This window comes from Cricetulus griseus, chromosome 5 (assembly GCF_003668045.3).
Source record: "Cricetulus griseus strain 17A/GY chromosome 5, alternate assembly CriGri-PICRH-1.0, whole genome shotgun sequence".
NCBI lineage: Eukaryota > Metazoa > Chordata > Mammalia > Rodentia > Cricetidae > Cricetulus > Cricetulus griseus.
In genome coordinates this window covers 76,048,061-76,192,239 of record NC_048598.1, presented here as the reverse complement: position 1 = coordinate 76,192,239, position 144,179 = coordinate 76,048,061, and the positions used below count along the sequence as shown (strand labels likewise).

Below are 144,179 nucleotides of genomic sequence, written 5' to 3'. Positions count from 1 at the left end.
AGCCATCAAAGCAACCTGCACCTCCAGGGGCAAAAGACCACAGGCTATTTACCTTCATTGTGTGAGCACTTCCCAAATAAATATCTGTTATTCTTTTATTAGGGCATTCATGGACTTCCTTAATTTGCCCTCCTTTTTCATGAGGCACAGGCAAGACTCCTCCTCCTTATAAGGGATCACATCTGCACACTGAAGCCACACCCTAAGGCTGGAACCTCAAATCTATTGGTGGGACAAGTTGCTACTACACTCCCCTTTTTTCTAACTAAGAGGATTTTAAACCTGATACAAAAATTATATACAATGATAATAGATATCAAGTATATTCCAGGAGAAATAAAGGTAAAAACATGTACAAATTTAGGACTACAACCAACAGAAACATCAACAAATAAGAAACACACACTAAATGTCCAGGCTATAGGTAATTGGCAAATAATAGAGATTATTCCAACAGCTTTCCTATCCTGAGGATCCTAAGCCTTATATCTAAATGTCTTGGCTAAGATATGATATGAAAGGACAGCAGCTGAGACTATCTAGTCTTCAAGCCTATCAAAGACCTGAGAAGTAAAATAATATTACCTGAAGTACAAGCAGGCAACTTCCCAAATGTTCAAGAAATGACAGAAACAACTAGCTGCTTAGACAGCCACCCAAGGTCTTATAGTAATATCAGGCCAACCAACTTCGGCCAAGGACTAGAATTCTGACAGATCATATCAGAAGTAGGAAAATTAGAAAGACTGTCCTACCCTGTCTTGGCAAGGTTCAACAGTCTCTTTTTGCTTATATCCTGCTTGTCCAGTTAGAACACTGTATTAATGGTTAGCAGTCCAGGCAAGAGCAGTTCTTTGCCCAATAGATCAAGTTGCCAAGAAGAAAACAAACTCCAAATGGAGTGTCTCTGGTGCCCACATAGTCTTGGGAATAGTGCGGTGCTGCAAGGAGCAATTGTGTTTCATGTCAATGGAGCTCTAAATTATTAAAACATTCAAATGTCATATTCTGTAGGTCTTAGAAGTGTTTGAAGATCAAATATCTATGCTGAGTACATCTCTAAGCATCTAGGGAACCTGATTAACATAAGTAGGTATGAGAAGCATGGGTGACTATAACCTGTAATTTTCAAACACATATATTGCTTACTGACTGAAGCTTCACATATATGAAATAAACAATCTCTAAACAGATGTGCAGCATGAGGACAATTACTTTGAAATTGTAACTATATACATATATATGCAAATATCTTGATCAGAGGTAGAACTGTATAGTGCAATATGACAAAAATATCCTTAAATTGTATCAATATACAAAATATCTTAAGCATATTTAGAAACATACATACATACAATATGATAAAAATAACTTCACATTTGTGTGCAAGATCATTGTAAACAGAAAGAGGAATCTACACAATGTGACAAATATAATATCAAGTTTGTAACAATATACAAATGACCTAAGACAGGAATACAAAATTAATTTTGCATAGGTATCAATATACAAGAATCTATGTCAATGTAAGTTGTCTATAGCTAATAGTTGCTAAAATAGTTTACAAGTAGATACACTAATCTACCTATTATCCCATCCTATCCATTCCTCTTTTAATCCAGTGTCTCTTAGAAGCTGTTATCTGTTCACTGGCATTTAAAAAAATTTAAATTAACAAAGCACCATATAAAGTCCAAATTCCCTGTAAATCCCATCCTCACCTGGCTTATTATTTTTTTCCCTCTTTAAAGACTTTACTATTATTTTTAAACCATTCCTTTTCTATGTCTGTTCATACTTTCTTTTCTTTTTCTGTCTGGACTTTGCTTTACTGGGCACCTGCAACATTTTCTGACTTCGTGAGTCAAGTCTTAAATCTACCTCACAGCTTAGCTTATGGTGTGCTGGTGGCTCAAGCCCACAAGCAGTTGCTGGGAGACACATCTCTGTACCATTCACCCTACCTGAGAGACTGTGGAAATAGAAAGCTGTATTTGGAACTTTTTTTTTTTAAATAAAACTTTTCCAGGTCTTATGTGGAAACGTACCCCCATGCTGAATGCTATTTGTAGATGGACTTTCTATTTGGGGGACTGGCTCACAAAAATATGACATGGAGACTTATTATTAGTTATGAAAGCTTCACTAATAACTTAGGGTTATTTCTAACTAACTCCTATCTAAAATTAGCACATATCTTTTAATCTATGTTCTTTTATGTGGCTTGGTTACCTTTACTTTGTAATGCCCATGCTGCTTGCTCTGTGTCCCTGGTGTCTCCTCCCTTCTTCTTTCCAGCATCCTCTGGTCTGAAAATCCTGCCTAGCTATTGTCCCTTTAGCTCTTTATTAAACCAATCAGAGTGATGTCTTCACAGTGTACGAAAGGATTATTCCACAGCAAAAGCTGGTGCCAAAGGGCACAGCTGTACCAAGAAAATGAGACAGAGATGCTGACCAGAGCAGGAAGTGAAGATGAACATCTCTATGCTGCCATGACTTCCCCCGAGTCCTATTCTAAGTAATTTCATGGAAATCACTGCTTACTCTCCCATCTCTCTGCGCCCCCCCCAAACATTCTTTTCCTCACTAAAGTCTTTGCTTTCAGGCTCCTAAATTGCAGTGTCTTTTCCTTTCCCCATCTCTTCCCATCTGCCTTCACACCAGAACGCCAGCAAGTGAACTGGAGCTGGGGGTAAAAAGTCACTCTGCATGTCAAGACACTGGTATTTGTGTCCTTCAGGTGGTGCAGAGTTTTCACACCCAGACTTCCTGGCAAATAAAGGAAAAATGACAGGCAGCTCACATTTGCAGCCAGCCTGGATGGCATTTCCTCAAGTGAAACCTCATAAATCCTTCTTGGGACCAGAGCTGGTTTGACAGGAGGAAGATTTGGATTGCCTGTCTATTCTGTGGGTGCAGTTTTGAGATGGAGAAGAAATCAAGTTAAAAGCCTCAGGCTTTTGTGGAATTGTTTCTACAAGAGACTGTAGATTAAGAACATTATGTAACATTAAAAATGTGAGAATTTTCCTCCTTTTATGGCTACTGGCTAAAAACAGATACCTATAGTCTCTAGACTGACTTGACAGAAAGACGCTTTGTTGCCATTTTCAAGAAAAGGATGGCTATAATCTGAGTGCATCACCTACTTGCAGCTCATAGGTTATTTTGTAAATCTAACCTAGATGTATTCATAAAAGAATGATCCACTTAGTTGTTCTCTTTGCCAAGGAAAAGAAATATAATATTGCAGCTGACTGCTTTGTTTGAAGAATGTTTCAGGTTAGATTTCTCTCTCCAAGAGGAAGAAGGATGTGTGTACAAATACATTTTGCAAAACTGGCTTGAAAACACTGATGGGTATACTTCTGAATGAAAACCAATCTGGTTTTACTTTTCATTATGGATTGGGAAGAGATTTTGAACTTGGGATAGCCATCATTTGCCAAATGAAAGAACCAACAGGCAAAGAAATAAATCAATTTTCCCCATAATAGTTAATAATAATACAGCAGGATAGTAACATAATTCAAGTAATATTTTCAATAAATTAATGGGCTGTAGATGAAGTAGCAAACTCTTGGAAAAGACCAAGCTGACAGATGGGCACAAATAAAGCCACAGGAATACAGGAAAGGCTGATAAATAGTACCTGCAGGCCATCCTTATTTCCCTTGTTAATTCACCACTTCTCTTTTCTTTCTTTCTTTCTTTTTTCTGAGACAGGGTTTCTCTGTGGCTTTGGAAGCTGTCCTGGAACTAGCTCTTGTAGACCATGCTGGTCTCGAACTCACAGAGATCCGCCTGCCTCTGCCTCTCCAGTGCTGGGATTAAAGGCATGTGCCACCAACGCCCAGAATCTCTTTTCTTCTTACAGCTAAGTTGATTTGCTCTTTCATCCTGAATATTCTCTTTGTTACACTGCTTTTTAAAAGTTTCTGATAGTTCCTTCCCATGACTCTTTTTTTTTTTTTTATCTGAAATCTGCTTTGATTTCCAGTTTTGTGTTCCTTCCCACATTTCCTCCAATAGGGTTTTTGCCAGGAGGAAACAAGGGCATTCCCTTTACCTCTTGTCAGTTTCCTAACAATTTTCTTGCTATGAATGTCTAATAATTTACCATCCCCAGGGAATATGTGTACTGTTTCTCTTCCTTTCAGCATTGCATGCTGTTCTCATTGCCCATCACTAAAAATACAGAACAATATAATTGAGCTTCCGCTCCTATTTTTCCCCTTAAAAGAATTTCACAAATGGGTTAGTTCTGACGTATTTCAGAGGTTTATATTTCCTGGTGTCTGATGTGGCTGTCTGGCAGTGCCACTTAGTGGAAGGTGCTTATCATGGGCTTTGCAAGCAGGCCTATGTTCGTGTTCTGGTTCTGTCACTAGCTGGGTGACCTTGGGTAAATTCGTTCTGCTTCACCAGTGTCTTCACTCCAATAATTGTTCCTTCTATCAGAGTTTTCTGATGGTTCTGAGGGAGCTATAGTACATATATCACCTGGTACCTCTTTTGACTTCTCTGATAGCAGAAATGGAGAGGTCATATGCAGTCAATGGCACTTGGGCCCTTCATGTGTTTCCCTTCTTGGGAATTTAATACCTTCTCTTCCTTGCATAAAGAAGACACAGTTCCTGAGGCAAAGAGCATTGTGTTTTTTGAATAGCATTTACTAGGCTAAATTTTCTCTTTAGGCCAGTAGAAACCAGACTTGAGGTTCTATGATCCAGCAGATATCTAGTATAGCTCTCTTGGTATTTCTATTATATTGCAAGTCCTCAGGGGGCTATTTTGAGGAGAACATGGATAGCAGGCAATAATACCGTGGGCCATCAAAAGGCTACAGTGACATATTCTGATGCTTTGACTTTGACTTAGTTGTGTAATTTAGCTCTGAGCCAACTAGCACTTCTAAGAAAAGCCTTTGCAACTACACAATCAAAAATACTGCACCCAGTCACCCTCTAGTTGTCACTTTGCTTTGCTATCAACACACCACTTGCAACTATGAGAAATTATTGCTGGTCTGGTAGGGGATGTGGTTCAAATGGCAAAGTGCTTGCTGTTACATAAGCATGAAGGTATGAGTTTAATCCCCAGCACCCACATAAAAGCTGGATGCAACAGCTATAATCTTAGCATTGTAATTGAAGAGATAGGAAGTTTCTTGGGGCTCAATGACCAGCTACTCTTACCAAGTTGGAGAGTTCTGTGTTCAGTGAGAGACACTGTCTGAAAAATGAGGTGGCAGGTAACAGAAAAAGACAACTGATATCAAACACACTCACACACATACACACACACACACACACACACACACACACACACACACACACACACTGTCTTCCTAATTCATATGTATATGCTTCCGTGGATTTACTTCTTTTTTCCTTCTAAAATTTAAATTTCACAAGAGTTGGAATCTACTTATTTTGTTTTAGCATCATTGCTTAGAACAGTATATGACAGAAGTAGATGCTCCCTCCAAAACCTGTTATGCACGTAATTAGACAACAGGCCTTGCTAATGTTGAAAATGACCCTAGCACATATAAAGGAATGAATGTAGCAAAAAATGTCATTGGGTAAGCTCAGCTGATTTGAAGTGGTTCTTTATTTGTCAGTCAATAGGTTGGGCATGCTGCCCAGTGCAGTGTTTCCTTTTTAGATTCTATGTGCATCTGAGTTTAACCCTATGATAGATTTTTTCCAACAATGAAATAGCTGCAATCAAAAGCAGGCAGCAATTACAACCCATTTTTATAACAGATCATCCCTCCACTCTAAAAAAAATGCTTTCTCAGCTCATCTTATACGACACTATTCTCTCTCCACTGTCTTTACCAGATCCACTGTTGGTCCTTCTCTGTTTTTAACCCTGACTCTCCTCGTCCTTCATTATCTTGCTCTCCTCAGCAGTCCCTCTTTCACCCAAGGTACATACAGCATCTTGCCATTTTGTTATATGGTTCAGATTAGCCTTACACTCACAATTTTTCTACCTCAACCTACTGATTTCTGGGATTACAGATCAGTGCTACCATGCCCAGCTCTTTCTTGTCTGTATAACCATCAAGTTTCTCACAAGTTCTCCAGCATTCACATTCCTTCTTATTCTGACAACTGAAACAGGTTAATCTAAGCCCAGAAATTCATTTCCAATTGCCACGGAGATGTTAAGGTAAGTTACACTATGTTTATGGTCTTTGCCATGTGACTTACATTCTCTCTCACCGAGGAGGCAAAGTTTCTTGTTCTATCCATAGTCTCCTCCTGCTACCTGTTAAACTTGAGCTTAGTCACCACCTTATTTGACCATCAAGGAAAGGTAGAGTTCAAAGCACTGCAGAGGGAAAGAAATGCCCTGTCTTTAGCCCTTGTGTGTAGCTGGAGTTAATATATAACAAAAGAGAGATAAACAAGAGAAGAGCATGTGAATTTATTAAACATAGTTTTATTCGATGTGGAATACTTCAGAACAAATGCTCTAAACCCCTAAGGATATGTAGGTGTACATTTATATTTGGGTTTGACAAAAGGTAAATGTTCATGATAAAAATTGATTGAGTACAGAGAGGGGTCTGACCTAAAGATAAACTGGGGGGGGGGGTAGGCCTGGTAAAGTTCAGACTTGTTCCTGAGTCTCTGTTTTCTGAGATAAGGATATTTTGTTTTTCTGTGTATCTTTCAATAGACCTGCTTCAAAGATGATTGAAGAGATCAGAGCATGAGCTTAGGTTTCCTGTGCTACTTTGAGACAGAAGAAAAAAAAAACAAAAAACCAAAAAAAAAAAAAAACAAAAAACAAAAAACAAACAGGAGTAGCTTTTGGCTTCTGCAGCTATTTCAAATGACAAGATGTCTTATAGGATGTAGCTTGCTATGAACAGTTTTAGCATGCATATTTGAAGCCACGTCCACCAGCATGCTTGGGAATTTCCTTTTTCAATTGTGTCTGTATGCTACAATCAAGAGAATTACAGTACCAGGGTACCCCTTTGGTTCAACAAAATGAAAAATCAAAAACCTTAGAGCAGAGCTTCCTAACCCAGGTTAGGATGTGAATGAACCTGGCTGAGAATAACAGAGTCTCAGCTTGAAGTAGTTGCTCCTTGTTTAACACCAGGCTTAGGAATACAGTGAATTGTTATGGCTTTAAGCTATTTCATTTTAACAAATTACTAGTATTAGATCAGTTAGTGTAGTATCAATTGTATACCTTTAAAATATTAATCAATATATGATATATAAACTTGGGATTGCCAGATTTTTTTTTTAATTTCAGCCTTTGTATAGGTTAGGTGGAGGCATTGCATTTTTAAATTTTTCATTTCCCTTATGACTGGCAGTATTGATTGTCTTTTAGTTGCTTATTGAGCATTTGTTTATTTTCTTTCTGTGAATGCCCAGCCACATTTTTCTCATTTAAAATTGCATGATTTGTCTTCATGTTGTTGCATTGTGAGAATTCTTATAGATTCTGCACAAAGTTATTGGATGTCTTTGTACATTTTTTTCCTTCTGTTCAAGACTTATCGTTTTGATTTCTCACTCCATTTCATTCTTTTTCTCTTATGGATTGAACATTTTGTATCTTACAAATTATTGAGCTTGGAAGTTGTTTGTGACTCAGCAATGGCTCGCCTAGACAGAAATCTAATAAGTATTTCAAATGGATGTGTCCAAACTGGACTCCTGATTCTCATTCTCTTTTCCTCTCTCAAATCTGCTCCTGCCACAGTTGTCTTCATCTTCAAAACACGTCCCTTCTTCCGCTTGTCAGGTAAACAAACAAAAATAAAACAAATAATCTTTACTCTTCTCTCCCTGCCCTACTCCACATACAGCCATTAGTAATCCTGTTGGAGCTGACTTCAGATATAAGCACGTCATTTCTCACAGTCTCCTCCACTATAAACCTGGCCCATCATCATCATATCTACTCTGCTCTGTTGCTTTAGTCTCCCAACCAACACCCTGCTTTTGCCTTTGTTTCATTGTAACTCACATTTAACACAGAAGCCAATGTGATCGCTATAAAATTTAAGTTTTATGTCCTCTTATCTATTCAAAATATCTCCAAGCATCTTTTATAATTCTGAATAACACCCACAGCCTTACCATACTACCATTTGTACTTTCTCTGACGTCATCTGGGAGTGATCTCTCCAGCTGTGAGGCATTGCATGTTGTGTCCTCATTCTACCTTCACTACTGTGAGGAAGCACACCAGGCCCATGCACTTTGCACCTGGTTTTCTCTATACTTTTCTTCTCCCACGTATTTGTGACGCATATTTATTCATTTCCTTTGTTAATTTGACATCTAGTGTTATAATATTTATTATTACTTACAAAAAAACTTCTCATTGATTTTTCTCCATATTTTTGTTTATTTTTTTTCACCCATTTTACCTCTACAATGGTATGCATTCAGGAAGAAAGTCTGCAGAATAAAGCTGTTTTTTTTTTTCCTGCTGGATCCTCTAAGAATGAAAATTATAGTCATTTCAAGAATATAGTGATGGGGTATTAACCAATGAATATTCTCCACATTTGGAAAGAGAGTTTAAATTATGATGTTCGGGAAGAGTCTGAGTGTTTATCAGAGAAGAAGATATACAATCTCTGGGTTAGTAGGCATTTATTGAAATTGCTCTTGAGAATATTATGCTATAATGATATGCAAAAATTCTTGGAATGCAAATTTCCTAAGGAGGGATAAAAAGCATGTAAAATTATGATTGTGAAAAAGCAAAGGTCCAAGAAATGAAGGACACTGTAATTTATTTCAGAGAGATTATTTCATGGTGGTGAAGTAATTTATTATTTGCCCTGTCTGCTTTTTTGAAAAGTTCACATTTATTTACTTTTTCAACAATCTTTTTATTTTACATACCAATCACAGGTTCCCCTCCCTCCCCTCCTCCTGTCCCCCCACCTTCCCTCCATCCCACTCCCATCTATTCCTCAGAGAGGGGTGAGGCTTCCCGTGGGGAGTCGACAAAGTCTGCCACATCACATTCAGACATTGAGGCAGGACCAAGCCACTACCTCCCCATCTAGGCTGAGCAAGATATCCCTCCATAGGAAATAGGCTCCAAAAAGCCAGTTCATGTACCAGGGAATAAGTCCTGGTCCCACAGCCAGTGGCCCCATAAAGTTCCCAAGCCACACAACTGTCGCCCACATTCAGAAGGCCTAGTTTGGTCATATGCAGGTTCCTCAGCTGTCAGTTTGGAGTCAGTGAGCTCCCACTAGCTCAGGTCAGCTGTTTCTGTGGGTTTCTACATCGTGGTCTTGATCCCTTTGCTCATATTATCACTTCTCCCTCTCTTTGACTGGACTCCTGGTACTAAGCTATGGATCTCTGCATCTGCTTCCTTCAGTTACTGGATGAAGTTTCTGTGATGACAGTTAGGGTAGTCATTAATCTCATTAGAGGGGAAGGGCAATTCAAGCACCTTCTCCACTATTGCTTAGAGTCTTAGCTGGGGTCATCCTTGTAGATTTCTGGGAATTTCCCTAGTGCAAGATTTCTTGCTAACCACACAATGGGGTTATCAAGGTACCTCTTTCTTTGCTCTCCAGCTCTGTCCTTCCCCCAACTTGACCATCCCTATCCTTCATGTTCTCCTCCAGCTCTCCTTCTCCCCTCCTCTCGCCCCCTCTACACTCCCTTCCCCTCATCCTCCCAATTTACTCAGGAGATCTTGTCTATTTCCCCTTCTTGGGGGTGGAGGTGGGGGTAGGTGGGATCCATGCATGTCTCTCTTAGGGTCCTCCTTGTTACCTACCTTCTCTTGGGTTGTGAACTATAGGCTGGTTATTCTTTGCTTTATGTCTAACATTCACTTATGAGGGGGTACATACCATGTTAAGCTTTCTGTGTCTGGGTTACTTCACTCAGGATGGTTTTTTTCTAGTTCCATCCATTTGCCTGCAAATTTCAAGATTTCATTGTTTTTTACTGCTGAGTAGTACTCCATTGTGTAAATGTACCAACCTTTCTTTATCCATTCTTTGGTTTAGGGGCATCAAGGTTGTTTCCAGATTATAGCTATTATGTATAACGCTGCTATGAACATAATTGATCAAATGTCCTTTTGGTATGAGTGTGCATCCTTTGGGTATATACCCAAGAATAATATTGCTGGGACCTGATGTATATGGATTCCCAATTTTCAGAAACCACCATACTGATTTCCAAAGCAGCTGTAGAAATTTGCACTCCCACCAGCAATGGAGGAGTGTTCCCCTTACTCCACATCCTCTCCAGCATAAGCAGTCATTTGTGTTTTTGCTCTTAGCTATTCTGACAGGTGTAAGATGCTAAGAGTTATTTTGAGTTGCATTTCCCCGATTACTAAGGATATTGAACAATTCCTTAACTGCCTTTCAGCCATTTGAGATTCCTCTGTTAAGAATTCTCTATTAAGATCTGTACCCCCACTTTTTTTAGTTGTCAAGTCAGGGTTTCTCTGTGTGACCCTGGCTCTCCTGGAACTCACTCTGTAGAGCAGGCTGGCCTTTAACTCACAAAGATCCACTTGCTTCTGCCTCCTGAGTGCTGGGATTAAAGGCACACACCACTACTGCACAGCGGTACACCATCTTATAACTGGATTATTTGGTATTTTGATTTTCAGTTTCTTGAGTTCTTTGTATATTTTGGAGATCAGCCCTCTCAGATGTGGGGTTGCTGAAGATCTTTTCCCAGTCTGTAGGCTGTCATTTTGTCTTATTGACTGTGTCTTTTGCCTAGAAAATACTCAGTTTCAGGCAGTCCCATTTATTAATTGTTGCTCTTGGTGTCTGTGCTACTGGTCTTATATTTAGAAAGTGTTCTCCTGTGCCAATGCATTCAAGACTACTTCTCATATTCTCTTTTATGAGGTTCAGTCTGACTGGATTTATGTTGAGGTCTTTGATTCATTTGGATTTGAGTTTTGTGCATGGGGATAGATACAGATCTACTTGCATTCTTCTACATGTTGATATCCAGTTATGCTAGCACCATTTTTTGAAGATGTTTTCTTTTTTCCATTGTATAATTTTGGCTTCATTGTCAAAAACCAGGTGTTCATAGGTGTGTGCATTAATATCAGGGTTTTAAATTCAGTTCCATTTTTCCACCAGTCTGTTCTTTGTGCCAATGCCAAGTGCTACATTACAGCTTGAAGTCAGATCTGGTTATGCCTCTGGAAGTTCCTTTATTGTACAGGTTTGTTTTGGATATCCTGGATGTTTTGCTTTTCCATATAAAGTTGAGTATTTTTCTTTCAATGTCTGTGAAGAATTGTGCTGGGATTTTAATGGGAATTGCATTGAATCTGTAGATTGCTTTTGGTAAGATTGCTATTTTTAGTATATTAATCCTACCTATCCAAGAGCATGGGAAATGTTTCCATTTTCTGATATGTTCTTCACTTTCTTTCTTCAAAGATTTAAATTTCTTGTCATACAGGTCTTTCACTTGTTTGGTTAAAGTTACCCCAAGATATTTTATGTTGTTTGAGGTTATTATGAAGGGTGTTGTTTCTGTGATTTCTTTCTCAGCCAATTTATCTTTGGATGTAGGAGGGATATTGATTTTTTTAGTTAATCTTTTATCCTGACACATTACTGAAGGTGTTTATCAACTGTAGGATGTCCTGGTAGAATTTTTGGGATCACTTATGTGTACTATCATATCATCTGCAAATAATGAAAGTTTGACTTCTTCCTTTCAAATTTTTATACTCTTGATACCCTCTTGTTGTTTTATTGCTCTTGCTAGAACTTCCAGTACTATATTGAGTAGATCTGAGAAAAGAGGATAGCCTTATCATGTTCCTGATTTTAGTGGAATCACTTTGAGTTTCTCTCCATTTAGTTTGATATTGGCTGTTGGCTTACTGTATATTGCCTTTATTATGTTTAGGCATGTTCCTTGTATTCCTGATTTCTCCAAGACCTTTATCATGAAGGGGTGTTGGATTTTGTGAAAGGCCTTTTCAGAATCTCGTGAGATGATCATGTTTTTTTTTTTTTTCTTTCAGTTTGTTTATATGGTAGATTACATTGACAGATTTTCATATGTTGAACTGTACCTGCTTCTCTGGGATGAAGCCTACTTGATCATGGTGGCTGATTTTTCTGATGTGTCTTGGATTTGGTTTGCCAGTACTTTATTGAGTAGTTTTCCATCAATGTTCATGAGGGAGATTGGTCTGTAATTCTCTTTCTTAGTTGAGTCTTTGTGTGGTTTGGATATCAGGGTAACTGTCACCTTCTAGAAAGAGTCTGGCAATGTTCCTGCAGTTTCTATTGTGTGGAATAACTTAAGGAGTATTTATATTAGCTCTTCTTTGAAATTCATGTAGAATTCTGTGCTAAATCAATCTCACCTTGGGCTTTTTTGGGGGGGGAGACTTTTGATGACTGTTTCTATTTCCATAGGGATTATATGTCTATTTAATTTGCTTATCTGGTCTTGATTTAATATTGGTATATGGTAATCATCCAGAAAACTGTCCATTTCCTTGAAAGTTTCCTATTTTGTTGAATACAGGCTTTTAAAAATTATCTAAGCATGTCACAGGTTAATTTATTTTAAAATTGTAACCAAACACAGATATCTGTTATTGATTAATACTAATTGAATATTGCATTCTAACACTTGAATTTTTTTTTGGTTTTTCTAGACAGGGTTTCTCTGTATCTTTTTGGAGGCTGCCCTTGAACTCACCTGTAGACTAGGCTGGCCTGGAAGAGTACAGGTTTTTTAAGTACAACCTGATGATTCTCTGGATTTCTTCAGTGTGAATTTTTATGTCCCCCTTTTCATTTCTGATTTTGTTAATTTGGATATTCTCTTTCTGCCTTTTGGTTAGTTTGGATAAAGGTTTGTCTATCTTGTTGATTTCTCAAAGAAACAACTCTTTGTCTCATTTATTCTTTGTATTGTTATTTTTGTTTCTATTTTATTTCAGCCTTAAATTTGATTATTTCCTGACATCTCTTCCTTCTGGGTGAGTTTACTTATTTTTGTTCTAGAGCTTTCAGGTATGCTGTTAGGTCACCAGTGTGAGATTTCTCCAGGATCTTTATGTAGGCACTTAGTGCTATGAACTTTCCTCTTAGCACTGCTTTCATACTGTCCCATAAGTTTGTGTATGTTGTGCATTCATTTTCATTGAATTCTAGGAAGTACTTATTTTTTTCTTTATTTCTTTCTTGACCCTGTAGTGTTTCAGTTGAGCATTTTTCAATTTCCATGAGTTTGTGGGCTTTTGTAATTAGTGTTGTTATTGGATTCTAACTATAAACCATGGTAATCCAATAAGATACAGGGGGTTACTCCAATTTTTTAAATCTGTTGAGGTTTGATTTGTAATTGAGTATGTGGTCAATTTTAGAGAAGGTTTCATGAAGTTTTGAGAAGAAGTTATATTCTTTTGTGTTTGGGTAGAATGTTCCATAGATGTCTGTTAAGCCCATTTGAGTCATAACATGTTGGTTCCTTTATTTCTCTGTTAAGTTTCTGTTGGCAGTTTTGTTCAGTGGAGTGTTGACATCTCCCACTATTAGTGTTTGGGTTTTGATGTGTGGTGTAAGCTTTAGAGATGTTTCTTTTACAAATGTGGGTGACCTTGTATTTGGAGCATAGATATTCAGAATTCAGACTTCATCTTCCTGGATTTTTCCTGTGGCAAATATGAAATGTCCTTCATCTCTTTTGACTAATTTTAGTTTTAGTCTGTTTTCTTAGATATTAGCATATCTACATCAACTTGTTTTTTTAGGTCCATTTGGTTAGAAAATCTGTCTTTGAAGTTGAGATGTGTTTCTTGTATGCAGCAGAAGGATGGATACAGTTTTTGTATCCATTCTGTTAGTCTGTGTCTTTTTATAGGTGACTTGAGACCATTAATATTAAGAGATATTAATGACCAGTTATTGTTAGTTCCTGTTATTTTTTTGTTTTGTTGGTGGTGGTAATGTGTGTTTGTGTGTTTCCCTTCTTTGGATTTTGCTAGTGTGGAATTATCTATTGCCCATGTTTTTGTGGGTATGGCTAACTTCCTTGGGTTGGAGTTTTTCTTCTAGCACTTTCTGTAGGGCTGAATTTGTGGATAGGTATTGTTTAAATCTGTTTTTTTTTTCATGGAATATCTTATTTTCTCCGTCTATGGTGATTGAAAACTTTGCTGGGTATATTAGTCTGTGTTGGCATCCCTGGTCTCTTTGTGTCTGCAGAACATCTATTCAGGACCTTCTGGCTTTCAGAGTTTCCATTGAGAAGTAGGGTACAATATTGATACGTCTACCTTTATATGTTAGTCTACCTTTTTCCTTTCCAGGTTTAATATTCTTTCTTTATTCTGTATGTTTAGTGTTTTGATTATCATGTGGTGAGGGAACTTATTTTTTGGTCCTATCTATTTGGTATCCTCTAAGTTTCTTGTACTTTCATAGGCATGTCTTTCTTTAGGTTAGGAAATCTTTCTTCATTATTTTCTTGAATGTATTTCCTGTGCCTTTGAGCTGGACTTCTCCTACTTCCTCTATCCCTAGTATTCTTAGGTTTAATATTTTCATGGGGTGCCAGATTTCCTGGATATTTTGTGTTAAGACTTTGTTGGATTTAACATTTTCTTTCACTGATGAATCTATTTCCTCTAGCCTATCTTCAATGCCTGAGATTCTGTCTTCCATGTCTTGTATTCTGTTGGTTATGCTTGCAGTATAGTTCCTGATCATTTACTCAGATTTTCCATTTCCAAAGTTCCCCTTGTTTGTGTTTTCCTTGTTCTCTCTATTTCAATTTTCAAGTCTTGAACCATTTTGTTCACCTGTTTGATTGTTTTTTCCTTGGCTTTCTTTAAGAGATTTATTGATTTCTTCCAATTTTTTTGTTTGTCTTTTCCTCCACTTCTTTGAGGGAATTTTTCATTTCCTCTTTAAGGGCCTCTATTATCTTCATAAAGTTATTTTAAGGTTATTTTCTTCTGCTTCATCTGCATTGGGATGTTCAGGTCTTGTTCTTATAGAATCACTAGTTTCTGGTGGTACCATATGGCTCTTTATGTTGTTGAATGTGTTCTTACACTGTTTTCTACCTGTCTCTTCCTTCAATCAGTGCAGGTGGGGCCAGGTCTCCAGTGGACACTGATGTGGCCTGAGATGGTTGGTGGTGCCGGGAGGCTTCTGCCAGGATTCTGGAGCTTCATTGGGTGGGGTTGGGGCTGGGGATGTGCCACCTCTGGACTAGGGCCTGAAGAACAACAGGGCCATCCAACTGACAGCCCATACTCACATCCTCTAAGTGCGGGCCAAGGCCAAAATTTCACATTTTTATTAAGTGTATACTTTGTTTCTAATTGCAGAGATAACTCCCATTTTGCTCTTGTGTTCTAGAAACATTTTTCTTCTGGAACCATGGAAGACCCCAAATTCATTTATGGTATTCTTCCCTCTGTTCAGAATGGCTATGGCAGTTCATTTCCTGTTTATAATCACCCAAGGAATTGGCAAATGCAGAGTCTTACTTCACTTGGAGACCTTAAAGCATGGATTTAGGCAGAGGAACTTAAATCTTCTTTATTGCACTGTAGTGACAGAGGCAGGGACTGAAAGAGACTGAGCCCATATTCATTTCCTGAGATATGGAAAGGGGAAGGTACTGGGTGAGCATGAATTTTGAGTGATTTTTGGTCTCTATAGAATGAGTTTTAGGTTTTTTGCTTTCTAGATTCCATATTTTAATAAGTAACTATGATATATATATGCAACTCCAGGCCATGTATATAGAGAATAATCACAATGGGCCTCATATGCCCTTATTGTTGGCGTGGGGAATATCACAGTGCAGCTGAATAACCCAATCCCAGCCCTTTAGACCTCTTTGCACCTCCTCCTTGTCAACTCATATTGTTACTTAATGACCCAGGGAAAGAAGAAATGAGCAGTGTTCATGGATCCCAGAATCTTGAAGCTGGGAAAATACATCTAGTACATTTAGAAAAGCTCCAGGCCACAAGAAGACAATAGTAGTTTGAGATTCAGACAAAATTCCTTAGGGTTTTATGGAAGAGAAAGGATTTCAGGCTCAATGAACAAAGAGGAATTTGGAGCCTTCCATGTTGGAAGACCAAGTAGCTGTGAATGAGAAAAGCATGTAAAATTAATTTGTCTTCTATCCCTTCACATGGGTGGTGGTGATACAGAGAGGGAGCTGCAGGATATCTCTTCATTATGACAGTCCTCCACCGTGGGCAACAAACAGTTGGGTGGCCGTTCTGTAGCACTATCTACCCTCCTTTATTGAAAATAAATTTTTTTCTCAAAGGATATATCCTTATTATGATTTCCCTTTCCTCTACTCATGAAAGGAGGATGGGTGACTAAAACAAAACTAAAGCTTTGTTTTTGGAAGGAAGAAAATGGGGTTGAGAATGAGTTGTGGTAGCTGCTAACCATCATAGCTACAGAAGCTACCTCTGAACCTTAGTGCATGTATGGGTGTGCTAGTAAAAGGGATTCCACACTGAGATTAGTTATTAGTTGACCGTGTCCACCAGGAGGACACAAGTAGGTTGAAAGTGAAAACAATCAACATTACTGCATGTTTGGAATAGACACACTTTAAAATATCAGTGTAAGCATGCTAATAATAAAATCCTCATGTGTGATTATCAAACTGATGGCAATTCACCAAATTAAAATATATTGTCAAGAATCATACAGTTTCTAATCTGGGGGCTGAATGGATTAGGTAAACCTTGGTTACAGGGCTTGCCCCTTCAACTTGTAATGGCCAACATAACAGGATCTAGAATCAACTAGAAGACAAACCTATGGGCAGTCTGTATGGATTCTATGTTGGGTTGTGCTGTTCCATGGGTTATGGTCCTGTTTTTATTTGATTTCTGTTTCTGCAATGAAGACACTGGGGACAAAGACACTGTGGCCCAAAGCAACTTATGGGGAAAAAAGGTTTACTTGGCTTACATGTCCAGATTACCATACGTCACTGAGGGAAGGAAGCAAGGCAGGAACTGAAGGAGACTCTTTGGAGGAACACTGCATGCTGGCTTGCTTTCTTATGTAACCCAGGACCACCTGCCCAAGGTCGGCATCACTCATGGAAGCTGGGCCTTCCCACATGGATCATCAAGAAAATGCCCCACAGACTTGCCTACAAATAATCTGATGCAGTTATATTTTTACTTGAAATTTTGTTTCCCAGATAACCGTCGTTTGTATAAAGCTAACAAAAGCCAAACAGCGCAGACCCAGAATTCCATAAAAAGAAAGCAATGAGCTGGTCAGTAGTACTCATCTCACTCTGTTTTCTGAGCACAGATGTAATGTACCCAGCCATCTCAATGCTCTGATGGTGTGATTTCTGTAACTGTGACTGCTTCCAAAGAGTGTGTCGGTGAGAGAATGTCTAAGTGGGTTTGAGCTGTGAGCCAGTGTGTTGACGTTTGTCTTGATTACTTTGCTTCATAAGGGAAGATCTGGCCTGGACACAGGTGATACCATTCCTGAGGGTTGGGTCCTGGGTGTATAATTAAGGAGAAAACAGGTTGAACAGGATACATGCCTTAATTCATTGCTCTCTGCTCCTAACTGTGGGTGTCATATAAACAGTTTTCTCAAGCTCTTGCCATGTGACTTCTCTGCTATGGTGGACAGTAACCTGAAATTGTGAGCTAAAACAAGCCCCTTTCCCTTAAATTGCTTTTGTCAAGGGATTTTTATTACAGGCAATGAAACAAAGACATCAGGTATCTTGTCTCAGCAAGGGAAAGGAAATGCCAACTGGCTTTGCAGGATTCTTGAAGCTCTGCTATTATGCAGATGATAGAGAATCCCTGCAAGTAATGGTGATAACCACAATGCTATTGGTTTAGTATTCTTTGTTATTATCACACAAGACATTTTTACATGGCATAACAATGTCATTCAACTGTACATAAAGCAGTCACGTAAGTGTTCATGTGGGAAAGCACAGTCCCAGACCAATAGCATTTGAAGGGAAGTTATATGTGATAGGATGTCAAGAAGGCAAACAGCCACAGTGCAACCTGGTGTAGTTAATATGGGAGGCAGCACTCTATGAAGTGTAAGATGCAATGCTGAGCTTTAAAGTGAGAACATGTTAGAACTTGTAAATGTGCTCTGAGAATACATCTGTCTGGTTTTATATTTATTCCCTTGAGGAGCTCATCCTTGAATTATGCAAGTTCAAACTATACAGTATCTGGTAAGATGTATTCTTTGTATGAAATAAGACCTCCTTGCATTTTTATAGCCAGTAATAACCCAATTTACAAAAAATAAGTCAGTGCCGCTCAGCACTTAAATAAACAAGTTCCAGGTTGTCTTTTTTAATGGCAAAACTGCATTTGTAGATTCTATAGTCCATCAATTTGAATTGCTCCGAAGGTGCTTAGCAAAGCCCAAGTGCAAACAAGACCAAAGGAAATGCTTTTTGGAGATAAGCATCAGGCAGTTAATATTTTCAAAGCGTTTGCTCAGACGTGAGGTGCTAAATTAATTTCCTGGAAGAGTTGAGGAGAATGCCATTATTAACCTAATCCAGTCTTCTTGCTTGTGCACAGCTCACGGGCGTTATCACTGTGTAACAGTCAGCTGAGACATGATTTATGCCATTCATTATTTTTTCAAAGGAGGAGTGTTTGCATTTTTAAAAAAATTCCATGTGATTACCCAGGTAGAATGGAATCCCATTTCTAGTTTCTACTGAAAAATAAAAACAGATTTGGTTTTTCAAATTCAGCCATGTGATTTGTGTGTGTAGTTTCAATTTGCAATGTGTCAGCCAGTGAGCAGCTGATTTCATAACAGTTAAGAACCTTGGCCACATAGGAATGACTGAAGTGACGTTTCTTTAGGTCGATAGTATTGCTAGGTTTTGCTGAGGAAATAAATCATTTTGCCACAAGGTTGCCAAAATTCGAGGGCTTTTTTGGATCAATGATACAAAACTGTGTTATCTTTGGAAAGTCTATGAAGCCTTAGTTCATCAATCAAATCAACTTTAATTAAATCTAATTTAATGGACTGCTGCCTAATAAAAAGAGCACTTTACAAGGCAGTCATAGTTGAAGTACACAGGCTTTTCTTTTCCTTCCATAGCTAATCCACAGAGCCAGGCAGCACTTGAGTGAAGCTGGTTGGCAGCTTCTCCTGGCTGGTGCTTTTTGGAGGCTCCCTATATGCCTTCATAAGTCTTCCTTTTTTAAATACATGAACATGGTGCTTCATGTTGTAGTCAGGGGCTAAACTTACTTTTAGTTAGATCACAGTGTTAAGAACTGGAGATTATTAGAAAGCACTCATCTTCCCCTAAAGTCAGTGTTGTGCCCCTGCCACCCCATTATGATGTGTGTTAAAATCATTTTTACTAAAGTTTGCATCACAGATTACATGGGAAGAGCTGATTATGGTGTGTCCAATATAAACTATAGTGGTCTGGGAAATGAACACCTGTGCCCTGAATTTGTAGGATTATTGTTGTATAGAGAAGACAGAGTCAAGGTAATGTCCCTGAGATAAAGTCCTTAAGATGATACATTTCATGTTGTACACATTTACACCATTTCCTAAGTTAACGGGCCCTAGCAATAAAATCTGGGTAATGGATTAGTTACTCTTCCATTGCTGTGATACAGCACCCTGGCAAAAGCAACTTGAGAAAGAAAAGGTTTATTTTAGCTTACAGTTCCAGAGGGACAGAGTTCAGAATGACAGGGAGGGCATGGCATGATCATAGGAGCAGGAAGCTGGATGAACACATTTTCATCTACACACAGGAAACAGACAGATAAACAGAGAACAGGATACAGGGCAAGGCCATACTCTCCCAAGGCTTACCCCAGTGACTACTCCAGCAAAGCTCTATCCCCTAGAGGTTTCATAGTCTTTCCAAACAGCACAACCAACTGGAGAAAAGCAATCAAATATTTGAGCCCCTGGGGCAGGGGGTGGGCAGGTCTCCTCCAAACCACCACAAGCAGAAAGGAGAAGGAAGGTGTGAAGGGGACGATCAGGTCTTAGGCTAGCACAGGTAGTTAAACAGACACTTTGGGGAAGTGAGTTTGTATGGGCAAGGTCATAAGCTCAGGCCCATAGGATGCAAAGGGCAGATGATATCAATGGAAGTGAATATATAGACCCAGAGCCTGAAGAAAAGGTCTGACCATCAGGCATGCACAGTGCAGTAAAATTTTAGACACTAGGCAGGAGTTTAGTTGAAGGGTTAATTTTGAAGATGTGTTAAGGGCAATCTAGGGTTCTGGATATAAAGAGTTTGATTTGGCAAAGGAGGCTTAAAAGTGACAGAACTGTCTTTTAAAATATGAAGGTCACTGTCAGAATTGGGACATCCAGTCAAGGGCAGACCAGTAATAAACATGACTATGCTGGACCTCAGAGGCTGCTTACAAAGTAGACTGAGGTTGAGCCTATAGGTACTATAGGTAGGGAGTAGAGAAGCAAAAAAAAAAAAAAAAAATCTTAGGAAATTTGACTGACATCAGACAGGGCTGACTTTGCAAATACCTTCTCTTCCCCAAGGAAATGATTTTTCTCCAACCATGTTCTGACACAATGGCAGAAACATTTATCCAAGCCACATTTTTTTTGATGTATCTTGCTAGGCACACAGGAAGACTATATGTCCCACTCTGCTTACAGGTGGTTTCTTTCTCTTTGATTGATTGCTGACCAACAGAACATAGGTAGAAATAGCATTTCTCATTTCTAAGCCTGTTCCTAACAGATCTCCTCATACCTGCGGTGGTTTATTTTCAGTGACAAGTTGACTGAATTTGTAGTCACAGTGACATCTCTGGGTGTCTTTGAACTTGTTTTCAGAGAGGCCTAACTAAGAATCCTCCATGAATGTGCAAATACCTTCTCTTCCCCAAAGAAGGAAATGACTTTTCCTTGGGGAAGAGAGCATCCCATGAACTGGGTCTCAGACTGAATAAGAAAGAAGAAATCAAGCAAGTAGAATGCCACTATTATCCTTTCTCTGCTCTTTGGTAGATACCAAGGACTAAGCTGCTTCTGCAGCCATACTTCCCCCACCATGATGCATGATAGTCAGTATCCCTCTGACACATGAGTCAAAATAAATACTTCCTAATTTAAAGTTTTTTTTTTTTTCTTCCAGGTGGAATGTGATAAGAAACAGCATCAGAGAGCTATGACTTCATGGGCTTTGCTGACAAGGGAAGGTGGCCCAAGCAGGAAATATGGATGGTCTCTTGAATTTGATCCTTGTATTGCTTTCTTTTCTCATTGCTGTCGTACTACAGTTTGAGGCACAGCCCATCAGGCAGGGGAGGCAAGGCAGCAGACTGGCTCTAGTTGTGACAGGAGCATGAGACAGAAAGCAGAGGTGGTTTCTTCCTTTGCAGATTTTGTTCAGTCCATCACACAGGGTAATGCCACCCACATTCAGGGTGGGTCATCCCTCAGAGTTAATTTGTCTGGGAATTGTCTTCAACACACAGAGGGGTGTGTCTACTAGGTGATTCCAAATCCAGCCAACTTGACAGTGAAGATTAACCATCATGACCCTAACTTAACTTAATTACTTCTTTAAAGGTGTGACCACATCTGAACACAGTCACATTAGGAGAGAGGCCAGGGACTTTGACGTTAGAATCCTAGACTGACGCCATGCAGCCTAACACATTCAGATTGTAGACTTTATACTGTTGAAATAGTGAAAACACAAATCATACTTTTATATGAATTTCATTTGTTTTTCCGGGTTATTTATGTCATCAGATCATCTCAAAGGCCTGGTGTGAACTGGACAGATCAGCGAGCTCCTAATAACTATACCTAGACAGGCAGACATTTGGGGAGTTGGGAGATGACTGAGCCATGCTGGGGAAAGGCCAGTTTTGAACATTTCCTTGCAGACATTCTTGGAAGAAGCTATTAGCACAGGTGAATAGCTGACCACTCTCTTCTTCTCCATTCTCTTCTTACTCCTCTTCATACTTGATCATCCTAGCCCAGACATAGGCAAGATGTGCTATTGTGAAAGTGCAAACTATATAAGAAAGCAGAGTTATGTGAAACTATAAGTTCAAGGAACAGCTATTCCCCAAACTCTGTTTTATTTTTACAAGTCAAATTTTATAGAAAGCATTTATGCCATATCGTCAGGCCTCAGTTTTACTCTGTGTCTCTTGAGAATATGCTGTAAAACAAATTATGGTAGAGAGCAAGTCAATCTTAAATGGCCTTGGAAGTTACCCTCTTGCTTCATGGGAATTATGGACCATGAAGAAAATATGTGTGAAACCACAATATCAATAAACATTTATAATCATATAAGTTGTAAAATTATGTTTGAGTTCATAAAATAGACATAAATGCACTGCATATGTGGATTCTAAAATAGACACTAATGTACCATAAAATATGCCCATGTCATATTAAAAATGAAACTTTGTCATAAATCTGACTCACATTTAAACAATCCGCAAATAGACAACTAACATTAGATGTAACTCTGAGATATTTTTAAGTGTGGTTTTGAAAGCCTATTTCCCAAAATGCCTCAAAAGTTTTAATGGGAGTAGAACTGTCTTGGTTTTTGTTTGATTACCTATACAGGTGTCCCTTGTAACTGATAAAATGTGAATTATTGTCAGAATTATGCTCAAAGCCAGAGCCATGTCTTTATTGCAGAATCATTACACATACCATGCATCACACCACGGTGATTTAACCATGTATAAGATGAGTCCCAAAGAATCACATCACCTGGTGATGCTGCACTCAGATTAAATGCACTCTGGGATGTTTGTACAATGACAAATCACTTAAATACACAGTTTCAGAACACATTTCCACTGTTAAGCTGCACATGAAAATATTCAGATAGACTATAAAATGTTGTATCTTTTGAAATCAGCTGCCTATTGATTTTACTTCATGTTTCTCCTTGCTGCCTTTTCTCATTTACAATATTCACTGTCATTTGAGTATTATTATTAAAGGCTACTTACTTGATTTCTCCTATGATATGAGTCTCATAGGGCCTAGAGGAAGAGGGCAGAGGGGGAGGAAGGCAGAGAGATTCCTACTCTCCTCAGAAAGTCAGAGAGACTTGGAGAGTCCTCTTACTGGCCCTCAACAGCTGGGCTGTGTCCTACTTTAGCTGGGGCTGTGGATTTCCAGGAATTGATGCCAGATTCAAGGACAGTGGAAAGATGATGCCCTCCTGTGCTCAGAGTCCCTGCTGCTGTGGCCTTCAGTATTAGGTAGAAGCGGTGGCAGAAGCTCCTTCCCGGAGCCATGCTTCTTGCTCTGTAGCCTTACTGGGCTCCTGACTACTCTACAAGCCTGAGTTTGTAGTTCCTGTGGGGGCACATGCTTCCTGGCATCCTTCCAGTAATTTTTCTTTGGCTCAAGTTAGTCTGAACTGGTGTCTGTGGCCTTTGGCTATCTGCTGTGTTGAGGGTGGAAGCTGGTACAGGCAGTGGCAAACCATTGCCTGAGGAGATGCCTGGTCTGAGAGGGTGAAGCATGACTCTCAGTAACCTGCATTTTATATATTCTCCCTCTCTCCTTCCCTCCCATTTTCCCTCCCTCCTTCCTTCCCTTCTTCCCCCTCTTGCCCTCTCCCCTTCTTTCTCCATTCTCTCTACCCTGTCTCTTATTGGTGATACAGCAATGACTGTTACCAGATCAGCTGGGCCCACAAAAGTGCTGGCATCCGTGGTACCATATTTAGACACTGCCTTCTTGTCTGAACATCAGATCCCTGGTGTCTACTCCAGCCACAGGCCTAGAGCTGGATCTCCTTCCCTGCCTGAGACTCCCATGCTTAAGTTCCATTTTCCTTTGTTTTTCCCTATTCTCCTGTCTTCCACTCCTCGTTTCTTATTTATTATGTTGTGTGTGAGCATGTATGTGTGTTGACACACACATGCCACAGAGTACTTGTGAAGACCAGACAAGAACTTGTTGGAGTCGTTTCTCTCCTCCTATCAAGTGGGTCCTGAGGACTGAATTCAGGTGGTTAAGCTTGGTGGCAGGTGCCTTTACCCACGGAGCCATCTGGCCTTTCCTTTTCTTTGGATTTTAAAAGATGGAGTGCAGTGCAGGCTGGCATCAAACTTCGAAGAAACCTCCTGTCTGTGTCTCCAGGGAGCTGGGATTGTACATATACAGCAGCATGCCCAGTTGGGGTCTCTACTCTTCCTCTTGGCATCAGTCCTCAGCTGGAGAGCCCTGAGTGCAAACATCACTTTCAGATCATTCTCGAATCTTAATAAGAAAGGATAGAGGGCTCCCTTTTCTCCTGTGTGAACTTGTATCTGGAACCTGAACATTGACCCGTTGGGAACGTGGTCCCACTCTTGTGTAATTAGTAGACATGGTGGCCTCCTGTGGAAAGAGTCAGGGCTATTTCTCCTTAGAAGTCCTTACCCACATCTTTTTTAGAATGAATGGATTCTTCTTCTTTCCATAGTCCACATCCAGGAAATAATTTTTTTTTTAATTATCAAAACTTGTCAGGGCTTAGAAGGTTTAAGCAAAGGATTCACAGATTTCAAGTCCAGCAACACTTTTATCTATTCATTAGGCTGTTTCAGGTTTGTGTCTTTGGCTCTATTGCACCTGCAAAATTCATCAGGGTTGGGATTACATAAAATGTCCCATTTTAAAATTTACAATGTGATTACTGAGTGCAGTTATTTGCTAAAGCTATTCCTTTCCTAGGTATTTCTCAGAAAACCAAATTCAGATTGAAACACTGCTGGGTGAGTTCATAATGGGACTCCAAAAGAGAAGCAGCCCCAAAGGGACATTTCTAACAAGCTATGGTAGCTTAACAGAGATAGCATTCTCTCTGGGGAGAAAGGCTATTTCTGTTCAATGGAAGTGGAAGCTGGATCTGTGCATTCCCAGAGTTTACGATGAATGTGTTTGGGTTTTCAATGTGTGGTATCTGAAAACCCATATTGCTCACAGCAATATTAGTGAACAATTATTTATATTTTGCTATGAATTAAAGTCTCTGCACTATTTCTCCAAAGTGTTTTACACTTTTAAGGCTCACCCCAAAATACGGGCTCCATAAGCAAATATAGTGAAAGGAAATCCATGGATTAGTGGGTCTGGACCCAAGTATCTTCTCTTCTCTCCTCTCCTCTCCTCTCCTCTCCTCTCCTCTCCTCTCCTCTCCTCTCCTCTCCTCTCCTCTCCTCTCCTCTCCTCTCCTCTCCTCTCCCCTCCTCTCCTCTTCTTTTTGTTCTTATTTTGTACATGAAAATTAAGCCTAGGGTCTTGTGCATCCATGTTCTGCCACTGACCTATACTCCCAGCCCTGAAAGTATTTCTTGGTCAGATAGCCATTGGTTAGTATTACTAACACCATATGCCATGTGAGTAGACTCCTGGCTTCTCTATAAATAAGACTATTTTTGCTTTAGAGACACAGGACTGTTTGTGTGGAATTATATAACTCCTGGGTGTGTTTTCTGGAAGAAATGCTGACATTGTTTCTCAGCTCTGTTTTTCTAAACTCCGTGAGGACATTTTCTCCTATTTGCCTCCTGATTTTTCAGCTCCCCAAGTACATTTTCCATGACAGGGCTTTGGTTGCTACAGTTCTTGCCTTTGCTTAGAAAGTTCTTTCAGGCAGCTGCATGGCTCACTTTTCATATTCCTGCTCAAATGTCCTCTTTTCAGAGAGTTCTACCCTATTGCCTACCTGAAACGGCAGCCACATCCCTTTGTCTTCATACTTTTGACTTTCCTTTATTCTTAGCACAACTCCCACTTGTAAGCACATTGTGCTTATAGTATACATGTCTTTTTTTTTTTTTTTTTTAAATCCCTTCCCTGCTTTGAGTGCTGGGGATTAAGCATACACATAGCACTGGGATGCTAGGTAAGCCCTCTATCACAGAGCAGTGCTCCCAACACTCCTGTCTTGCATGTGTTAAAGGAATAGCTAGATTAATAATGAGTAAATGAACCAGTCTTAGGCTCATAGGCTATTCCCTCTAGAGTATTTTGTCAGCTGGGCCATTTGTTTTTCCTTTCCTCCCTCCTTTCTTATTTTTCTTCCCAAGACAAACATTTATTGAGGCACTTTGAAATCCCCAAGGCTAATTTTGAAACTGTTTCCTGTGGACCAAAAGTCATGCCATGAGTTCCCATTATTTTCTTTTCCCAGATGGCAGCTGTGGGTGATCCTGTTGAACTCTTTGAATTTAAGGAGCTCAAGCCCTCAGCTTATAGGTGGCATCATTGCCTTTTCCGTATGGCTTGAAAAATGAGGATGGTGAGAAATTCTGAGCTCAGGAAGATAATACCTATGCTTGACTTGTTCTGTGCTGGCCTCTCAGAAGCTCTTTGGTAAATTTCACTAGGACACTGTGATGTGGAGATATAGGAGCTCATAAAACACTGGGTGTGGAGTCATCTCTGTGAGGCACTTTAGGGGTATAATACATAGACAGTCAAGTGCCCAGCAAAGCAGCTTTTAAAATGCTATACATAAGATTGATTTCCTCCCCTTAATTCAAAATCCATTTTCTACTGCCCTTATTTAGACATAAAGGGAAATGAGAATAAATGTACCAAGTCATTGTTTCACATCTGATCATTAATCATCACTTATCCAAAGCATAAGCCCTGTAATTTAGCTTGAGTTACTGAAAACAAATTATAGCAAATTACAAAATATATTTGTAATAATAGCTTTACTTCCCCTCAAGCTTTTTCTTTAAAATTCTCAAAACAACTGACATATATTTATAGGTCAAAAAATTTTGAAGATATTTAGTGAAAAATTCAGCCTCTTTCTTAGCCCTACCTTGTAGTTATGACCCCTAGCTAAAGCATAATTCTTCCTTTTGTCAGCAGCCTTCTTGTTTTTCTCTATACAAACATATGTTCAGACATTCTTTTTGAAAACCATAACATACATTCATTCTTCTTCCTTCACCTCCCCATTCTGATTTAACATGCAGTTTAGAGAGTGCTCTAGTCTCATCCTGAATTCTCAAAGCAATATGTTGGGATTCTGCTCCTCACAGTGACAGTTCAGGGTTTTAGACTTTGGGGAGATAATTGAATTGAGGCCTGAGCCTTCAAGGTTTGGATGAGTGTTTATAAGAGATCCCAAAGAACCAGTGAGTCTCTTTTACCATCTGAGGTCAAGTCAAAACCAGGTAACAAATTTGCTTGTGCCTTGATCTCCCTCACTTCAGAACTGGAAAAAACAAAGATTTGTTGTTAATAAGTTTAAATGTTTATGACCTTTTGTTTTAATATCCCATGTAGGCTGAGGCAGTAATCAACCCACTCTGTTGCCCAGAGAGCTCCTCTAATTTCTTTAATTTCCAGAAATTTGTGATACCTTAATCATTTTGTGTATATATATATATAAATATACACAATAAATATATATATTTCAAATATTGAACTTTCAAGCAGTATTTTAAAAGTGAATAAGTAAAATTGTAGGACAGAGTTGAGAAAGGTATGTCAGTTCAATTTTTCTGTCAACCATACTTGGTTTACAGTCTGTAAAAGATTGGTGAGGCAGACCTGTCAGTTGGTCTGTGAAGGAGTTTGCAGAGAGGATTGACTGAAAATAGGCAGTACCATCACATGTGCCGGAAGCTGTGGGTAGAGCACAGGCAGCAAAGAGGACAAGCTAGATAAGTGCTTTTGTTTCCCCTCTCTGCTTGTTAGCCTACTGAGATATCAACTATAATGCTCCCACTGTGATAGACTGGACCCTCTGAACTGTGAGCCCTAATAAATCTTTCCCCCTTGTGTTATTCATGTTAGATATTTGGCCACAGTGTCAAATACTATTATAAAATGGAATTGTTGAGTCAAAATTTATAGGCATGTTTAACTTTTATAACTAATGCTAAAAATTGTCCCTTTTGAAAAATGAGTCCTTCCTTGTAATTCCTACTTTTGGTGACATTTCTCATTATAGATTATTCTATTTTTATCTTTATTATAACATTATTTTATTTTTCTCTTTTGTCAAGTATCTTTAAACTTTTTGATAAATTGCAAGTTTTTAAGTGACAATCTGCCACTTCAATTTGCACTTGTATCCATCACTTCTGTTGCTATAAGTAAATATCTGATAGAAGTAACTTAGGAGAGATTCATTGCGGCTCAAGGTTTTAATCTATCAAGACTGGGAAAGCATGGTGGCAGGATCGTAAGGCTGCTTCTTAATAACGTGGTGGGCATTCCAGAAAACAAATAAGTGTATGGGGATTGAGACTGGATTGAGACAGCCCTTAAATGGTTTATCCCTACTAGTTAATATATGCCAACTAGTCAATGGGTTCCACAGCTTCCACAATTTCCAAAAACAGTATCACTAGCTGGGAACTGAGTGTTCAAATGCATGAGTCTGTGGGGATGTTTCCGATAATCCATCACAGCATCTCTCAAGTTAGCTGAGGTTGATCAGCTCTCCACAGGATTGGGATTCATTTGGATCTGCTAGGATCTCTGCCATTATTCTTTCCTCATTTCTCTGCTGGTCTCTTTGTATGCTTATTGTTCATTTGTTAGATCATTTTATACTAAAAATCATCATGGAAATTACTGTTGATTAGAGCAGTTCATTAGTGCCACCAGAAAAGAAAATAACAACAAAAGACTCAAATTATGTTTTAAATCAACTTGGTAGCTTGGGAGACTGAAGCTGGAGGATCACTTGACCCAGAGTGCCAAGCAAGCTTGGAAAACACAAATAGAGTCAACACTTTATAGAATTAAAATTTGCAAGCTTTCAACATTTAAAATAGATGATGCATTTAGAAATACATTGCGATGATAGTTTCCCTGAGTAGGAACTGACAAATAATTCAGTAGTTTATTGCCAGCATATATGTGTGCAATTCAAATAGTGTTTGAGGAATGCTCAGATTACCTTGTTCTGCTCTGCTTGTCATAGGTAAGAAACTAAAGGCAAAGAAACTTGGCTATGCAGCTCAGAAGTGAGACTCAAACAGGCAGACAATTCAGATAATGTGGAAACTTTATCAATGCAGGGTTTTGGGTGGAGCTACCCAGGGCAACAGCACTATCAAGATCCATGTTCATTTCCTTCGACCAAAAGGCAGCTGCTAGTACTGAGGCCTTCCTATGGGTTTGGTGCTCTTTGCCAAGAGGAGAAAAGAAAATAGAGAGGGAGAGAGAGAGAGAGAAAGAGGGGCAGGAACAAGGAAAGAAAGATCCAGAGGGAGGGAGACATTGTTTCCTTCTGTAAAAGCCTCTTGGAAGAAAAAAAACAAGCAAGAAACCTCTTCTTATAGGTCTTTACTAAGTAGATGACAATCCTTGGCTTCCATCAGACCAAGAATGACTGTCCAAAAGGGTGTTGTCCAGATCAGTTTTCAGTGAAACACAGGGCCTGTTGGAGCAGGGATGAATATCCAAACACAAACAGAAATCTTGTGCTGTGTCTAATGTTATGCAAAAATGTTTCATCATTGTTTTCATCTAGAAAACACAAAAGTGAAATAGACTTGCTTGAAAACTATATCAGGTTCCCTGTAGGAACAGAACCAGAAACATACAAAGTCACAGAATCAGCTTAAAGCACTAGTTCAAACCATTGTAGACTCAGGCATAGATGAAATCTGTAGGGTATGCTAGAATGCTAGAAACTCAGGGAAGTGCTGATGTATTTCTGAGGAAAAATTCCATATTCAGTAAACTTCAGTCTTTTCTGTTAAAGCCTTCACCTGAATAGACAAGCTACATCAACACCATTGAACTTAATCTTTACTCAAAATCATTGGCTTGTAAATGCTAATCACATCTGCAGAGTATATTCACATCTAAACTAATGTTTGCCAAACAGGTATCATCATCTAAGCTGACTCTTAAAATTAATCATACTTCTTTGTGTGTGGCATCGATGCACAAACTAGGTCCCTACAAACTCTGCCATTAAACTATACCCAACCCAGTCATTAATATTCCATTATGTAAAATTCTATCTTCTAATCTTAAATTTATTTATTTATTTTTGAGCCAGGGCCTATGTTGCTCAGGCTGACCTCAAAATCATGATCTTCCTTATCAGGCCCAAAGGAAACACCATTTCCCTGAATTCTGACAGTATTGGGTTAATAGTTAAGACAGAGCTAGCCAATAAGAAGCCCTAACCATCGGCCAACAGTTTTATAATTAATATAGTACAGCATCCCTGTGTTTATTGGGGCAAAGCGGCTGTGGAACCAGGCAGGACAGAAACCTCCATCTTCAGGCATGCTCCAGGATTTCCAGCTTTTTCTCAAAGTTTTTAAGTTTAATTTATGTTGGTGGCAATAGAGTGGTTTGGAACATAAACATCAGGGAAAGGGTGGAACTGAAAGGCTCTGGTAAGCCCAAGCATGGCAAATAGCTCTGGCAGGCCTTGTCTTTCCCTTATTCCCTCTTCTTTGGAAAAGCAAAGCAAAGCAAAAAACAAAACAAAACCAAAAAAACCCCACAAACAAACAAACACAACACCCTGTTAGAGTATGTTCCTAAACCTAGCCACCAAGGTCTATTCCTTTATTTAGCTACTTCTTCCCCTTTTGGCTTACTACCAAGGTCCAGCTATGAAGGTAGTAAAGCCCAGCAATCAGCCCTCCCCCTTTGGCTGTCCTAATTAACCTGTTCAATCAAAGCTGAGCATCTCATTCTAGCACAGTTTCCTCTTCTACCTTTATAAACCACCATTTGCCTATGGGTCATGTCTGTCTCCCCTCTATCCAGACGCAGTTCTCTGTCTATCCCCCAGAAAATATCCCTTCCTCCTCCACCCCCCATTGTCTCTTGTCCTCTATCTCCTATGTTTGTCTCTTATTCCCTGCCTTTTGTCCTTCTGGGGTAAATAAATCTCATTTGTACTGAGAACCTGGTCTTGGGGCACTCTGTGCTGGTACTGGTCCTTTCAGAAACCACTATAGGACTCTCACAGATTACTTCTCACCCACATCCATAGGATCCAGACATATGTTTGTAGGAAGACATCACCAGAGGTAGAACGATTCAGCCCAGTTTTACAGATGAGAACAATTACACTCTTCAGTCTTGACCCACAGCACTCTTCTGTGGGAGGGGGAAATACAGGAGTTTTCTTTGGTAACTAGAGTAATACTGAGAGTCATCCGTATCCCAGGATCTCTCAAACATTGATACCTGGGGTAAGCAACGGGGAAAGAATTAGGTTAGAAATCTCTAACTTAGCTTAACACTAGCTTAACTCTAGCTTAATGCTCTCTAGCTGGCAAGCCCCTCCTCCATGGTGACAACCCCTTCTTTTAGCATCCCAATGACTACCTGCAGTCTGCTCTGGACATGGGATTCAGCAAGTATTCTGATGTAATTTATAAGATTTTGGTTCAAATACCTCTCAGATTATCAAAAACTCTGTGATTTTTTTTTTCATGCAGTGACAGCTCTTGTCCATCTCAAAGTTTGTGAACCTTTAAACCACTCAATTGACCAAACCAAATCATGGGAATCAATTATTTTCAGGTCAAAACATACACACAAAACATTTTTCCATTAATTCTGAGCACTGGGTTTGAGTAGAAGGCTCCTGTCAGTTCAACCCTGACTTTCTTAAATATTTTCCTTCCAGCCCATTGAAGACAAATAATAGAGGGTGACAGTGGGTGTGCATATTTACAGGAAGGTGTGGAGAGAACAAAGGGACTCTGACCAGCAGCCCATTTGGTGTGGTTTATGAATTCTAGGCTCATGCAGAGCCAGCCCAAACAATTTCATCCCTTTAGCTATTTTAACAAGTAGTTGTCAAAACAAAAACAAATAAAAGTGGTGGATTCCTTCCTGGTGCTGCCCATTTGGAAGCCCCGATGTCTTTTCCCAGAGTGTGTTGTACCACAAGGGGTAACTCTGGGAAGGGTGCTGTGCTGAGATACCAGTGGGCTATTGTCCTACTGTAAGTCTAGAGTAAGAGGTCTGGTCAGGGAAACCATTTCCACCCCTGAAGAAACTTGATCCTTTACAGGATGCACTACAACAATGCTCCATGATAATTTTATATGGATCCCTGACCTTAGCACCTGCAATGAAGAAAGGGTGGTTGCTGTCTTTTAAATATCTCCTCTGCCCTTTTTAACAGAGAAAATACTGAAAGGGGAATGTGCTTGGAGACCTTGCTCCAAGCACATATGTGGAGCTTCTGGGCTGTAGGGGTTGGAGGCTCCACTTGCTTGGCCAGGAGCAGTTGGAGTTGAGGCTCTCCCTTCTTGTGGAGACCTAGGAGGAGACAGATACTCTTGTGGCAGAAGTAGGACTGCTTTCCTCAGGGGGTGAAATTTTTCCTTGAAAACAACCTACCTGGTAGGGAGTGAAGCAACTGGACCACCTCCTATCTCTCCCTGCAGAAGGAAGGACATGGATGCTGAGACATGTGTTAAAGGGTTTTCTTTGCCAGATCTTGAGTGCTGCCAGCCTCTCCTAACATGATCTGTCAGCACACTCCATGGGAAGAGGCCTTCAACTCTGATCTGAAGGCTTTCCATTTAGATACAGAGGACACGACCACTAATGTAGAAGTCTTCCCTTTTCTAAGGTGGGAGGTCAGTCCTTCTCACCCACAATTCTTTGTGGTGTCTTTATCAGATTTAAGCAGGTAGTTTCTTTCCCCAGCCTTCCAGTCCCTCCACATTGCTGCTATCATGGGCTCTCACAGTGTTGGCCCACCCAAGTTTATTCAGGACTCTCTATACCCACAGAAAACTTTTAGGTTTTGGATAACTGCCTTCAACTCTACTGTCCCCTTTCTGCTTTCTTATCTCCTCCCAACATGACAATTTCAGCTGAGCAAGTCCCTTGTAGAAGTCATATTTTATTCCTGTTCTTTAAAATTTCAGTTCATGCTCTATTTGATGTTGCGTCTTCACCTTAGGTTAGGATTGAAGCATAGGACTCCTCTCCCTTTTCCTCCCTCTCCTCCTCTGCTCTTCTCTCTTCCCCTCCTTTCTCCTTCTTCCCCACCTGTGTGTAAGGAATATATACATTCTAGTTCTGAGAATTCTCCTTTCCAGACTGTCTTAGGCTAGTCCCCATTCCCCAAACAAAAGTTATAAGCATTTATTGGATCATAAATCCACTTTGCATTAAAATTTGCATTTTTCCAAAAAGAAACAGAGTGAAATACAAATTACAGGGTAAGGTAATTTTTATATAACAGAGTATCATTGCATAAAACAATATGGGTTTGATTGTATTGTGTGTTAAAATAGAGCCTACTGCTTGAACGGTACATATTGTGTTTGTATCATAATGTAAATCTTTCTTTCTGTGGTTCATGCTTTAAACAGGTCTAACATTTCTGGGTATGTGGGAAGTGGAATCCAGGAGGAGGATAAGAAAATAGAGGAATCACAGGTGACTGTTGGAAGCTAGTAGTGGACATATGTCTGTTCCTAGCCCAGCCCTGATTTAATTCTCAGTCTCAAGCTAGTGGCCTCTGTTATGGTTTTCTCCACCATCTATGGCTGGTGATTGTGGTTTTCTTAGAGTTGCTTTTGAGTGTAACCTCACTGTTTCCATTTGGCCTCCAAGTGGTCAATGTCTCAACCCTTTCTCATTATTGGCAACCCTAATCCCTAATTCAGTGACTGCCTAAGTAACCATCAGCTCCTGTCCTACCACTAATGTTTGTATTCTTATGGAACTAGGGGCCACTGGACTCTTCTATATCCTGATAATTTGTTTTTCCTTTCTGTTAGTGTACAGTGCAACTCTGTGCCTGAAGATCTCTTGCCTGAAGAAACCTCGAAGAATAAACACCAGTCTCTCTCCAAATGTATTCTTTCAAGCATCAGTGACAGGTATAAAGTATTCCTGGCTGGAAAGGATAACACATCTCACTTCTGGGAGTGCATTGCTCAGGCTATACTCTGCATTACAGCGTGGTGAGCACCTGCCTGAGAAACAAGATGGCTGGATTCAACAAGTCCTGTAGAGTGGTGACTGCAAGCAACTGCTAATACACTGTGACCTTGTAGTTAGTTTAATTAGGACTCTCTGACCTCTGTTAATGACTTTAACTGCCATTTAGGGAAAACATTAATGAACCACCTCTCCCAATTCTTGCCTGTCAAACTTTTCGGTGGAATGTCTACATGTCCTTCTGTCCATGCTAGTCTTACATACGTGGTTTGCAGTTCTTCACTGCATTACTATCACCTAGAGAGTCTCTTTTCCTATCACATTGTCACATCCACAAAGCTTCTTCCAAGCATCCGAACAGAAGGTGACACGGGCATCCTCTGGGTCTCATAATGTGCCACAGAATTGCTTCACAGGAGAACAAAAGGCTGTGTGTCAGTTCCTCAAGCTGACTTCGTTTTCTGGAGGATGTGGACCAGAGCCATCTTATCCCTGAAACTCACATGGCATTTTCCATAGAATTCCCTCGGCAAATGTGTCCTCAACACATTGAATGGCAAAAGGGAACTTCTTGGTCATCCAGAAAGATTTCTGTGTAATTGTCTGGTTGTCTTTTAGAACTGTCATTGTCAGCCCAGAGCAGAGGTTTCATTTTAACTGCTGGTTCTACCAACCTATCAGATAACAATGCCTTACCCTGACTTAGACGTTACAGAATGTCCTACTTCATGTGTGAATTAGATGGGCTCACATCACTCTTCCTAAGTCTTAGGTGAAGCAAACCTTCAGGGTTAGGAGTCTTGCTCAATCTTTCTGCACAGCACAAGCCAGGCTTGTGTTCTGTTTTTTCCCCCCTCTTTTCACAGAACTCTGACTTTGTTCCATTAAGTCACCTTGCAGACTCTCATGCTCTGGCTAAGTAAATAACCTCCAAGCATCTTCCCAGGGTCTTCAGTGAATAGGTTTTGATCTCAACCCCAGCTGGTGCTGACTCATTGAGCAGATGACATTGGGCAAGTCATTAACCTGTACCCACATCTCAGTTCCTTCATCCTGAAAATAAAGATGACAGTAGATGCCAGCTGCCTTGAATGGCGTGAAGATTAATGAGCCGATGCAGGGAAGTGCCCTGAGCTCCTGGGGTGAAAGGCCTAGTGGAAGCACAAAGTCTAGTGATAATTTCTTAGCAGTTTCAGAGCAGCCTTTGGGAAGGCTACTTTTGCTTCTGAATTTGAAGAGGATACCTACCTGAGGTGGATACTTTTCTCTTGATTAGAAGCTCCATGTCTTTTTGCTCCACCTCCTCTTAGTGGATTTGTGCTGATGTAGCAACATTCCATTTACCAGTGGTTTAGATGGCCAGTTAGAGTCCCCCTCATTCCTAACACAGTGACCTTGTACTCATCTTCTCTGAGCAAAGGAAGAAGCAAGTGAGAATAAGCCATTTTGGATAGGAGTCAGTTGAGGTTTTATTGTTCTTAAGGAATGTGGGCTCCGTCCCTCCCTTGTCTGACTGTAGAACTGTGCTACAAGTAAGGAATAATGTAAGCAGTCTACTTGGATCCCCAGGGAAGATCTTTCTTTCCTAGTTAAAAGGATGTCCAGAGGACCTTGGGCCCTTTCCTTAGCTCCATGCCTCTGAATCCAGAAGCTGCCCTTGCTAACTTAGTGGGAAAGCTGAGAATGCAGGACTGCTAGCCTGACACAGCTCAGTCACAAAAGCACCACAAGAGTTCTGAGTAAGAGACAAAGGAAAAAAATCTTTGCTCAAGCCACTATCTGCTACGTGTTGGCAGATACCTGTAACAGATTATAGTGTCTCCTGTTATATGATATATAGTTGAGGACAGCAGGTATGAACAAAGAATATTCTGATTTGGATTATTTGATTTTACTGGTTTCCTTCTGTAAGACAGGGGATCTCAATGTCCCTGGAACTCACTGTGTAGACCACACTGGCCTTGAACCCACAGAGATCCACCTGCTTCTGCCTCCCAAATTGCTGGGATTAAAGCCATGCACCACCACACCCAGCTAAGTTAGAATGATTTGAAATACTGAATGTGGCACAGAAATCTTAAGGCTTTATTCACTTTTCTTTAGGGTTACGGAACCTCATCTAAAGAATTGTCCAGTTGCCCTGATTGATGTGGAATGGTTTAACATGAATAAATAAAAAAACCCAGAGACTGATACTGGGGTTCAAACTTCAAGCTGAATATCACAAAAGCAAAGCAGCTGGCCACTAGCTTCTTACCTCTACCTCAGGCTGAATGGGCTGATCCTGTCTCCACAAGCTCTCAAGAAGCCTCAGACTGTAATCTCTCTTCAGCATTGTCTCCAATGACTCCTGATACTGATTTATATGCCTCTCATGAGTCCTGGGATTAAAGGTGTGAGCTATAATTCCTCTTTTCGACTGAATCACTCTTGTGTAGATCTGGGTGACCTTGAACTCACTGAGATCCACGTACCTCTTAATTCTGAGTCCTAGAATTAAGGTGTGTACCACCCACCACCTCTTAGCTTCTGGCTTGTGGGATTAAAAGTGTGTGCCTGGCTTCTTTGCCTTGTGGCTGACTTTGCTTTCTGATGACTCAGGAAGCATTAATCAATCAATATATCACAACAGGATGGCCCACCCCAATGTAGGTGGCAACTTCAAGAAGCAGCCCAGATTTAAAAAGGTATGACAGAAAGAAGTTTATATTCACCTTCTACTCCCTTGGCCTTCCCTCTTGTCACCTGAATCAGTACTTCCAACCTTTCTTCATAGAATAGGAACAGCAAGTCTCCATGAACTTTCTGGGCCTCAAGTGCCAGATTGGAACTACTGAGATACCCTGCTTTGTGGATAAAAGGACAAGTCATCAACCCCCAGGGGTGTGTGTGTGTGTGTGTGTGTGTGTGTGTGTGTGTGTGTGTGTGTGTATGCACATGCTCGCATGTGTGCATTCTTCATACCTTAGTTCTGCTCCTCTAGATAACTTGGCTAAAACACTTGGATACAAGAAAAGCCAGTAATCAAAGGCATGCATCTGCCATGAAATAGTGGTGAGCATTTGAATATACTTCTATGAATTTTTAGGATCCTGAAAATGTTGTCTCCAAAGGATAGAGAACTCCAGACATTCAGGCCTAGAAAATCACAACATCAGTGAATGTACAGATTTCCACAAGGGATGTGAATTCTATATATGAGGGCTCCAAAGAAATAGAGAATTTCTGGACCAGAAGGTTTCATGAGATAGAGTTTAGTGGATGAATATACTTTTAGAAGCTAGAGAAAGAGCAAAGACTTAATCTGTTAAATTTAAAGAAAAATGAAAGAAGGTGAATTGATGAATTAAATTCATTCTTTTTCATGGGGAAAACACATTGGTAGAACATACTCCACATGAGTAGCTACAATTCTATATATTCATGTCATTAGAGTTAGTCTCCTCCTGAGAAGTTAATAATTGTTACAGTAGTCAGGATGAGCTAAGTTACACTAAGGCAATGAGTAATCCCAAAAGTTCAGTGGCTTAACACTATAAAAGTTGATGTCTCTGTCCTCAAATATTTCTCATTTTTATCTCAGGTTCCAGACCTTAGATATCCAAGCAGAAGGAAACCCAATCTTGTGACAGATTGCAGAGGTCACTGTAGTGGCAGAAGAGACCATGTAGCATTCTACAGTGACTCTTAAGACTCATGTGTATATTCATTAGCTAAATTGACTTAGATGGCAATGTTCACCTATGAATAGATGGCTCAGTGAAAAGGTGACTTAGTCACTTTGGACTACATTTTAGACTACCATAGACTGGGGTGCTCAAGCAAGTTAACATTGTTTTCTTTCAGTTAGGACCTAGGAGACTTAAGATTGAGTTCTTGGTGGACTAGGTTCTTCATGAGGCTGTTTTCCCTGTCTTTTACACTTTGCTGTACTGCTATGTCCTCACATGAGCTAATCTCTCTTCTTAGGGAGGCACACTCTTGTTTCCTCATTTAAATCTGAATACCATTGGGAGTTGGGCTGTATTTAATGTGTGGGCTTGGTGCTAGTGCAAATATGAAGCCCCTGAGAGGAGCACTGGAACACCTGTGAACAGATCTAATGATTCCCGTGACCTCTTCAGTTATGGATATTTTGGTTGAGAATGGATACATACTGTCTTTACCTCTCCTCAGTTTGGGAGAAGAATTTTCACCTGTGATATGGAATGTTGACCAAACAACTGAAAACTTTAGAACACAGTCAAGTATAAAAATACTATTTACAAGCAACATGTCAGAATAGAATGACAAAGGCTACATGACCTTGCCTTGAATCTTCATATGAACAGTATTCAATAACTTAGGCTCTCAAGTATGCTAGTTAATATAGAGAATACAAAAGTAACTTACCTACTTAAACTTGTTAGCATTCTAGTTTATTCCTTTAGTGCTTATTAGACATCTTTGACTAGGACAGTCAAGTAATACATTTGATTAGAAATTAGAATTCCATGTAGATGGTCCCATTTTGCCTATTTTAAACCCTAGTGTGTGCTTTGTTAGGGAATACTGTGAAGACTTTTCTGCTAGGAGTTTCTGTTTCTATCACCTCAAGATTCTTCTTATAAACAAGAAATTTCCATTGCTTTCTTTTATCCCATAGGAAAAACGTCTCCTCAGAAGAGAAACACACCAAGGTGATACCAAAGGACAAATCTTAATAAAGTTCTATTTTAGTGAAGTCTGAAGATCATTTGGTGAACTGTACCAGTGTGGATGACATTGAAGTGACAGGAGGAAAATAGCAGCTTTCTGTACCAAGAAGTCAAATAAACAAAACGACAAACACACTTGCCTTCTTTCCTTTGGAAAATGAATGTTCCAGTTAGTACTAGTCCCAAGATTTCTACTTGTGTGGTGCTGTCATGAATTTCCAAAATGAAAGACCAACCTTGAGTAATGAACAGTCTACCTGAACAGCAGGAAACTGCTACAGGGAGCTCCATGGTGATGGTGTGTGTATTAATTAGAAATATGAGCAGAGTTGACCTTCCAAGTTGGATATGTTATTTTCACTTTACCTGCTCAGTGTCACAGTGGGTGCTGTCAGAGAGACCATGACTAAAAACCCCTGAGGAAGACTTTTCTGCCAAGGCCCAAAAGTAGTCATTTGCCAAATGTGCCTGAGATGCTCATGGCATATGCTCAGATCCATGTAGGAGCTGGATGTGGCAAGTGCTCTTGAGTTTACAGAGCATTTGTATCCTGTTAGTAGGGATGGGGCATACTGTAATGTGGCAGTATGCCAGTACCCTCCAGAAATAGCTTTCTGCTTGTTCAAGAGGAGGCTGTCTAGGGTGATGTAATGTATTGCTAGGAAAGCCTTGTTCGGTGGCATCCATTTAAAAAGAATACTGTCTAGTTTCTTTTCTGCTGCTGTGATAAAACACTCTGACCAAAAGCAACTTAAGGGAGGAAGGGTTTATTTGGTTGACATTTCTAGCTCACAGGTCATCATTGAGGGGAGTCTGGGAAGTAACTCAAGCCACAGAGGAATGGTACAATACTTGCTAGCTCCACCACAGGCTCATACTTACTTAGTTTATTTATACAGTTCAGGACCACCACCTGCCCAAGAATGGTGCTGTCCACAATGGGCTGGGCCCTTCTACATCAATCAGCAACCAAGTTTTCCAGAAACATGCCCACAGGCCAATCTGATCTGGTTAATACCTCAATTGAGACTCCCTTCTCCCATGACTCTTGGCTGACAGCCAAAGCTAACCTGAACAAAAGTGTAGTGAAATTATGCTTTCAGGAGAAAACATAAGAATGGATACCATGGTCACTTGTTTTTTTAGATGTTTTGTGGCAGGTGTCCTTACCTGGTTTGTGGCTACATACTGCTAAAGTCAATTTGTAGTTACTCAGAGTTAAAAGTATAGGAAGAATATCAATAATCAGTGTGGACAAGGTCAAATTCCCTGTTACTGTTCTTGGAAGCAAGTAGTCTGATATCCAAGGCAAATTCTTCACATGTTGCTTCTTTTTGAATGTGTGTGTGTGTGTGTGTGTGTGTGTGTGTGTGTGTGTGTGTGTGTGTATGTTCTAGTATACCTGTGGATGTCAGAGGATGAGTTTCAAAAGTTGCTTCTTTCCTGCCACTGTGGGATCCTGGAACTAAACATAGGTCGTCAAGTTTATAGGACAAGCCCTTCTAATCTCCTGAGCCATCTCACTCATTTTAACATGGTGCTGTATGTAAAAGCAACTAGCACCATGCACCCATACAATAGGTCCTCAATAGTTGCCAATCTCTTTCTGCATTGTTTTCCTTAAACCATGCAACTAAGGAGTAGAAAGTCAGCCTGGAGCATGCTCATGAGATCCCTTGAGGTTTCTGAGTATAATCAGAGAGTTGCATTGTGCAGCAACTATCATAATGTCCATTGGTTGGTATCAAAAGGGTGGCAAATGCCGAGTTTGTGGTTGATGAGGCTAATCTAGCAAGCATCAGACCAGATCCCTAGCACCCTCCTCCAATAGTGATGGATAGTGATTAGAATGAGCTTATTTCATTGCTTATTGGGACAGGCAGGAAAACAGCTGAGGATTATATCAAGCTCCTGGGGCAGCATGGAAATGCTAAGTGTGAGACAGAAGGAAACCCCACCGACTGGGTTCTGAAGGTTAATTCCTTCACTTTGCAGTGTAGTTCTTCACCTACTGAGAGTCATGGCAAGGGAGAATTGACAGGGCTGGCACATATGGCCCAAAGTTGAGCGGAGTGTGGCCCATATGTGCCTGGAACCTCTGAACACTATCTTTTGGCTGTACCTGAATTCCGATGGACACCAGTGCTGTTTCCTGCAAGCATGATATCCTTTTCCAGTCTCTGTGACCCCCTGCATGGTCCATACCAGTGGAGTCACATGAATGGAAGTATCCCTTCAGCCATCTGGTGATTCATCCTACCCTACTCCCTGTCTGCAACAGTGAGAATGCTGCTCCAACACTGCCAAGTCAGCGGCAGAAGACTGCTGCTACTGTGTCCTGCCAGATCACAGTGGCATGTTCAAATGCTCTCCTAAAGCCATATGTCAGGCCTGAGAGGGAAAAAATCCTACAAAATGAACACACTGGTTAATTAATAGGTAAGCTGCTGTGTATATATGTGTGCCTATGCTGTGATTCAAAGTGACAAGAAGACGTGAAGGACTTCTTCTTGCCTTTTTAATGTTACAATGGATTTTAAAATGTGCAATATACATTTACACATGCATTATCTAAGTTTATAAACTAGGGAAGTTAGAACAAACTGGCTTACTTAAAAAAACATAATTTTATTATCTTGCTGAATAGAGGCTGGAAGTAGGAGATCAAGGAGCTGACAGAAGCTGTTTTTTTTTTTTTTCTAGTCCTCAGATGGGCACTCTGCCTCTCTCACAACATTGAGTGGTTGCCACAAAACCCTGGCATCCGTTGGCTTGAGGAGACACCACATCTATGTGTCCCCATCTTCATGGGTTCTCCTCTCCATGTCTCTGTCTCAGTATCCAAACCTCCCATTTTTCATAGGTGAACATCTGAATCCAGCATGACCTCATTTTAGCTTAGTTACCTCCATAAATAAAACTTATTTCCAAGAAACTTCACAACCACAGGCCATTAGAACACGAACATATAATATCTTAAGAATGTGTGTGTGTGTGTGTGTGTGTGTGTGTGTGTGTGTGTGTGTGTGTGTGTACAATTTAACCCACAACAAATCGAAGAAACAATACTGCTGTGGAATAATCCCTTTGTACACTGAAAATTTGTCACTCAGATTGGTTTAATAAGAAAGCTGATGGCCAATAGTGGAGCAGAATAAGGTTAGATGGGAGAGCCAGACTAGGAGAATTCTGGGAGGAAGAAGGGGGAGCTCAGGAGATGCCAATAGACATAGAGGAATCAGGCCATGTAGAAAATGAGGTAACAAGCCATGAGCCACTTGGCAGCGGGTAGATAAGAAATATGGGTTAATTTAAAATGGAGGAGTTAGTAACAAGTCTGAGCTATCAGCTGAGCATTTGTAATTAATATTAAGTCTCTATGTCAGCTATTTGGGAATCTAAAACCTCTACACTTAATGCCATTTGTGAAGGCCCCAAGATTCACTCACCTCTGTACTAAGAAATGGCCCAAATATCCCCTAGACAACCACAAAGTGACTGACTAACAGCAGTCTAGACTCTGCTGCTACAAGCTCCTGCCCTACCCCAACCAACCTGGCTATAGTTCTCCCTTTGTGAGAGGCAGCCAGAGTGGACAGATTGGTTAAAGTAAATGTTCCCTTCTCACTGGCAGAACTCCCTCAAATAGAAAAGAAACTGGAATCTTATACCTCTAACTCTATCACTTTCATAAAAGAAGTTCAATATATTACCCAATCTTATAGTCTCACCTCTAATTACGTGTGTGTGTGTGTGTGTGTGTGTGTGTGTGTGTGTGTGTGTGTGTGTGTGTGTGTATGATTTTAGCTAACAACCTACTCCTTGAGGGACTCAAGAGTTTGGGAGCAGGCTAGAGCCCATGCAGACAAAGTTCCTCAAACTAATGCAGCTCATCCTGATGGTGTGGAGGCTATCCCAGGTTGAGACCCCCAATGAGATTATAATACCACAGGGGGTAATCTAGCTAGAGATCAGTTTACAACCTGCCTCTTGGCAGGTCTCCCTAAGGCTGCTGTTAAGCCAGTAAACTATGAGAAACTTCAGGAAAATTCATCCCATTTCCTAGAATGCCTCACAAAGACTCTCTTACAATATACTACTAAATTAGACTCTGAAAACCCAGAGGGCAGACAACTCCTTGTGACCTAATTTATTCCCCAGAGCTTTTCTGACATTAGGCTAAGCTTAGGCACTTGTGGAGAGGGTCCCTAACGCCACAGGCAGAAGTCTTATCTCTGGCCTTTAAGGTATACCATGAGAGAGATGAGAAAGTCCATAAACAAAAATACCAAAAGGGTTGGCCAAAGCCATCCTACCAGCTTGGAGTCTGCCTGGGGCTCCCTTGCCCCATGGGGCTCGAGGATCACCAGGTCCCTGCTTCAAGTGTGATCAGGAAGGTCACTGGTCCTGGGCTTGCCCTAATCCCTCTGGACCACTTAGACAATGTCCAAAGTGCCATTAAGAGGGATACTGGTCAGTGGATTGTCACCCAGAACCTTGTGGCATGGGGACGTGAAACACAGACCACCCTCTTGGCCTGGCTCTTGACCTGACCACTGTCATCTCTGACAGGGGGCCCCAGGTAGACATCATGGTATCAGGGCAATCCAACTCTTCCTCTTGAACACTGGTGTCAACATATTTGGTCCTGGGGGAATTTTGGGGACCCACCTCTCCTTGTCATCTCCCTGTTGTCAGGGTAGGGGGACAGCCTTACCTACTACCTCATCAGACCCTACCACTCAATTACATTTTCAGGGGTATTACCCTCATTCATGCATTTTTGGTTGTGCCAACCTGTCCTGTGCCCTTATTGGGAAGGGATCTTTTAGCCAAAATAGGAGCTTCTATTTCTTTTGCTTCCCCTGTTCGCCTGACCACAGACTCAACAGTGGCTCCTCTCTTCCTCCTCCTAGCCACCTGCCCTACTGGTTCCAATATGTCATTTCCTTTGCCAGCCTCCCAGGTGGGCCCCCAAATCTGGACACCCAAAACTCTTCTGTTGCTAGACACCATTCTCCAACTGTCATTCAATTACAGGATGCTACCTAGTACATTACCCAGGCCCAATACCCACTCTCACTCCAGAGCCTTAGGGGACTTACACCTATCATCTCTGACCTCCTAAGAAAAACAAAACTGCTCTGTCCTAAAGCTTTTTTCTTTTAACATCCCTAAATGTGCAATTAAGAAACCTGATGGGACTACCACCCAGATCGAGACTTCTGACTCATTAATTCTGCAGTAGTCCCTCTATCCCAAGGAGCCTAATCCCTACAGCCTTCTCTCCACTATCCCCTCAGGACATCTCATTTCTCAGTTCTGGATCTGAAGGGTGTTTTTCTCTATCCCTCTCAGCTCTCAGTCTCAAAATATCTTTGCTTTCACCTGGACTGACCCTGACACCCATGCCTCCACACAGCTCACCTGGACTGTTCTACCTCAGGGATTCCAGGACAGTCCACATGTATTTGGCTAGACCCTAGCTTCTGACCCATTCCCTTTCTGTCTCTTCCCAAATCTAAACTCATACAGTATATGGATGATATTTTACATTGTAACCTGTCCTTAGAAATTAGCCAAACTAATACCTCTGCTCTTCTAAATTGCTTGTCCCACAGAAGCTACAGTCTCACCTCCAAGGTCCAACTATCTACTTCTCAGGTCACCTACTTGAAACTAACCATTACCCCAACTCACAAAGCTATTACTTTAGATGGAAAACAACTTGGCTGATGGGGTAGTTAGGGCTTCAGCCCTCTGAGACCCAGACTCACCTCACCCACCACAGGGAGCTCATACACTACAAGCCATATCACCCCAGTCACCCCCTAACACTTGACAGATTCTGTCCTATTTACACTAGCTCTTTCATCCTAATAGGCTGTCTCATTTTGTCAAGGCTCACCTCCAGCCTATTCCTGCCAACTTACATTTCTTAAGAACTATCACTGCCTTTTGTAAAACCTGTCAGATGTCAGACCCTAACTCCAGGTATTGCAGTCTCCCTTTTCCTACCCACCAGGCCAGGGGCTCTCTCCCAGGTACTGACTGGCAACTTGACTTTACCCACATGCCTACAGCCAGACGAGTCAGATATTTCCTAGTCCTAGTGGATTTGTTCTCAGGATGGGGAGAAGCATTTTTGACCTCTAACAAGAGAGCTCAGACAGTCTCTGACCTCCTTCTTGGGGACTTTATCCCCTGGTTTGCAATTCCAGCCTCTCTGAAGAGAGGCAATGGTCCTGAGTTCACCTCTCAGATCTCTCAAACCCTATTTAAAGCTCTCAACATCCCTTGGCATTTTCATATCCCATATCACCCCCAGTTTTCAGGAAAGATAGAATGAAGTAATAGCTCCTTAAAAAAAACACTCTTATTAAAATGTCATAGGAACTTTACCTTGACTGGTTTAAGCTCTTGCCTTTAGCTCTTTTCAGGCTCACGGCTCTCCCCACCTCAAACAACCCCTTTCCATTTCACCCTTTGAATTTATGTATAGGCAGATGGTTCTAACCCCAGGTCTCTCACCTAAACATTTGCCTCTCCCTGATCATGTACTCACTCATTACTGTATTATCTCCATTCCCTCTTAAAGAATTTTACTGACTACCTTGACCATGTACCAACACTTGTCCATCTCTAATTAACATAGGGGACCAGGTCCTTCTCTCAACCCTCCCCCCCCACCAACATCCCTCTCTCCTTTCCCTTAAATGGCAGAACCCCTTTGAAGTGATCTCTGTAACTCCAACAGCTGCTAAGCTTGAGGGACTTCATTGGATTCACTTGTCTCATCTCAAACCCTTTAACCCTCCACCTCAAGCTCACCCTTCTTCATACATACACAGCAGCTCCAATAGGCCCCTGCTCCCTTAAGCTTCAAAGCACACTGAGGTCAACTGCCTTGTCTCCCGTTTCAGAAGAATGAGGTTTTACCCCACAACCGTACCTTGCCAGATGGGGAACTTCATATGTTTTCTTTCCTGACCCCCTTCCTTCCCTGTTCTCCTGTCTCTACTGAACATACCCTCCTTCATCAATTTCCCTTCTGTGTCTCCAATGACATATTCAAATTTCTAATTAACTACACAGCTGTTGTTGTAGGGATAGCCACAGCTGGAGACACAAAGACTATTAGACCTACCCAGGTGGTAAGGAACAGTAACACTCCAGAGAGATTCACACCCCCAGACTCAAAAGGGAGACTCAAAAAGCAGATTTTAATATAACAAGTTTATTGTTGACTGTCCTCAGCAATCAACCACCGGTGTCTTTTGAATATCAGGGTGATACTATGATGACAGAAAAGGAACAGGTGCCTTAAGGTTTGTTTCAGGTGGAAATTAGAAAGTTTAATTGTTATTCTCCTCTCTCTCTCTTGCTATGTGAGTGTCCACAACTTTAACACTAACCAATAAAATTATGATAAACTATTAACACAACTCTAGCAGAGTACTAAACACTCCACCACTATATTAGCATAGCCACAAACTCAGGATTTTAAATTCCCCTTGGTTGCTTCTTAATGTGTCTAAAATTTATCTCTTTTATAAACTTAAAATTTCTTGTAAGCTCCAGGGAGCCGAATTGTTCCTAACTAAACAGGTCAGATTCACTCCAGATAAGTATCATTCAACATTTCCCTGGTTCCAAGACCCCCTTCCCTCATTTTGGCACCTCTCAGGACCCCCCACCCCCATCTTGAGATCTTTGGGAACCATTTTGGGATCTTCCACCCTCAATTACCAGGATGTAAGAAAAAATTTTCTAACCTTCATCTTCTGCCTTGCCATCATCTTGTTGGGTCCAAGCTGTCAGGTCTAAGTGGCACTGGACAATTCCACAGAACTCAAACAACAGGGAAGACAAACAGCTACCTCAGGACAAGTTCCCTAGGGATGACAGGCGCCCACCAAGTCAGCTTGAAGCAGTTTCGAGAGATCTAACGCCCTTATTCCCACCTACCTGCTATCCCTAACCCCTCACTTTTTATAATAAACAAAGTATTGGGATGCTATCATTTCCTGCATGTCCAGGGTTCCACAGCTGCGCACGTGGCCATCAACATTCAGGTACAATGTTTAGTCACCCCAGGTGTTAGCATTTCTGGGTCCCATAAGCACAATCAGCATCCAGGCAAAATGCCTAGTCATCCCAGGGCCTTAATTAATCTATGTCCATGTGCAGCATGGACACAAAACTCTATACACACTCAGGCCATGGCTACCTAAACCCCCATATTCAGGCACTGAGTGACATTTAAAAGCAGACACATCCTCCTCTGTCTCTGTGTCTCTGTCTCTGTCTCTGTCTCTCTGCCATGTTTCTTCCAGACAGGTCTGGGCATTCCCCCTTCTTCCCTTTTCGGTCTTTACTAATAAACTCCCATGTGGGTTTGTTGTACTCCACGACTCATTTCTCACTGCCGCCATCACTAAACAACACCTATAGTAACGTCTCAAAATGTATTTTATTATCCAGGAAACAACAAATGGACTTCCCAGTGAACTGATCCATAATGAGAACTATTCCTGTAGCGTAACTTCCTTTAGTTAAGAGTCCCAGTGCTGTTTCAATATCTATGCATTCTGATGTTAAGGTCTAGCTGTACATTATCAGTGAGCTGGTATCAATCTTTATCCAGTGTGCCTATGTTGATTTTTACTTCTATGAATTCTGTTTTCAGAATTTATAGATTCTTTCTGATGTGAGCCATTTCATCTTTTTGTTGTCTGCTATGCTGAAACATCTTTTTCATTAAAAAAAATATTATGACTTTACCCTTTGCTTGTATTCTCATCCAGACTGTAGTTTTAAATTGAGTATGAAATCAGCTGACTCATAGAGACCCTGCTTCCCTCAGGATGCCATCCACAGGCAACTGTATTCACCCGTTAACAAGGAAATGGTAGAATGATTTTATGGTTCTCTGGCGTAACCTCAGCATACCACCTGCTGCTTAGTTATTGTCTTTTCCTGCCCCTTGTAAGAGGCAGCAGCAGGATGGCTCACTATGGCAGGAGAAGGTGAGGTTTCAAATCCATTTGGAGGGTTGCAATCTCTTTTCAGCTTACAATAGGAGCTGCAGTGAATCTCCCAGTGTGGGCTTCTTTCAAACTTTCTGTATTGCACTATTAAGCATCCTCCCAGGAACTAGAAGGCACTGGGGATTGCTTAATCACTTCATGCCTGTTATCATGGGGACTGACTTGGCAGGATGTGGGGCATGATGACCCCCTGTGGTTAAGGTAACAGCTGTGCCCAGTTGTAAATCGTGCAACATAAAGTAAAATTGTTGTAAAATTATCCTCAGAGCTTATGGAAGAAAGGAAGGATGCTACTGAGGTTAATTTGCCCAACTTCACAAAATCAGTATGCTGGAGAATCTAGTTTGGGCACAGGTTTCTGTTTTACTCTCTTGCCTTTTAAATCTATTTTTATGTTGCGTTTCACCCTCGAGGAGGCTCAGTGAGAGTTGCTTGCCTTTCATGGGCAGTAAAAGTTCATCTACAAAAAGATGCAGATGAGACTTGGGCTGTTAGTATAGCATGTGATGTGCATAAGATCACATCCCACTGGCTGCAGACTCATTTGACTTCTTAAGTCTTTGATCACTATTCTTGTACATTGAGTTTTGTTATCAGATGAGATTATAGGGTAGGACTCAAGTGGGATGATAATAAAATTTTACAGAGAGAGAAAAGGGAGAGGAGGAAGAAGAGGGGAAGGAGAAGGAGAGATGGGGGCGGGAAACAGAGCAGGATATCAGATATTCTCAAAATGTGGTCCCTGCATCAGCTGTATCAGTATTAACCTGGTAACTTGTTACAAGTGGCAAATTGCTTCACATCTACTGCAACAGAAATTCTTTGGGTGAGATAGTTCGGTGAGATAGTCCTCCATTTGATTCTGTTATATAGTAAAATGCAACAGACAGTGCTATAATCCAGATTAGCAGAAGATTGTTTTGTTCTGAGTTTTAACAATAACTGTGTAATAATTCTTCAGTAACATGATATCAAAGAAAGAGTGTAGGGGACACCTAGGGGCTGGCTACAGGTGTGCCTGACCACGCCTTCGAGGCCGTGGTCAGAGTGATGTAGGGAAGGTTTAAGAGTGAGGGATGCTCATGTGGCGGCCCTTCTTCCCTTTCATCTTCAGCTTGCTGTACTTACAGCTGCCCTGCCAGCTGGCTAGGTCGCTCTGTAAGTAAGGCTTTTTCCTAATAAATTCCCTTGTAATTTTACCTGGCTCCGTATTGGTAATTGCCACATTTTTTCCACTTATTTTAATTAAGCATTTGTCAAACATCTAATGTATATAAAGGATACAATTAGGCTTATATTATATACTACTTAATTACTACAGGGGAAAAAGATGAATTGGCGAATTGTGAGCTCTTCTAAAACAAATAAGCTGATTTGTATTTGATTTGACAATAAAATAAAATTGAAAATAACCCATTATTTTTACCTTTTGTTGCTATATGATCTCACACAAAATTAAAAATACAAGTCAAATTCTTTCATGGTTGTGTCATTAATACTGAATTGTCCTTTAGCCTATTTCAGATATAACAATGAAGTTGTGATGTAACATTAACTATTTGAACTATATCATTAACCTGGTCAGCTATCAAAACAGAAGGCACAGCACAGCCCCATGCTTCTCTGACACTGCTTCTGTGTTATGAATCAGTCCCAATCCAGGCAATCTGAGGGTAAGCCAGGATCATAGAGCTCAAGAATGAAACAAACGTGCAGTTCACCTTTCCTTCTATTTAGCTTTTATTAAAAGAAGTGCTAAGGTACTGAGATGTAGTACATCATATTTATTAACAAAATTATTAACAAATATACAAAACTTGTACATGTAATTCTTTTACATCCATTTCTTTTCTATAATCCTGGTTGTGTTCAAGTAGGTTATCTACAGTATGTAAACATCCCTTGGGTTGACTTTACACAGATTAGGAAAGCCCTCTAACCCATGCTTTTATCAGATACTTCTTTTTATTTGGCTTCCGTGTGTTGCATCTAATCTCCACATTTGGCACATGGAAGAGACATCTACTGTGCAAAAGAGGCAGCTTTTCCGGTTTTCTTCTTACTTTTGCAGGGGCATAAATAGCTGAGAGGAAACAGTGCACTCTGTGACTCATTGACACTGGATTAGCTGTAATGCCGACTCTTGGTTCAGGTGTTAAACTTGAGCACAAGTCAATGCCTCTTCCTTTTCCCACCCTTCCCACCCATCCCCCATGCAAGGCCCAGTCAGTCTTAACCTTGTCTCAAAAGGGTTAAATGAAGTACCACCCATCTTAGAACAAGTAGCACAATTTCACTGAGGAATATTTTTCAGGGGTGTGTGTGTGTGTGTGTGTGTGTGTGTGTGTGTGTGTGTGTGTGTGTGTGTGTTGATTTCTGCAGATCTGGTGATCCGGAAAAACAACCTGAAATGGAGAATAAAGATAAAATAGATTCTACATAGGACTTGTTCCCAGCTTTCAACTACCATCTCCCGACTTTTCATGGTGGCAAAATGTCAAAGGCCTTGGTGAATAGTTTTAAAAAAGAAAAAAAAAAAAGGCCAAACTTTCGTTTATAATACTGCAAGCCTTTGAATACAGTGTCAGAAGAAAAAAAAAAAAAGTTGAGAAAAGGTAATTGGAGATTCTGCCCTCTTCTTCCTGGGTTTCCGTCTGATTATTTAACTTAGTCTAACCAAGTAAAGCTGATCCAGAGAGAGCTCTGCTAGGTCCGCTCATTCCCATCCTCACTGACCAGCACAATATTGCTCCTGCTTCTCGCCTCGTGCGCGAGAAGCAGCCTTTGAGAACGTCTGGATTTGGATGCGCGCTTGCCTCCGGGCTTTCCATCACCACACGGGCGCGGGCCCCTCCGACGCCCCGTAGAGTTCTGCGAGCTTCCGGAAGCGGGGTCCCCAGTCTGTGAGAAAGTCGAAACTCTGCTCCGAGTCCGAGGTGGCCGACTGCAGGGAGCTGAGCGAGCCGGCCACGGAGCCGTCGCCCTCGAACATGTAGGTCTGCAGGGAGTCGAAGGGCGGCGCCCACAGGTCCATGTCTGCCTCGTAGAGCTTGGCCAGCACGTAGCTGTGGACGGTGCTGCTAACCGCGCACGTCTGAGGCACGTAGCGGGAGAGGCTCTCGATCTCGGGGAGCATGTCCTGCCGCGTCCTGGGGGCGGCGCCCGCCTGCGCCTCGCGCGGGTTCCACATGGCCGCGATGTCGAAGGCCTCCGTGTCCTCTTCGCCGCCGCCCTCGTCGTCGTAGCGCACGATGTTCTCGTGGATGTTCTCGTCGTCGTCGATGATGTAGGGCTGCTTCCGGTGCCGCCTCATGGACAGGATGAGGAGCACCAGCACTGCCGGGAACACAAACAACAGGCACGGGTCAGTCCCCAGGGACACTTCATTGACGTGGGGACATTGACATGGGCTCAGAGTGGCGGCCAGGTGAGCTCTGGGGATTTCAGACCCCAGGGAGTTCACTAGTTCCACCTGATCCTCACTCCCACTTTTTTGCATTAAGAACTCGCGGGCAAATGAGGCTTCGTATTTCTTCAGTCCATTTCATGAGAAGCTGCCTAGCTTCATAGAAAGCCTGCGGCTCCGAAAATGCATGTAGACACATGACAAACCACTATGAAATCCCACTAACATAACACAAAGTACGGTGCCCTGCTGCGCTGTGGATCAGATCACGCACCCTGCTTATAGATTAATGACTTTAGTATACACTTACTGTAATCTAAAAATCTCATGTAGGTGACACTATAGGAAGGTAGAAGTTCTGCCCTCTTGCATGAGCATCTTAATAGGATTTTACTATAAATACAACTATATGTTGACAAATAAGGAATGTAGATGCATGAGGTAGGTGTAAGCAAAAAGTAATTGTCTTTTTATGCCTCTTTCAAAAGCTAAGAGCATTGTGGGAAGGCGTTTATCAGACTCCAAATCTAACTGAGGAGCTTTGGACATTGATAATTTTTGGTGTTTGGCTCCTGGTAGGTTAACCCTGATCTTGTGGATAGCTTCACACTCGAGTATCTGGATGGCACAAATTGGAGTGGTTAGGTATTTATTTATTTTAAAAGGGACACAAAATTGGGAGTGGGGTGGGAATGTGGGTAGATCTAGGAGGAGTTTAGGGGTGAATATGATTAGGATACAATTAATGAAATTCTCAAAAATTAATAAAAATTTTTCAAAAGCATAAATGACCCTTTCAGGTCCAGTAACGTCAGATTCTTCAAAAAGACTTTTAATTAGAGGGGTACTTGTGATTTTTTCCAGAGCCAGTGGTTTTTATGGAAGAGGAGGAATGAGTGGTGATGTTGTATATAGTTCAATGTGTTACCAAAGAAGTGCCACATTGTTAGATGTGTTTGGGGGTTTAGATAAAATTTTATTCCAACAAAGGCATTCCCCCCCCCCAGGTGTGTTCATTGGGGTTTAAAGGAGAGAGAGAGATAATCCCATTGAACTGTTTATCTTTGTAACTGAAAACATTTTCCAGGAAGTGTGTTGATGTTTCAGCTGTTGAAGTGCTATTGATTTTTTTTCCTGGTGTGCTTTGTTACAGCTGGTGAACAGTGACACAGTGACAGTTTGACACCACTGCAAAATAAACCCCAGTTTATTCAAGGGTGGTGGCACTGATGGTGTATTGTCATCTGTGCACCAAGAGATTACTGACTGCCCAAGAAAGCTCACAACAACAGATTGAAAGTTTTTGATGAGTAAAAATTGCACTTAATGATAATACCTAATATTTTTGTGAATGTCCTTAATTGGTGACAAAATGCATGCACAGAAAATAATGACATACACTTGAATATTTTCTCTATGTGTAAAAATATGAGGCTTGGGCAGGAACTGTGGGAAGAGACTAAGGATTCTAAGGAATTAGATGGGAGGTTTGTACTTAGTGTGAAAAACTAGAGCATGATTTGAATTTAAAATAGCATAGAAAAAATTGGTTTCTAGACTTCTGGTTCCAGTTCCCTGGCCCTAATCGGGGACACCTGACTCACGGGATCTGAACTCAGCCATCCGGTTCCAGCACACCCAGAGACTGCCAAAGCTCCAATAACAGTACTGCCTCCATCCAGGAGAAGAGGACAGACATCACAGTATTAGAACTGTTTGCATCTACCAGAAGGGAATGTTGGTCCCATACCCGCCAGGAGAGGAAGAGACTCCTGCAGCACCCACCAGAAAAAAGGATGGGAAGAAGACAATATAAAAGCACATTCAACAACAGAAAAATCAATATGACACCACTGGAGACTAGGGACCATACACCAGCAAGACCAGAACATCACAATGCAGATGAAGCAGAAGAGAATGACCCTAAATCATCTTCATGAAAATGATAGAGGGCCGCAAAGAGGATATGAGAAAATCCCTTAAAGAAATGGAAGAAAAAACAAGGCAAAAAATAGAAGATATCAACAAATCTGTCAAGGAAATACTTCAAGACCTAAAAACTGCAATAGAGACAATAAAGAAAGCACAATCTGAAGGAATGCTGGAAATAGAAAAGCTGGATAAAAGATCAGGAACTGCAGACACGAGCATAACCAACAGAATACAAGAGATGGAAGAGAGAATCTCAGGAGTTGAAGATACACTAGGAGAAATTGACTCATCTACCAAAGAAAATCTTAAGTCCAACAAATCCCTAACACAAAATATCCAGGAAATACGGGATACTGTGAAAAGACCAAACCTAAGAATAATAGGTATAGAAGAAGGTGAAGAAATCCAACTCAAAGGCCCAGAAAACATATTCAACAAAATCATAGAAGGAAGCTTTCCCAACCTAAAGAAAGACATGCCAATGAAAGTACAAGAAGCCTACAGAACACCAAATAGACTGGATCAAAAAAAAAAATTAAGGTCTTCTCACCACATAATAATCAAAACCCCAAACATACAGAATAAAGAGAAAATTTTAAGAGCAGCAAAGGAAAAAGGCCAAGTGACATATAAAGGCAAACCTATCAGAATTACACCTGACTTTTCCATGGAAACTCTGAAAGCCAGAAGGTCCTAGATAGATATTCTACCTACACTAAGAGACCACGGATGCCAGCCCAGACTACTATACCCAGCAAAGCTTTCAATCAATATAGATTGAGAAAACAAGATACTCCATGACAAAACCAGATTCAAACAATACATATCCACCAATCCAGCTCTACAGAAAGTTCTGGAAGGAAAACTGCAACCCAAGGAAGTTAACTACAACCAGAAAAATACAGGCAATAGATAATCCCACTTTACCAACAGCCAAAAGTAAAAAGGGATGGAAACCCACACATAATTTCACCACCACCACCAAATCCAAAACAAACAAGAATGAACAATCAATGGTCATTAATATCCCTAAATATTAATGGTCTTAACTTGCCCATAAAAACACAGGTTAGCAGAATTGATAAGAAGACAGAATCCATTCTTCTGCTGCATAAAAGAAACACACCTCAACTTCAAAGACAGACAGTACCTAAGAATTAAAGGTTGGAAAAGATTTTCCAATAGACTTAAGAAAAAAGCAGCAGTAGCAATCCTAATATCCAACAAATTGGACTTTAAACTAAAATCAATCAAAAGAGATGAAGGAGGTCACTTCCTACTCATCACAGAAGAAATCCATCAGGATGAAGTCTCATTTCTGAACATTTATGCCCCAAATACAAAAGCATCCACGTTCATAAAAGAAACATTACTAAAACTCAAATCACACATAAAATCTTACACACTTATAGTGGGAGACGTCTCACCACTGGACAGAAATAGCAGACAGAAACTTAACAAAGAAACAAAGGAACTAACAGAAGTTATGGCCCAATTGGGCTTAACAGACATCTATAGGACATTCCATCCGAACACAAAACAATATACCTTCTTTTCAGTGCCACATGGAACCTTCTCTAAAATTGACCACATTTTTGGCAACATAGCAAACCTCAACAGTTACAAAAAAATTAAAATAACCCCCTGTATCTTATCAGGTCATCACGATTTGAAGTTAGAATTCAACAACAACACAAATTGCAGAAAACCTACAAACTCATGGAAATTAAGTAATGCCCAATTGCACAATTCCTGGGTCCAGGAAGAAATAAAAAAGAAATTAAAGATTTCCTAGAATTCAATGAGAATGCAGACACAACATACCCAAACTTATGGGACACTTTGAAAGCAGTGCTAAGAGGAAAATTCATAGCGCTAAGTGCCCACATGAAGAAACAGGAGAATAATCACAGTAGAGAATTAACAGCACAGTTGAAAGCTCTAGAACACAAAGAAGCCAATATACCCTGGAGGAGTAGACACCAGGAAATAATAAAATTGAGGGCTGAAATCAATAAAGTGGAAAATAGGAGAACAATACAAAGAATCAATGAAACAAAGAGTTGGTTCTTTGAGAAGATCAACAAGATAGACAAACCTTTATCCAAACTTACCAAATAGCAGAGAGTGAACATGCAAATTAATAAAATTAGGAATGAAAAGGGAGACATAACAGACACAGAGGAAATCCAGAGAATCATCTGGTCATACTTTGAAAAACTGTATGCGCGTGCGCTGCTTTTCCAACTAACCATCTTTGGAACCCACTCATCTGCCTGTTAGCTAAAATCTGGTAAGACCTCCCTTGAATTTTCCGAGGTTCAGGTTTGGGATCCGCTCCAGGACTGGTGCTTTTTTGCTTTTTCAGTTCGGACCACTGGGTCCTTTTTGTTTCAGGACAGTTGTGTCCCCTTCGGAGCCAGGCCCCTGGCATACACGGGCTGAAGGGTATCTGGAGAGGAGCTTTATGCTGTTTTTTCCATGTGCCTCACCCATGGAAAATGCATAGAGGAACCTTTCTGGTTGCAGCCAACAGGTGGGTAAACAGACAAAAAAGCGGCTTATGGTCGCCACCATCTTGGCCATGTGGGCTAACCTGGGGGCCTCCATTTTGGCCATGTGACCTACCTGTAGGCACACCCACTCCATCGGCCTGTGCCAGCAAACCTGGCTGCCAGATCTTTTTGCTTTTTATTTTATTTTATTTTTGTCTGTGATATCTTCTTTCACTGGTTCTGTTGCTCATGGCTTGTTTACAGAATACTGTGTCTTTCCAGGGCCCTCTGTTTAAGTCTACTCTGTCCCTTTAAATCTCATGTCTGTTTACTACAATGTACAGATCAGAGATTACATTCTGGTTCCCCCTTTTACTCTTAACCAGTCCTGCTTGTCTCTGTACATGTAATTTAAATTTAACTTTATACTTATCTAACTCTATATACAACTTAAATTAAACTGTGCCAAGTCTCATATTTCTAAATTGCTATGTATCTTTAAATGATGATGAAAGTTTAAAATCATAAAGGCTTATTTCAAATTAACAAAATATTTATACCATTCAGTTCATCCTGTAAGCTGTTTACAAAGGTACAGCTTTTTTTTTAATTACAAAAAGGGATTTTTTCCTAACTAAAGTCAAACTTTTGACTGCTGAAATACTAAACAGACAAACAGCCCTCAAATGCTCAGAGATCTAGAGAACATGGCATTTAAAATCTTTTGTTAAAAAGCTTTTTATAACAGAGAGATAGGCCAGCTGCTGGCCCTACCCCATTTCCTCCAAGAAGACTGATGAGCACTGAAGAAACTTCATCTCGAGTCAGTGACAACGCTAGTCACTGAGCAACCCTGCCCTTCACCTCAACTGCTACAAAGTACTCCAGACCTTGGACAAGAGGACAGTGGAATCAACTTTCCTGTGTTGCTTGGGCCAACGGTAGGGAGCCTTCCTGTAGTCCATAATCCACAGGTCAAAAGGTTATTGGCAGGAAGGCAGGTGTCCTGTAGCCCGCTACTATGGATGGAGGACTTTGGGGGTGGCTGTCCATGCAGCCTGCTGGCAAGTCTCTGTTATTCTTTAATCATTAATTCAGGCAAAATCTTATCCTTCTCAAGAACTCTGATGCTTTTGATAACTGGTAGTCTTGCCAGCTTAAAGCAAAACAGATTTCAGGAACAGGTATTTTGGGGTTTATCTATGTGAAGATAGGAAAGTGTAAAATGTATGAAGGTATGGGAATATAGTTACGAAGGTCTGAGGATGGAAAGTCTAAGATGGTAATATAAGGTGTATGAATTAAAGTTATGAAGGTCTGAGGATAAAAAGCCCTAAGTGATGGTAAAGTGATCTGAGACATTAAAAAAAATGAAATATGTTCCTGATTTCTCTATTTCTCATGCTACTGTTCATAGTAAAGTTCTACAATACCACTATAGGATCATAACTACAAGGTCAAGATTAAGATGCTTTTCATTGTCCTAAAAAATATCTGTCAGTTTTAAAATGGTAATGCTTTCTGCCAAGTTGCTTCTAACAATATATGCTGCTAATTTGTCTAATACTTATTTTTCCAAAAACTATAAGGATTCTTGTAACTTCCAGGGAGCTGAATTTGGATCCAAACAAACAGGTCAGATTCACTCTAGTTATTCAATCCTTCCCTGGTCCCAGGAATCCCTTCCCTCATGTTGGGACTCCTCAGGAACCCTTTCCTCATCTTACAATCTTCCCCTCAAGTGACAGGACCTAAGAAAAAAAATTTTTTTCTAAACTTAATCTTGTCCTCTGCTCTGCCAACATCTTGCCAGGTCTAAGAGGTGCCAGGGAGTTCCATACAGCCTGGACTTCGATGAAACAACCAGCTACCCCAGGACTTGGCAGCACCCCAACCTTCTCAGGTCCCCCAAAGATGCTCAGTGCCCCCCACATCAGCAGGAAGCAGTATTGAGAATTCGACACCCTTATTCCTTATTCTGCCATGTCCAACACCCCCACCTTTTTAAAATAATAAGTAAAAGTGGGATTGAAAGGTTCAGGCATTAAGCTGCTCTGCCCCTGTTACCTGGTGGAACAGGCAGTACCCTGGTCAGCCCAGGGTTCCATGGGAACTAAGTCTGCACACAGGTACAGAGGACCCCTTTAAAAGACAGATCCCTACCCATTTATACTCTCTCTACACTTCTTTCTGTACACTCTCTACTCTTCTCCTCTTCTCTGTCAGCTTCTGCTTCTCTTCTCTCTCTCTCTATGGTGACCAGCCATGGCAGTCAGACATTTACCCTGTTTCTCTTCTCTCTTAGTCTCCCTACTCGGCCAGGCCTATAACAAACTGGTTAATATGTCTAATATGTCTCATCTTGTGTCTCATCTTGCACCCCTTCTTCTTTATATCTAATTTAAACAAAAATTTAACAGAGGTCAGAGGACAACTTGTAGGAGTTCCTTCCTTCTACCATGTGAATCCATCCCCCCAATATCACCCCCAGCACTTAGCAGACCACCAGTTGCAGCCTCCCTTCCTTCCCTTTCCTCATCTCCAGTGGACACACAGACCTTCCCCCTCCAACCTTCTTCACTATCCCTCTGCTTTATGCCAGCCTCCAACTTAAGCATGCATTTCCTAGGAATGCTCCAGGAAAGCCTGCCAGGGAAGCAATTAGGCCATTAAAGAAGGTAGGCAAGCTGCAGATCTTCACTCTCCCTCTTCTCTGCCATTAATTCTATAGTCTCATCCCTAGCTCTGTAGCAGACCACCTTTTGTGGCCTCTACTCAATCTCTGCCTTGACCCAGGGAACTAAACAAATCCTGGTGGAACCCCCTGCTATCCTCCTACCTGTGAACCCCCTCAGCTTCAACCTCCTAGACCATCTCCATTCCTAAGAGTCAGTTCCCAATACCTAGAAACACATTTTACTTGGAAATCCCAGTGGCACACATGGCAGGATCCCAGAAAAATTCCCTATCAAGCAACATACAAACAACACACTCTGTTTCTTGCCCCCCAAGAAACAGAGAGGGCAACAACACACACATAGCAAAGACAAGACCAGATGTCAGCACCCAGAATTACAATTATACCAAACCTAGATGCCTAGATTGCAGTGCAAAAACACATAACAGCCAGGACAATATGTCTCCACTCGTGCCCAGCGACTCTACTACAGTAGGCTGGAGAAAGAAACTGAAGCAAAAAACAAGGTCCTTAAAATAACTTTTATAAATATGATCCTTAAGGAGGAAATGAATAAATACCCTTTATAAATTTTCAAAACCATAAGCAGTGGAAGGAAATGAATAAAAATGTTCAAGACTTGAAAGTGGAAATAGAATCTATAAACAAAATCCAAACTGAGGGAAATCTGTAATGAAAAATTTAGGAACTTTAACAGGAACCTCGTAGGCAAGCATCACTAACAGAATATAAGATGTGGAAGAGAAAAATCTCAGATATTGAAGACAACATGGAAGAAATGGATAGCTCAAAAACAAACTTAAATCTAAAACAAAAATCTGGCACAAAACATCTGGGAAAGCTGGAATGCTATGAACAGACCAAATCTAAGAATGATAGAATTAGAGGAAGGAGAAGAAACACGGGACAAAGACATGGAAAATAATTTCATCAAAATCATAGAAGAAAATTTCCTCCCAACTTATACCAAGTAACTTATAAAGGCAGTAGTGTTAGCATAGCTCTCCACTTCTCAATGGAGATTCTAAAAGCCATAGGGGCTTAAATAGATGTTCTAAAATCTAAAGAGATCACAGACTACTATATCCAATAAAACTTTCAGTCTCAATAGATGGAGAAAATGAGACATTCAGGGATAAAACTAGATTTAAGCATTATCCATCTACAAATACAGCCCTACAGAAGGTGGTAGTAGGTGATCTTCAACATGAGGACATTAACACTCAAGAATACACAAGGAATAAATAACCTCAGAGCAACTAATCACGAGGGGAAACGCACAGGTACCACACACACACACACCCACACCCACACACACCCACAACTGCAAAATAACAGGAATCAACAAACATTGCTCATTGATATTTCTCAACATCAATGATCTCAATTCCCCAATGAAATGACACAGACTAACAAAGTGAGTGAGACAACAGAATCCTTTCTACATCTAAGAAACATACATTACCATCAAAGATTGATACCACCTCATGGTAAAAGGATGGAAAAAGATAATACAAGATGTAACCTGTTATAGCCATTTTAATGTCTGACAAAATAGGCTTCAAACCAAAACTAATCAGAAGATATAGAGAATGACATGATATATTTGTCAAAAGAAAAATCTACCAAGAAGACATTGCAATTTGTAACATGTGCACCAAACATAAGGGCATCCAAGTTCATAAAAAACAAAACAAAAACAAAAGCAAAAAAAACACTGCTTTAGGGTAAATCACATATTGATCCTCAGAGACTGGTAGTGAGAGACTTCAGTACCTCAGCCTCAACAATATACTGGTCTTCCAGACAAAAACAGACATGCTGGAGCTAACTGGTATCATAAACCTAATGGACCTAACATATTTACAGAAGAATATTAACAAGAATATACATTCTTTTCAGCAACTCATGAAACTCTAATATTTACCACATACTCTGACACAAAATCTCAACAGATATTAAAAAAATTGAAATAACACCCTACATCCTATCATACCACCATAGATTAAAACTGGATGCCAACAACAACAGAAAGAACATAAAGTTTACAAACTCATGAAAACTGAACAACTTACTACTGGATAAAAAATGGATCAAGACATAAATCAAGAAAGAAATGATAGACTTTCTACAACTGAATGAAAATGAATATACAACATACCCAAACTTATGGCACAAGGAAGCCTGTTATAAGAGGCAAGTTCATAGTACTAAGTGCCTACATATACAAAAAATGGAGAGATCTCATACTAGTGAGTTAACAACACACTTGAGAGTTCTGGAATGAAAAGATGAAACTATACCCCAAAGGAATAGAGGTCAAGAAATAATCAAACTCAGGGCTGAAATCAACAACAACAACTACAAAAAACAACGAATCAATGAAACAAATAGTTGGTTTTTTGAGAAAATAAGATTGAGCAACTCTTATTCAAACTAACTAAAGGACACAGAAAATATGTAAATTAACAAAATTAGAGATGAAATGAAGACTTAACAACAGACCCCAAGGAAATCAGATCATCATAAGGACATATCTTAAAAGCATGTACTCCAACAAATTGGAAAATCTAAAAGAAATGGATAATTTTCTCAATAGATACCACTTACAAAAGTTAAATTGAGATTAGATAAGCAACTAATTCTTTGTGAAATAAAAGATCTATAATTCTTTGTGAAATAAAAGCAATAAAGCCTGGCAACCAATAAAAGTCTAAAGCAAGATGGTTTTACTGTAGAATTCTATCAGACTTTCCAAAAAGAGCTAAGACCAATACTTCTAAAATTATTCCACAAAATGAACACAGAAGAAACATTGCACAATTTGTTTTACAAAGGCACATTTACCTTGACACTTAAACCACATAAAGACCAAACAAAGAAAGAATTACAGATCAATTGAACTTGTGAACATAGATGCAAAAATTTTCAATGAAATACTTTCAGACTGAATCAAGAACATATCAAAAGTTCATCTACCGTGATCAAGTTGACTTCATCTCAGAGATTCAGAGGTAGTTCATTATACTTAAATCAATTAATGTAATCCACTATATAAATAAACTGAAAGACAAAAACCACAAGATCATCTAATTAGATGCAGAAAAGGCCTCTGACAGAATTCAATGCTCCTTCATGATAAAAAGCTCTGGAAAATTTAAGAAAATAAGGGGTATACTTCAACATAATGAAGGCAGTTTACAGCTATCCCATAGGCCACATAAAAATAAATGGAGAGAAATTCAAAGAAATTCCACTAAAATCAGGAACAAGACAAGGTTGTCTACTTTCTCCATGTCCATTCAGTATACCAATTGAAGTCTTAGCTTCAGCAATGGGACAACTGAAGGAGATCAAGGGTATACAAATTAGGAAGAAGTCAAATATCTTTGCAAAGATATCCACTGGGAAACTCCCACAACTGATAAACACTTTCATCAAAGTAGCTGGAAGCAAAATTAACTCACAAAAATCAATAGCCTTCCTATACACAAATGACAAATGGACTGAGAAAGAAATCAGTGAAATAGTACCCCCACAACAGCCTCAAATAATATAAAACATCTTGGAGTAACTCTAGCTAAGCAAGTGAAAGACTTGTATGATAAAATCTTCAAGTCTTTTAAGAAAGACATTGAAAAAGCCATCAGAAGCGGGAAAGATCTCCCATGCTCATGGATCAGTAAGATTAACATAGCAAAAAAGGTTATCCTACCAAAAGCAATCTATGGATTCCATGCAATCCCATCAAAATACCAACACAATTCTTCACAAATCTTGGATTGACAATATTCAGCTTCATATAAAAACACACAAAACCAGGATAGTTAAAACAATCATGAATAATCAAAGAACTGCTAGAGATATCACCATCCATAACCTCAAATTGTACCACAGAGCTATACTAATAAAAACTTCATTGTGCTGACACAAAAGAGACACAGTTGATCAACAGAATTGAATTGAAGACCCAGATGGACCCAGGTGAAGACACCTGTGTACACTGATTTTTGATGAAGAAACTAGAGCTACACCATGTAAAAACGACAGCATTTTCAGTGAATGGTGGTGGCCAAACTGTATGTACAATAATCCTAATAACTCCATACTTATTACTCTGTACAAAACTCAAGTCTAAGTGGATCAAGCATCTCAAAATAAAACCAGACACACTGAACCAGATAGAAGACAAAGTTGGGAATCACCTTGAATTCATTGGCATAGGAGACAACTGCTTGATCAAAACATAGATAGTACAGGCACTAAGATCAACAAATAATAAATGGGACTCAGAAAACTGAAAAGCTTCTGTAAGACAAAGGACAAGGTCATTCAAACAAAGTGACAGCCTACATAATGGGAAAAGATTTTTTTACCAACTATACATCTGATAGAGGACCAATATCCAAAATATATAGAGAGCTAGAAAAAAATGACCTGTATATTGAGAAAATAACCTAATTAAAATATAAGGTACAAGAGGAAACTCAAATGGGTGGGAAACAAAGAAATGTTCAACATCCGTAGTCATTAGGAAAATATACAAATCAAAACTTGAGATTTCATCTTACAACCATTGGAATGGCTAAGATCAATAAAACAAGGGACACTTCATGCTAGCAAGGATGTGTGATGTGGGATGTTCTGTTCACTTCAAATATGTGGAATATGTGTTGCTTTTATTGGGTGATGAATAAAGCTGTTTTGCCCTATGACAGGGCAGAATATAATTAGGTGGGAAATCCAAGCAGAGATGCAGAAGAAGGAGGGCAGAGTCTGAGAGTTACCAGCCAGCTGCCAAGGAAGTAAGATATGTAGAAAATGAGGTAACACCACTGTCATGTGACAATATATAGATGAATAGAAATGGGTTAATTTAAGATGTAAGAGAAAGCTAATAATAAGCCTGAGCCACTGACTGTAGGGGATGCTATAGCCACACCTGCTTAGGGGCTGGCTACAGGTGTGCCTGACCATGCCTTAAAGGGCGTGGTCAGGGTGATGTAGAGTGATGGACGCTTACGTGGCGGCTTTGCTTTCGCTTTCATCTTTGGCTTGCTGTATGGACTGCTGCCCTGCTAGGTTGCTCTGTAAGTAAGGCTTTTCCCTATTAAATTCCCTTGAATTTTTACCTGGCTCTGTATGGGTAATTTCCCACATTAACTGACCAAGCAATTATAAATAATATTAAGGCTCTGAGTGAGTATTTTATAAGCAGCTGTGGGGACTGGCAGGTGAGAGAGAAACTGGTCCAGTGGGACCAGGCAGAACAAAGAAAAGTATCAGGCTACAAATGTGGAGTAAGGAAAATGCTTATCCATTGGGAGTGCAAACTTATATAGCCACTATGGAAATCACTGTTGCAGTTCCTACAGGAGATGGGAATCAACCCAGTTGTGCCACTCTTGGGCATATACAAAAAGAATTCATCCCACCACAGAGAACCTTGCTCAATTATGTTTATTGGTGCTTTACTCATAATAGCCAGAAACTGGAGACAACCAAGAAATCTCTCAATAGAAGAATGGGTAAAGACAATGTGGTACATTTCACAATGGAGTATTACTCAGCCATTAAACAAATGAAATTTGCAAGTAAATGAATGGAACTAAGAGAAAATCTTTCTGAATGAGGTAACCCAGACCCAGAAAGACAAATATGGTATGCATTCACTTATGTGGAATGCTAGTTGTTAAGTCAATGATAAGCAAGCTACAATCTGTAGAACCACAGAGGTCAGGTACAGAATAAAGAACTAGCTGGGGCACATAGATCTCCCTAAAGTAAGGGAAATAGATTGAATAATTAGGGCTAGATATGGGGTGCAGGGGAGACAGGAATGGGAGATCAAGCAGGGAAGGGGAGAAGAGGAAGACTAAGGAGGGGAATATGGGGTGAGACTGCTAAAATTAAGGGCTAACTGAGGGGCAGTATAGAAACCTAATACAGTTGAAACTTTATAAATAGGTGTTTAGGTGATCTAAACAAAATTGCCAAATGATCAGGGAGACAGAGTCTCAACTGGCTATTCCTTGTCATCAAACAAAGCTTCCAGTACTGGGAGTGGGATTGCATCTAATTGAACTGTTAGCCACACAGGTCCCCTAGCAATCCCCAAACAACACAGGATGTTGCCAAGGCTATAGGCTACTCTCTACAAATAAAAGGTAAAGCCTTTTTCCAGAAGGCAATACATACACAGTTCCTTGAACATGAAGTAGAGCTGGTGCCTACAAAGAGCCTCCACCCTTATGGGCTATTGGCTTTGGTATTGGATGATAATCTGTGTGTCACCAAAGGAGAAAGATAAACAACAAAGCTACAAACCCTCCAATCTACAATGGTGTCCTTTCTTCAAGATACACTAATGCAATGGTATCACAAAGCCTGTGGAAATAACAGCCAGTATCTTATTTGACTTAAGATCTGCTGTATGAGCTGACACTCCTTACCTGACACTGATAGCCCAGGGACATAGGGTAAAACCAAATACTACTGTACTAGTAAAAGAATGTAACAGTAAAATGACTTCCAATGACATTCTGCTATAATTATAGATCAGTGCTTTGCTCAGCCATCATCAGAGAAGCATCTTCTTGCAGAAGATGGGAACAAATACAGAGACACACAGCAGAGAGAGAGAGAGAGAGAGAGAGAGAGAGAGAGAGAGAGAGAGAGAGAGAGAGAGCACTTTGGGATACTCATTTCTAAATAGGGATGTCTTCATCAAATTCTCCCCACAGGGCTGAGGGCACTTTAAGGAAGATGAGGCAGACTAAGAGCCAGGGGAGATGGAGGCCATAAGGAGAACAAGAACCTCTGTTTCAACACGATCAAAGCTCATATGAACTCACGGAGACTGAGGCAGCATGCACAGGGCCTGTACAGATCCTAGAGCTGAAAGAAGAAGTTAACACATGTCCCCATCTCTGACCCAGAAGCTACCTGCAGTTGATAACCACTTACAAATGAAAATTGAGTTTCCTCCAAGGGAGCCTCACCAGGTAAAAAAGGAAGCAGTAGAGGGCCAATAGAAAAGGAACTCAACTGCGTCTGTGGAGGCTTATAATGTTGGGGCTTTTTATTTTTTAATTTTATTTCTTTAATTTTTATATTATTTCCATTTTTATATTCTCTCTCCCCCCCTCTACAGGTCATTTGCATTTAAATTATGGCTTCCATTTTGTGACTTTATGGGTCTCTTGAGTGTAGGAATGAGTATGTTTCTGCATTTGTATGATTTTTTTCTTTCTGACTTTTCTTGGGCTCTTTTCCTTCTGTTTTATTTTTTAAATCTTATTCCAATGTGTTTGTTTTTTATTTTATCTTACCTTTTATTATTATCCCCCTGAAGCCTGTTTTCTAATGTGAGACAGGAAGGGGTGGATCTGGATGGGAGGGGGTTGGGAGGAACTGGGAGGAGTAGAGGGAGGGGAAACTATAATCAGAATATATTATATTAGAAAAAAACCCTATTTTTAATAAAAACAAAAGCCAAAACCTATCAGAGCCTCTGAGTCCTTGCTGGAGAGAATTCTGGTAGGTATACAGAATTAGGCAGATGTAGAATAGTCAGCTCCTGAGAAATAAGACTGATACTTGCCTTACTTATTTTCTTTACATAAAACCTGTTATAAATAGCAGCATTAAATTATGCCTTATCAGATTTGGGGGAAAACAATTCTGAGTGAAGAATGTGTGCGTTCTGAGAGAACATCAGTCCTGGGAAGGCTTATTCTCTACGTTCTGTAGGGGTGGCATACAGGGCCCGCCCACAAGGTTTTCTAGCAAGTGGGTACATGACCAAGACATGAAAAAAGCCCACCTCCCAAAGTAAATATTACCCAAATGTTTAATCCTCTCTCTATCCCAAACCCGTGTGTGTACAAATCAACGGCAGTGTAAACCTGGGAGTTGTGTGAATTGTATTTAACCTGGATTGTGTTCTTTGAGAAGTAAACAAGTGTAAAACTAGTGGGATTTTTATGATACTCATGCTTATCTTGGCTTCTGGAAATGTCTTACTCTGTACAGTTTAAAAGATGGGACTTAGTTTACAAACGAAATTATCTCTTACACAGCACTCTGAGCCAATCTCTTTAAATCAGTCTTTCTGTAATAATGCCTCTTTGTGGGCCAGAATCAACTTACAGCATTTTCCAAGAACAGCCAGGCTGAAAATTTCTACTAGGAGCAGTTTACTTTTAAGGGGGGGAAAAAAAAAAAAAAAAAAAAAATCCTCCGCGTTCTGTACTCAAGGTCTCCTAGTGCCACCTTATGGACATTTCAGAAATTACAGGCAGGTTTTACTAGTCGGTACATCCCAGCCAAGGGCCAGGAGCCGTAACTGTTCTCTGGAAGACTATTTATGTTCCTTTCTTGTAACTTAAGACAGGACACCCCAAATACAACCAAAGCCCACATTATATTGTAAAATGTGTTTTGATGAGTCTATTCCACAGGCCTATGTAGAAAGTCAGTGCAATGCTGACTGATATTTTCCACAGTGAATTTCTTTCTTTGGTGTGACTCAGTCTCTTGGTGTTTAGGTAAACTAGAGATGCAAGTCTATTTAATTTAAATTCCCTTCCCCTCCCTTTACTCCTTTCTGGTGCTTTATATTTTTCCCCTGTGGAAAGTTGGCTGAAATTTCTCTTTCTCTTTCATTATTTATTTATTTTGAGATGTGGTCTAATTATGTAGTCAAGGATTTCTAGGCTGGTCTAGAACTCTCTGTGTAGACCAGGATGGCCTCAAGCTTGTAGCAGTCTTCCTGCCTTAGCCTGGTGAGTGCTGGAATTACAATGTATAAACACAGCAGCTGTGGGGTTCTATTCATATTAACTAAGAATGTTGTCTATTCCATTCGCTTTTCTCTAAGCCAGAAATATGTGCTATTGCTTAACTCAATAAGCAGAACAGAGGTGAGACAGGCAGGCCTGGCTAGGAGAAGAGAGTCACCTAGGAAGGGTGACCAGTGCATAGCGTGCCTGCATGCCAGGCCTGGCTCTGCTTCTGACATTTGGCTTTGGGCCTTTTGTTCAATCTCCATGATTTAGGTGCTACTAATTGGAAATGCATTTAAAGATATGGTTATCACATCCTCTCCCATGTAAATTTGTTCTATCATGTCAATATGAGCTTCTGTCATTGGAGATAAACTATGAAGGCCAGGGTGTTTGTCTTACTAATCTCAGGCCTACAGTAAGACACCTGATAATTCTATGTGCTCTAATCTTGCCAAAGAGGCCTTGAGGAAGGGGCTGTCTTCAACTTCTGTACTTTTCTCCAAGCTTCACTCTACCACCTTTGAAGTAAGCTTGAGAGAAGAAGTCCAATGCTGAGTAGCTGAAATAGGGACTCAAGTCTAAAAACATGTGGTTCCCCCCACACACACATGCACATACAAAAAGAGCCATCAACTCACCCAAGAGGACAAAGATGCAGGCCAAGATGGCAATGAGAGCACCCCGGCTCAAACTGACTGGGAGCATATAGGCCTCTGGGCTGCAGGACATGACGTGGCCATCATCATTGCAGCTGCACACTTGGATGGTGAGTGTGCCGGTACTGCTGAGTACTGGCTGTCCGCTGTCAGCTATGAGGATGGGCAGGTAGAAGACACTCTGCTCCTGCTGCCGGAAGCCGGACCTCCTGGTTAGAATCCGAGCAGTATTATCTGAAGGAGTAAGACATTAGGGGATTAATATCAAGAAAAAGAAAAATGAGAGTGGGGAAGGAAATGGAAGCCCCATCACTGAATTAAGTTCTTGCATTGACAAAAAAAAAAGGGAGGCAGAGACAGGGCAGAGGTGGGACAGAGGAGAAGGTGTGTCAGCTATAGCGGTAGTGCATTGGTTTGGCTCAGCACCTGCATTTGGGAACCAAGATTTTCATTTGCTTGCAGGTAAAACCATGAGGCCTAGGAGAGAAGCCCTTTTATGGGAGTCTGTCTTACCCTTTGTGACATAAAGTGCCCAGGGCAAACTGTTAGCCTTCAGATCTAACAAAAAGTGTTCTTGGGAAAGCTTGACAGAAATGAACAGTCATTGGTGATTTGTGAGCCCTGTTTGTTTCTGCTCAGCAGCTTGCCAAGGCCCTGCACTGCTTTCTGCCTCCAGGAAAGGAAAGCTGAGGATCCCACATGGCTGTACAAGATTGCTTATTTTTGCTATTCTGCCTGGAATTCATGTCTTTTGCTATTTTCTTTTATGCCTCTCAACTGGCATCACCACCTTCCTGAAGAACCTGTTCATTTTAACAGCTCATTTGAAGCTCCGGTCATATGGCACATCTTTTAACTTCTCCTGGCCTGTGTGCAGTCCAGACAGTTAATCTGGATTTAGTGAGTTCTGTTCTTTTAATTTTATTTTCTGTGCATGGCTGTTTTGCCTGTTTACTTGTCGGTGTACCACTTGTGTACCTGATACCTGCAGATTCCAGAAGAGGGTGTCAAAACTAGAGTTACAGATGACTGTGCGCTGTCATGTGGGTGCTGGAAATTAAACATGGGTCACCTGGAAGAGCAGCAAGTGCTCTTAACTGCTGAATCACATTTTTAAAGCCTTGGTGAAAATTATTAGTTACATTTCTTCCCATTTAAAAAATAAGAATTTATTATTTTCCTATTTAAAAATAAGAATTTTAATTAAGAGATAACTGTATACCTTTATGAGGTACAGGGTGATGTTTCAGTATATTTTTTTTCATTGTGTAATAATAAACTCAAGACATTCAGGCAACACATCATCTTTTTCGTGTGAGGTATTTGTGTGTGTTTGTTTGTGTACACATGAATGTTCCCATGAGTGAGGAAGCTAGAGGTTGATGTGGGGTGCTTTCGTTGCTCTCCATTTTATTTTTTGAGACAGAGTCTCTCACTGAACTTGGCCCCACCTCTCCAGTTGGATAGACTGGCCACTGAGCTCTGAAAATATGCCTGTTTCCCTCTACCCAGAGCTAGGCTTTGAGACATGCATTGCCACACCTGGAAGTAGCTTCCTGACAGAGCCATCTCCTTGGCCTCCTATTCATCATCTCAAATATTTCTCATCTCTCTGTAATTAGAATACTAGAAAATCATCTACTGTAGCCATGTGACCTTCACATTCATTATTGCTTAGTAAACACTTCTGCATAACAGAATTTAGTCCTTCTTTAGCTAAATGGTTGGATATGTTTTTCAAAGCTCTGTGTGCAGGCAGGCATATTGATGTTGATATTTGCCAAATACTATATAGTTTTAGATTTAAGAATTTTTAAGTTTATATTCTTAAGTAAGCTGGAATGCCTTTGATATTGAAAGCAAATATGGTTTTTGCAACGTTGTGATAACTTCAGCAGAGAATGGCTTGAGAGATGTGGTAGGATGCATAAGAGTAACTCATAAAGCAAAACCAGTCTGAATATGGTGGCACATGCCTGTAATCCTGGAGTTGGGGCAGGGGGCTGAGGCCAGGAGGACTGTAGGAGGTTCTAGGCCAGCCAGGGCTATATAGTAAGGTCCTGCTAAACAAACAAACAAACAAACAAACAAACAAGAAAACCTCAAAACAACAAAAAGTTCATACCATTAATAGAAAATTTTGGGGGTATGTTTTGCACGGACTAGAATTTCACAAAATTTCTAACAGCTTAAAGCACACAAGGCTAGTTAGCATCAAGCTGTTTCTGGTTCTCTTTCCCTTCTTGAATGTAATAAAGGATCCTACTTTCCTACATTTTTTAAGTTGAACATAGCAAAATAATTTGCCTTAGTTGACAGAAAATGAGCAGGCAGGAGCTGGTGTCTGACTTTCCCTGTCCTTTTGTCATTAAGCCATAATTGAAAGAACACAAGATTAATGCAGCCTGGAACACAGCTGAATGAGGTGGACAGATTTCAGGTGTAACTCAGACCTTCCTAATACATTACCTCTTAATTTGTGCTTACTTGTCTCTCCTTTTTCTTGTCTTTTCTTTCTTTACCACTAAGCTGGTAGAGAGCTTGCCTAGCATGTGCAAGGCCCTGGGTTTGACCCACGGTCCTCACCAACCCTTGCTAAAGAGACTTTACTTTTATTTGTGAAAGTATTTACATTTATTTAAGTACTTATTCAGTAGATGATTCATCTCCTTTTGTGTCAGTCCTGTTCTGGTAGCCCATCTCCATATGACATTGCTTCCATGGACAGGTGCCCAAAGCCAACCTTTAAGAAACCTGCAGCCTTTTGGTATTCGTTGTTTTTGTGTTAGTTCTGCAAGTGTGAGTGAAAAGAGTGACACCTAGCTAAAAACGTGAGGAAAACACTTAATGGCCAGCTCTTCTCACCCTAAGGTTTCTTTCATAAAGCCAACTCTGAGGAGGACAAAACTGTTCTTTATAGGGAGGATTTTCCTATGAAACAGGTAAGTGAATAATTCAAAAGTTTGACTCAATAGAATTCTCGGGATAGAGGTATGGGGAGGGGTGATGGCTTGTGGGCAAACTGCTACATAAGGTGAATACCGGAGTCTATGGACGCACACAAATGTCAGATGGGCATGGTGGCCCACTATAATTCCAGTGCTCAGGAGGTACACACAGCATCCCTGGAGCAAGTTGGCTAGCTAGGTTAGCTGAATCAACAGGCTCTGGGTTCAGATGAGAGGTTCTGCCTCAGTATATAAGGTAGAGAATAATTGAGGGAGAGACCTGTGGGACCTGCTCCCAGCACCCACTCCTGCTCCAAAGGATCCAATGACTTTGTACTTGTATTGGGCTCTTGTACTCACATGTGCCCATTATTAAACATCAAAATCTAAAGGAAGATACCTGATGTCAACCTCTGACACATGCATCCCCACATGTGCCCATGTGAAAATAGCACATAAACATGCAGAAATCTCAGGATATTTAATTGTAGGCGTTCCTTCCATAGACATTTTATGGTAATTAAATGGTTGAAAAATACTCCTATTTATGAGGTTGTGGCAGTAATTCAAATCTTAAAAATGATGTTTGAGAGGAAGATGAGGCATGCCTGATCTTGATATTTTGTTTAGATTGTTAGGAAGGCACCCTTAAGTTGAGGGTGTTGAAGCCCAGAGAAGGGAGGGAACCCAAGTCAGTGAGTTTGCAGCAGAATTAACAAGGGATCCATCTGATAGTTAACTGCTTGGTTTCAACTATCCTGACCTTGCTTTGAAGTATGTTCAGCTGGAGAATAAAAGTTCCTCTTCTCCCTATTTGAGCCCTAAGAATGTGCTAAGTCTGTGATTCCCTCTGCTGATGAGTCCTTGTTGGTAGGATCCTAGAAGTCTAATTCTATAGAGATTTAGTGGAAAGCAAACGCCTTTTGCAATGGGGATCCCACCTGAATAGCATTCTCAGAACCTAAAGTTGTTTGAAGCCAGGTGGAATGGTGGCTGACTATGGCCTTAGCATTCTGGAAGTTTGGGCAGCAGGATCTTGCATTTCAGGCCAGTGCAGTTTATTTTAGACAATCTTGTCTCCATAGAAAAAGGGTTTGAATCCTGAGAATACTTTCATGTTCTTGTATTTGTGCTGTGCTACCTCTATTGCCATTGTTATTAGTATCCTTTAATTTAACCTTGCCTCGTTTGTTGTGGGGGCTTTATACTCGCCTTCCCTTTTGATCATTTATTAGAAATGTTAGTTGGGGTTTGTTTCTTTCTCTGGACCCCTTTTCATTAGACTCTTTCTGTCTTCAGATGTAAACCCAGTTGCTATGAGTTGGACTAAAGAAGGGAAATTCACCACTGTGCCTTGAAGAGTCTTTCACAGAAAAAGTGTCAATAAACATTTGCCAACTGATGGAGGAATGAAGGTTTTAGAAACAGCAGAGGGCACTGTTTGTCTTTGATGTTATGACACAAAACTTTGAAGACTACAAATTAGCATTAATGTCCTCTTGCTATTGAAAAGAAAGCCTGAAGACTTAGAACTGTATGTATAATATAGTAAGTCAAAATATCCAGCCTGAGCAGTAGAAAAAGCACAGATTGCCCCAGGTCCACTGCTTACCTTGGTTGTCCCTGACAGTGAAGTTGGGATTGTTAGCAGCCTCAGGAGCCAAACTGTAGTAGAAATGCTGACCATTGTGAGGGTCATCTTGATCCACAGCACTTACTGTCTGGATGAGCTGAAGGTGGGACATGGGTTCAGGGTGAGTTGGATAGAAAGGAAAAAGCAAAGTCTAATGAAATCCTAAATTTTGAGTCCAATACTAAGTCATTTCCACAATGAGATGTCCTGAGACTAACCTGGAAACCCTCCATGCCATCACACAGTTTACAATTATTCACCTTGTTCTTGATTTTGAGCATGTAGCAGGTAAAGAATAAGTGTTGCCTAAATGTTTCAGGTGCATTATAGTCTCACAGCTTGGCTGGTGAATGTGTTTTAAAGAGAAGAAATGAAAGAACTGTGGGATGTCACAAGGTCCTGCCTGTCCCCAGTGTCATCCTTTCACTCAATCTGTATCCCATCATTAAGTAAGTATTTTTTTGACTAAACTGCCATCTCTAAGAAGTCCTATTTAAAAATAACAACTACTGAGAGGCAAATAAACGAGGCAGGGTTAGGCTATGCAATATGGATGGGAGGGGCTTGGGCCACAGGACAGCCATGTTTTGTTGGCTCAGGAAGGGAGTTAGAAAACATGTTGAGCAGAAGCTCACCATGTTGGGAAGCAGACTAGAGTCAGAGGTGTGAGGGTGTAGCTTAGTTGGGAAAAATAAAATAAAAAATAGAGTTCAGTGGCACGGAGAGCAAGAGGGCTTCCCCTCACCCCTTTGGCCAAGTTCTGTTGTTCTGTCTTTTTCACAATATTCTTCAGTGGAATACCTTTCATGAAGACTACAGAAACTCATGGAAAAGCTGTTAAAGAAAGTAGGATGAAATAGACAAGTTGGGACATTAGCTAGTGGGCTGTGGTGGGGTGGTGTGTAAACAAAGTTCTGATGCGCTGGTTTTCTTTGGTGTTCACTGTAACTCCCTGTAGCACAGATGGTTCCTATTCATTTTGGGCCTGACCCTGAAACCCTGCCATTTCTACTGGAAAGGCTGTCTTTTTTCCAGGCAAAAATGACTACATCAAAAGTCAGCTTGAGGGCCCAGAGTATTACAAGATACCAAAGGGTTAGAGGGGCTACCCTTTGAGGGATTTCTGCATACTGTTCAGATCCTCCAAGGACTTCTTTCCTTGCTTGTTACCTTCCAGTGCCTAGAGGAACCACCTTCACTGTAGACGAATACATTACCCATGGTCAGCATACCCTTTTAGAAAAACGTACAACCAATGCTGAGCTGATACAGGGTAGTGTAAGGAAGGACTTCCCTAGCCCTCTAAACTTTGGAAAGCTCTTATTCTAGAACTCTGTAAGGCTGTTAATGGATCTTTATTGCAGCTAGACTTTTTATTTTGCTTAGTTCCTTTCCTGTTCCCTTTTATAGGTTTCAGAAACACTGTATTTCAGAACTCCACCTCAGGATAAGCCCCCGGAATGCCTGACTGTTGTATGTAAAGTAGATGGAATGGAGTAGTAATAAAGCCCAGGGTCAGGGAGCAGTGGAGATTGTCACATACGGTTCAGCCTCATGTCAGTGCTGCTTACAACCCAGGGCACCCTCTGTCTTATCCCTATGGAGAAGCAAATCCTGTACTTTTTAATCTTGATTGCCAAACGTAAAGGGATAAAACTTTTCTTAGGGGATTAAAAAAAAACAACTTCTTTATTGACTCTTTGGGAGTTTCACATCATGCACCCCAACTCTGTTCATCCCCTGGTCCCCCTATCCTCCCCTTATCCCTGCCATGCCTCCCCACATAAGGGAACAAATCAAAGTAAGCAAGCAAGTGAAAAAAAAAACAAACAAAAGCAACAGGGGATACTTTGAATAGATAATATAATGGGAAAAATTTTAAGATATTTTAAACTTCGTGTGTATTGGTTGAGTTGGGACTTTGAAGGGTAGGTAGACAGTGTGCTAGGAGTCACAGTGGGAGTGTCATGGCTGACTTTATTGGCCTCCATTCTCCTGACAGTCTTTAGCTCCACTTGTATAGTATCTTGCTCAGCACTCTCCATTCTTTTTTTTCTAGTCATCAGGCATGCAATTCACTTTTGTGTGGCTTTCATCCACTGTAGGAGGAGAGCATGCTTACATACATATGTACATACACACACACACACACACACACACACACACACACACACACACACAGCAGAAGTGAGGATGACCAGTGTTGGGCAAGTACAGAAAGAGCTGGTGGTTAATATAACAATATGGGTAGCCTTAGCTGTGTGCTTCTGAAAACCTTCAAAACCAAAGCCCATATCATAGGCTAGGATTATCCATATCTTGGGCTGAAGATGACAAATGCAGCATGCTTGTGACACTGTCCCCTAACTCCAAGTCACAGATGAATTGTGCTTCAAAGACTTGCAGAAAGGACAATTAGAGATGTCCTTAGAAGTGGAGGACACACATGGCTCCAAAAGCAGGAGAGGTAGTTAAGATGCTATTGTCTTGTTATAGTGCAGCTTCTTTTCCAGAGCCTTCAAGAGGAAAAGTCGGCTTCCTTCATTGTACTACTTAGCATCCTCTAAATTCACGGCTACATTTAGCCTTTTTTGTCATGGCATACATTATATACTGATATTAGCCATATTTTTAGTAAAACAAAAATTATGCTATATTCTGTATCATAATCTAAAAGCAAAATAGAAAAAAAATCACTTGAAAAGCCCAAACGACCTAGTCAGAACTTGAAAAGCCCAACCTGCCCGTCAGAATGTGTCTACCTCAATACAGTAGCTCTGCTGCCTTGTGTCTGCTTTCTGACCTTACCTCATGTGTGACATAATCTACAAAACTTCAGGCATGTTAATGTGGTTCTTTACAGCTATTACCATGGATGATGCCTTGTCCAGTAAAGCTTTTATTGTAATTTTTATTAGGTTGATAATATTTTAGACCTTATTAGACTCTAGATTTAATAAATATGGAAGTTCTTATACTAGGAAAAACCTTTTAGGAGTGATACAGACTTGCACCAAATTTTAAGAATCAGTGTTGATGTCAGTTTGGATTTATGTCCCTGAAGGGCTCCTTGATTTAAAGAAACAAAGTTACTTTCTTTGGATAGAAGACAAAGATATATTGTGTTAAGGATGTTGAAAGAGCTCCAGTAAGTGTTGGTCTTAGAGACACAGCTTTGTGCAGAGGCTGCTGGGGCGATGTTCCAGTGAGCGTAGAAGAGAGGGCAAAACTTCATTGCTGCCAGAGCCTGAGTTACCATCTGGTCAGATTCAGACTTCCCAACACCCTGATTTCCTTATCAAAATGATCTTGATCCATCTGCTCTACATAAATCCATAGGACCACAGAATATGCATGCTCTAAGATGGACACCAAGACTGTTTAATCAAGTAAAGAAGCATAGAAAAGCAGGGGCAGAATGGAGAATGTGGAAAGACAGTTAGAGGTGATGAAGTACCTGACAAATACCTTCATATGTGGCCACCAAAAATGGATTTCTGGATGTTTCTTAATCAGACCATTTGAAATTTGATGAAATACAAGGTTAGATTTAGATGCCTCAAAAACATGTTTCTGAAACATGTTTTAGAACTGTGGTTATTTCCATACCATATTATTCTTGCTAAAGCACTATTCAGACCACATTCTGGGCTCCAAGTGGTTGACTTAACAAATAAATAATTGGCACATGATATAAAGAAGTTAGGAACTCTTTTTTCTAATGCATAATTTCTGGTGTGGACAGGTTGTTGATCATGAATTCAGTTATTGTATTGGTTAGTTTTATGCCAACTTGATATAAGATTGAGCCATTTGGTAAGAGGAAGACTCAATTGAAAAAAAATGGATCCATAAGGTTGGTCTATAGGTAAATCTACAGAGCATTTTCTTGATTAATGATTGATATGGGAGGTCCCAAAACTTTGTTGGTAGTCTCACCCCTGAGCAGGTGGTCCTGGGTTCTATAAGAAAGCAGATAGAATCAGCCATGAGGAGCAAGCCAGTAAGCAGTTCTCTTCCATGACCTCTGCATTAGCTCCTGCCTTTAGGTTCCTCTCCTGCTTGAGTTATTGTCTTGATTTCCCTTGGCAATGGACTATTACATAGAATTTATAGGATGAAATAAAGTCTTTCCTTCCCCAAATGACTTTTGTTCATGGCAGTTTATCACAGTGATAGAAAACCTCACTAAGACAGTTATCTTTAATGGTTATCTCTGGACAACTGGGGTTTACCTTACCTGTCCAGCTTTAGCATTCTCACAGATAAAAGCTTCATAGAATCTGGGAAACTCTGGAGCATTGTCATTCACGTCTAAGACTTTGATTGTGACAGCAACACTTCCCACTTGGGAGGGATTGTCTAAAGAGAACATAAGGAACATTGGTGGTGAGACCTCAGTAAGGCAGAAAGGCAGCTTGTCAATCTGGTTTGTCAAGGAATAGGTAAAATGCATGGAAATTCTAACATGGTCATAGGGTATGTGTTGGCTGTTAAGAGTGTAGCCATGCCTTTTTATACAGGTAGGGGTGGTTTGATCTGTCTCCAGGGCCACTTTGCTTCTTGATGAATTTCCTAGAGCTCTCTATGTAAACCAGGCTGACATCCAACTTTTAGTAATCCTCTTTTCTCTGTGATTACAAACATGAGTGTCACAATAGACTTTAGTGTGGGTAGGACACAGGAATCCTGAACTCACCGTAGACGAGGTCAGAATTTGAAATCAAACTTAGGTCTGTGAGGGAAAAAAAGTCCTCTCTGTTAGGGAGCATGGTGCCTTCGAGTCCTCAAATAGGAAGATAGTGACAAGCTACATTGGGAAGCAGAATATACGCAGGGGGAGACTTCTGCAATGGGTGAGAGGGCGAGGGTGAGGTCAGGGCTTCTGGTTGGCAAGGCTCTGCATTAGCTGTGAGCGTTGGTCCACCTCCCAATCTCTCTGGCTTCTGTTTGTCTGTGAAGCGAGAGACTTGGTTAAACCAATGGTCTCCAGACTTTCTTCTCTGGTGAGTGGGAAACGGGCTCGGCTTTTGGTTGGCAGTCAGGAGACCTGGCCAGTTTTCTAAGGAGGACCCTTGAGCATTTTCAGGCACCGCTGTGCTGCGGCCCAGGGAATGCCAGCTATCATGAAGCAATTGTAGGTGGAAGAGCCCCAGTGGGGTGGTGACTTGCAGAAGCTCCAACTTTGGCATTAATCCTTAATTTTCTTTCCTGTTAAATGAGAGCGATGATGGCTTCCTTCCCGGCCTCCCACACTGGTGATAGGACCCATAGTTAGACAGCAAGGAAGGTTTCTTTGGATGCCAGCGTCTGCACTCTGATGCTTCAGTAAACCTTATGGTCCCCAGGAGGACCAGAGAGAAGGGAAGGATGTTCTGAGCTGCCGCACGTGTGACTGACTAATGCTGCCACCACCTGCTCCACTCCTGTTACATTCTGTTCTCAACTGAGGTTCTCACTACTATGTTCTACAACTGATAGGATGAGCTGTGTTTCTCCTCGGACTGTCACTGCCAGCCATTAGTGTTGGTCCTCTACACAATTTGGTACAGATGCCACCGCTCCAAGCAGCAGTTGGCATTTGTCTGCACCCTCCTGTGGGCACTCTCGTGCTTGGTGACCACCATGGAGTACGTCATGTGCATCGACAGTGGGGAAGAGAGTCGGTCTCGAAGTGACTCCTGGGCGATCATCCTCTTCATAGGCATCCTCAGCTTCCTGGTCTTCACGCCGCTCATAATGGTCTCCAGCACCATCTTGGTGGTGAAGATACGGAAGAACACGTGGGCCTCCCACTCGTCGAAGCTGTACATTGTCATCATGGTCACCATCATCGTTTTCCTCATCTTCGCGGTGCCCATGCGGGTCATCTACCTGCTTTACTACGAGTACTGGTCAGCCTTTGGGAACCTGCATAACATCTTCCTGCTGTTCGCCACTGTCAACAGCAGCGCCAACCGTTCATCTGCTTTTTTGTGGGCAGCAGCAAGAAGAAGCACTTCAGGGAGTCCTTGAAAGTGGTACTGACCAGAGCTTTCAAAGATGAAATGCAGCCCAAACGCCAGGAGGACAATGGCAATACCATCTCCATTGAGACGGAGGTCTGTAGATCACAGCAGGGAATTGTGGACAGATACAATGGAATGAGGGTGGCTTTCAATTTGCACTTGGAGTGCAATCAAAGCACATTTAAATCTCCAAAAATGATACAGAAGGGAAGCATTCCACATGCATGAAAGTGTAATTGATAATGAGCTTGTGTTCTTATCTAGTGTCTTCTGGAAATGCCTCCATCAGTGACTTTGCTCTGTCTTTCCCATCCTTGTCAAAGACTCACTCTTCTCTCAGCCCTTAGTGATCAACCATTAACTATAAAAACTGCTCTAACAGGAAGTATCCCAGATGGGACCTGGAGAACCTAGGGAAGCCATGCAGTAACTGCTGTTTGCTCCATGTGACTTCAAGCAAGTGGCTTTGGGGAGCCTCATTTCCCCCCTTAGCAGAAGTGGTGACAGTTTGTACTGTGCAGGTTATTGTGGAGTAAAGCAAGGTAGGCAAAGCACCTCCCATTGTTAAAGTTCAATAAACGTCCATCTCTCTTCATCCTTTAACCAGAAAAAAGAGTGTGGCCATGCACAAGCTGGGATAGAAGGAAGCATTTTCTGGGGTGTGATGTCAGGAATTATGCAGGAAAGGGCAATATTTAATGGGGAGCAAGTGTTACAAAGTGAATCTGAAAGTTTTGACTCATGTTTGGTTCAACTTTGGGCTACAGAGTTAAAAGTCAATTCTGTATTCTAGGACTTCAAATAGCCCATTCCAATTAGGATGTGTGCTTGTGGAACATTGGGCTTGACTTAGGTGGAATAATCCATTCTTTGACTTAAGTTTCAGAATAGTCTCAAGTTATGCATGGGGATACACGAAACATCTCACATTTATTTCTGCCTAGGGACTAAAAGGATCTTGTAGGATCAAGTTCATTCCAACAGCATTGGCTGGGGCAATAGCCATGGGTGTTCAAGGGGAAATGTGTTGCCTGGAGACAAATGCATAGCCCCCATTCTTTCTATTCCTCCTGTTTTCCTCTGCAACCCAGGGAGACAATGGCAATTACAAGACAAAAATGTGAGGAATTTTGCTAAACCCCAGAATACATTGCCCTTCAGGTTTGTCTGTTTTTCTTTCTTTCTTTCTCAAAAATATTTTTGTCTTGCGTTTTTTCCCCTCTAAATAGTTCTGTGTGGATTAGGCTGTTCTAGGGGAAAGGTGATGAGTTAGACACTGGTGTATGTGATACCTTGACTGATGGGTAAGGTTGACAAAGGGACAAAGAGAGGAAGTATGTTAGTAACCCCAACACATAGAGAAGAAGCACAGAAAGGCTGTGTGACAAAAACCTGGAAGCCATCTATAGCAGGAAGAACAATGTATCTTTGAGTAAGAACCTGCCTGGGCCACAGATGGCATGTGTACATGAATGCTTGTGAGTCAAGTGCAGATAGTGGGCAGTGGCCCGTGGTACACAAGAAAGGATGTTCCTATCACAAATACAGCCCTGTCTGGCATAACTGACAATCCGTGGGTTCAGACTCAGCAATACTGTGAACCTTAGGAAGGATAAGAAATTCCAGCTAACTACTTCTGCACCTGTAGACTCCAAAAGTAGAGGTTTTGGGAAAAAGCTGCTTTAGTATTTCGCTATTAAAAAATGATATCTTCTCCTCCTCTTTCCCTTTCTCTTCCTTCTCCTTCTCTCATTAAGTTTTTTTTGTTATACTGTTAGTACTTGATTTATTTATTTTCTTAAAAATACAGTATTTCATGTGTGTGTGAGTAGATTTCCATACTGAAGAGCCCAGACCTTCACCCAGCCTCCTTGCTTTGGCAGCATGACAGTCTGAAGAAAAGACCCAGCAAGACCAAGGCTCCTGACTCAGCAACATGTGCTGAACCCCAGACCTTGCCTTAATCACTAGGAAGTGAAGGGACCAGCCCCCCATTTCGGCAGCCATGACATAACACTTGCTATGACCTTGCCTTAGTCACTAGAGGTTAGGTGCCTGCCTCATGACAAGGAACCAATCAGAAGTTAGCTGGTGGTGCTATGCTTTAAGACTCTGGGTGTACTTTATGGACAAGTGCACCCCAATGTCTCACAGAACATAGCAACCACCCTGGGAGGGCCTATGGGCCATAACAACCAATTGGCCAATCAACACAGGGCAAGCCCTCCAAGCCTGGAGGCACACCAATCCTGAGCCTGTGCGTACCCCTAGACACTCCCCTTATGCTGCCCTACAAGATCGCTCGGCAGCTGGTTTAAGGTGTCTTTTCTAGCCATCCGCCATGGCGGGTGGGTAAAAGACCTGAGCTAACATGGGGTTAGCTCGTTAAAAAACAATAAAGCCTCATGCAGTTTGCATCAAGCTCTCGAATCTGCCTGGTGATTGGGGTGACCGAGGTCATGGCCTCGGACCTCAGATACCTGAGTTTTTCCGGGGGTCTAACAGAAGCCAGATACCCTCCATGTGGAAAGGAACCAATCAGATATTATCTGGCTGGCTCTGGATGTGCTGCATTGCATAGCAAACCACCCTGGGAGGGTCTCTAGGTGTAGCAACCTTGCTGCAGCTGCAGCTGACCAATCAACACAGGACAGGTTGCCTAAGCCTGGAGGTGCACCAATCCTGAGACTGTTGCTATGCAAGTAGGGGACCCTCAGACACTCCCCTTGTTCTACCCCAATATATTCACAATATATTCATCTCCCTATGTAAAAGGATCTGGTCTCTGGTAGTTTTGGGGGTTCCAGATTCTGGGCACAATAGGCACAACACATACCACTGCCCATGTGTGGAGTCAGTTCTGTCCTTTTATCTTAATGTGGGTTCCAGTTTACACTGGTCGTCAAGTCCATAGCAAGCATTTTAACTGCTGAGCCCTCTCACCAGCCCATTATTATTTATATTTTTCAAAGACACTTTTATGATTTGTATATCTAGTTTTATTTGTGTGCTTTTATTTTTAAAAATTTATTATGTACATGAGTATTTTTCTTGCATATAAGTGCATCATGTGTATGCACAGGACTGGTGCCTGTGGAGGTCAGAAGAAGTGGTCAGATCCTCTGGGACTGGAGTTACAGATGGTTTTGAACCATCATGTGGGTTCTGGGATTGGATTCTGGGTCCTCTGAAAGAGTGCTCTTAACTGCTGAGCCAACTCCCAGCTCTTTATTCTTTATTATTGTATAATAGTATTTCAAATATGCCTTGCTTTTTCTCTTTCTCTTCCTACCATTCTTTCCCTTTATCTTTTATTTAACCTCACTGACTTATCTTTCATCTCCCTTTCTTTCAATCATTATTTTTCTTTTATCTAATTAATTAAAAAATTGTCTGGGGGGTGGGTTTGTGTGAGTATGCATATTCGTGTAAGCATGCGTATGTGTGATGCGCCTAGGGTGCACTTGTTTGTGGAGGTCAGAGGACAACTTTGTAGCTTCAGTTCTCTCCTTCCAACTTTATGTGGATTCTAGGGGGTCAAACTCTGGCTTTCGTAGTAAATGTCTTTACTGGGGAAGACATTTTGCTAACCTTAACCAAATTACTACCTAAGCTTATAGCTTACTCTTCATTATTTTTCACTTGCTTATCTATGGTCATTGTTGACTATAACTATTTTAAGAATATTTATGTATCTGCTTTGATTTAGTCTTGCTATTATTACAGTGGCCTGTTATTTTATTCTCTTGAGTGGTTTTGGAATTGAGCCCTCAAGAACAGACTGCTTTCTAAACCCAATAATAAACTGGAAAGTATATCTATAGTGACAGAAGGACAAATCACAAAATAGAAACACAAATACGCAAAGGTGGGTAGCATGTCTGCCAAAGATTGAATGTTAATAACTGAGTCCAGCAATATTGAAATGGTTGAGATTCCAAACAAAGACTTCATCTGATCAGGGCTTAGCAGGAGGATACAAACAAGCAGGTGAATGAGACAAGGAAGGCAGTTCAGAGCCATGGATGAGAAATTAAAAAAGAAAATTGAAATTCTCAAAACAAAACAAAACAAAACAAAAAAACAAACAGCCCAGTGTAGTGGGCTGTTTGTAGATTAAACATGTAGATTAAACATGACTCACATGTTTAATCCCAGCACTCAGGAGACAGAGGCAGGTGAATTTCTATGAGTTCAAGGCCAGCCTGGTCTACAAAGTGAGTTCCAGGACAGCTAGGACTGTTATGCAGAGAAACCCTGTCTTGAAACTTTCCCTCCCCCCCAAAAAAAACCCAAAAATAAATTAATAAACAATTGTTCGAAATGAAAACCCCAATATGTAAAGACTGTGAAAAGCATTACCAGTGAACTAGGTTAAGCAGAAGAAAGAATAATTGAAGATGAAGTTGAGGAAATACTGTATGCAGATATAAATAGAGCTGAGATACAATATAAAGGCATATGTAACCTAGTCAATGAAATTACAGGAGAATATTCTAAGAAATCCACATCTAAGCTAAAAAGACATTGAGAACACAGAATAGCCATGTCTAGCAAAGAACCTGTCATCATAGTTACAATGCCAAAACCACACAACAACAAAAATAGTAAAGGCTGCAAGATGGAAACACTAACTCAAAAGATGCAAACTGATCAGAGCAACAGTAGACTCTTTATTAGATCTCCTGAAAGCCAGGAAAATATGGAATGATAATTGTTAAGCCTAGAAACTAAATAACTGCCAACCAAGATTACCCAGATTCAATAAAGTTATTGTTTAAAAATAAATAAAATGAGCATAATGAGCATAAGCTACAGCAGTTCTTGACCACTAAACCCACCTGCAGAAGATTCTTAAAGGAAGATGACAATCGGAGAGAGAAGCACAGTCAGGAACTTGAGAGCTCAGCAAAAGATATGTGTTGTGAGACGAATAAATGAATAGAGGTGAACTGGGAAACAACCAGTCATGCCCATCACAGTAAACCAGAAAACCATCAATATTAATAGGAGAGAAAGAAAAATCAAGTGATAATCAAACAAGTGAAGAAAATAGTGAAAAAATGTATAGAAGTTAGAAAATCTTTCTAAAAAAATAAATATAGATTGTTTTTAGCTTTTCTACTAAAAGATAGAGACTAATGGATTGGATCAAAGACAAGACATGACTATTTGTTCTTTTTAAGAAACATCTCATGGGAAAAGGCAAGGCTGAAAAATGAAAGGAGGGAAAAATATACACCTAACAAATGAAACCTGGAAAACAACTAGGACTAGCTAAAGTATACTTTAGGATTAATTAGAAGATGTGAATAGGCTCATCACCTGTGAGTAAAAAGAAAAAATCACTTAAGAAGATGCAATTTTTTTGGTCAGTCATGGTGGTGAATACCTTTAATCCCTGACAGAGGCAGGCAAATTTCTCTGAGTTTGAGGGTAGTCTTTTCTACCTAGTGAGTTCTAGGCCAAGATGGGGCTACACAGTGAGGTTCTGCCTCAGAAATGATTGCAAACATATATGCCTTGAATATTGGTACACATAATTTTATAAAAACAAACATTATTGGGCATAAAAGGATAGAGAGACCCAGACAAAATAACAGTGGGTGACATCAACACCCCACTGTTACAGATCATCTAGATTAAAAAAGAGAAATCAGAGAAATTTCAGAGTTAAGCTTCCCCATAGATCAAATGGAACTTACAAGTATCTACATAGTATCTCATCCAACATATGTAAATTATACATTCTTTCTAGCAGTTGATGAAACTTTCCCTTAAATCAAGTCATGTTACAATAAAGTTTTAACAAATAGAAAAATAATCTCAAAGGAATTTTTGCCATCAGATCATACTATAACAAAAAACCTGAAAATCAATAGTAAAAAAAAAGCTATAGAAACATGAAATTAAATAATAGATTCTTCAATAGTCACTGGGTTATTGAAGAAATAAGAGAGGAAATTGAAAAAAATCTTCAGAATCAAAGAAGATTGGAAACAAAACATTACAGAATTTTCAGGATACAGCATGGTAGTTCTAAGATGGAGTGTCCTAGCTAATCTGCAAGATGAAAAAGAGCAATGCTACAGTTTCATGGGTCTGCTCCTGAGAACTGGTATTGCTGCTGGGAAGGACAGTTTTGATCCAGGCCTTCTGAGTCATAAACATGGAATGACTCACCTTTTGACTGACACAGAACAATAGCTGAGTACATATGTAAGCATAAGTCTTTCCGCCAAGCTGCCTGAGCCCCACTGCCATGTGGGTGCCCAAATAAACACACAGAGAATTATATTAGGTACAGTGCTGCTGGCCAATGTCTAGGATTTCTTACTTTCTAGCTCAGTCTTAATTATCAACCATAACTACTAATCTATATATTTATAAAGACTTATCTTATGGAGGATGCCTGTGGGAATGTGTCCTGTCTTCCTGGGATCACATGGCAGCTCCATAGAGAGGAGGAGGAAGAGAGCGATTTCCTGCTTGTCCTTGCTTATATTCTGAGTCTGCCTGCTATGTCACTTTCTGCCTGGATCACAAAACTTCTATTTACTACATTTCCCATAATCCTCCTCAACTCCTAGTCCCACCTAACTTTCATCCTTATTGGCCAACAGTGCTTTATTCAACAACCAATAAGATAAATATACACAGAAGGACTTTCCCCATCATCTCTACTTTTTTTCTGTCTAAATAAAAAGAAGGGTTTTACCATTAACATAGTAAAATATATAACAAAACAGTTATCAGGGAAGGACTATAGTTACAATATTTGGTCCATTAATATTTAGCAAGATTTTAAAGAAAATATTCTATGATGAGTCCTCTGAGACATGCATGTCTGTCACCTGTCAATTCAAGGAATTCAGCTGTTGGGGCCATGCAAGCCGCTATATTCATAACTCCTGGTGTTGTGACAGGCAGACAGACTGTGAGAATGGCTCAGATGAACAAGGCTGTGCCCCCAAGACATGCTTCCAGTTTGAGTTTCGTTGCCAGAATGGCAAGCGCATCTCTCAGAAGTTTGTGTGTGACCAGGACCAAGATTGCCTGGATGGCTCTGACGAGGTCCACTGCCAGGCCGCCACTTGTGGGCCCACTCATTTCCATTGCAACTCCTCTGCCTGTATCCCCAGCTTGTGGGCTTGTGACAGGGATGATGACTGCGAGGATGGCTCCGATGAGTGGCCACAGAACTGTGGGGGCCGCGACACTGCCTCTGCCTGGAGTAGCAGCCCCTGTCCCTCTCTGGAGTTTCACTGTGGTAGCAGTGAATGCATTCATCGCAGCTGGGTCTGCTCGGATGAGCCCATTAAGGACTGCAGGACCAAGGAGTGCTTGAACAACAATGGTGGCTGTTCTCACATCTACAAGGACCTCAAGATTGGCAACGAGTGCTTGTGTCCCAATGGCTTCCAGCTGGTGGATCAGCACAGGTGTGAAGACACTGATGAGTGTCAGGAGCCGGACACCTGCAACCAGCTCTGTGTGAACCTTAAAGGCAGCTACAAGTGCGAGTGCCGGGCCGGATTCCACATGAACCCTCACACCAGGGTCTGCAAGGCTGTGGGCTCCATAGCCTATCTGCTCTTCACTAATCGCCACGAGGTATGGAAGATGACCCTGGATATCAGCGAGTACACCTGCCTGATACCCAACCTGAAGAACTTGGTGGCCCTGGACACTGAAATGGCCAACAATAGAATCTACTGGTCTGACCTGTCCCAGGGAAAGATCTATAGCGCCCTGATGGACCAAGCACCTAGCTTGTCTTACGACACCATCATCATGGTCTGGCTGTAGACTGGATCCATGGCAACATCTATTGGACAGATTCAGTTCCAGGCAGTGTTTCTATGGCTGACACCAAGGATGTAAGGAGAAGGACACTGTTCCAAGAGAAAGGGTCCAGACCCAGAGACATTGTGGTGGGCCCTGTGCATGGCTTCATGTACTTGACAGATTGGGAGACATCTGCCAAGATCAATAAAGGAGGGCTGAATGATGTAGACATTTACTTGCTGGTGACTGAGGACATCCAGTGGCCAAATGGCATCACAGTAGATATTCCCAGTGGCTGCCTCTATTGGGTTGATTCCAAACTCCACTCTATCTCCAGCATTGATGTCAATGGGGGCAATAGGAAGACCATTTTGGAAGATGAGAAGCAGCTGGCCCACCCCTTCTCCTTGGCCATGTATGAGGACAAAGTATTTTGGACAGATGTCATAAAGGAAGCCATTTTCAGTGCCAATTGCCTCACAGGTTCAGATGTTAATTTGGTGGCTGAAGACCTCTTGTCCCCAGAGGACATTGTCCTGTTCCACAACATCACATAGCCTAGATGGGTAAACTGGTATGAGAGAATAGCCCTCCCCATACATACATAAAAACAACAACAAAACTGAACTTAATGAAGGATGCACCCCAACTGAAACATGAGCTTTAGACCACATCACATGACCATGTATTGTATAATTTCATTTTCTCCTCTGGACCACATTGTTTGTAACAAGGCCTAGAAATTTTCACTTTAATACCTGTACATTTTTAACATTGTGGAGACAAATTATGTTACTTACTCATTTCCATAGCGAGGACTGTTATATTATGCCAAGAAAACTCTTCTCTGTCTAGTGGTCTTGCCGTCATTAGAGCTCCTGTTGTAATGTCAACATAGAAAAATCTTCCAGGGTCGCTGCTTCTGTCTATGGAGTATCTGCAAAGATATGGATTATGTAATTATTTTCACTTCAATAAACATGAGAACATAGTACTTGAAGGAAGGGAGTATACACACAGTGTTAAAGGTAACTCAGTCACCCCTGAGTTGTGAATATATGGAATACCATGGCTTTTATCATTCTTAAGAGAAACAAAAGAACTTTTTTTTACTACTTAAAGTATCTTACTTAAAAAATGAAATAAAGAGAGTGCTCATGACCTTATGGCAGTTTCAATGTACATGGAAATCAATTTATGCTATTTAAAGATTGAAACTGATCCAAGAGTGTTGGGGTGCCCTTAATATCAGCCTCTATTTATAATTGTTTGAAATTCAGCTAAGTTCTTAAATGATTACCTGAAACTTGAAAAAGCAAAGCTACAGTTATGTGGTTCTGCTCTTTGGTACGGGTATCACTGTTGGGAAGGGCAGCTTTGCTCCAGACCTTTCCACTCATAAACATGAATGACTCTACTCCTGACTGACACAGAATCTATTAGCTGAAGGTTCCTTATATAGGATGCTTTTAGCAGGACAGACCAGGTCTGTTTAGGTTGCCAGTTGTAAATAAAACTGAGTTTTGTTCATTTATGGGGGATGACCTTCTGGAAACTGTCATATAACCTTCAAAATCTGAAGGGCATCACAAGCAGTTGTTTTGTAAAACAAAGGCCAGTTTTTCATTCAGACCACAAGCCTTACTTGTTGTTTCTACCATGTGTGTTCAGTCTAGACCAATGTCATTTTGTGTAGGAAAAGAAGGGTAGATACAGGCATTTACACCAGATAGTTTTAGACCTCTCCAAGAGGAAGACTTATATGACTCATTTTGCTGTTGCTTTATCTTTTGAGTCTTTAGTAAATTTGGCTGTAAGATCTGTAATTGTTGTTCAGTCTGATTTGGCAAACTCGTTCCCTCTATTCACTGTTCTCCATCTTGGGAGATGGAGATAAGCTCATGCATCAGGAAATTTAAACTAAGACATTTTGATAATCAGCTGGGATTGAGGACGATCATTGAGAATTTCATGTACTCATTCTTATTTTTACTAAGAAATTTTGTATTTTAAGATATAGTATATTATTTATTTCTGTATATATCTTTGTGGAATTAAAAAATCAGACTAGTTAATATCCACATAATTTCACATATTACTTTTTGTGGCAGGCACATTTAGAATCCATTTTCCTACAATTTTGAAATATACAATACATAATTAGCTAGTTACCATCTGTATATTGATCACCAGATCTTCCTATCTAACTAGAACATTGTTTCCCTTGGCCAAGACATTCCCTTTCTTTGTCCATCAACATTGCTGGCCTTAGCTTTGATAACCACCATTTTCTTTCTTTTATCAATAAAAAACATTTTGATTCCACATTTAAGTAAGATTATGTGGTATTTGTCTTTCTGTGCCTGGCTTATTTCACATAGTATCATGTTCTTTAGATTCATTGGTGTTACTACAAATGACAGAATTTCCTTCTTTTTAAAGGCTGAGTGGTATTCTTTTGTGTATGTATAAAATGCCAGATTAAAAAATCCATTCATCTGTTGATGAGCACTTAGGTTGTTTCACATCTTGGCTTTGTGAATAATGTGGCAGTTAACATGGAAATGAAGATGCTTCTTCTACATACCAATTGTAATTCCTTTGGATATATGCCCAGAAATGGGATGGCTGGATCATATGATAGTTCTAGTATTTTGAGTAATCAGTACACTGTTTTGTAAAATGGCTGTGCTAACTTATATACTCACCTACAAGGTACCAAGTTTTCCTTTTCTGAACACTATATTATTTTTCATTTTTGGGGAATAGTCATTTTAATAGGTGAGGTGCCATCTCATTGTGGTTTTAACTATTTCACTGAAGGTTAGTGATGTTGAACATTTCTCCCCCACTCCCCATCCATTTGCAAGGATCTTGTGTATCTTCTTTTAAAACATTGTTTGTTTAGGTACTCTGACATATAAGATTATTTGTTATGGCATCAAATTACAATACAAAGCAAAAGTTTCATAGAAATAGAAACATTGATCAGTGAAATAGGAGTGAAAGCCTAGAAATACATGGGGGCAAAAAGGTCTTTGTGACTACAGGGAACACAGGAATATTAACACCCAGGATTTTTCTTTCAAAGGGAAGGATATATAATCTGTTTTTCCAGAAAAACTTGGGATTGGGAAGTGATTAATAGCCTGGTGATATGCATTATCTATTTGACCAGGTCATATCAAGCTCCTATAACCATGAACAGGGGCAGCTAATAATCTAGTGACCCCTTACATCCAGGGCCTTCCCAGGGTCCCACAACTAGAACCAGAAGTGGCTAATTGTCCAAATGACTTCTACAATGTCTATATGACCAACAGTAGGGCAGAACCTTTCTTAGGACCTTAAGCTAGTACAGGTAGCCTATGTCTAGTACCCATCTTTTTGGAAGAAATGACAAGTACCATGAGTCAAGTTTTGATGTAATTATGCTTCCTTGTGCACTGGGGATTGTGCTACAACAAGAAGCTTTTTTTTTCTTTAATTTTATATTGTGTTTTAAATATGGGGCATCAGACTCTCCAAAGTTTTTATCCAGGTTGAGAAGTCAATCTGCACTGAGTTTTCAGCTTCATCTCTTTAAGGTTTGCTTCCTTGCCTGGACACCTTCACATATATCTATGATCACTTCACTGGGTTTTTGCTAAAGATAACAAGAATATATAATGATGTAAGGAACTGTTCTTGATGACTGGTATTTGGAAAACTGGCTGTCTACATACAGATGAGCCTTACCTGGCCCATTTTCACAATAATCAACTCAAATGAAGTAGAGACTTAAGATCAGAAATGAAATCTACTAGAAGAAAATTTTACATTTGTATGGGCTGTGATGTCTTGGATATAACCCCAAAGGAACAGAAACAGAAAGAGCAAAAACAAACAAATGGAACTGCATCAAACTGAAGATTTTGCATAGCAAAGGAAACAATCACAATATGAAAGAGAACCCCAAAGATTGGGAAAAAGAAAAAGGAGCTAGTGTTCAAAATAAAGAAGTAGCTTGTTATTTAAAGACCAACTCATTGTAATAGCTGGTGTGTGTTTAACGGCAGTCACTTTGCTGTGTATTCAACACACCGCTTCTATTAACATTCTCATGTCTTTGGAAATGTATACTATTTATCAGGTAAATTTAGGGAAATTAAGTCACTTTCAACTAAGATTTAAAACAAGCTCTAGTGTTATTTTTTTTCTTTTTTCTTTTTTTGGTTTTCCAGACAGGATTTCTCTGCATAATAGCCCTATCTGTCCTGGAATTAGCTCTGTAGACCAGGTTGGCCTGAAACTCACAGAAATCCCTCCTCCTTTACCTCCCGAGTGCTGGGATTAAGGCATGAGCCCCCACTGTCTAGTGCTGTAGTGTTCTTACAGATTGTTTTAAAATAGAGACCAAGGAAAATATTTGGTTCAAAATTTTAATAAGAGTTAACAGAAATGTCAGCCTTTGTCTTAAAGTTGTTGAGATGGAGAAATTGCAATTTTCTTCAGAATTTATTTTTATTTTGAATTACACAAATATGTGTCTGTCTTTAGGGGGACTGTGCATGTGGGGACATTCCTGCCCAGGCCAGGGGAAGGCATTGGCTCTCCCCAGAGCTGGAATTAACAGGCAGTAGTGAGGTGCCTGATGTGAGTGCTGGGAGCCAAACTTGGGTTCTTTTCAAGAGGAGTGAGAGTTCTTAGCCATTGAAGTGTCTCTCTCTCCTGAAACTGTAATTTTGATAGCAATAACTTTAAGTGCAGTGTTTTGCACACTGCAGCTTGGTGAGCTGTGGAATGAATATGGTTGATTATGATTAGCACTGAAATAAAATGAAATGGAATGAGATATATGCATAACAAATTATCACATGTAGTGAGGATAAATAGTGATGTAAGTAAAGCTATCTATCTGTCATCTATCTATGTATCATCTATTTAATGATCCGAATGTATATGAAACCTGCTTCAACTGTATGCGTTCCTGTAGAGATTCATGATTTCTATTCAGAAAGGTAGGATTTAAAGAGGCAGCAGATGAGTAAGAGCCAGAGAAATTGGAGTAACTTCAGTTATGAATCCAGATGGAATAATTTCTCTTTGGACTTCCTAAGTTTTATGGAACTTAAGGAAGACAATTAACCTCTATGGCTGTGATGCCTGTTTAACTAACATTTACTATTTGCTGGACTTTGCTTAAAACATCAAATGTAGTGAGTCACTTATCCTCAAAATAACACCACTGGTGGGCATCACTATCATTCCTGTTTTATAGATAATACAATCTGGAGACTTAAGAGATTAAGTCACTTGTCCAAAGTCACACTCCTGGGAATCAAATCTAGGGAGTTCAGTGTCAGGTTCTGGCACCTCAGTAATGTCTACCAGTGCCTTATTGATGTATGGATTGTAGAAGATTGCCGAAGAACACAGTTTCAACTCTTCAAGATGAGGCATGATAACAAATGGCTAACTTTTAAATAAAACACCAGTGTACTTACAAGATTCATTTAAAATGAATCTATTTTTTTCTTCTGAGTATACCTGTGAATTGGCTTCAAAGTTTATCTGCTACTTTAAGAGTTGAATTTTCTTTTAGGGAATAGAAGTACTGGTTGGCTAATGATAGTCTAATCTTTCAGCTCTCAGACATGAGAAAAGCCCCACATTTGGTTCATAGAGTATAACCCGAATGGCAGTTCTCCAGGCTGTAAGCATATTGCTGGGGGAGAATAGCTCACGAGGTACCAGAAACATACCTCACCACAGCAAATATCACAGATGGTGTGGGAAATGGAGTGACAGAAATAACCAAGTCACAGGACCCCTGACAGCACTGCCTGGTCGACACAGCAGGAGCCTGCCTTAGGAAGCTTCTCTCATCAAGTAGAATCCCCTCTTCAATTTCCCAAGCTAGGCTACAGTGAGGGAATAATGGCCTTCATTTCTCTGAATGGGGCACTGGGCCAATTTCCAGGGTGCAGGAGAACAAATTGAAAGTACAGATACAGATGGAAAACAAGGAAATTGGGACCTAGTAGTGAATCCTATATGTGGTTTTCCTGTCTTCAACTGTAACATTCTCACCTATTATGAGCAGAATATGCTTAGCACACACATGCAAAGCTGCCTTGAGCAGATAGTACTGACCTTGTTTGTCTGCTTGGATGAGGACATTCTCTGTCATGAGCAGGCTTGCTGGATTCACACACACCAGGATGGCACAGGAGGTCAGGCCGTTTCCATACCAGCAGAAGGCACTTTTAGTTGCTAAATTGTTCACTATCTTCCTAACTGGAGATTATTATTATTGTTATTGTTATTATTACTATTATTATTATTACTTGAGTATCAATGACAGAAGGGATCTAAGCATTGTAGTTCTCATATGCAAATAACTAAATTTTCATAGTTTGGAGGATTACTAGTGAATAATGACCAGTGCTTATATCTTAGCACAGCATCAGCTTTTTAGAAAGACTATTATAGAAGTCCTAATAATCTTTTTAAAATGTTAAATGGCCTTTAATCTGCAGTATTTTAACTTTAGATGATAGGTTGTTTGGGAGGGTATTTAGTATGCATTTTGCTTTTACTAATCCAAATCATTAAATATTCATAACAAAAATGTACATGAGTTAGCTACATAATATACAAATTATATTTAAAGCAGTTTTATTTTAAAATCTTATTTATGGTGTTTTGTGTTTGTTGGTCTATGTGAGTGTATTTGCACATTTGTGTGCAGGTGTACACACCTGTGTTCATAAAGAGGGTGTCAGATCCATTGGGAACTGGAGTTAACAGGCATTTGCAGGATGCCTACAGATAAATTGTTTCATGGGTGATGGAGTCTGAACTCTGGTGTTCATGATGACTCAACAAGAGCTCTTAACTACTGGGCCATCTCTCCGGCACCTCAAATTAACTTTTATAGAAACAATGAGGATATGGTGGATAGTTTGGAGAGCTATTAGTGTGAAAGCAATCCCAGATATCTTAGTAAATAAAAGCCACAGAGTTGACTTTTCAATACATTTCCATTTGAGATCTCTGAGAACCTAGGGCCCTAGTGTTCTTTGTGGACCTAGAGGCCATTTGGGATGGCACCAAGTCAAGATTCTTATATCTGCCAGTGTGAACTCCATTATTTGCTACAAAAAGTCAGAGGGGAAATTGTGTATGTGACTCCCATCTTCTTACTACATGTCTGGAACCTTGTGTTTGCCAGTTTTCTGCCTCACTAGAGCCAGTGGATCCTGCTTTAGCCTCAGTCTGTGTGTCCTTGTATTCATCCTGTCTAGGCTCTTTGGAAGAGCCAGGGGCTTCCTTAGAACCCTGTCATGCTGATAGATGTCTTCAAAAGGCCCATCTGAAGTGGCGTTTTTTGTTAGCCAGATAGTTTCCTTCATCTTGTCTGTCTCATTTTGCCGCAGTCAAGAATCTTGAATCATGAATGTTTTTCTCTCCCTACTGCCCCTGCTGAGATGTCTTGAGATAACAAGTAGTACTCAATCCCAGCTATGCCTCGTGAGGTGGTGTGTATGTGTGAGTACCTGAGTGCATTCAATCTCTTCATTTATTTGTTACTCATTAGTCTGACTCCCAATCAAACCTTGTCTCCAGTGGTTATTACACAGGGATCCACAGTCAGGATTTGGGAAATATACTGTCCAGTCCATATTCTATTTTAGAACTTGGATCTGGATCTCCTTTCATTTATATTTATGCTTGTTTTATTTCTCTCCATAACATTTTATTCTGTACAGTAGTCCCACATCACCTTCTTTGACATGGAAACAAACTACTATCTCATAAAATAATAGATATATCATTAACAAGTCATGATCACAGAGTATAATCATTCTTTTCTGAAAATAGAAATTTATGATACATCTATTTCATTTTGTTGTTATTGTTATGGGGACATTATGGTTTCACTTATGTTTTCTTACAGCATAGAGACTAAGGTTGAAAAAATAAATTTATAAAGTTTTTATAATTCAGAAAGACTTGTTTTTTAAAAATTGAACTAAAATCACTTTTAGCCATTTCGATGCTTGAACATGTAATGTGTTTACTAGTTAGTCAGAGGGAGCAGGTTTTCCCCTGGTAGAGTTATTCTCTAGAGAAAACCATTCTTGTTAAACTCCAAAAGCACATTTTCATTAAATACAAAACTGCACCAGCTGAGGGAAGCAGCCAGGTGACGGAAAAGGCTTTTGATAAATGGGGATATGTTCAAAATGTTTTATCTGTACAGAGGCTCCAGATTCGTTTTACTGTGTTGTGGGCTTTCAACAATTAATGTGACAGATGGCCTCAAACAGCCTTGGAATTCTGATCATTTGTGAATCTGGCTTCAGAGGCTTGGCAGTGGCTGTGGAGGGTTGAAGTGTCAACCTATCTACCAGCTGTTTGCACTTGCTTCCAGAGTTGACTGGAAACAGCCAAGGTTCTAAGAGTAATTCTTCAGTCTTGAAGCAGAAGTGTCTCAGTTGAAATCTTCAATAGCAAAACATACCTTGAAGGGTCAGAGATGGGGGACTGTGTGTAGTACAGAGGACTCTCTGGCCAATCTGTCTGTCATCAAAGCCACTGATCTTAAACTTTGTCTTTTCCATTTGCTTTAAAAGTGAAGATGGCAAAGGCTAATAAATGTGAAAGAATGTGAGTGATTTTTAAAATACAAAAATCTAGTGATAAACTTGTTTGATGAAGAAAGCAAGGGACAAGTTCCATTCACCACCACTTAAAAATACTTAGGACTAAAACTAACCTATGAGAAGTTAAATATCTTCACAATGAAAACTCTGAAATAGTGAAGAAGGAAACTGAAGAAGATATTAGAGGGTGAAAAATTATCCCTTATTCAGATTGGTGGAATTAGTATTTTAAAAATGGTCATAATACAGGAGAAGATCTAAGACCCTCTCTAAACCCCATCAGAATTTCAATTATTCTGTTCACAGAGCTGTAGAAGCAAATGGCTTATTGGTATGTTTGGTTTTGTTTTTTGAGACAGGGTTTCTCTGTATAGCCCTGACTCTCCTAGAACTCTATTTGTAGATCAGGCTGTCCTCAAACTCACAGAGACCCATCTGCCTCTGCCTCCAAAAGCAAAATGTTTATGCCCACAGATTGGTGCTGCTGTGCTGTGGTGTCTACAGGGGCTCATAGTAGGCCAAAATGAGGAGAGCATGTGATTGTTGAATATCCAGCCATAAGAAAGCATCTTTGTGTACTCTCCAATGCTCAGGGAACACTGAGGAAGAGGGAGTCAGGAGGATTTTAAGAGCTGCAAGATGTGATGAAATGTGGAGGAATATTGTCCTCTAAGCACGGTATGGCTATTGCATGCTTGAGTGACAGCAGCTATGATTACCTGCAGAAGATTAAAACTGTCTACATCTTACAAAGAAAGTGAGAGGGCTCATGAGGCCACACCCCTCTCTACAAATCTAGTTTGCTGAGGGAAGGAGAAACATTTTTCTTCAGAGTTTTGACCACTAGAAAGATGCCCATGTTCCAGTAAGCAACTCTCATAAAAATCATCGGGTACCCCCAAACCATAGAAAATCTCTAACACCAATTGACCAAACAAACAAACAAAAAATACCCCAAGACATAAAAGTAGAAGAGGGACTAGTTGGGAAGAGGAAGAGGACCAGTGAGAGGGGAATAGGACAAAAGAAGGTAACAGGAAGTGAGTGTGACAAAAATTCATCAAATACATCTATAAAACATCTCATTGAAGCCTGTTATTACACAATTATGTATAATATAGGCTAATAAAAGCAAAGACTCCTAAATAGGCAAAGCAATACTAAAGTGCAGTGTTGGCAGTATCATAATTCCCAATGTTAAATTATACTAAAGAGCCATAGCAACACAATAATCATAGGAGACCAATGCAGTAGAAAGTTGAATCAAGAAATAAACACCAACAGCTGTAGCCATCTAATTTAAAAAAAATGGTAAGAATCATATATTGGGAAAAACACAAGCTTTTCAGTAAATGATGCTGAGAAAACTGGATATCCACACACTCAATGATGAAGCTGGAGCCATGTTTCTTACAAAAATGAGCACCAAATGGATGAAAGATCTTAACATAGGGCCTTTAGAAACTGCTGGTGGAAAATACAGGCAATGTATTTCAAGATACAGGTATAGGAAAGATCATTTTAGAAAGGGATCCAACAACACAATTCTGAGAACTGACAAATATGATCACATGAAGGCCAGCAACTTCTGCAAAGCAAAAGAAGCAATTATCACAGTGAATAGATGTTGCATGGAAAGGAAGAAATCTGTTCTAACCACACATCAGATAGCAGATCTGTGCCTAGAATACACAGAGAACTGCAAAAATTAAACACCGGTGCTCCCTACAAATCATCCAAATTGAAAAATGGGCCAATAAACTGAACTGACAGTTCTCAGAAGAAGATAAATAAATAATAAATAAATAAAAGTGGGCAATACTCTTCACCATCAGTGAAAGCCAATTATAACTGCTTTGAGATCACATCTCATTTCTAGAAAACAAACAAGAAAAAGTACTGGTGGGGATGCAGGGAACAAAGAAGCCTTAGACATTGCTGGTAGAAATGGAATCTGCTGTGGCTACTGTGGAAGTCAGCATGGGGGTTCCTTTAAAACCAAAAAGAGAACTACAGTGTTACCCAGCTGTATCTCCTCTGGTTATTTACCCAAAGGACTCCAAAGCACATGCAGCAGAAATACTTGCACAACCATGTTTATTGCTGCTCAAGTTGTGGGACCATCCTATACACACCTATCCACAGATTAACAGATAAAAAGTAAGTGGAATGTTATTCTTTCATGAAGAAAGAAAATTGAAATCATGGCATTTTCAGGAAAGTGGTTGGAATAGGGACACCATGCTATGCAAAATAAACCAGACTCATCATGTTTTCTCAGGTATGTGGTATTGTAGAGTCTAGATTTAAATTTGTGTATTGCACATGTGCACCTCTCTCTCTCCCTCTCTCTCTCTCTCTCTCTCTCTCTCTCTCTCTCTCTGTGTGTGTGTGTGTGTGTGTGTGTGTGTGTGTGTGTGTGTGTGTGTGTGTGTGTGACATGAAAATAGAAAGGGGACCAAATGTAAAGAAGATATCTTAAGGGAAGGGAAAATGGGATCATGGAACCCCTGTGACATGAAAGCAAAAAGGATGATTTCTTTGTGGAGGAAGAAGGGAACCAGAAAAATGGGGTAAAGGTCATTATGGAGGGAGTTGAATAAAAACAAAGTATGAAGACATAAAAATGCCACAACAAACCCATTTCTTTGTATGCTAACTTTAAAAAAATGCTAATAAAGTTTGAAAAGAGGAGTGATTTTGAAGATTTTGATCTTTGTGTGTGACTGTGGTTGTTTTGTATTGGTAGGTCTGCTCTTGGGCTGTTTGCATCACTGCTCTAGGACCTTGGGTAGTATCTGGGCACGTTTTGGCTTGTTAAAGCTTGGAGGTTGATATGAGCATTTTGTGGGTGAAGGTCAGAGATTCTGGCTTTAGAGCCTTCTATGCCCAGGACAGATCCCCAAATCAGCAAAGACTGATACAGCCCCAAGTGGCAGTGGAGCCCTGATTGAGAATTAAGGGTGTGTGTATGTGTACATCTGAGCTAAGTCAAAGTGAGTTTAGGATGTAGTGACACTTAATTTTCCAATTACATGATGTTGTCATGTTATTTGAACAACAACAACAAAAATCTCAAGAAACAATTTTCAGAGGTGGGATTTAAAAAGGAAGAAACAAGGGTAAAAATGCCAGCACTTTCCATCATAGGCAAAGGAAAATTCCAGGATATAAGGACAAAGTGAAATCTATGGGAAAACCTGATTGAGTTGTTGGTCACATCTGGGTCCTTGGCAGAAATGATCTGTATGGTTGTTCCAATTGTCACATCCTCAGGCACCTCCACAAAATAAAAGCCAGGTTCAAACACAGGGGGCTCATCCACGTCCTCCACATTGATGTGCACTGTTGTTGTGTCCTGAAATGGGCCAAGGTTCAGAAAACGCATCTCTAGGTGAGGATTAGCTCCTTCCACCTTCAGAGTGTAGCTTTTCTTGCTTTCAAAACTCAGGGGCTGAAAGGCAATGAGAAGAAAAATGGTCAGCTGGTAGCATACATGTCCAATCAAAAGGACATGTAATCCCGGTGATTAGTTGACAACCCCCAAATTCATTGAAACAGAAAAAAAAAAAGAAAAAAAAGTAAAAGTAAAAAAACATCTTGTCTTGTTCTGAAGTTCTTGGTGATAACATCAGATTCCATCATAGGTAAAAAGGAAGGAAGATGTCTGGCAAGCTCAGTTTTCACTAAGTTAACTTTACTCAGCATGGTCTGGAGAGGGAAGTTTGGGGACCCTCCTTTGTCCACCTAATTTTATAAAGGAAAGTTTTGTTTCCTGAGACCTCTTCTGTCCCAAGTGGATAAGATGGCTGCTGGTGACCTTGTGTTCAGAGATGTTACTCTCTTAGAAAGATGTTGGGCAATTAAGACCGAGTTTGTGTTCTGTCGTAGGATGACTGTGTGATTAGGCTTTTGATTTTTCTGTTTTCTCCTTAAAATCTTTCTTTTTGAGGTGAACTGTTTTAGGGGAGAAATGGGACTAGTAAGAGTGGAGGAGGAATGGGGAAGGATTAGGTGAGTGAGTATGAGCAAGAAAGATGATATGGAAATTACAAAAATTTCTTAGTGAAACCGATCGTTTTGTATGCTAGCTAAAAATTAATAGATTCGTTTTTCTTGACTTCAAAGCAACAGTAATTTTTCTAAGGAAATACTTTACACGCCTCACAAGTATTCTTGGCACACTGTGTCATGTCAACCTTTCTTTACTTAGATTATCATAGGTGTTCCATTTTAAACTTCACTTTAAAATTCTGTCCAACATCTAACTTGGAATCTGGAAATCTCAGAAGACAGGACTAAGGTGACATGGTTGCATAGTGCCAGCTAAGACACTGGCCCAAATGTAATTTGACCCAAAATTCTTTGACCAGGGCTCAGTGTAAGAAATCTGCTTTTTCTGTTATGATTCCATACTATAAAATATAAAATTGGGAGAATAGAGAGAGGGTTCTGTGATTAAGAGTGATTGCTGCCTTTCAGAGGACCCACATTCTGCTCATAGCACCCATGTAGAGGGAGAGGTCATTTTTTATTACAAAATTTCTGTGTATATTCTTTCTTCAGATGTAAGATCAAAAAGCAAAGACTCAGTTGGGTTTTTATTCCCCAGTGTGTAGCAAGGCCAAGACTCAAAATGTAGAAAAAAAAAAAAGCATAATTCATTAAGTAGTACCACAAGCCTCCTTTCTATGTGTTAGCATTTATATGATGGCATATGAGGGTTTGGTGTTACTATCTTTTTCTGGGGTGTAGGTTCTCATTTCATTTATAATTTTGGGGTACAGTTGTCTTCTAATTGATGCTACATCTCAATTGCCAGGTGCTTAGCAGATGATGAGCTCTGTTGTTGCCCATACAAGCCCTATGCAGTGACAGGCATTAGTGCTGCATGTGAGTCTAGATTTGCACAGGCTTGATACTGCAGGCACTGGGGTTTACTGCTCTCAAAAATGAAGGGTACTGAAGCACCAGCAGGGAGTGAACCTGATACAGGCCAGGCAAATATGTCCAACTTTGTCTCGAAGTGCTCTTCAAATAATTACAAGTGCGGCACTGGACCACATAAAGTTGGAACTTTTTAAAGGGTATATAAGATAATAATGAGAATTTTAATCCACAGCCTATTAGAATTAGAGAAATATAGAATTTATGTGTTTTGTGACCTGCCTAAGAGAATGGACTCTCTATAATTACTTATTTTTGCTGGCAGATAAGCTAAGCTGAAGACTAGAAAATGGCACAATATCATGCTACTATAGAACAAAGAACACTCTGAAAATTACATATTTCAAGGCATATTTCAAGCATTTAAGAGACTGAAAATCAATTGACTGATGACTTAAAAGCTGAAATGACACATGTCCTGTGTAGCAATCACCATGGTTGTATGAAGACCCAATTCTTCCAATTCAGCTTGATTTTTCTTTTTGAAAAAATATGTGCCTTTTAGACAAATAATAGACCTAAGGGAAATAAATCAAAAGCAAAACTTTTGTTTCAATTTTATATGACATAATTAATGACAAAGGAAGATGATGGGTGTAGATCAGACATCTGGGAGTTGTTCCAGACATATGGATTTAACAGTCAATAGCCTTTAAAATGTTTATTACATGTGACCAGTTCATCTACCCAACTTATTGGTCTTGCTCTTAATTATGTTTTCTGACAGCTCATATGTTCAGAAAAGGAATTTAAACAGCCTAAGAAAAATTTATGTAGGTTTTGATTGAACATGGATACTGTTTTGATCATGACATGGAGAGACAGGGTTCTGGCTTGCAGTGTCTAATCTTTTCCAGATAAGGGAGGTGGAGAAAAGACATTTTTAGTTTACTCAAATTGTATCATTAATTGTTTTAAAAGTGAATGCTTGTAATGATATCTGACCTATATAATAATAATTTGTCACTATTATATCATTTAGAATGTTTTTTCAAGTAAAGTTTAATTTAAATATTAGGTATCCTAATGGCTCCATTTTATGATTAGTTAAGCTTTGAACTTGTGACTTTTGCATTCAAGAAAAAAATAATTATTTAGAACTTTGGGCATTTTTAGTGGTGAGTGGTATGTCAATAGTTGAAAGAAAACATAGAGTAGGAAGGTGTTTTTAACCCTTTCCCATGTAACAAATTGATATTATTTTTAGTCACCTTATAAAATTAACATATATTATTAATTTTCAAAAATGATAAATTATAGTGCTTCAATTATATAAAAGTGTTTAAAGACTCATAAGACAGTCTTAGCATTTTATACTGTTTCAAGGCATTGTGTGCTGGCCATGAAGATTTCTGGTTGGAGGAATTTGGCATTTGCTGTGCTGTTTTTTTGCTGTTACCCTAACTTAGCTGGTTTTGGATTAGGTAGGAGGTTTCTGAAGTTCAGGCCTTTGGACATTTAATGTTGATTTGTGAGTTAAGAGGTAGAAAGTGATTCCTTTAGTGATTACCAATGGTTCTGGGGTCTTACCAGCCACACATGCTGCTGTTTGGGTAATAGTCCAGGCAGGTGGAGGGTAGTGTTGGGGGGAAGGGAGCTTACTACAAGAGGCAGCTTGGATAAGGTCCCTGAGTAGGGCTAAGGAGATCTTACCACAGACAAGATGAGTGTGTGGCTGCTCAGGGAAAGTCTCTGGGGCAGAGTGACCAGTGGCTATGTGCATGGCTGCTTGAGAAGGGACCTGGGGAGCAGTGGTAGGTAGATTGAGGAATCTTACCATGTGTATATGTTGTGAGCAGCTGCTTGGGCAAGGTCACCAGGAAGGCAGTAGGTTGAGATCGTTTAGAAAACAAATCGATGTTTTAAATAAGATATTCATTTCTAAGGTATCAGATTCAATTTTTCTTTTTAAAAATATTTATTTATTTTTATTTCATTTCATTGGTATTTTGCTTGAATGCATGTCTGTATGAGGGCATCGAATACCCTGGAACTAGAGTTATAAACAGTTGTGAGCTGGCATGTGGGTGCTGGGAATGAACCTGGGTCCTCTGGAAGAGCAGTTAGTGCTCTCTAACCACTGGGCAATCTCTCCAGCCCTTCAATTTATTTCTACGTGTAGTATGCATGCATATATGTAGGCATGTTCATGTTTGCATGTAAACTCAAAGTTGACAACATGTGTCTTTGATTGCTCTATTCTATATTTAGTGTGGCCGGGTCTCTCACAGGATCCCCAGGGTCCTGTGTCTTTTTAAAAATCCTGTGGTGGGATTAAACATAGGCTGCCACAACTGCCCACTTTTTTTCTTTTGTTTTTAATTTTAATTTTATTTTATTAGTTCAAATTAGGAAAAAGCTTGCTTCAGATGTCAATCCCTTCTCCCTCTTCCTCTCCCTCCCCCCCAACATCCCACCTGCCCCTAGCCATTCCCCCTCCACTCCCCAGGCAGGGTAAGGCCCTCAAAAGGGGCTCCGCAAAGTCTACCACATCATCCTGGGCCAGGCCTAGGCCCTTCCCCATGTGTCCAGGTCAAGAGAGCATCCCTTCATATGGGATGAACTGCCCATTTTTTAAGGTGGTTCTGGGGAACTCTGGTCTTCATACTTTAATCTACTGATCCTGCTCCTTAGGCCATGCATTCAGTTTTTCAAAAGTTCAATCTGGGTTAGGACATGGCTCAGCCACAACAGTACTTGCCACACAAGCATGAAGGCCTGAGTCGGATCCCAAGTACCCATGTAAAAGCCAGACCAATTGCATGTCTCTACCACAGTTCTAAGGAAATAAAGATAGGAGGATTTCCTGGGCTCACTAGTCAACCTCTTTCCTCTACATGCATCTTCACAAATGTGCATGTGCATAAACACATGTCCCACATACATACGTATGTACACACAAAAAGAAAAGAAATTTAAAATAGGAAAAATTTACCTTCTATTCATTGAATTGATCTATATGTGCTTAATGGCACATAGAGAATGAACATTTCCCTTTAGGGAACTTGGTGCTTTGAGATGGAACAAAGAAGTTTTATGTTTGATAAAACTTTCTCAAGTTTCATTTGCATTTATGGGGCTTCAAGAAACAATTAAAAAGTGCTATGTTTTATTGATTCATAATAATATTATAGCTTGCTTTTCTATTTATGGTAAACTGATGTAAAGATGTGGGATTCAAATATTGATTAAGTCATTAACAACATTAGAGCATCAAGCTATAGCAGTTTTAAGTGGCTAAGTAGAAGTGGCTTATTTGTAATATATTTTTAATGACCTTTTCTATAAAATAATGTGACAAGCCAGTGTTCTTGCACGTAAGCCCAAGCAATAAGAGGCATTTATTAAGCTAATGAGGAAGATTTAATTTTAAATTGTGTGTGTGTGTGTGTGTGTGTGTGTGTGTGTGTGTGATATGATGTGTCTGAGTGTCTGAGTGTAGCTGTACCCATGCCATGTTGCAGTGTGGAGGTTAAGAGGAAAACTTCTGGGAGCTGACTCTCTTCTAGCAATGTGGGTTCTAGGTTGTCAGGCTTTTGTGGAAATTACTTTTACCTGCTGAGCCATTTCACTAGTCCAGGAAAGAGACTTTTGTCAGAGGACCAAAACAAAACATATCATAATAAACAACCACCCTTCACTAGTGTTTCATGTGCAAAGTACACTTGAAAATGATTTGGAAAAGGAAATTGGATTACCTTCTTCACAGTTATGATGCCAACTTGGAAATTTGGGTCTGTATTAATATCAAAAGTGTCTGCACCATCTCCATCCACAATAGTGTACTTCATCTCTGCATTGATCCCTTCATCCAAGTCCTTGGCAAACACTCTCCCCACAGTGGAGCTAATTGGAGCTGATTCCAGCACACTCATCTGATAATGTTCTGTGAAAAAAGCGGGAACATGCATTCTTGATAATCTGACACTAAAAACATGTCTTGTTATCACACGGTATCAGGCATGCCATGCAAACTTTTTTGGTGGTTCATAAGTAAAAGCTTATATTTTACAGTTTAAAATTTTAGTTCAGAGTGTCAAAAGCAGCCCTACAGCCTATGAACTGTGCTGACTGTTCAATAAGGAGGAGTCGAATAGCTCTACTGAGCCCAAGAGTAAGACAGGGTAATGGTGGAACACTCATTGTGTCATTCTTCCTTCAGCACAGGAAGAAGCATCTTGCTTCCTTGTCTTTAGTATGCCACATGAATGGGGCTATTTCTCCAAATGTCACTTTCTTCCTGGGAAGCCTGGGATCACAAAGCGCATTTATTCTATCAAATTTCAAATGTCCTAATTTCCATTTATGTCCTAGCCTGTGTGCTGTGGTCCCATCTCTATGGCCAGTGTCCCAGAGTGGTTGGAGATCTGTAAGCATAGAGGAAAAACCAAGAGAAAGCCCTTTGAGCTCCCCATGTAGCCCATCAACATGATTTTTGTAGCTGAGACTATCTGGATGCCTCTGCATGGGCTTTTTGTTCTAGTTCTAAAGCCAAATACCCAAACCAGATCCCACACATAGTAGAATCTCAGCATTGGTAATGCCTTCTTTTTTGAGTTGACGCTCTGACTCATAACTAATTTTTTGTAGTTTATTGTCACATCTATGAAGTTGTGTATTTGAGAACTTACCTTTTTAGGATTCATCTTTGGACATCCTTATTTTATTAGTCACAGACTGGCAGACTGAATAACAAAAATCATACACATTTTCAATATGATTGTGGTCTCATTTTAAATTAATTTCTGTGTGTATGTATGTATGTGTGACTGCATGAGTTTATGTGCATCATGTGAATTCAGGTTCTTGCAGGGTACAGAGGACATCAGATCTCTCGGAGCTGGAGTTACAGTGGTGGGTTCTGACTGGCTTGATGTGAGTATTAGGGCCTGAACCTGGGTCTTCTGCAAGAGCAGTAAGCACCCTTAACTATTGAGCCATCTCTATAACCCTCTTTTTTACTATACATTTTAAACTACAAGGAAGGCTGAAGGAAGCCCAGGAGATGATGTCTCACAAGAACTGTGGATGACTGACAGCTCACTGTAATCCATGTTCCACAGGAGAAGAAGAAGCAATGTTTGTACCTTACAAGTGCAAGCCAAGGACTCTGTACTGTGCCATGCTAAGTTCTCAGTGGATTACACTTTTACCCCAGAAATTTTAGAAAATCATGCATCTGCCTATAGTCTTTTCCACAGAAGGAAAGCTGTGTGTGCTATATGTTTAAACACAGTTATAATTTCAGCATGTATTAGAATTCCTACATGGTATTAGAAATAAATATCTTGAGATCATAATATTATTTTAGCTAAAGGTGATTAAGCTGGTTTAACATAAAAGAGCAGGCACGCCATTTTGTCAACATCCACAGCTAGTTATGGTTAACATTTGTAAAAAAAAAAAAAGGCAGCTAAATGGAATTTCTACAATAGGGAATCAGAAGAATAGTAGAGCAGAAGCATTTAATCCAAGGTAAGGTTAAGGAATAATGGAATCATTCAAATGTAGCTGTCACAGATAAATGGAGAAACATTTAATGATGAGTTAATTTCTTTTGAAAGGTGCAAAAGTACTATATTGTAGTGGAAACAGGGTTAATGGATGAATGTTTAGAAACATAAATTTAAATTATTTCATATGGCTCCATTTTGTCTTCTATGAGATATATTTCATATTCCATTCCATCCTAAATTCTAGATTATCACTAAATTTGAAACAGAGACTACTCAAGGTGGATGTGTTAGAATGGTGTTAACACTTTGATTTGGGGGTAAAACTAAATTCCAAGTCATTGTATTGTGTCACCTTCTAGAGAGGCTGCCATGTGCAGGGCCATGTGACTTACCCACAAGTGTCCAGATGTCTAAATGTTTGAGCTTTGTAATACCTTGGCTCTTTTGCTCCCCCAGTCCACCTTCATCAGGGATATCCTTTTAGTGTCAAATTTGAAAAGTCCAGTAATTCAAAATATTCAAGAATCCACAGTGTTCATATGGTGTACACAACATTTATTTGTGAACTAAAATGGAACCCAGGATCAGTAAATTTGCTCTAATCACTCTGCATGGAAAGTTCACAACTGTTCCTTGATATCTTGCATCCTGATTGGTGGACAAGCCATCTTAGTAACTTACTCATTTCTATCAATTGTAAAGTACTTGCCTGATATTCTACCATTTTTATTTCATAAATGGCCATGGTGTCTTTGTGTATACCAGTTGCACATGACTATTTGAGCCTTCTTTATTTATGTAAATGAAATAAAAGTCATTTTGATCTGGCTGGTTCAAAATGCAATCTGGCTTCATTAGTTAGTTAGTAGTCTGGCTTCATTCTGTTTCAAGTTTAGGTGTGTGTGTGTGTGTGTGTGTGTGTGTGTGTGTGTGTGTGTGTGTGTGTTCTGTGTGCATGTGTGTATACTTGCATGTAGAAGCCAGAAGTAAACCATTTGTGTTGTTCTTTAGGTGCTTTTCACCATATTTTGAAAGAGGGCTTCTCACATGCCTAGAACTTGCCAACTATGTTAAAAAGGATGAGCAGGGAATCTCAGGGATCCACTCTTTTCCAACATCTCAGCATGGGGATTGCAAAAGAGTACCAGCATTCCTGGCATGTAATTCTGGGTGGTGAACTTGGGTCAGGCTTGCCAAACAAGCAATGATTGAGCTATTCCCTCAGCTCCAGCCTTGTTTTTGTTTTTGTTTGTTTCCCCTTTTCCTGGGTAAGTGTTCAACCTGGAATTGTGTCTGCTGTCTTGACTTCTCCAGTTTCTTCCCTTCAGGCACTCACTTTTCAAAGTCACATCTCCACTCCTTAAGGACATTCAACCTGATTGTTTTGTTGTCACTTCATATTCAAATCTGAATTTGTCTTCCCCTGCTTGTCACCAGTTCCATTATGCATCTTCTATTCTGTCAGCAGTACAGCCCTGCTCCCTGCCACTCAGATTATAAAAGGTTGTTTACTTTGACTAAACCCTCAGCTGTGGTTCCTCTAGCCAGGAGATTGAGAGTCAAGAGTCCGTATTTCTTATTTATTCCTACTCTCTCTGTCTCTGTCTGCCTGTCTGTCTGTCTGTCTGTCTGTCTGTCTGCCTGCCTGTCTGTCTCTCTGTCTCTCTCTGTCTCTCTGTCTCTCTCTCTCTCTCTCTCTATATATATATATATATATATATATATATATGTATGATGTTCTTATGTTATATATTCTTATTGCATTCAAATTTCAACTCATATGACCTCTGATGTATCAAAGAGTTTGTTGGCTTTGCACAGGACTGTATATTGCATCCCTAGATAGAATTTCAAATTGATAGTGCTTGAATGAATGTGGCTTCTTCATCTTGGCGTGTTTCCTGTTTTGCCAGTATAAATCCTTTCTATTCTTCAGTTTTTGGCTTAAGTCTCATTAAGTGAAAACTTCATTCATTTTTACTTGTTGAGAACAAGAAGCCATGTGCATTTCCCAAACCATTCCATGAAACTTCATTTAGTCTTTCCAAGCTATAGCATGAGTCAACATAGGAATCTGCTTAATTTGTACCATTTATGAACCTCCAAGTGGCACACCAAACACTTCTTATTGATTTTTCCTCTATGAGCAGAACATGTACTCCTTGGGTGGATTTTAAGCTTGAGAGGTAGGGGTTAGTACCTTGTGTACCCATGGTGTCTTTATGGGTTATGTACTACTTGGCACCTACTTGTATATTGCTTGGTTAATGTGGTCAGATGGTAGTCTGTTCAGCTACAGATGTGGCTGTTTCAGGAAATGTGTTCTGGACTCATTCCCATTCTGAAAATCATCCTCTTAAAATGAGCTCTTGATGGAGAGTTAGTGGGTAAGAACAAATCTTACACATGATGCCGATTCATGGCCCTATCTGACAAATCTTATTCTTAGTATTCACTTTTGGACAGGTGGGCGATGTGGCCATCAGGTTCAAAAAATAGGGAAAAAAAAGTCTAAGAAGATTTAACAGGGATGAAATAGTGACAAATAAAAAAAAAGGCTGAGAAACATTGATTCAGTGCTGGGAAGATGGTTGTGACACAGGAAGGTATAAATAAATGATTTTTAATACAAACTGACCTTACACCAGAACCTCAGTAAAAGGTGGGTCCCTCTGGTCTGAGAGATGAGCTATGGTTGGTACTTACTCTGGGGAAAGCGGGGAGGGTTATCGTTGACATCTGAGAGGGTGATGTTGACTGTTGTGGTCCCAGCTAATCCTCCAAGCTGCCCTCCCATATCCTTGGCTTGAATAATTACTTCATAGTATTCTTTGGCTTCTCTGTCCATGTTCATGAGTGCTGTTCTGATTACACCTGCAGGATAGGAATTGTTTATAAAAAGCAAAACCACAAAACTAGTTTTCCGAGGACTCATCTGTAGTTGTCTCCCTTATGTATTATAAGTACCTAACACCAAGATGCACATTGCCCGTTTTTTATTAAACTTGTGGTTAAAATCCTAGATTCAGAAAGACACTATGTGAAACAAAGGGCCAAGAAACAGATACCCATCAATAAAAGCCCAGAGGCTGTGTCCTTGACAACGTTACTGAGACAGAACAGGAGGTGGCAGCAGTGGTTTTCTTATAGACTCCGGGATGTGCAGTCTATGGCAACTGTAGACTGTTCTGTCTTTATCTGGGCTTTGAGTATAGAAAACAAAGCTTTGTATGTCTGCAAATCTGTAATTTTGGGTAATTCCCCTGCTCCTTCAGCCTTCAGCCCCAGAGCCCTTGTAGTGTGAATGACTCTTTAGACACTGGCTCCGAGTATGATTTCCCTGCTTCTCCTCTGCCTGGAAGCAGGGATGAAATTTGATTAGACTCCCCTTTTGTTTACATTCTCTGCTTTGGTTTCTTCTGCTTACTTGTGTGCCTTGCTGAGTTCCTTAAGGCCTGGGGGGCGGGGGGGCGGGGGGAGGTAGAGAGACTCAATGTGTGTTGTTTATTTTCGCTGAGCATAGAAGATTAACTTCTCCATACACTGCTGAGTAGAAGCAGCATGGAAATGTGGGACCGGATTTCATTTAAGAAGAGGGGCCTAAAGGAAATGCATAGAAATGTAGATTCTGATCTAGTCAGGGATATTTAGGTTTTATCTCCTTTTTAAATCTTCAGCTAAGAAAATCTGGCTTTCATATACTTGAAGGGAAGGTTAAAGGCTTACTGTTACAGGTTTATGATATAGCCCGTAGTTAAATTGGCATTTTTCATGCAAAGGCAAGCGTGTGAGGACAGTACCCTGCCTGAGTTTCCTCCTATGATGTATGTAGCACGGTCACCGATACTATTCTAAAATGAAATGTGCAGCATTTTCTTCTTGTAAATGCCTCTTGGCCAACGCAATGACAATCTTTTCATGTATTTTTGACCTTAACACTATAGATGGCCCTCATGGGCATTGTCAGAATAATGTAAACTACTTCTGAGGATCTAAAGGACATGCCACCCTGTCCCTGCCTGTAGTTTTCTTCCCTGCAGGCATCCCTTCATTCTTGCTCCCCTCCCCAAAGGTAGGATTTTTGAAGTTTCTGTTTTATTGACTTCTCTAACTGTGATATTTTTCCTCCCACTAATTTATACTCTCACACTTTCTACCTTTATGATACCATTTTCTGAATGCCTGGCTACCTTGAGGATAGATAGGAAAAAAATCCTCTCAGGTTAGTAATAATAGAGACCTATTTCTTTTCTTTCAAATAAAAAGGTGACTTTGACTGTTCACCAGTGACTTTACCTTTGTGGTTCTTTCTTTGCTCAAGTTCCTCCTCTTAGAGCTGTTTTCCCTGTGTAAAGTGGGAGCAATAATCCTTCCTATATATTTTACTTGGGAGGTAAAAATGGTAATGTGTACAAAAGTGCTTAGGGAAGGAGAAATGCTGACACAAATGTAAGACAACAATGATACAGTAGTTATTCTGCCCAATACAGATAGGGAAAGTGATTTCCCTTGAGAGTTTAAAGCACATGAATCCTGTAGTCAAAGCCCCTGGAAACTAGCAAAGCCCCAGGCATCACAGTTTCTCCTTTTATGTCATGCTACTTCTTATCAGTTCTGTTTTCTTTGTCATAGGCTCCCAGAAGCCATTCACTCTGGCCTTGCCTTTTGCTTAGCAAGTGTTGGCTCAGCAGATAACATCAAGGGGCATATCAGCATATCATAGGAGCTGGTTAGCACTTAACTTCCCAGTTTCCTGATCTGAATGAATCCTGATGGTCAGCTGAATGATTGCCCAGAAGACTCAGGGATTCTAGCTGTAGAGAAAGCCCAGGTGATGGGGCAATCTTCTTTGGACTTGTTGGAGTTATAGAAGACCTTAAACCTTGATAAATAAATACATACATGGGAGTTTGGGACAGGTAGTGAGGAGACATCTCTGTAGGCAGGGCTTTAGTGTCTCTTAGCAACCCATGCACACTGTCTCTCACCACTGGCAGTTATAATGTACTCTCCTAATCCTAAAGATTATGGCAGTCTTTTCTGTGTAATACATTCCCTACAGAGAGCTTGAAAAGAAGAGTTGGGTCTGCCCTAAGTAGGAAACATGAGGAAGAATTGAATCACCTCTGAGTTGACTCTTGCACTATATACCTGTTTTGGAGTCCACAGAAAAATATGGCTGGCCCTGGAGAATGCTGTACACTACCCTGGCACTGTTGCCATAGGTTGGGTCATCAGCATCTGTGGCTGTCACTTGGATAACAGAGGTACCTGAGGGAGAGAAGTGGAAGAAATCTTTTCAAGCCCAGTTATAAAGAGCCAATATAATCCTTAACAGTCAGCCTTAAAACATTTTGCCAATGTTTGTTATGCTTGCTTCTCTGGGAGAGTTCCCTTTCTAGATCAGCTTCTGTAACTCCTATCATTTTACTCAATGGAGATGACAGTTATTTATGTTTAAGTTCTTAGTAACCAGTGAAAGCAACACTGCCTATGTGGCCTTCTTTGTTCATTGGTAACAGCCAGTGTTTACCCTCAACAATCAGATATCATCTATCAGCCATCTAATTTATAGAGTATTCTTAAGGAATCATAATTGGAAGACACTGGAAGATTTATTATTGCTTAATGTGGCTGCTTCCAATATCTACATAACTTCCTACATGCTGAAGGAGTGGTGGTCATTTTGGTTTCAGTTTTATGATTTCAGCACATTTTCTTCTCTATGTATACACAGTAGGATATTCTACAGTGCACCTACTTTTTGTAAAAAATCAACACATCCCCACCTTACCTACTGGTGACATTTCTGGCACAGTGGCAATGTAAGGTCCATCCAGGAACTTGGGCTCATTGTCATTGATATCTTGGATTTTGATGATGAACTCTGACTCTGGCTCCATTGGCCGGCCTGTCCTCCTATCTAGGGCTTGGGCCCTTAAAGTGTATTGGGCTCTTTCCTCCCGGTCCAGCCTCTGAATGGCATGGATGTCTCCAGTAGTATCATCAATAGTAAACACGATGCCTGCTCCTTCTCCTGAAAGGATGTATTTGATGGATCCATCTCCCCTGTCCATGTCTGAGTGAAGCTGGGGACAAAAGCACTGAAATGTCATTATGGATTTGCACAGGCACTGGAAATAAACTGTCTTTACTTTTGTACAGATAAGACCTCCCTTTACATGGGAATGTTCTATCCACCTCAGTGTTTAGAAAATCTTTCTGTAAAGAACTAACATGCTTTAAAATGGTGAGTAAAGAGATACAGGGTTTTCTATGATATACTCATTATCTTGATCTTAATATTTTAAAAATGACTATCCTTGAGGAACACAGAAGACATCTGTATAAATAGGAGCAAGTTTATTAAGCTTATCTTTTCATTCAAGAAAAAGAAAAGACAACAGACAAAGTTAAATTTTAAAGTTAAAAGTAAGTGGTGGCACAAGACGAGAGGCAGGCAGATCTCTGAGTCAAGGCCAGCCTGGTCTACATGGTCTACAGAGTCAGTTCTAGGGGGCAGCCAGGGATACAGAGAGAAACCGTGTCTCAAAAATCTAACTAACTAACTAACTAACTAACTAACTAACTAACTAACTAACTAACTAACAGGTATAGGTTAATTTCTGAAATGTCATAAATTTTATGACAGTTCAAGGTGGCTTAAAAGATGACGAAGTGACTCATTATACTGCTAAGACCAAGGACCACAAGATGACTGATGATTTACATTTGATTCCTGGGCCCTCATGATGGAAAGAGAGACTTCTGACTTCTGAAAAGTGTCCTTTAACTTCTACACATGTGCCCACGCATGTAAATACACACACACACACACACACACACACACACACACACACACACACACAAAATAAATAAATAAATAAATAAATAAATAAATAAATTATAATTTTAAAACTTAAAAGGTAAAGGCCATTAAAGGCCATTATATATAGGACTGTGTTGGTTTAAGTGCTGATTGTGTGTGTGTGTGTGTGTGTGTGTGTGTGTGTGTGTGTGTGTGTGTGTGTTTCAACAGTGTCTCTCTTTTTGGCAGGACTCATTCTTGGATTTTATTGAGTAACTATAATCTACTGTGGATGGTTGCACTAGGTACTTGCTTCTCTGCTCATCTGTCTGTATTTTTCTCAGTGTATGTCTCTGCACTACTTATATGCCTGCAAAGACCGGAAAAGAGCATCAGATACCCTAGAACTGATGTTGCAGAGTGTTGCGAGCCACTGTCTGTACTAATAATCAAACCAGTGTCTTTTGGAAGAGCAGCTGGTGTTCTTAACCAGTGAGCTATCTTTCCAGCCCCATCTTCTCATACTCTTTTGTAATAATTTCTCCAAAGACATCTGGAAGCACCATTTTACCTCAGCCTAGAAATACATCTGTCTTTATTATTGTGCATGGACGACAAGAATGCTGAGAGCTTGTGTTATCCTTTAGGCCTCTCTCAAAAGACTCAGCAAAAGCATAAAGTTTAGTTAGCACTGCTGCCTATGTTTCAGCACTTGTATACTTCAGCACCAAAGATTTAATCATAAAACAGACAACAAGTGTTAGGCATAATGCTGCAAGCCCAATAGATCTGAGTATGATCTGTGTCAGTTATCAACTAAGTGTCCTAGTCATGAGTAAATATACTGTCTATAACCCTTAATTTTATCATGTTATAAATGGAGAATAGCAACAATTCTAAGGGTTACAGGGATCATTAGAGATTAATGTATGTAAAGTACAGAGCAATGTTCCTTTCTCATAGTAGGATAGCTATAAATGGGGACAATTATGGTGATGACATACCTGCTGAGAGAAAAGAATATTAAAAGGGTATTAACATACCAAGCTCTTATCTGTTCCCTTCAAGCCTCCAGGAGTAAAACCTAGCTAGAGCTAGAGACCTTGTCATGATGCAGAGCCTTGGAGGGGCTCTGGTAGTGCTCCTCTGAGGATTAATGTGAAGGGACACTCAGGGAACACCTGAAAGTGTAGTCACAGCCTCCTCAGGCAGGGATGGCTTTAGAGGTTGGAACTGGTTTTTGAGTTAATCTCAACTTATTCCTGGCCAAGTCGTGCTGCCTAGGGAATGAAAGTGTGTCTTTTCTCCAGTAGGGAAATAAAAGAATAAAATGCTTTGGATTTCTTTCTGCTTAAAAGTATTCTATATAGAATATGACAGCCTCACATTTCTTTATTCCATATACACTATTATCACTATCATCTTCTATTTATGCAGTTTAAAGAGCAAGGGGGGAAAAAAAGCCCAGCACTTATTGTGTAGAAGTAAAAGACATTTACTTTGGAACTGGGCACAAAGAAATGAAGACCATTCCCTGTAGAAATATGCTCCCCAGCACCATGGAACTGGAAGAAGAAAGAGAAAAATTTCAGGAGTTTCTTAAATCATGAGATTAAAAAACTGTATATATATATTTGCATATATAACTTTAAGGCATGTGACCTTTGACTTGCAATAAAACAGGTTAAGGTATGACAAGTTATATTAGACACAGAGCTTGACACATTAAGCACACTGATACCACCACAGGCCAAATGTAAGTGGCTTGCCTTTAGAGTAGGCTTAATAAACAACAGAAAGCAAAGCTCACACTGCTGAGGGGCAACCATACTTCCTAAGGTTGATGAGGTTGGCTAGGGTCAAATGGAGTCAGTGCTGAAGCTCATATCCCTGTGTAGACAGTTCTCCAGAGGGGAAGGCTATGCAGTCATCCTGATATGTGCCCTGGCCTGTAGCAGATTATACAGGTTCAGGCTAAAGCTTCTGCTAGGAACCTTTCATTGCCTCCTTTTAAGGGATAATATCTTTTATGTTGCTTCTTAGTAGTCTGTAGGCTTATCTCTGGGGACATTTTTTTGATTTCTGATTCTTGTAGGATGACCCAGCCAAGCACTAGTGGCACCATCCCTTGGTGGTGGTGGGCCTGGGCTATATAGAACAAGTAGCTGAACTGGAAATGGAGAACAAGCTTGTAAGCAACATTCCTCCATGGCTAATGCCTCTGCTCTTCCTTGAGTTTCTGCCTTGGCTTCCCACAGTGAAGGATCGGTACCCAAAAGCATAATATGGAATAAGTTTTCCTCTGTGATTTCTTTTGGTCAAGGTGTTTTTAATCATAGCAACAGAAAGCAGACTAGAACATAAGAAGAGGGGATAAGGGCTCCTATGGTGAAGTAGGTAGGGCCTTTCATGAACAGGAAACATATTAGCCATGAAAGGGGCTTACACAGAACTGATTTCTGAGGAATATAATTGTATGTCTCCATGATCCTCTCAGGAAACAAGTCCTCTACCAGTTAGTTATTTTAATAGCAGGGAAGGAAGAGGAGACACTGGGGTATCAGATCTACAGTGACTCTGGGAAATAGCCAGGGAGTCTTCCAGAAGGAGTAACAGGTTAGTGGAAAAAGTTAGGATTTGCTGGCATCTGAATGTGGGAGCCCCTCTTCAGGCTAGGCCTGAAAGAGAAGAGAGTATTGCTTAGGTATGGTTTCAGGGGTTTGGATGAGCCTTCCTGACCAAGTAAGTCCGGGAACTACCTCCTCTGAAACAGAGAGTTGTAGATAGTGTCAGTATTACTGAGGGGGCCTGATAAGGATGAGAGTTTGTAAAAGCCTCCAAGCTAGACCAACTGATGGTAAAATAAAGGAACAAGTTTCATCTCCCTCTAGCCTCCTGCCTTCCCTTTAGTACAATTCATTTGGGAAAAGAGAACTCCCAGCTCCATTGCACAGTAGAGTCCCAGCTGCATCACAGTGTAGATCTTGGACACCTGACTACTGTAGGGGGAAATGCTGGCCACGCCCGCTTGGGGGCTGGCACAGGTGATGCTGACCACGCACACTTGGGCGTGGTCAGAGTGACATAGCAAGGCCTTAAATATGAGGGTTGCACGCATGCGGCTCTCTATGTTCCCTCACCCACCTGGTTGTACAGGACTGGCTCCATCACGTGAGTGCTTTCCTAATAAACTATCTGCTTTTCAAACTAGCTCTGACTCTATTTCGATCCACATTAATTGCATTTCAATTTAGACTACCGAGTGAGGGACACTTTAGGAAACTTAAAGTCCACAAAGAAATGTACATGGAGAATTGGGGTTTGTGAGCCACAGAATACCCAATTGCAAAAGAGGACATGCAAAGTTCTTCTCTAAGGCACTTGGAAAATTGGTATTAAAATGTTTTACCTTTATTCGTATTTATTCTAGCTAACACTAAGTGAACTTCAGTTACAGCACTTAAGTACGTTCTGGGAAGACATCTTTCCTCTAGAAATCTTCTAGACAGATAAATGGATCTCTCTTATACCTACAAATCTAGTCTTTAAGGTATTAGCCAGAAATAGGAATGAATGCTGGGAAGTACATGACTAAAAACTCAATTGATTTAGGATTTTGGGAACAGGTGTTTCTCAGAGTCTTTGCCAGTGACATTTCTTGCTCAGTGATGTTCTGGAAAGGCACTGAGTGCTTCTAATTGTGGTTAGACAGTTGCCTTGTAATCCTTAGTCTCTGCATGACTAGTCACTACAGGTCCCTGCCCAAGTGGATCTCTCTGTACCCCCTATGCCTGTGTCAATATAATTGAGCTTTACCTGGACACTGCCATGTCCCTGGGAAGCCTGGTGGGGATTTTACAAGGCCATACCAATTAAAGCTGATCACTGTTGCCATATTCCTTCGTGAAATAAGCAAACCCTCTGCAGGTTCCCTAAACAGACATTGTCTCAGGCTTTAGGTGACAAGCTGACTCTCTCTGCTGTAAAGAGTATGAAAGATGGATAGATTCTCTTTAAAAGAAAGTAAAGGGGGGAAAGTAAATGGATGAGTGAATGTCTAAGTATCTATGTGCAGAGTGACACAGCAGTATGGGGTAAACCCTAGTTTGGACAGGTGACTGTCCAGGCACGTGAATGTGTCCTGGGGGGAGCATGCTTACACTGAGAGACTGTAGCACATTTACATACTTCCCAGCATTAGTGAGTGTTAAGAAAGCAAGTCTTTAGGTTCCTGATGTTGCTGCACTTGTCCTGTGTTGTCATGGCTAAATTTCAAGTTGCTGGCTTGCTATTTCAGAGCACCAGGAAAGAAAACCAATGACTATGGGGCAAAAGGGAGGGCTATGGAGAGCTGCACTTTACTTCCCACTAGTGTAACCTGGCTGGTTAATGGAATCCATCCCCCCAAGCCTAATTCCTTAGGTTGCATAAACCTCACAGCCTTGCTATAATGGTCTGCTTCCTCTGAATGTGGCTGAATGTACAAGGATAGTCCACTACAATATTAATTGACATTTTCCTTCGCACTCTTATTTAGCCACTTTTGGACTGGGTCTGGGAGGTGATGCAGATTGGAAAGTAGCACCCCTATTTCTACCTTCTAAGAGAGGCAAGGCAGCCCTAAATTATATTAGGATATGGAATAATTACTGAATATTAGTATGTTATTTTCTTAAATGTATCTTAGTAATAACCACAGATACCTACTGTTTTACAACCATCAAGGTGCTGTATGTCTTTGTAACTCTAAAGAGACAGAAGAAATGTTCATTATGTAAGTAGTTTTTAGGGTAGACCCTGGGGAATTTGAATGCCACTTAAGAGAGGTAGCCATAGGATGTACCTGTGAGGACAGTGGTATGAACGTGCACCTGACATGCGTGTTAATTGATGGATAGAAGCCAGAAGAAGACATATCTTGGCCCTGATCTCTGAAAGTGTGAGAGGGTCTGAGGAAGAGGACATTATTGAATCGTATGTTGATTCAGAAGGTTGGCATAATGGAGTAGGTGCTTTCAAGAGGAATCATTACCAGGGAGACTAGGTGGTGCCTACTCAGTTAATCTGACCTCAAAGAACAGAGAATCATGGAAATGAAGAAACACAGAGAGGAAGCAGTGAATCCCAGAGCAACTGTCAAGCAAATACTGCTATCTGTGGTGACTAATTGTGTAGAAAGAATAAATAAGATGAAGGAGAACTTGGAGGCTGGGGAGTTTGCAGCAGCATTGGGCATGCCTTAGAGGCACTGTGATCTCTGAATGAACTCTGCAGCACTATTGTTACTATTAAGCACTCCAAAGTCACAATGAGTAAAGGTACTGTGATAAGCACTTTCTGTGCTTCAGTTTAGGGAATCCTTACCATATATACCATGAGATGGTTATTAATTTACCCACTCACTGTCACTAAACATCTGTTTAACCATCTTTTGTGTGTCAAGTGAGAATTTTAGTGCTGAGGATAAATTGAGAACAATGAATGTTCTCGCACACATGGCACTTGTAGTCTAGTAAGAAGCTTCAGATACTAAATAAGTAACTCAAAAATACTGTAGGCTGTGGTAATTGCCGTGAAACAAGCATTGGTGAGAGACTTAAAAATTATTTGTTATTCTATGTGTGCCTTTTAGTGTGTGTATATGCACTATGTGCATGCAGTGCCTGAGTAAGATTCAGGTGGCCTGGAGTTGGAGTTACCGGTAGCCATGAGCCACCTAGTTTGGGTCTTAAGAACTGAACTTGGGTCCTCTGGGAAGAGCAACAGGTGCTCTTAAATATCACTGAACCATCTCCCAGACCCAGGTGGTGATAGACTCTTACATAGGGTCCTGCCCTAGAGAGGGGCTCAGGAAAGCTTAGGGTCCAAAGGAGAACAGACAGAGGAAGAGGTTCCCACTATGGAAGAAGCAAGGCGAATGACATTTCACTGTAGGGGAACTATCCATAAATACCTTGCAAACTGTGGGAACTGTGAAAAGCCATGTTTCTGGACCATAAGAACCAGACAGAGTGTAGCATGGACATGGAAGGACCTCAGAGGCAGGTGGGTCAGCAGGCTACAGGGGAACACTTGTAGGGCCTCCTTTCACTTCAATGCAAAGACACGGAAGAGACTTAAGCTGAGTGGGGTTGATGTAATCTGATTGGCTTTTTACAAAGGTCACATGTCATATGTTGAAAGTGCAGGTGGACATGAGGAGAGTGTTTGGGAAACCAGGCAGGTATTTTACTGAAGTGAAACATAACGGTGGAAGTACACTCTGGAGAGATGAAGGGTTTGGCATTTATTTTGGCACAGGAACAACAGAATTTTAGGTGGAGAGAAGGCAGAGTTTTGAGAAAAAAAGAAGCTGTTAAATTGTTGGGGTGTGTGCATGTGTTTGTACGTGTGATATTTATGTATATGTTTGCATATACACGTGTGAATGTAGGCATGCATATACATTGCATGATGTAGTAGGGTCCGAGGAAAACCTCTCCTTCTACTTTGTTTGAGTCAAAGAATCTTCTATGTTGTTGGCCACTGTGTATGCTAGGACAGCTGGCCCACATATCTTCAGAAAGTCTCCTGCTTCTACCTTCAATCTGGCTGTAGGGTCACTGGGATTGCAAATGTACTTCATTGGATTTACATGGGTTCTTGGGACTCTAGCTAAGGTCTTCACATTTATATTGCAGATATTTCAACCACTGAGCCACTTCTCCAGTCAGATTACTAGGTCTTCACTTCTATAATGGGGAACTGGCAATGCTGAGACAAGAAAGACTGGGGAAGGGAGATTTGAAGAAGTAAGAGTTCCTTATGAGAAATAATACATTTAGTTAGGCTCATGGATCGTACACACAAAGATACCACATACTCCCTTCGGTTTATGAATCCAAGGCTTATAGGGTTGTTTTAGACAGAGATGGAGGTTTTGTACTTATTGACCCAGTGATGACAGTTAAAACCATAGGCATGAGGATGGAAGAGTATCAGGAGTTAAGAGCACTTGTTGGTCTTGTAGAGTACCCAGGATCAATTTCCAGCACCCAACAGACAGCTCACACCATCTTGTAACTCCAGTTCCAGGGGATCTGACACCCTTTTCTGGTCTTTGTAAGCACTGCACACATACAGTGCACATGAATACATATAGGCAAATGTTGTTCCTATCCATATAAAATAAAACAAATTTTGAGGAACATCGAACTTTGTCCTAACAATCATTTAATAACTCAACCCAGAGTTAGGGAGTGACTAAGGGAAAAGATGCAATGCACTGGAATAAACTTTTAAAACAAGGAAAAGAACAGCACACAAGCAAACACAGCAAGTCTGATAGGAGACAGGTTTGGGCAGAGATGGTGTGGGGTGAAGCAGATCAGTTCACTAGTGATGGTGTCAGATGGCACAAGGCCAACCTGAAATAAAGGACAAAACCAATATTGTGATGGACACTAGTTTTGAGATGGTTCAGCAGTGCCCAAGGCTGTGACTGGAAATTTTCATAAAATGAAGTCACTAAGCAAGCAGTACAGGAGTTCTGAGAAGTAGTGGAAACAGCTTCATGTTTGTGGTGGGAACAGGGATGTTTACCTGGACTGGGAAGGGACTAGAAGGGGCTAGAAAGATGGCTCAGAAGTTTGTTCTTAGCAGTTTTGGATAGGATTTGAGTTTACGTCTCATCATGTTTACAAATGGCTGTAACCAGCTGCAGGGGATTCAATGCTCTCTGACTTCAGCAGTTATTGAATTCAGACATGTTCATGGGTGTGCGCCCATGTATGCACATGCACACACACACACACACACACACACACACACACACACACACACACACACACACACACACAGCACAATCTTAAAAATTTTTAAAAATCTTAAAATTTAGAGAGTAGACAATTGTTGAGACTATTGAGGACTTTGGTTGGCAGTGCTCCCTGGAAGCTCCTGGCAGGACTGGGTATAGAACCACAGGTGTTTGCATCTGAAACATATGCTTATAGCTTTGATGCTAAACAAGTATTTTAGTTATGATTTGAATGAATTATTTATTTTCTAATTAATTTTTGTCTACATTTCTCTCTCCCTTGGTTGATTTCATAAGATGGTTTCTGATTACCATCCAAATAAGGCAAACAGAAGAGAAAGTTAGGATTAAAAATGAAATGATGATAGATAAATTAAGGGACTTTGAATCTGGTTTATTAATATATTAATTGATTGTCTCCAACTAACCCCAAAGCAGTCATACTAAGAAATTTTGAAGGAAGGATGTTTTGTCCTTCTGTTGTTGATTGTCACTCAAGTTAGGTCTCAAGATAGACCTATAGAAATGCTTTAGAAACACACACACACTGAGTTGTGTTTTTTCCCCACCTAATAGAGGCATAGCAAAGGAGAGACTCTTGTCTCTGACTTTGTCTCACAAAACAAAGCTGTATTTTAGCTAGTGATAAACTAATGTCCCCTTAGCATTCTGGACCTCAGGCAGGGGCTAGGTGATCATCCATATTCAGATCGAATTAATATCCAATTTTGTCATCAGATACCCTGGGAATTTCTCTTTCTACTGGGCATATCTTACCTTTCCGACATACAAAGGGTCAGTCCCAGTATACTCTTCCAGCACGAAAAACTGATTCCAAACCCAGCTCCTCTTGCTTCGCTGATGTGACTGTGCCCTGTCTGAGAAGAGTGTTTTTAGTTCGACTCCTGTCATTGGAGTACTGGAGAGAACGGTGGTTGTAAGGTCCATCAGTGCCCAGAAGTACAAGGATGTGCCAAGTCCAAGCCGGCTCTTTGCATTGCTCATTCTACCCGTAGTCCACATGGGCTTGCAGGAGTTCTACAAGTCAAGCAGGACTGGAAGCACTGGGGTTGAGTATTTTCCAAATAAAACAAGTCACACCACAGGTTATTGGAAACTCATTGCTTCCCAAAGGAGGTATCCATTCAAATCAATCTGCTTGGAGCTGAAGTCCTGTAATGTTAAGGAAAACACTGTCAGGGGATTCCTTCCTGGGGGCTTCTTTTGAGTTTTCCAGAATGTTTGGTTTTCTACTCAATGAGTCAGAGGGTTATCCTTTAAGAAATGTCTCCTTATAAATAATATTTGACTATAAAAAGACAATGTATCTTGCTATAATCGGCCCAAAACATTTGGATCTGGATTCTGAGACAATAAAACCAGTAAAACAAACAAACAAACAAACAAAAAAGAAACCTTCTCATTAGTAGCTTACCTTTAGGGCTGGACTGTGTTATTGATTGGCTTGAAAAATTAATAGTATGTTCTTCAAAATCAGAAAACCTTCTGAACTCTTCAGAATAGCATTGGCTTCTAAAGTTTACATCTACCAACTAACATTTCCATTAGCTCAACTGCTTTTCTTGACTTATTAAAAATAGAAAAAAAATTAGACTTCTTTTTCTTTTGCCGCTGACAATTATCTGATACCTGTCCCTGCTATTGATGATGCTATGAATCTTGGGCTTCATTTATAAGCAGCCATGGACCATTCTGACTTTAATCATTCTCTGAACTCATGAGCATCAAGTTTCACACTCTACTGCTTCAGCTGTGAAGTGCTGATAGGGGCTGCTAATGTGACCTTTCTAGGATGTGAATGGCCAGTTAATCATTATATCCTTCACAGGGGACTTTAAAGTGCTATTAGTCATATGCCACCATGAGAAAGCTAAGAGTTGATCTAATAGATTTTCTTTCCTGACCCGAGAGACTTTTTTAGGCAAAGGAATGTTAACTTCTACCTGGCAAACACCTTTTCATCAGCCACACTTCTTCTGTGACTGGAGTCAGCCTTAACCCATGACCTCACTCCTGGGCTATGTATGACCTCATCAACCTTTTCTTCCCTTCCATGACTGGGTTTGATGAGGTAGTAACATTGCACTCAGGCAACAGAAGAGCTTTCTGTGGGCTTAATATTTTCACAGCTCACTTGAAGAACTGCTGCCATGCCTGAGAACAATTGTGCACACCTGATGGCTTCAGATGAGTACAACAACGGAACAGTGATGCATATTCTGCAAGTGACTTAGAATGAATGCACCGATGCTAACTCAGGTCCCACCTTCCACCTGTCATCTTCAGGACAGGTTTTAGCATCCTCTCTAATACTCACCACTGAGATGCACAAACGATTTCAAAATACCTTACAATCATTCATACAGTGTCATTTCAGTCAGGGAAAAGTTACATCAGTGAGAGATGATGAAGAAGAAAAGTCGGGGGAAACTGGTTTTGTAACAAAACAGGGTGGCTGGGACTCTTCTGGGTTCTGGCTGTAAAGATAGATAGTCTCATATGGAAAACACAGGCTATGGGTGCCTTAATTAGGCTGATATGCTTGTAGAAGGTGAGTTTCCAGATAGTAGCAGTTCCTTCTCTCTATGCATTCCACAACAGAAACCCAGATACTCCTTTTTTCTAGTCCCCATCTAAGGGGAGGTGTTTCAGTAGGAGGATCTTTATTTGGGAGTAAATTGATGGAAAAGATTGCTGAGGCCCCAATATGCTGTCTTGGGGACATATAAGGTGAGAGGGGGTATCACCCCACGGAACCGATAGCCAGATTACCATTCTTGGCAAACCATGAAAGAAATGAATGGCCTATGAGTTGTCTAGACACAAGGACACTTAGGATTTCCCCAAGAGAAACAGATTCATTTAGACAGTTCAGTCTCTGGTTCTCTCTTTGCCTCTGACTTGTCTACCTCAAGTGATCAAGGCAGTGAAATAGCTCTGCTGACTGACTCCATGAGTGACTCTCTCTTTGCTTTCCTTATCTGTTAAGCAGGGACAGTAATTCTCCTGTCTATTCAGCAGGCCTCTTACGGATATGATAGGATAATGCAGGCTAATGACAAAAATGACCGCTGGCATTTCTTGAATCACATAAATTGCCTGGGTCATGTGTGAAAATAATGAAGACAAGCATAAAACATATTTCATGGGTACAACTGGGAACAAAATCCTCCAAGGCTTGTAACATAGATCATCACACCAGTCTTTAATGTGTGGTGAGTACTGTTTGATAGAAGATTCTGGCTCAGTCCAATTCTACAGTAACTATGCATGGTGTTTCCTAATGAAGATATTTAGTAGAGGGATAGCTACTAGAAAACTCTGTAATAGTAGAGAGAGTTCTTTTATAGATTGCATTTATCAACATATAATGTGCTTTATGTGTGCATATATGTGCATTTTGGCTAATGTCTGTACTTCAAGCAAGATTTCTCTATAGCTCCCTTATTAGTGATTTTTCTCTTGCTTTGGATTGAGTGTACATGTACACATTTGTGTGAATGTTTAAAGGTCCTGACTTTGCTCCCACAGACTAAATGCCATGGACAGAACGAAAGTGGAGGGAATGTTGAGGGAGTTTAAGAAGTGTCCATTATATTCTCCCATCTCACACAAACCAGACAAGTATTCTTGCCAATTAAGCTCTCCTGTCCTTACCTATATGTATGATCTGAAGAGTTCAAGAAAAAAAATCCAGTGAAGCTTTGTGGTGAATATTTTGTAGGCAGTTCAGGTGCCTCAGCTTTTATCTCCCCCTCTTGCCTACTTGGTTCCCCTACAAATGAGTAAAAGTTCTTATTTTCTCTCTGTTCAGTGTACATGCACCAAAGTGACTGTGGAATATTTAGGGTGTGTGGAGCCCTCCACGACTATGTGAAAGCTGGTGGTCCCTGGGCCCTCCCATATTCAGTCATAAAGATTTCCATGCCTGTAAACTCCTCTGTGTTAAAGAACTGGGTGGTGACAGATGATAGAAAGCATACTGTTTCTGCTTCCTAGGAGTGAAACACAAGAGAAACACTCCCTGCCAAAATTTTCAGAAACTAAAAACCAGGCTACACAATAGCAATACTTGTTCTTATCACAACTAGTGTTGTTTTCTACAAAAGAATGGAAAACCTGTCATATTAGACTTATTAACCATTTTGCTATTATAAATGATATGGTTCTCACATATATATTTTCCCAACAGATTTGAATAGATTGCTTGTTTGAGGCTGCTTACTGTTCTTGTAAATGAAGATACTGACATGAATATCTACACACAGGTCTGCTTTTAGGAGAATACCCATGCCATGTGAAGACTACATTAGTGGAAATTGACTTCTGTGTTTAATGAATCTTTAAAAAGTTCCCCAACCCGTATTCTTCTGAAAGAAAGCAAACAGCTTGGTAATGAACACAGTAGGAGGAAATTAAAGTTGTGCTCAAAGTGTGTTCTCAGTGAATTGTTTATTTCGTTACTTAAATTCGTTGTGATATTTAAAATGTAGATGGGAGGGTGGTTACTGCTTTCTCCTTGAAATGAACTGGCTTTTATGGTCTTCCTCTGCTCTCTCTCCTCATTATTCCAGTCTTCCTAAGTTTTTCATGGAAATGGAAGCACTGCTCAGAGAACCTCCAATGAGGTCTCTGCCGACATTGTTGACTGTTAGAGACTTTCTGTAGGAAGGGAGGGTGTTTGGGGTACTGATTTGGTAGTCTAATGTCTTTAATGAAGTAGTTAAGTATGTATTGACAGTGATATCTGCTAACATATCTAAAATTTTTATCTTTTTTGTAAACTTAAAAATTCACATAAGCTTCAGGAAGTTGACTTGGATCTACCTTTTGCAGGTCAAATGGATTCCAGATAAATATCCTTAAGTTTATGCACCTGCCTATGCCTGAGGGTGGGATCCCTCTCTCTTCCCTGGTCCCGGGACTCTCCTCCCCAGACTACTAGGACCAAGGAGCTGGAGGTTTCTGAATATATACCAAAGATAAAATTTTCCCCTAAACTCCTTAACTTTACCTTCTGTCTAATGTATATCTGTTCCACCAGATTTCTAATCAACTAAGGATTGCAGACTGTTCCCAACTCACCAGCCTTTGGTCCCGCTGATGGAATTACTACCAGTCTGAGCTTCTACATCCTAGAGGGCTCCAAAGCAGCTAGTCCTGGGTGATCCAATCTCACAAACTGTTCCAACATGGCCTGTACTTCCCTACCCCAGATTGTCCCATAAAGCCTGGACAGCTAGAGAAACAGCCTGCTCTTCTGGCCTTGGCCAGCATTCTAGCTTTCTTGGGTATCCAACAACAATACCCCAGTGTCAGTAGGAAGTAGTCAAAGAAAAATTGCATCACCCCTTATCATTAATTATCAACAAATAGGCTGGGATATTAGGTCTCAAACATGGGACAAATGGCTAACTGAGGTGTCTATAAACATATCAAAGTGGATCTGATAAGCATGTTCTCCCAGGATCCCTCAGTTCCTATCTATTACAGGGTATGGCAGGCATACCATACCCCCTACCTTAAACTTAAACAATTGAGAGGTAGGGCTACTCTCTCCCCCAGTTGCCCTTCCCCATATAATTTAGCCAGTTTGGTTACCTAACCCCCTTTTCTATTACCTTTATTCTACTGGATCTCTCCCTCCTCTCTCTCCTCATGTGCCTGACTTAGGGTCATGTTCACTCTGGACTCTACTAAATGGCCCTGCCTCTGGCTATGTTCTCCCTTTTATCTACAGTAAACTTCCTCCTCTACCTAGGAGCAGTCTTGTCCTTCCTTTATTATTTCTTTTTTTTTAAATTCAATATTGTTGTTTTTAGGTTTCTATACTTTAGCAATGACTCTGACTCATGAGTTTCAAAAATGCACTTCAAAGATAACAAGGGGAAGAGGAACTTCATGGAGATCTTAGAGATCACAATGAAACATGACAGTATGCCATAAGGTGCCTCACAATAAATCAGACTGTAGCTCAGAGTCCCACGCTGTTCCATGTCTCAATCAAAGGTCTCTTGAGAGGCTGAGGTGTCAGGCTCCTTTAGTATAAACTACAAGATTTCCAGAAAATGACATGTGTGGTCCCTGGGCCAGATATAACTAAAATGCTCATAGGGTGATCATATATTTAAACATAATATGCAAACAATAGCTCCATAATGAAATTCCACAAAGAAAATATTTTCAGTAACTTTGTCAATCATATTTGGATATTTCTGAGTCCGTGTGGCACCTTGGAAATCCATTTGGAGAAGAGTGCATGGCATGATTTTGAATGCTGAGAAAAGAGAGAATTCTGTGCCCAGAAGTCACTTCCAGTATTGTAGAGATCCACTCATACTTTTCTCTACCAGTAGCCATTAGGTAAGTAAGAAACCCAGCCTTCATGACAATGAACTCAACAAACCACTTCAAGTCCTCTGTTATTGAGGCCTGAAATATTCCCCCTTTATTAAAAGTAGAATCTTTTCTCATACAATATGTCCTGATTAGTTCCTTCCCTCTACTCCTTCCAGATCCCCCTCCCCCATCCTGATCCTCTCCCTTTCTGTCTCTCATTATAAAAGAACAGGCTTCTAAGAGATGAAAACAAAATCCAACAAAATAAAATATAAAAGATAAAACAAAACCCTATTACATCACAGTTGGACAAGGCTTCTCAGCAGAAGGAAAGGAGCCCCTAGAGAAGGCATAAGAATCAGAGAACTATTCATTCACACACTCAGGAGTCCCACAAAAATATTCTACTGGAAGCTGTAATATATACACAGAGGACCTGGTGCAGACCTCTGGAGGCCCTGGGCTTGCTGCTTCAGTCTCTGTGAGTTCACAGGAGGTCTGCTCAGTTGATTGAGACCAGTATAAACCAGCCTTAATTCTTAATTCTTAATTCTTAATGAATCCAGGACTTTCTAGTTTTATCATCACCCCCACAGTCCTTACCTGCCCCATAGCACCTCATTTTCTTCAATTAACATTTCTTTCTTTTTTTCCTCCATTTTTAAATTTAAATTAGAAACAAGATTGTTTTACATGACAATCCCAGTTCTCTCTCCCTCACCTCCTTCCCTGCCCCCCACCAACAGCCTACCTATCCCATACCATTTCGATCCTCAGGGAGGGTGAGGTCTTCCATGGATGTGTTTCAGAGTCTGTCATATCCTTTGGGATAGGGCCTTCCCCCATGTTTCTAGGCTGAAGGAGTATCCCTCTATGTGAAATGGGCTCCCAAAGTCCATTTCTATGCTAGGGGTAAGTACTGACCTAGAGGCCCCATCGACTTTCGAGGCCTTCTCACTGAAACCCACATTCATGGGGTCTGGATCAGTTCCATGGTGGTTTCCCAGTGATCAGTCTGGGGCCAAGAGCTCCCCTTTGTTCAGGTCAACTGTTTCTGTGTGTTTCACCAGCCTGGTCTTGATCCCTTTGCTCATCAGTCCTCCTTCTCTGCAACTGTGTTTAGCTGTGGGTATCTGCTTCTACTTCCATCAGCTGCTGGATGAAGGCTCTAGGTTGGCATATAAGTTAGTCTTCAATCTCATTATCAGGGGAAGATATTTAAGGTAGCCTCTCCACTGTTGCTTAGATGGTTAGTTGGTGTCATCCTGGTAGATCTCTGGACATTTCCCTAGTGCCTGATTTCTTTTTAAACCTATACTGGCTCAATCTCTGATGGTATGTCTCACCTCTATTCTTCCCCCTACATAATCTTCCCGATCTCTTATGTCCTCCTCACCCCTCCTCTTCTCCCCTTTTCATTCTCCTAGCTCCCTCTCCCCTCTCCCCATGCTCCCAATTTGCTCAGGAGATCTTGTCCCTTTCCCCTTCTCCAGGGGACCATGTATGTGTCACTTATGGATTATAGGCTGGTAATCATTTGCTCTATGTGTAAAATCCATATATGAGTGAGTGCATACCATGTTTGACTTTTAGTGACTGGGTTACTTCACTCAGAATGGTTTCTTCTAGTTCCATCCATTTGCCTGAGAATTTCAAGATTCCATTTTTTTTTCTGCTGAGTAGTACTCCATTGTATAAATGTACCACATTTTCTCTATCCTTTCTTCAGTTGAGGGCATCTAGGTTGCTTCCAGGTTCTGTCTATTACAAATAATGCTGCTACGAACATAGTTGAACAGATGTCCTTGTTGTATGAATGTTTCTTTTGGGTATATGCCTAAGAGTGGAATCGCTGGATCTTGTGGTAGACTGATTCTCATTTTCCTGAGGAATTGCCATACTGATTTCCAAAGTGGAAGTACAAGTTTACACTCCCACCAGCAGTAGAGGAGTGTTCCCCTTTCTCCACATCCTCTCCAGCATAAGTTATCATTGGTGTTTTTGATTTTAGCCATTCTGACAGGAGTAAGATGGTATCTCAGAGTTGTTTTGATTTGCATTTCCCTAATGGCTAAGAATGTTGAACACTTTCTTATGTGTCTTTCAGCCATTTTAGATTCCTCTATTGAGAATTGTCTATTTAGTTCTGTACCCCACTTTTTAATTGGATTGTTTGGTGTTTTAGAGACTTGCTTCTTGAGTTCTTTGTAAATTTTGGAGATCAGCCCTCTGTTGGATATGGGGTTGGTGAATATCTTTTCCCAGTCTGTGGATTGCCGTTTTGTCTTGCTGACTGTGTCCTTTGCCTTACAGAAGCTTCTCAGTTTCATGAGGTCCCATTTATTAATTGTCGATATCAGTGTCTATGCTACAGGTGTAATGTTCAGGAAGCTTTCTCCTGTACAAATGTGTTCATGAGTACTTCCCACTTTCTCTTCTAGGAGGTTCAGTGTGGCTGGGTTTATGTTTAGGTCTTTCATCCATTTGGACTTAAGTTTTGTGCATGGTGTTAGACATGGATCTATCTGCAATCTTCTACATGCCAGCATCCAGTTATACCAGCACCATTTGTTGAAGATGCTTTCTTTATTCCATTGTATATCTTTAGCTTCTTTGTCAAAAATCAGGTTCCAATTAACATTCCTAAGATGGGCTGTGTCTTAAAACCAGTGTGGCGACATATTTTCCTGTTTTACCCCACAAGGAAATGGTTAGTAAACTGATGCTGTACACAGAATTGAGGCATTGACATTAAAAAAAAAAATGAAACAAGCAGATACCCAATTTCCCCGGGGATTTCTCAGGGTGAGTAGGCAGCATTCTTGCATCTTCTAATTTTGGTTACACATTACATAAGTACTCCTGGTATTGGCTCAGACCATTGTCAGTTCTCTCTCTCTTCCCGGGCTTCTAGCTTTCTCCATTTTCTCTACAGCAAATCTAGTCTATGCAAATGTGACTGTGACATTCATAAACAGACCTGTGGGAAGGATTGATCTGGTAAGGAGAAAGCACACTAGAGCTTAGCTGAAGGTTACGAATGCCCACTGATTTTTTATATAAGAATGTGAAGATGAGGCTGTGTGGTAGTTTGAATGAAAATAGCCCCATAGGGACTGGCACTATTGGGAGGTGTGTCCTTGTTGGAGGTGGTGAGTCATTCCGGTGGGCTTTCAGGTCCTAGAAGCTCAAGCCAGCCCTAGTGTGTCTCTGTCTCTTCCTGCTGAGTGCGGATCAAGATGTAGAACTCTCAGCTCCTTCTCCAGCAACCTGTCTGCCTTCATTCCACCATGCTTCCTACCGTGATGCTAATGAACTAAAGCTCTGAACTGTAAGCCAGCCCCAATATTTTCCTTTATAAGAGTTAAATGTTACATATTTTCCTCTATAAGAGTTTCTATGGTTATGGTATCTTTCCACAGTAATAGAATGTTGTGGGATATTTGTACCCTGTGTGAAAATGTATTGCTGTGATGGGTGTAATAAAAATCTGAATGGCCAACAGCTAGGCAGGAGGTATAGGCGGGACTTCTGGACACAGAGAGAATGTTAGGAAGAAGAAGGTGGAGTCACCAGCCAGGCAGAGAGGAAACAGGAGGTACAAGATGGAAGAGAGGTAATGCTATGTGATAAAATGTAGATTAATATAAATGGGTTAATTTAAGTTATGAGAGCTAGTTAGGAGCAAGCCTAAGCTATAGGCTGAACTTTCATAATTAATAATAAGTCATTGAGTCATTGTGGGCTGTCAGCCAAGGAGAAACTGTGTCTACAATAGAAACTAAAACTAAAGCAGAAGTTGGTGCCAGGGACTGGGATATTGTTGTGATAGGCCTGATCATGTTTTTTGTTTGGAGGAATGTGGATTTGGGGATTTTGCATTAGAAAAGCAGTTGAATGCTTTAAGTGAGGTTTAGTGGGCCATCCTAGTAGGAACATGGAAGACAGTAGTGGTGAGGGTGATTTGAACTGTGGGGAACTAGATCAAGAGGATTCAGAGGAAAATAATATTTGTATGTGGCCTAGAGGTGGTACTTTTTTATTTTTTATTTTTTGCTAAGAATATAAGAATACTGCTTTTTTTTTTTTTTCTCTTGCTTGAAAAGTCTGCCTGAGGATAAACTGAAGAGTTTTGGATTAATTGCATTGGCAGAAAAAAATTCAAAAAAACCTAGTATTGACTCTGTTGTGTGACTATTAGTGTTCACTATTATGAAGATCTATAATGAAAAGGAGCAAGCTGAGCAAGGAAAAATACAAAATGTACAGTTGAAGGAGAAAGGAGGCACCAGGAGGTGGAATGGAGGTAATCCTGTGTTCAAGGAGATAAACAGATTAAAGAAAAGGCTGATGTTAGATGGAATAAAGGGAGTGGTAACCTCAAGTCAAGACCACACTCAGCTAAGCTTCCAACTTGTGAAAAATAAGTAAAGAAAAGCTTAGGGTCAGATGTGGTGATACATGCCTTTAATCCTAGCACTCTGGTAGCAGAGGCAGGCAGATATCCAGTTTGAGGTCAGCCTGGTCTACAGAGCAAGTTTCAGGACAGCCAAGCTTAAGCAGTGAAGGAAACCATTGAAAACAGAAAGCTGGAGAAGATGTAATTGAACAAGGAGGCCATGTTTCAGCCCCAGCAGCAGAACTTGGCGCTTCAGCTACATGTTTCTCTCTTCAGAGTCAATGATAGAAGAAAGGGGATATGGAATCTCTCAGAAACAAAGGAAAACTGCTGAGGTCAGGCCTGTCAGAGGTGTCCCTGCATGGAGGCCTAGAGATCCCATTGTATAAACTGTGAAGGTGAAGTCTGGATTGTGCTGGAGACCCAAAGATGTTGGAGAATCCAGAGCAATGAGATACCTGTCAAGGAGAGCTTCTAACTGGGAGTAGAACCAACAAAGAGAAAGAAGTGTGTTGCAGTCAACAAAGCTGAAAGGAATTGGAGATCTGAAGAGTGTTTTGACTTCAGATGTTGAATTGGGAGTTTTCCCAGCTGGTTTTCAGATATGCTTTCGTCTTTACTATGATCCTTATCCATGATTTTGGAATAGTAATGTATATCCTATGCCACTGTATGTTGGAAGTATGTGATCTGCTTTTTGAATTTATGGGGGGTTACAATTAAGAGACTGTGTGAGTTTCAGACAAGACTTTGAACTTACAAACAATGTTGACACTATTATAGACTATGGGGCCGGGCATTGGTGGCACAAACCTTTAATCCCAGCACTCGGGGAGGCAGAGGTAGGTGGATCTCTGTGAGTTTGAGGCCAGCCTGGTCTCCAGATGGAGTGCCAGGATAGGCTCCAAAGCTACACAGAGAAACCTTGTCTCAAAAAAAAAATGGGTACTTTTGAAGTTGGACTAAATATATTTTGCAATATTATGTAGCAGTAAGCCTATGGAGGCCAGGGAATGGAATATGATAGTTTGAATGAAAATGGCCCCATAGGCTCATGGGGACTGGCACTATCAGAGATGTGGCCTTGTTGGAGTAAGTGTGTCACTGGGGGGGCAGATTCTGAGGTGTCAGAAGTTCAAGCCAGGCCAAGTGTGTGTCAGTTCCTTTCTGCTATCCACAGATCAAGATATATAACTCCAGGCTCCTTCTCCAACACCATGTCTGCCTGCATGCCAAAATGCTTCTCACCATGATGATTATGGACTAAACCTCTGAACTGTAAGCTAGTCTCAATAAAATGTTATTCATTATTAGAGCTTCTGTGGTCATGATGTCTCTTTACTGCCAAAACTATAACTGAAACAGTATGTGAGTGTGTGCATGTGTGTAGGGTGTGTTGGGGTGGAGATAGGTGGGTGGGTAGCAGGAAGAGAGAAACAGAAGAGCAGCAAGCTTGAATTATGTCACTAAGAGCTTGATTTGAAAACTGTAGTTGGCCCCGTCATAAAAGCACATTGATCTAGCTCCCCTCCCTTGGTCATGAATAAAGGCATTTTTGCTTCTGGAATCCTGATGCTAGTGTTCATGCCCAATCCTTCTCAGCTTCTCATCTACATCATAAACAGTTAATGCAGTTGAGGATACCCTTCTTCCCTTTCAGTGCCTCTAAGGCCAGCAAATAGATTTCTGCTGGTCCTTCCACAACACAGTAGCTAGTAAGTGTTTTAATCCTCATGGAGTCAAGAAGTTTTGACCTACTTTACCCTTCCTTTGCCTTTCACTTTTAATCAAGCTAATGAAACTGTATCCCAGTCCATGGACAATTTCTCTGACTACAGTCAGACATGAATGATCACATTTGATTTTTGAGACTTGTCCCACATGCTCAGTAATGTCTCATCTTATTAAACAATTATTATTGTGTTAAATTTGTGATTGTTTATTAAAAACATGTATTTAGAATATAATTATTGATTAAAGTTCTTTGAGTAGGAGTTGGGGTGGCACATGCCAGTAATTCCAGCACTCTGGAGAAAGAGGCAAGAGAATTGACACAGATTTATGGCCAGCTTGGTCTACATAGTGAGTTCAGGGTTACATAAAGTCTGAAATAAAAGAAAATTAAAAAGCAAAGAAAGAAGTTGCAAGCAACTGACCTACTCAGTGTTTCCCTTTCCTCTTTGGCTTTGAGAATATTCTTGTTTCACTGTGTTTCTGTGAGAATACCACAATCAAAAGGCACTTAATAGAGGAATTTCTTTCAAACTACAGTGACAGTCCGTCCTTGGGAAGTCAGGACAAGGACTCAAGCAGGATATTAGGGACAGTTCCACACAGTGTTACTTCCAACCAACGAATTCACTTCACAGCCAAAGAAGCACAGCAGAAATGGTGGTGGTGGTTGCTTGCTGGCTAGCTTGAAGGCTGGTTTATACTGGGCTTTCAGATGCAGCTCAAGCCTCCCTACTCAGGGAATGGTGATGCCCACAGTGGTCTGGGCCCTGCGACATCAATTAACAATCACAACAACCTTCCACAGACAGGTCCAGAGGCCAATCTGATCTAGGCAGCCCCTCATTGAACTATGCAGGTGACTCTAGGCTGTGCCAAGTGTACAGTCAAAGCTAACTTGGAAAATAATTTGGAGCACAGATAAATTTGTTATCTAAATGAAGTGTGTCTGTTTGTCTTTTCAGGTAGAGTCTCACTGTGGACCCAGAGCATGTGTGATATTCCTGGGGCATCCTAGGAATCCTGAGTGCTGGAGTTACAGACAAGTGCCAACACAGCTGACCTAAGATTAAGATGTAAGATTTACTATCAAATACATTTACTCAGAGAATGCATGGCTAGCCAAAAAAAAAAAAAAAAAAAAAAAAAAAAAAGAAAAGAAAAATGGATTCATGGCTTAGTATTTATATAATTCTGAGCAATGACCTAAACTCCTTGAGTCTGGGTTTGTCAATTACAGATGAAATAGTCATAGACTCTCTTAGAAGGCCTTTGAACTAAGAAAATAAGTGTGATGCTCCTGTCATAGTGTCTGACAGATGGTTAAGCTTGTGCCTGAAAACCACAGGTGCTCAATGAATGATTTTCAGCGTTGTCTCCTTTAAGAAGTTTATAGTTGGAAGGTAGGGGGTGGTGGTGGGGGGCATTAATATTAAAGGTACAAATAGCAGGAATAAAAACTGATACAGCACTGGCACATGCCTTTAATTCCAGCACTCAGGGGGCAAAGGCAGGCGGATCTCTGTGAGTTCGAGGCTAGCCTGGTCTCTAGAGCGAGTGCCAGGATAGGCTCCAAAGCAATACAGAGAAACCCTGTTTCAAAACAACAACAACAACAACAACAACAACAACAAACAACAACAAAAAAACAGACACAGCAGCATTATTAAGAGCAATGCCAGTGTTGCAGCCAACAGCAGCAGCATGAACAACAGGTGGTGTCAGGGAGTGCTCATTCTACGCCAGGCTGTGCTACAGCATTTACATTCATTGTCATTTAATCTTTCAAGAATTCTGTGGATAGATTTCCATTTCCCTTCTCTGCAAAGAAACCAGCAGTGGTGTGCGGTGGAGGAGGAGGGGTCAGTTTTACAGACTTGCAACTGGACACTGCTGATGATCCACCGTTAGGACAAGGGGGATCCTTCTTCAGGAGTTGCTCCCAGCATGCTCAAACCATTATGTAGTGTATTACAGGTCTGACTGTGACAAGGGCTACAGGTCCTTGGATGCAAAATGCTTGGCCTGTCGGAAGAAGGAGATGCAATTTTTGTGAGAAACAAAGTTTTAGGGAAGCTATGGCTGGGTCTTGAAGGACATGGGTGGACATTTCAGGTAGAGAAAACTCTGACCCAGAGGTGTTGTTTGAAGTGTCAAGAGAAGAATAGAATGATTTGTAGAGCACAGAGCTAGGTTTTGGTGAGTAATGATCACGGGGGAGATGGCTCTTTGGTCAAGGCACTTGCCATGCTATCCTGAGGTATTCAGATCCTCAGTATATAGATAAATGCGGGAGGACGTGGCAATCTGCCTCTAACTGCCTGTAACCGCAGAGCTAGGACAGGAAGGTAGGTTCCCTAGAGCAAGCTGGCTAGCTAGAATGACTGAATTGGTGAGCTTCAGGCTCCATGAGACATCTGCCTAGGTAATTAAAGTGGAGAGCAATTGAGGAAGACATCTTCCATTGACCTCTGGCCTCCTATGAACCCCCCATGCACACAAGAACACACATACATATATGCTGTGGACCACACAAGTATGTCAACAAATAAGTAAATTGAGTGTAATGAGATATGCTGCAGGAGAGGAGGCACAAGCCACTACTGTTGGAAATGGATTGATGTGTTTCCAACATATGGATCTGTTTATAGTGAACAAGCCAAGGCTCTGACATGCCAACACTACAGTGAGCAAAAACTGTAGAAAGGCTATTGGCAAGGAGGCGAGAGAAGCAGCCCGAGGCCAGGAGAAACTGGGAAGGGCATCTTTAGGCAATAGTCCTGCAGAAGGAAGGCCTGGTTAGATACTTGGAGAGTCAGGCTCTACAGGGCCTTCCCTCTGAAGGCCGGTTTGGGAGAAGAGACCAATGTCTCTCTGCTGGTCTATGGCAGGAAGTGGGGAGGAGCCATTCATTAGAGCCAAGATAAGAAATTTGGATTTAGACTTCAGGATAAAAGATTCATCATTTCTTGCCTGATTATTTTAAGAGGCAAGAACTTTCCTTCTCTTTCTAGTCCAAAACTTCAAAGCAGCTTTGGGCATAAAGCATGTGAGAGCTTCTCTCTTAGAGCACATCTCCCCTCTCGCTGAGTTCTAACCTTGAACCAGCTTCCCACAGCTCAGCTGCGTGTATGAGAAGGGGCTTCCCTAGGGCTGCTTTGCGGAAACTTCAGCGCCACCTTAGCCAGGGGCTTTGGACTTGATTGTTCAATGCTGTTCCTTCTATACATTCTCTCTTTTCATACTGGGAACAGTATTTAGCTCTCCTTTCTCTAGTGAGCAATAAATGACACAGATACAACTATTGATGTCTCCAAGAAGAAAAACAATGGCCTACTACCTAAAGAAAATAAATAAAACAAAAGCTGGACAAGTGGCTCAGTGCCTTAAGTTGCTTGCTGCTAAGCCTGGCAACTTGAGCTGGATAACCCTGGACCCGGAAGGCTGTAAGAGAACAGACTCCCATGTGCTGTAGTCTGCCCTCTGACTCCCCTTTATGAACTGTGACATGTATATGCATATCCACACTTGGAAGTGCCCCACCTGTGCATGCCTGCACATATACATGTAATAAGATTAAAAAAACTTAAAAAGTAAATAAAAACAGAACCTTAATTGCTGTTTATTATTTTCTTGTTGAAGTAAAATAAAAATTCCCAATATATAATTTTAGAAAAAAATTTTTGTGGAATATGATGCAGATTCTAGAATCTTGTTTTAAGATCAGGCCTAGCTCTGTCATTCAAAGTAAGAGTTTGACAGGTTTCTTAATGTTATAAACCTGGATGGAATCTAATGACCTTTAAAAGGCTGTTGCATGTTATCATAACCTAATCTTATAGATTATTTTATTATGATTTTAAAATTATTTCTTCCTACGGTTTCCCTCTCTGTTGTCTTCTTAAAGCTCTTTGTATATTCTCATTCACAGATTCATTCTGTATTGTAATCACTTACCTGTTTTTTAAAATCTAAGTTACATGATCTTGGTGACAAAGGTAATACTCTTTATTCATGTACCATTGACAATGTAACACTGGGTACAAACAAAATGGTGTCAATGAATTTTTCAACTGTAACAGCTTGGTATTATTTATGCCTTCAAGTTTCTAATCCAATAAAATTTGTGTTTCCATGTTAAATTTTAATATTCATTTACGTATTTACATTTATCTTGCAGTGCTGGCAATGGAACCCAGGGCCTTGCACTTGCTAGGCAAATGCTCTATCAGTCTTTTAATACCAGTTCTTACCAGGACAATTAGTACACATCTTAAGGGGCACAGGTAACCAAAGGCAGTAGAACATTAGCACAAGGCAAAGAAGCAAGAAATTTGACAATTGATTCCTTGCTTACGATCAGAAATGTGTAAGTCCTTCAGTGTGAGAACTGCTTTGGTATCTCATGAAGGCTAAAGACTGTTGCAGAAATGCTTGGGAATCCTACACAGGAGCTGGGGTTGGGAAAATTACAGCAGCCTAAGATTTTGTGCTATTTATTGCTAGAGTAGTTTGATCTGAGATCAAGTTATCCCTGGAGATTGAGATTCATGGGGGTGGCATGATATGAATTTATTTAACTGACTTATTAAAGTAAGCATAGTAAGTACTGAAGAAGTGAATAGTAAAAAAGGAACTCCCAACCAAACTAAATCATGCTAAAGTACTTCCTTTGGTTACATTTATGGGTTTCTAAGTTCAAAATAAATCTTACACCCATTTCACTTAGATTTTAATGGTTTGATACCTTCAGAAACTTGCAACTATTATATTCATTGTATTCCTTCCATTTTTATTTTATTTTAAATATTAACTGTGGGCACACACACAGTGTGTGTGTGTGTGTGTGTGTGTGTGTGTGTGTGTGTGTGTGTGTATGTATGCACATGCAAGCACTTTCACATTTGGGTATCCTAGCACATGTATGGAGGTCAAAGAAGAACATAGAGGAGTCAACTTTCTTCTCTACTTTGCAAGTACTAGGGATTGGACTCAGGTCATGGGGCTTGGCAAACATCAATCACCTTTGCTCACTGAACCATCTTACTGTCTCCCATGCTAGCTTGCATTTGTGATTTTGTAAGATCAATGATGTACATGAAGCTTCCAGAATCACATCCTTATTGACTAGAAGTTCTCAAGTTTATTCAGCATCTGGTGAAACATTATTCCGTTCTATTTTTTAATATTGCCTCTTCCTTTTTTGGTATTTCCATTTTAATCTCTGCCTTAATCAGTATGGCAAGAAAGACACTAAAGGTTAAATAAAAATTAGCAAGTTGTCATTTGATGTCCACTAATTATCTGTTCCTCATGTAGTGAATAATGAAATGGGAAAAAATACACATGCTGGACAGTGGAGTACAAAACAGAACAAAACACCAGTAAGAGAGGTGAGTGAATATGAAGACGTAGGAGAGTAGCATTTTTGTAATAGTTTGGGTAACTCTCATGACCAGAGTTAGTAAAAGAAAATGATTAAATGATTTTTTTGGAATATATATATATATATATACATATATATATATATTATATATATATATATATATATATATATATAGGGCAGCAGGTGTGAGAGAACAAGGACATACTGTTCCTCACCTATGAAGGGCTCCTTATGTTTGGTGTTAAAGTGTTGATCACTGGAATAGAAAGCAGGCAAATGACAGGGATGCATAGATAAAATGAAACGGCCAATGAATCCTGTATATGAAACACATTTGAACATTTGATTTTCACAAATACTGAATGTTGAAGAATATAGCAGTGATGTAAAATTTCAACCTATTAAGCTGGCAAACATTAAAAAATAGGATAACTAGCATTGCTGAACATAAACACACACACACACACACACACACACACACACACACACACAAGACATACATACATACATATATGTTACTCATATCCTTTACACAGAAGTGCAGATTGACATGAACTTTCTGGAAGATAATTTTGTACCATGTATTATGGCTTTTGAATGACTATGTAATTGATCCTAAGGAATTATGATACTTATTTTAGATCTATGTTAATTCTAGGATCCTTATTATAGCACACAATGAAAACAGCAAAGACATACAATAGATGATTAGAAATATTTTTGATGGGATATTTGATCTTTGTAGGAGGGTTAAAATTAGTTTATAAACTATTTTGAAAAACATTGTTTTCATCAACTCCTTTTTTTGGGTGGGTGATTTTTTAAAGCTTTTTTTAAATTTATTATGTATACAACATTCTGCTTCCATATATATATGTGCACCAGAGGGGGCACCAGATCTCATTACGGATGGTTGTGAGCCACCATGTGGTTACTGGGAACTGGACTCAGGACCTCTGGAAGAGCAGTCCGTGCTCTTAACCTCTGAGCCATCTCTCCAGTCCTTCATTAACTTCTTAACATACTGTTGTAACAACCTTCAGTTGGAGGGACAGAAAAAGTTAGCCACTTCATACATCTGTGAGAGACTAGGAAACTATCCAATAGAAATATTTTATAGTGATATCAAGGAGAAACAATGTAGTGAATCATTATGTTAATATTAACGGGTCGAAGACCAACAGTAATCATTACCTTCAGTGACTACTTATAGTCAGAGAGGGTAATCATAGAAAACATTGTAACCCTAATGTCATAGTTCTCACTGACTGTTGACATTGCCTAGAGTCATCTGAAAAAGTATACTCAATTTAGTAATTTTCTGTATCTGGTTGGTCTGTGAGCACTTTTGTGAGGGATTTTCTTCATTGTTAATTGATGTAGAGGGTCAGCCCACAGTGGGTGGTACATTTCTTAAGCAGGTAGATGGTCTTAGGTTGTATAAGAATGCTAACAGCATGAGTTTGAATGACTCTGCAAGTAGAATTCCTCCTTAAAAGTTTCTGCTTTAAGTTTGTGCTTGAATTTCTATCCTGATTGCCCTCACTGATGGACTGTGGCCAGAAGTGCAAGCCAAATATACCAGTTTCTCCCCCACATTGCTTTATGATCTCTCCATATTTCTTATGGCAGCAGATTGAAACCACAACACCTAAGATTCAGTATTTTTCTCCTTGATATCACTGTGTCTTGGATATGTCCCAAAAAACATATCCAGTAATATGAATATGGAAAGCTACTTTTTGATGTCAGGCTACTGTAGTTAGAACTTGTCCATAAAAGTATCAGACAATAAACTAAAGGAATAATGATTGTGAAATGTTCTATTTTTAGGGCTATTTTTATTCCCAGTGGTGGTGTTGACCCTGGCAAATAAAACCACCTTTCACTATATAAAGGGGTCTTTTTTGTTTTTCTCCATTTTTTTATTTAAATTAGAAACAAGATTGTTTTACATGTCAATCCCAGTTCCCTCTCCCTCCCCTCCTTCCTTGCCCCCACTAATACCCTTACCTATCCCATACCATTTCTGCTCCCCAGAGAGAGTGAGGCCTTCCTTTGGGATAAGGTCTAGGCCCTTCCCCATGTGTGTAGGCTGAGGGAGTATCCGGCTATGTGAAATGGGCTCCCAAAGTCCATTCCTATGTTAGGGATAAGTACTGATCTACTACAAGAGGCCCCATGGATTTCCGAGGCCTCCTCACTGACACCCACATTCATGCTGGTTTCCCAGAGATCAGTCTGGGGACCAAGAGTTCCCCTTGTTCAGGTCAGCTGTTTCTGTGGGTTTCACCATTGTGGTCTTGACCCCTATATAAAGGGGTCTTAATGTGGACTCTGAACATATTAGAAAGTTCCTGTTCCTTCCAACTCTGAAAATCTGGTTTAGTTAACTTCTGATAGGATCATTGAGTATAGAGAAATTTTTACACTACTTTGGCAAGTTTCCCATTAAAAATAATCAATTTAAATACGTTTTTTTTTTCTCAAATGACCCAAGAGAAAATAGCCGCAAATGAGCTTCTTCTAAGAGAAGTTGGAGTGGCCAGCACCATTAGGAGTGAGAACTGTGTAAGTGAAAAATTTCCCAGTAATTTGAGGCTTAACAGAATCCAGCCTCGTTTGGGTCACAAGGTTGCCAACCAGCACAGGGACCAAATTAAGGGGTGAAATTATAACCACCCAATGAGGGATGAGGGAAGAGAGATCTGGTCCACTGGGGCTCCATGATTTGACCTTGTACTGGATTGTTTTGGCACTAAGTCCATTTTCTGACTCACTGTTGTTGCAAAACAAATCACAGTCAAACCTGAAGCTCTAAACAGCAATTACCATCTTATTACATCTTGTGGTTTCTTTGGGTCATGAATCTGTGTGGGTCTTGCCTGAAAGACTCTAGTGTGGCTTCCATGGCTATGAACAGCCAAATGGTGCCTGAATCTGGAGCTTTTCGGTTTGCTATAGTTGGGGATGCTGGGCATCTCTCTCTCTCTCTCTCTCTCTCTCTCTCTCTCTCCTCTCTCTCTCTCTCTCTCTCTCTCTCTCTCTCACACACACACACACACACACACACATTCTCCCTCCCTCCCTCCCTCCCCCCTGCCAGGTCTTATTTAGACCCAGAGTATATAATTTTCACAGGAACTGATTTGGGATTCCTCACAGCATGTTGGCTTCTGGGACGGCATCGAGATTAAGTATTTCATGTGAGTGTGCTTATTCTCAAAGCAGAAGCTGCGCCACCCTGTACTAGTGACCTCATAGAGCCTTCACAACCTTTGCATTCTACTGGTTATGAGCCCTTAGAAAACTCATAGCCAAGGTGAAAAAATAAGACTCCAACTCTCAATGAAGGCATGGAAATGTTCCAGAGGAGTTTGTGAGAGGCAAATGTTATTGCAAACTTCAGGAAACATATTCTGCCACACATGGGATATAAGTCAGGCTATTCAGGATCAAGAGTTCAATGCTGAAGAATCGCATGTAATTTCAAAATAATAATGCTAATTTTCACAAAGAAAAGGCAAATCCTTGCATTGAGAAGAATGGGGACATGATTATGCTAGATTGGTGTAATTTCTGTTTGTTGTGACAGAGATGGGTGTTCATAAAGGAGTTCTTTGCTAGCTTCCATTCAGGCATGAAAAATGAGAAATTATGAGAGCTGACTCCAGTCCTGAGGGACTGAAGAGTTGCTCTCAGTGGCTTTCTTTCTGTAGTGCCACAGCCAGAAGCAGCAGAGAGGAGTAAGTTTGTCCCAAGTGCTTCATAGTCACTCATGACTAAGGGCATCAGAAGTTATGTTTCCTATACATTGGGAATTTTCTAGAGTAAAACAAGTAAACACAATCAGAGGAAAATATGTGGCCAAAGCTTTATACCTGGTTCTTTGAAAAGTATCAGATTAACAGAGTAATGATAAATCCAATAAAACCTAGTAATCTCTATAAACCAGAACTCATTTGTGATGGTTAATATTGGCTACTAATTTGACAGGATCTAGAATTAGCTAGATTAGGTTGGTCTCTGTGTAGGGGACATGGTAACCACACCTTCTTGGGGCTGGCTACAGGTGTCCCTGACCTTGCCTGGGAGGGTATGTTCAGGATGATGTGGGGAAGGTTTGAGAGTGAGGGGCACACACATGGGAGCCCCTTCTTCCTTCTCATCATTGGCTTGCTCTACTTACTCCATTCCTTACAGACTGGCTAGGTTGCTCTGTAAGGCATCTTCCTAATAAATACCCTAATATCTTTACCTGACTCTGTATTGGTAATTCACTCATTATCTCTGGGCATGCCTGTGACAGATTAGCTAGATTTGGTTAGTTGAGCTGGGAAACCCACCTTTATTATGACCATGCTATGGGTTGTAGTCTTAGACTTATTAAAAAGAAGAGCATGAGTGGAATGTTCACTATTCTCTGCTTCCTGACTGAGGACACATGTGACTAGTTGCTTTATCCACTTGTTACTATGTGTTCTCTACTGTGATGGATTATATCCCTGTGAGTCAAAGTAAACCACTTGCCCTCCAGTTGCTTTTGTCAGGTATATCTTCTCACAGTAGTGAGAAGTTAACTATTACATTATTGTATAAATGCAGGCTTGGTGGTTCATACTGGACATCATTTCTTTCCCATTGGACTCCATTCATTTTTTTTTGTTGTTGTTCCATGACCCACTGGTTCTATTTATACAGCCTGGGGAATGACAATTTCAGTCATCCAAGTAGAAAGATAGAAATTAGAATTTGATTCATGCTATTTCCATTTCTCACCATGTCTGGTTCTTAGAACTGACACATTCTGTCAAGGATACCCTCTAAGTTTTTATTAAAAGTATCTTTTGTCTCCATCTCTGGCTGACAATAGCTCTTCTTTTTTAAGTTTTTCTTAAACTACATTTACTGTGTGTGTGTGTGTGTGTGTGTGTGTGTACAAATCTGTGCACACAAAACATCCATCCATGCCATGGGGTTTGAATTCAGGTTACCAGGCTTGGTAGCAAGCACCTTTACCAGCTGTGCCATCTTTCTGGCCCTGTTTTACACTTCAGACCTTGAGCACTGCAAACTTTCTAATTATGTCGATACCTAATCTACTTTTCTTTATTGGCTACTTATCATCCACAAGTTCTCTAATGGCTTCTCATTTCATAGCTGATCAAATCTGAATTCCTTGACCAGACAATAAAGGAACCCAGCAATGTGACTCCTGGAATCAGCCATCGTCTTTCACCTTCTGTCCTTGCTCTGCTCCCTTCCTGGTTAAGGGGAGGCTTCCCCCATGCATGCTACAAACTATTTTAACACCTCCATTCTTTTGCTTAAGTAGAAACGCTTGCCTAGCTCTTCTTTTCTTGGCAATGTCTCTTCCAGAGAACATTTGTTTATCCCCAGGACTGTGTTCTGTACCATATGACACTGTCCCTTGCCCCAGCATGCCCACATGTGTGATTTGCCTTCTCTACTAGCCTGTGAATTCCCTGGGGACAACATGGCCAACCGCGTGTCTCCACACCCCCCCCCAGGAATTCTCAGAATTAGCAGCCAATCGGCACCAAAGGAGAATTTAATAAAACTTTGAATAGAATTAAAAACAAAGTGAACAGTAATTTTGCAATATGAATTGACATTGCAGAGAAGCCGTTAGCATTTCCTTAGCAGTATCGAAAGAGGTGCATTTGGGGACCAGTAGTGGGACAGTGAGAGACTGGGATGTTCACTATTGTGTCAATCTCTCAGCACAACTTACCTGGGCTTGGGGAGGGAAGGAGCTTGAAACCCTAAAGAAGAAGCCCAGGCAACCCAGTAAAGGGGAGAAAAGACTGAGATGCAATTCTGTAGTGATGTCCTTTTTGTTTGTTTGTTTGTTTGTTTTTAAATCAGCATCACAGAAGACAGACAAGTTTTAGGCAGTGGGGACGGGACGACAATCTTATCAGAGCAGTGGAGATTCAGAAGACAGCTTTTCTGTGAAGTGCTGGTGACTCACGGACATGAAGAAACTCCCTGCCCTTTCCTGGGAAGGGGGTGACAGTATCTGCACTGACTACAGGGAAGTTTTTCACCAACTGAAGTGAAGACCTGCCATAGGCAAGTGATAGAGGCACAGGGCCCTCAGGTGCTCCTCAACCCCAGGAGCCAAGAGTGTGTTCACAGCAGTCAGTTCTGATAACATTTCACTCACATTTGCTCAGGAGAAACTTTGAATTTCAAGCATGCAGCAAAAAAGAATTATCTGTCTTTTTAAAAAGTGCAGTCATAATTAGTTCTGCTCTTGCTGTAAAGTGTCAGTTAAACAGAAAAAAAAATTTCCCCTAACAACCTGCTGATTGAAGAGAGTTTGCACATCACACGAGCAAGGGCAGGATTGCTAGCTCCTTGGTGTGGAACAGTGATTGTTATTAGGGAATTATAGTCAGCTTTGATGCTGGCATTTTCTCCCTTTCTGATATGTAAATACTGCATAATAGTGCCACAAAGATGTTCAACATTACCAGTGGAAGCTGTACTGGCAATTAAAATTCCCATGCATTTATTATGTGAGTAAAAGAATTTCTTTGCAATGGAAAATATG

The 144,179-nt window shown here is 40.4% G+C and overlaps 2 protein-coding genes and 1 pseudogene across 2 annotated transcripts; 2 read left to right on the top strand and 1 right to left on the bottom strand.

Annotated features, from left to right (window-relative positions):
* Positions 1-50,543: 50,543 nt before the first annotated feature.
* On the bottom strand, positions 50,544-120,746 carry Cdh20 (cadherin 20). Its single transcript, XM_027417846.2, has 11 exons — positions 120,501-120,746; positions 110,915-111,209; positions 110,272-110,391; positions 107,827-107,994; positions 103,363-103,550; positions 97,918-98,171; positions 86,867-87,003; positions 76,511-76,632; positions 72,250-72,367; positions 67,672-67,923; positions 50,544-51,049 (listed from the first exon to the last, which is right to left on the bottom strand). Exons 1-11 carry the CDS (start codon positions 120,744-120,746, stop codon positions 50,544-50,546), a joined length of 2,406 nt encoding a protein of 801 aa, XP_027273647.1.
* LOC113835930 lies at positions 77,501-78,506 on the top strand (annotated as a pseudogene).
* LOC103159831 (low-density lipoprotein receptor-like) lies at positions 81,713-86,674 on the top strand. Its single transcript, XM_035445263.1, is given in 3 exon segments — positions 81,713-81,754; positions 85,080-86,070; positions 86,073-86,674. Coding segments are annotated over 3 exon segments (1,635 nt in total).
* Positions 120,747-144,179: the final 23,433 nt, after the last annotated feature.

Coding starts and splice junctions, on each gene's coding strand:
- Cdh20 (XM_027417846.2), bottom strand. CDS start 120,746: ATGTGGACTACGGGTAGAATGAGCAATGCAAAGAGCCGGCTTGGACTT. Junction 98,172..103,362: donor GCATCATAACTGTGAAGAAG/GTAATCCAATTT, acceptor ATTGCCTTTCAG/CCCCTGAGTTTTGAAAGCAA. Junction 67,924..72,249: donor CACTGTCAGGGACAACCAAG/GTAAGCAGTGGA, acceptor TTACTCCTTCAG/ATAATACTGCTCGGATTCTA.